At 43.7% G+C, this 134,513-nt stretch overlaps 22 protein-coding genes and 1 long non-coding RNA gene across 31 annotated transcripts in view; 13 read left to right on the top strand and 10 right to left on the bottom strand.

The window, feature by feature from the left end:
• Positions 1–8,801, top strand: part of LOC8081533 — a 10,667-nt gene extending 1,866 nt beyond the window's left edge. The window contains exons 5-25 of the mRNA XM_021450835.1: positions 1–72; positions 214–276; positions 552–652; positions 1,046–1,140; positions 1,397–1,417; positions 2,273–2,368; positions 2,486–2,606; positions 2,951–3,109; positions 3,209–3,381; positions 3,539–3,810; positions 4,261–4,362; positions 4,578–4,754; positions 4,845–5,033; positions 5,164–5,405; positions 5,490–5,636; positions 6,504–6,729; positions 6,961–7,092; positions 7,184–7,327; positions 7,488–7,667; positions 8,063–8,122; positions 8,212–8,801. The exon at positions 1–72 is cut by the window's left edge and continues 35 nt beyond it. Of these exons, the coding sequence (XP_021306510.1) occupies positions 1–72; positions 214–276; positions 552–652; positions 1,046–1,140; positions 1,397–1,417; positions 2,273–2,368; positions 2,486–2,606; positions 2,951–3,109; positions 3,209–3,381; positions 3,539–3,810; positions 4,261–4,362; positions 4,578–4,754; positions 4,845–5,033; positions 5,164–5,405; positions 5,490–5,636; positions 6,504–6,729; positions 6,961–7,092; positions 7,184–7,327; positions 7,488–7,667; positions 8,063–8,122; positions 8,212–8,283 (2,844 nt within the window). The 3' untranslated portion in view covers positions 8,284–8,801. The remainder of the gene's footprint in view (positions 73–213; positions 277–551; positions 653–1,045; positions 1,141–1,396; positions 1,418–2,272; positions 2,369–2,485; positions 2,607–2,950; positions 3,110–3,208; positions 3,382–3,538; positions 3,811–4,260; positions 4,363–4,577; positions 4,755–4,844; positions 5,034–5,163; positions 5,406–5,489; positions 5,637–6,503; positions 6,730–6,960; positions 7,093–7,183; positions 7,328–7,487; positions 7,668–8,062; positions 8,123–8,211) is intronic.
• Positions 8,939–9,939, top strand: LOC8054288. Its single transcript, XM_002468084.2, has one exon. The coding sequence runs from the start codon at positions 9,369–9,371 to the stop codon at positions 9,765–9,767; it is 399 nt and encodes a 132-aa protein (XP_002468129.2). The 5' UTR covers positions 8,939–9,368; the 3' UTR covers positions 9,768–9,939.
• On the bottom strand, positions 10,012–11,311 carry LOC8081532. The gene is made up of 4 exons (XM_002465458.2): positions 10,856–11,311; positions 10,679–10,771; positions 10,404–10,541; positions 10,012–10,268 (listed from the first exon to the last, which is right to left on the bottom strand). Exons 1-4 carry the CDS (start codon positions 11,075–11,077, stop codon positions 10,227–10,229), a joined length of 495 nt encoding a protein of 164 aa, XP_002465503.1. The 5' UTR covers positions 11,078–11,311; the 3' UTR covers positions 10,012–10,226.
• Positions 11,551–14,663, top strand: LOC8081531 (OTU domain-containing protein At3g57810). The gene is made up of 8 exons (XM_002468083.2): positions 11,551–11,693; positions 11,814–11,937; positions 12,039–12,129; positions 12,317–12,380; positions 13,154–13,259; positions 13,340–13,394; positions 13,635–13,688; positions 14,349–14,663. Exons 1-8 carry the CDS (start codon positions 11,666–11,668, stop codon positions 14,484–14,486), a joined length of 660 nt encoding a protein of 219 aa, XP_002468128.1. The 5' UTR covers positions 11,551–11,665; the 3' UTR covers positions 14,487–14,663.
• Positions 18,573–20,735, top strand: LOC8054287 (LIM domain-containing protein WLIM2a). The gene is made up of 5 exons (XM_002468082.2): positions 18,573–19,101; positions 19,447–19,552; positions 19,651–19,688; positions 19,778–19,867; positions 20,239–20,735. Exons 1-5 carry the CDS (start codon positions 18,970–18,972, stop codon positions 20,464–20,466), a joined length of 594 nt encoding a protein of 197 aa, XP_002468127.1. The 5' UTR covers positions 18,573–18,969; the 3' UTR covers positions 20,467–20,735.
• On the bottom strand, positions 21,483–25,762 carry LOC8081530 (cytosolic enolase 3). Its single transcript, XM_002465457.2, has 11 exons — positions 25,200–25,762; positions 24,785–24,856; positions 24,569–24,685; positions 24,300–24,380; positions 23,893–23,969; positions 23,675–23,778; positions 23,105–23,203; positions 22,928–23,013; positions 22,775–22,861; positions 21,989–22,186; positions 21,483–21,886 (listed from the first exon to the last, which is right to left on the bottom strand). Exons 1-11 carry the CDS (start codon positions 25,632–25,634, stop codon positions 21,809–21,811), a joined length of 1,434 nt encoding a protein of 477 aa, XP_002465502.1. The 5' UTR covers positions 25,635–25,762; the 3' UTR covers positions 21,483–21,808.
• Positions 25,936–26,891, top strand: LOC8081529 (17.9 kDa class I heat shock protein). The gene has a single exon (XM_002468081.2). The coding sequence runs from the start codon at positions 26,173–26,175 to the stop codon at positions 26,647–26,649; it is 477 nt and encodes a 158-aa protein (XP_002468126.1). The 5' UTR covers positions 25,936–26,172; the 3' UTR covers positions 26,650–26,891.
• LOC8081528 (protein ENHANCED DOWNY MILDEW 2) lies at positions 33,811–39,105 on the top strand. The gene is made up of 8 exons (XM_021455271.1): positions 33,811–33,923; positions 35,260–35,312; positions 36,898–36,944; positions 37,304–37,397; positions 37,485–37,592; positions 38,037–38,272; positions 38,369–38,488; positions 38,604–39,105. Exons 2-8 carry the CDS (start codon positions 35,271–35,273, stop codon positions 38,827–38,829), a joined length of 873 nt encoding a protein of 290 aa, XP_021310946.1. The 5' UTR covers positions 33,811–33,923; positions 35,260–35,270; the 3' UTR covers positions 38,830–39,105.
• On the top strand, positions 40,311–45,122 carry LOC8081527 (SH3 domain-containing protein 2). Its single transcript, XM_021451009.1, has 11 exons — positions 40,311–40,515; positions 40,654–40,767; positions 41,194–41,310; positions 41,406–41,475; positions 41,564–41,712; positions 41,851–41,952; positions 42,027–42,227; positions 43,497–43,559; positions 43,670–43,846; positions 44,266–44,340; positions 44,683–45,122. Exons 2-11 carry the CDS (start codon positions 40,708–40,710, stop codon positions 44,809–44,811), a joined length of 1,143 nt encoding a protein of 380 aa, XP_021306684.1. The 5' UTR covers positions 40,311–40,515; positions 40,654–40,707; the 3' UTR covers positions 44,812–45,122.
• Positions 50,271–56,563, top strand: LOC8054286 (LRR receptor-like serine/threonine-protein kinase FEI 1). Of its 2 annotated transcripts, none has more exons than XM_002468078.2 (14): positions 50,271–50,569; positions 51,182–51,410; positions 51,493–51,628; positions 51,958–52,029; positions 52,135–52,206; positions 52,380–52,451; positions 52,721–52,792; positions 52,884–52,955; positions 53,151–53,248; positions 54,257–54,424; positions 54,509–54,841; positions 55,484–55,729; positions 55,876–56,009; positions 56,141–56,563. In XM_002468078.2, exons 2-14 carry the CDS (start codon positions 51,317–51,319, stop codon positions 56,351–56,353), a joined length of 1,782 nt encoding a protein of 593 aa, XP_002468123.1. In that variant the 5' UTR covers positions 50,271–50,569; positions 51,182–51,316; the 3' UTR covers positions 56,354–56,563. The 2 variants fall into 2 exon arrangements, with proteins under 2 accessions (XP_002468123.1, XP_021303013.1); XM_021447338.1 differs by lacking the exon at positions 50,271–50,569 and adding an exon at positions 50,631–50,916.
• Positions 56,772–57,740, bottom strand: LOC8081526 (17.9 kDa class I heat shock protein). Its single transcript, XM_021447346.1, has one exon. The coding sequence runs from the start codon at positions 57,494–57,496 to the stop codon at positions 57,023–57,025; it is 474 nt and encodes a 157-aa protein (XP_021303021.1). The 5' UTR covers positions 57,497–57,740; the 3' UTR covers positions 56,772–57,022.
• LOC8081525 (17.9 kDa class I heat shock protein) lies at positions 57,990–58,840 on the top strand. The gene has a single exon (XM_002468077.2). It carries the CDS (start codon positions 58,122–58,124, stop codon positions 58,596–58,598), a length of 477 nt encoding a protein of 158 aa, XP_002468122.1. The 5' UTR covers positions 57,990–58,121; the 3' UTR covers positions 58,599–58,840.
• LOC110430937 (fructose-1,6-bisphosphatase, chloroplastic) lies at positions 59,146–61,301 on the bottom strand. Its single transcript, XM_021449184.1, has 4 exons — positions 60,645–61,301; positions 60,271–60,495; positions 59,657–60,163; positions 59,146–59,497 (listed from the first exon to the last, which is right to left on the bottom strand). Exons 1-4 carry the CDS (start codon positions 61,068–61,070, stop codon positions 59,426–59,428), a joined length of 1,230 nt encoding a protein of 409 aa, XP_021304859.1. The 5' UTR covers positions 61,071–61,301; the 3' UTR covers positions 59,146–59,425.
• Positions 68,178–71,446, top strand: LOC8085601. The gene is made up of 3 exons (XM_002468076.2): positions 68,178–68,663; positions 68,782–69,168; positions 70,502–71,446. The coding sequence occupies exons 1-3, from the start codon at positions 68,352–68,354 to the stop codon at positions 71,132–71,134; spliced, it is 1,332 nt and encodes a 443-aa protein (XP_002468121.1). The 5' UTR covers positions 68,178–68,351; the 3' UTR covers positions 71,135–71,446.
• Positions 71,640–76,587, bottom strand: LOC8081524. Of its 2 annotated transcripts, XM_021465328.1 has the most exons (5): positions 76,009–76,587; positions 75,837–75,920; positions 74,909–74,919; positions 72,385–74,829; positions 71,640–72,226 (listed from the first exon to the last, which is right to left on the bottom strand). In XM_021465328.1, exons 4-5 carry the CDS (start codon positions 74,782–74,784, stop codon positions 71,942–71,944), a joined length of 2,685 nt encoding a protein of 894 aa, XP_021321003.1. In that variant the 5' UTR covers positions 74,785–74,829; positions 74,909–74,919; positions 75,837–75,920; positions 76,009–76,587; the 3' UTR covers positions 71,640–71,941. The 2 variants fall into 2 exon arrangements, with proteins under 2 accessions (XP_021321003.1, XP_002465500.1); XM_002465455.2 differs by having other exon boundaries at positions 72,385–74,919.
• Positions 82,577–86,156, top strand: LOC8084953 (mitochondrial substrate carrier family protein B). Its single transcript, XM_021448202.1, has 7 exons — positions 82,577–83,098; positions 83,489–83,665; positions 83,758–83,904; positions 84,697–84,798; positions 84,888–84,958; positions 85,053–85,120; positions 85,481–86,156. Exons 1-7 carry the CDS (start codon positions 82,865–82,867, stop codon positions 85,720–85,722), a joined length of 1,041 nt encoding a protein of 346 aa, XP_021303877.1. The 5' UTR covers positions 82,577–82,864; the 3' UTR covers positions 85,723–86,156.
• Positions 86,882–92,443, bottom strand: LOC8081523 (protein DA1-related 2). 2 transcript variants are annotated; one of them, XM_021448197.1, is made up of 13 exons: positions 92,049–92,443; positions 91,068–91,247; positions 90,446–90,585; positions 90,161–90,242; positions 89,935–90,061; positions 89,729–89,849; positions 88,767–88,850; positions 88,532–88,651; positions 88,199–88,411; positions 88,051–88,113; positions 87,782–87,897; positions 87,644–87,702; positions 86,882–87,525 (listed from the first exon to the last, which is right to left on the bottom strand). In XM_021448197.1, the coding sequence occupies exons 2-13, from the start codon at positions 91,129–91,131 to the stop codon at positions 87,188–87,190; spliced, it is 1,527 nt and encodes a 508-aa protein (XP_021303872.1). In that variant the 5' UTR covers positions 91,132–91,247; positions 92,049–92,443; the 3' UTR covers positions 86,882–87,187. The 2 variants fall into 2 exon arrangements, with proteins under 2 accessions (XP_021303872.1, XP_002465499.1); XM_002465454.2 differs by lacking the exon at positions 91,068–91,247 and having other exon boundaries at positions 86,896–87,525; positions 92,049–92,442.
• Positions 98,011–98,533, top strand: LOC110432889. The gene is made up of 3 exons (XR_002450175.1): positions 98,011–98,119; positions 98,247–98,279; positions 98,402–98,533. It is a non-coding gene; the product is annotated as an uncharacterized LOC110432889 (long non-coding RNA).
• On the top strand, positions 99,286–104,341 carry LOC8084952 (serine/threonine-protein phosphatase PP1). The gene is given in 5 exon segments (XM_002468074.2): positions 99,286–99,689; positions 100,841–101,400; positions 101,506–101,661; positions 101,664–101,728; positions 103,647–104,341. Coding segments are annotated over 5 exon segments (1,050 nt in total). The 5' UTR covers positions 99,286–99,469; the 3' UTR covers positions 103,696–104,341.
• LOC8084951 (flagellar attachment zone protein 1) lies at positions 105,273–109,107 on the bottom strand. Its single transcript, XM_002465453.2, has 15 exons — positions 108,845–109,107; positions 108,622–108,703; positions 108,475–108,497; positions 108,270–108,344; positions 108,147–108,200; positions 107,979–108,056; positions 107,808–107,876; positions 107,592–107,744; positions 107,343–107,511; positions 106,766–106,806; positions 106,368–106,457; positions 106,187–106,291; positions 105,926–106,093; positions 105,704–105,813; positions 105,273–105,622 (listed from the first exon to the last, which is right to left on the bottom strand). The coding sequence occupies exons 1-15, from the start codon at positions 108,875–108,877 to the stop codon at positions 105,547–105,549; spliced, it is 1,326 nt and encodes a 441-aa protein (XP_002465498.1). The 5' UTR covers positions 108,878–109,107; the 3' UTR covers positions 105,273–105,546.
• On the bottom strand, positions 110,584–118,063 carry LOC8084950 (serine/threonine-protein kinase ATG1c). 3 transcript variants are annotated; one of them, XM_021447408.1, is made up of 13 exons: positions 117,623–118,061; positions 116,930–117,047; positions 116,783–116,841; positions 116,588–116,652; positions 114,023–114,116; positions 113,852–113,932; positions 113,660–113,765; positions 112,988–113,060; positions 112,554–112,912; positions 112,084–112,427; positions 111,396–111,639; positions 111,232–111,302; positions 110,584–111,136 (listed from the first exon to the last, which is right to left on the bottom strand). In XM_021447408.1, exons 1-13 carry the CDS (start codon positions 117,875–117,877, stop codon positions 110,933–110,935), a joined length of 2,073 nt encoding a protein of 690 aa, XP_021303083.1. In that variant the 5' UTR covers positions 117,878–118,061; the 3' UTR covers positions 110,584–110,932. The 3 variants fall into 3 exon arrangements, with proteins under 3 accessions (XP_021303083.1, XP_021303079.1, XP_002465497.1); XM_021447404.1 differs by having other exon boundaries at positions 112,084–112,460; positions 117,623–118,060; XM_002465452.2 differs by having other exon boundaries at positions 112,084–112,912; positions 117,623–118,063.
• LOC8084949 (digalactosyldiacylglycerol synthase 2, chloroplastic) lies at positions 118,959–122,794 on the bottom strand. Its single transcript, XM_002465451.2, has 5 exons — positions 122,619–122,794; positions 122,154–122,489; positions 121,366–121,632; positions 119,951–120,300; positions 118,959–119,792 (listed from the first exon to the last, which is right to left on the bottom strand). Exons 2-5 carry the CDS (start codon positions 122,436–122,438, stop codon positions 119,300–119,302), a joined length of 1,395 nt encoding a protein of 464 aa, XP_002465496.1. The 5' UTR covers positions 122,439–122,489; positions 122,619–122,794; the 3' UTR covers positions 118,959–119,299.
• Positions 127,416–131,818, bottom strand: LOC110431595 (probable mannose-1-phosphate guanylyltransferase 1). Of its 4 annotated transcripts, none has more exons than XM_021450708.1 (4): positions 131,472–131,818; positions 129,213–129,372; positions 128,714–128,776; positions 127,416–128,600 (listed from the first exon to the last, which is right to left on the bottom strand). In XM_021450708.1, the coding sequence occupies exons 2-4, from the start codon at positions 129,321–129,323 to the stop codon at positions 127,689–127,691; spliced, it is 1,086 nt and encodes a 361-aa protein (XP_021306383.1). In that variant the 5' UTR covers positions 129,324–129,372; positions 131,472–131,818; the 3' UTR covers positions 127,416–127,688. The 4 variants fall into 4 exon arrangements, with proteins under 4 accessions (XP_021306383.1, XP_021306382.1, XP_021306385.1 ...); XM_021450707.1 differs by having other exon boundaries at positions 129,213–129,360; positions 131,472–131,817; XM_021450710.1 differs by lacking the exon at positions 131,472–131,818 and adding an exon at positions 129,849–131,456 and having other exon boundaries at positions 129,213–129,360.

Raw genomic sequence — 134,513 nt, 5'->3', positions numbered from 1 at the left:
ACCTCCTGTTCCACTAGCAGTTCTGAGATGATGGAAAAGCTAAATGAAATTGTGTTTGGCATCTTGGAAAAGGTTGGTCATCCATAATTTCAGTTGTTCTTTGTATAGTTACATTAGTCTTTAAACTACTTTCCTTAGCTCTTTTTCTGTTTCCCTGGTCTGTGGCACTAAAGTTGACAGTGTTCTCTCAATGATATAACTGGATACTTTCAGGTAGCAGATACTAAACAAAAACGGAAGAAGGGTATTTTTACTAAGCAAGGTGGTGATAAGGAGGTGCTGTTTTGTTTCAAGAATGTGCATTTAGTTTTGGTGCTACTAAGTACTCCTGTTTGTATATAATATATGAACTATCTTACGGTGTCTGGATATTGCCACTGTTGACCTTGCTAATTATAAGCATTGAAAAAGCACCAGTTCCTACAGTGAACTCAAACTTGCAGCTCATTATTATCTGGCTAAGATGATGGGCCAACTTAGTTTATTTGGCCTAAAAATTGCGAGTCATGTTCTGAACTCAACCTTGTGACGCTTTTATTTTATTTTCACAGTCTATCATACGTGGTAATTTGCAATATGCTTCTCTAAGTGCACTGAGAAGGCTTCCACTTGATCCTGGTAATCAAGCATTCCTCCACCGAGCTGTGCAAGGGTGAGTCTGGACTCTGGACTTAATGTGTTTGTAAAACTAATTTTACCACCTTGTATTTTGGACCTTGTTTATTTACAAGTTCTGAACTATTCAATACAAGAGAGTGAAGCATTTATGGTTTCTTGTCTTTGGTTGTCTTTATAAATGTGAAAAACTAATATTGATGTGACTTCTGAACCAGTTACTGATTTTACTTCATTTCTTCTTATTATGTCATATTTCTGTACTCAACTATCTATCAGGATGAAAAGTATGATCAAACATCACCTGTTCTATGAAAAATCGATCCATGTGTTTGAGAAAAAAAATCAATCCATGTTGCAATAAACTACATATATATGAACATACTGTTTCATATTCATTTTCTTCTCATTTCACTTGATACAACTGCAGGATTGAATTTTCTGACCCAGTTGCAGTCAGACATGCATTGTCAATAATATCTGAAATTGCTGCAAAAGATCCATACTCTGTTGCAATGGCATTGGGTCAGTTTCCTCACATACTGCTAATAATTGCTTACACTGTCTATTTTATTTTGACATGCAGAAAGAACTATGCCATTATGGTTTAGAATACTGTTGATCTTTCGTGCACTGAAAACAGTAAATACTAGCAAGCCAAATGTAACAGTAGACTTCAGTTGTGATCCTGATATTTTGTATATTTAGTCAATTTGCGATGAGTCTTGTTTCATTCCATTTATGTGGTTTATAATCTCATGTATGGCTTCATTTTATGCAGGCAAAAGTGCACAACACGGTGGTATGCTTCCTTTTTCCTTCAACATCTTTTTGTTAGTCTTTAATCATTTGAACACAAACATGTTCTAAAGTGATTTCAGCTAATAATTTGTATCTTTCTGCTGTCCATGATAAATGTTTCAAACAATACACTTTTCAGGAGAAAGCAAGCAAAACAATGTTCTAACTTATAAATAGCTAGCTTTAGATTGAGCTATAAGTAGCTGTATTTTGATGCCTTGACATTATGTCACTAGTTTGCTACAAACTCTATTTAAATGCCGAGCGAAACAATTCTAGTTTTCATTTGATTTGAGTTACAAGAATCAAGATATTTGTGCAAAATAGGTATACCAATGACTTTGGTATTGCGGAGAAGTGAATATCCTAACTTCTCTTCATAAAGAAAAGCTGGACCAACGTAGGAGGAACTAGGTGGCTTTATATTATATAAGAAGAAAACAAGCACCCAAATGAGGACTCGGACTGACGTGGTTTAGGCATACATCTACACCCTCAATCAACAGAGCTAGGCTCAGTTCCTACTGCCCTTCATAACTATAGCTTAAAATATGTTTACTCATTGGCCTATCTGATTATAACATGTAGGGGACAATATATCTTCTTGGCAGTGTCTCAAGCATTACACGCTCTAAATAATATCAGGAAAAATATCGTATATAACTTTGTGTAATATCTGGTTACAGTGACCAATTCCAATGTGGATTTCTCCCAGTTCTTTCTAAAAGGCATTACCTATTAGATTGCATATAATTGATTCCTTTTTTGTTAAATCCAGTTATGTTGGAGTTTCTTCTTTTCACTTTGGTGTACTTATTTGTGTACAATATCATATACCATGTCCAAACTGAAACAGGAGCTCTTCAGGACATTCTTCATTTGCATGATGTCCTTGCCAGGGTTTACCTTGCAAAGCTGTGTCATTCAATATCCAGAGCACGCGTATTGGATCGTAAGTGAATTGTTTTGTGCCTGACCTGAATTTATATGTGTTCCCTCCTTGGTGTACTTATACAAATCACGGTGCATGCACCAAATTGGCGGTTCTGATCATATACAATTTATGCAGAGAGGCCTGACATAAAGTCACAGTACAGTTCCCTCCTTTATCAACTTCTTCTGGATCCCAGTGATAGGGTCTGTTTTGAGGCCATAAATTGTGTGTTAGGAAAAGTTGACAACACAGAAAGGTACAATGATGCACAGGCATAGCATATTGTTGTTCAACAGCTTATGTCCATATTTGAATGTTGTAGTTTTGAGAAGCTTTAGTTTTAGAACAAGAGATGTACAAAACCACGGTGTAGAAAAGAAGAGGTCTAGAGTGGAGTTTCTAAAACTCCTCCAAAAAGACTACAATTTTAGCAATATGGCAATACCATGGTTTTCAAAACTACAAAGATCGTTACATCCAAACACCTTATAGTTTTCAAAACCATGGTATTTTTCTAAAACAACAAAAATACTTTGCATCCAAACAGGGCCTAAGTCGCTAATGATGCAAAGTATATTATATTATCATTATATCTTGCAGCACGGAGGACAGAGCTGGTGGATGGATTCGGTTAACTAGAGAAATTCTCAAGTTGCCAGAGGCCCCCTCTGTAGCATCAAAGGGTGTTCTGTCAAAATCTAGTGAAAAATCTTCGAAAGCAAGGCGCCCTCAGCCTCTCATCAAACTTGTAATGAGAAGGTGTGTTGCGCCTTTTTAAGTCTGCACAAGTGATTGATCTCTATTGTTTCCTTTATGCAGCCCCTCATGGATGCTTTATTATTTGTTTCTTATTCTCAGATTGGAGAGCTCATTCCGTAGCTTCTCTCGTCCGGTTCTTCATGCTGCTGCAAGAGTAGTTCAGGAAATGGGCAAAAGCAGAGCAGCTGCTTTTGCTTTAGGTGCATATGATGAGGGGGCCAGTCTTGATGTTGAATCTCTTGATTCTGATCTTGAGAATCCAATGGCTGAAGGTATGCTGATGTTATCATAGATTTTAAATATATGTTTACACATTCAAGTACTCTTATTATTAACTAAAATCCGACATCTTTCATTTAATTTTGCATTGAGTTGGCTATGCAATGCTTTTTAATGCAACTATGCGATTTTTCCATGTTTATGCTGTAGCTACGAGAAAGCCTAATCCGCTATCCAATGGTCATGGTGGAATGGACACAATAGCAGGATTATTAGCTTCACTGATGGAAGTTGTGCGAACAACAGTAGCATGCGAGTGTGTATATGTTCGAGCAATGGTCATCAAAGCTTTGATATGGATGCAAAATCCACATGAATCTTTTGAAGAACTAAAATCTATCATTGCATGTGAGCTGTCTGACCCAGCCTGGCCTTCCTCTCTCCTGAATGATGTCCTACTAACCTTACATGCTAGGTTCAAGGTATTGGATCCCTTTCAGTGTTTATACTATATATATAGTGCTAAATTTGTTGACATTATTGATTATTCTCAGTACATTGTTCATTTTTACCATTTAAATTTGTTTATTATCTGCTTGTGCCTCAAATAGTCAAATCACATTTCAGATTGCAAGCATATTTTCTAGAACACGATTAGAAGCAGATTCAATTGTTCTGTAGTGGCATCGAGTATTTAATGATTAAAAGTAACATTATTTTTAAAAATGATGGTGTCTTTTTATGTTGCTTTTTTTAATCGGAACATAGGCTTTATTTCTTTTCAGAAATTTGTTTGTAATTTTTTCTAGCTCCTTTTCATGCTCCCATTGTTTTTTTATGGTTCTTGCACTTATCCTTCTGATTTTTATTAGTATATGCCCCTCTACCTGATTCCATGATTGACTTATTATTCTGTTTGTCTTACATGATAGGCAACCCCTGATATGGCTGTGACTCTGCTTGAGATTGCAAGAATTTTTGCCACTAAAGTTCCTGGAAAAATTGATGCTGATGTTCTACAGTTGTTATGGAAGGTAGAGCGATAGACCTTTTTCGTGAAGCAGTTTGAATGGCATTGAACCATCTACAATTCTATTATGCAAAGCTTTCATGTACTTGCATATGTGCATATAATAACCATTAGTTTCTTATTACACATTTGATGCTATGTTGGTTTGGCAGTGGTTTTACTTTTTTTTTTAGAATGACCATGCAAATAGTAATGAAAAAACAAAATTTGCCTTCCCAGACATGCCTTGTAGGAGCAGGACCAGATGGGAAACATACAGCCTTGGAAGCTGTGACTATAGTTCTTGATCTGCCACCACCTCAGCCTGGTTCAATGTCTGGACTCACTTCTGTTGATATGGTATCTGCCTCTGATCCAAAATCTGCAATGGCACTCCAAAGATTAGTTCAAGCTGCTGTAAGAACAAAATTTCCACTTGGTTAATTTGTAAATTGAGCTTTGACTTTCAAACAACAACAGAATGATGTTTGGCCCGTCAACTATCAGGTTTGGTTTCTAGGAGAAAATGCGAATTATGCTGCATCTGAGTATGCCTGGGAGTCTGCAACGCCACCCGGTACTGCACTAATGATGCTAGATGCTGATAAAATGGTTGCTGCTGCAAGCTCCCGTAATCCTACACTTGCTAGCGCTCTGACAAGGCTTCAAAGGTGTGCATTTAGTGGAAGCTGGGAGGTAGGGCCATTTGCAAAGGACAATTCTTTTTCTTTATTGTTTAGAAAAACTTGATGATACGGGGTGAGATAGTATGACATCTTATTTGATGCCTTTCTGTTTTTTCTCGATTGTACTATTAAACTTGTAGATCCGAATTGCTGCTGTCCAAGCCCTAACTACCATTGCAATAAGGTCTGGTGAACCTTATAGACTCCAGATATACGAATTTCTTCATGCTTTGGCTCTTGGGGGTGTGCAGTCAAACTTTTCAGAATTACAGCTAAGTAATGGGGAAAATCAAGGTGCCAGTGGTACTGGTCTTGGATCTTTAATAAGCCCAATGCTTAAGGTCCTAGATGAAATGTATAGAGCTCAAGATGATCTTGCCAGGTATATTTGACACTAAAATTCCTCATGGTTGCTCTATAAAAAGTCTTGAGGTGGCCTCATTTTTTTTTCTGCTTATTTTTGCAGAGATATTCGCCAGCATGATAATAGCAAACAGGAATGGAGTGATGAGGAACTTAAGAAACTTTATGAAACCCATGAGAGGCTTCTTGATTTTGTTTCTTTATTCTGTTTTGTTCCAAGGGCTAAATACTTGCCCCTTGGTCCTACCAGGTATGCACTATTGTAATTGTTAAAGGGCACTCATCTTCTAGATAAAAATACTGTTGACTTGAAAACTTACTTCGTTGCTGAAATTGCCTATGAAAAATTTGACCAACCTAGTAGGAACTAGTCGGCATTGTAAATAATAAGAAATAGGTACCCAGATTCGAGTGAAAAAGGACTTGAACCTGGTTGGTGGGGGTGTACATCCACACCGCCCACAAACTGAGCTAGGATCAGTTCATGCTAAAAATTGTCTAAGAACTAAACTTTCGGTTCACCAGTCACAAATGATGTCTAGAGCCTTGTGTCATACAATAAATGATAAGAAATAGGTATCCAGATTCGAGTTAAAAAGGACTTGAACCTGGTTGGTGGGGGTGTACATCTACACCGGCCACAAACTGAGCTAGGATCAGTTAATGCTAAAAATTGTCTAAGAACTAAACTTTCGGTTCACCAGTCGCAAATGATGTCTAGAGCCTTGTGTCATACAATAAATGAAAGGTATATTAACCTGATCAGTCTGGATCACTTTCAGTTAGGTGTACTTCTCTGTCCAGAGCCTCTGGTCCATGCTGTTGGAAGTATGCCCAAAAATAGGCTCTACTGATATAACTAGCTAAAATTCTTTTACAGTCAACTAGATACATTTGAATCAAACTAAGCAGGTATTAATCTACCTACCTAGTTTGATCTAAATGTATCTAGTTGACCATGCATGTTAAAGCAATCCATCACAAGAATTAACATTTTTCTAATAGTTCCTGTGCGCTTGTGCATAAATGGATGCCTCCTGTTATTTCTTTTGCTGGGATGCATTATTTTGTTAGTATCCTGTCTCTCGATATTAAATATGTTCAACTGTATGGACAGTGCCAAACTAATTGAGATCTACCGCAACCGTCATAACATAAGTGCATCTGGTGGTCTAAGTGATCCTGCTGTTGCCACTGGAATATCTGATCTTATGTATGAGTCCAAAGAAGTACATAAAGAGACCAATACTGTCCAGTCTGGGATCGATCCTGATCTGGCTATGGCCTGGGCAGCAGGTTTGGAAGACGATGTTTGGGCAAACAACGCTCCAGCTGTGGATAAAGTAAGATTCTTTGTTGTGTTTTGTAAATCACTACTGTTATGTATTGGCTTTCTACCTGTGCGAGGCCTATTGTTTTTGTAGGAAAATAACTTTTTTTTTTATGAAAAAAGGAAGATGACTTCATTTCTTAGTCATTTCCGGATAATAACCCTTTTCTTCATTATATGTGCTTAATTTTGGAGCGACAATTTTTTCAGCCATTGTCATTGGGACTGTTTGATTGAATTGTAGGTAAAGGACTTCCTTGCCGGTGCTGGAACTGATGCTCCTGATGTGGATGATGAGGAATACATGAACTCAAGGCCATCAGTTGGCTATGATGATATGTGGGCTAAGTCAATGCTTGAAACATACGATGCAGAGGTAAGTATCGCAACACATGCTCAGTGTAGTTTGCTCCACATGCTTCCTAAATGTGTACAGATAGTTAAACTTAGCTAATCATTAATTGCAGGAAGATGATGGTCGGTACTCTGGTGGATCCTCTCCTGAATCAACTGGTTCTGTTGAAACCTCCATATCGTCCCATTTTGGAGGCATGAACTATCCATCACTGTTTAGTTCAAAACCGTCAAGTCATGGGGCCTCACAACAAACGGTATATTCTGCTGCATCTATGCTATGTTTATTTCTTTGGTGTTGTGGAGGGGAGGGGATTTTAGAAAACACGTCTACTTAACATTGTTGTTACCGTACAATTCAAAACCATTTTACAGAATGGATGGATATGGTTCCTGATAGGTTTGCCTTTGTTTCAGATACGTGAAGAACCACCCTCATATTCAACGTCAGTACTACAGAGGAAGGAGTCATTTGAAAACCCCCTTGCAGGGCGTGGAGGACGAAGTTTTGGATCCCATGAGGATGAAGATAAGAGGTCTGGTAACCCTCAGTCTGGGAAAGCTTTGTATGACTTCACAGCAGGCGGTGATGATGAGGTATGAGGGTAGCAATCCTTTTTGTTGTTTGATCCTTCCATGTTCAGAGCTTGATGGAGTCTTTCTTTGTCCCGGGGGTAAAAGATGTTTAATAAGTGATTCATTATCTTTACTATTGGGAAATAATTGTTAATGCATTGTTGTAACTATCTAGTTCAGTGGCAAATATCTCCAAAATATGCAAACAAGAGAACACTTGGTTAGGTTCGGTCCCAAGTTGGAAATTGTTTTTTTGGGGGACCCTCACTCATCAAGCTAGTGTTTAGGGTTAGGCTCAACGCCATGGTTAATTGTGGGTTCTGGTGTGGCACCAGCTTCTAGATGGTGATCTGGGTTGAATCCGCTTGCACTCTACTTTAACACACTTATTCATTATCATGTACATTGTTTTTCAGCTGAGTTTAATTACTGGAGAAGAAGTGGAGATTGAATATGAGGTCGATGGTTGGTATTATGTAAGTTCCCATCTCACCATATAGATTTTACTTGTCTTTGATTTCAAACGAACAGATTTTAAAGTAGGTGATTATTTTTGTGAGCCCAGGTGAAGAAAAGGAGGCCTGGAAGGGATGGAAAGATGGCAGGTCTGGTTCCTGTTCTTTATGTGAGTTCATGATAACAGCCATGTGTATCGTTTCCCACACTTGTGGAAGCTGTTTGGAGTTCATGAGCTTAAGAATGGCACACGGGAATGCTCCTGAGAGATCTTCGCATAAATTTGTGCCCCTAACGTCGTCATATAGGCACATGGCCTTGTATGATGCTGCAATGCTGTTCCTGGGCAAAATTTACGTGTTGTTTGTACCCACACCGCGAGTTCATTCAATTGATTGTTTTTTTTTCCTGACGTGGATACTTGCTTCAGAGGTTAACCGTCCATCTGTACCATTCTGCTGCTCTGTGTTAAAGAAGGCAACTTCGCCGTCTCGAGCTCATGTTGTGCAATATATATTGTTAGTCAAATTGTAGAGGCACCATTTTTCCACTCTTGATCATTATTAGATTAGTCTTGTGTATGGCGTGATTCTGGTAGTAAAGTAGTGTTGTTAATCTTGTGTAAATTTGTTTCCGGATGGATTATGGAGTATATACAATACAATAGTGAATTCACATGCAACATTGTTTGTTTACTCATGCTGGGTTATTTCTCTACTTTTTTCCAATCATTAATCTCTAAAGCCGTAGTTTTTTTTGGTTGTTGTTCAAGAGCTGCTTTTCCAGTTCGCTACCATGTTTTGCAGCAGTTAAAAACCTGCTGCAGCGAACATAACCATCGGTACATGATGGAGAGAACGTGATTGGACCAAAAGTTTGAAAATATGTTTTCTAGTGTCTGTACATTTTACATGATGCAGCATGAGTTGGAACTGCGGTCCTGGGTATTTTATATCCATTCGACTTTGGAAATGTCGCCCTGTCGGGGTCCGTGTCTCCTCGACGGCGTTCCTCGAGTTTGAACGGGCATTGCACAAGGCGGAGCACTCTTGGCTCGCCTGTTCCCAGCATTCTCTTGCTGCCGAACTCCCGGATCGCGACGTGCATCAGAATAGCCGGATCAGGATAAAGGAGAACCAGTGACTGCGCAGTGTGCAGCAAGTAGGTTGGTAGGTATACGTGCACGTCTCACCAAGGCAACGCACCGCTCGCTGCCTGCCTGTGAAGCAGAGCGGAAGGGACAGGGACAGCAACCGCGACGTAGGGATGGGGATGAGCGGCGGCGAGGCGTCGGGGAAGAGGCAGCAGTTCGGGAGCATGGAGGAGTTCTGGGGCTTCTACCTGAGCCAGCACTCCAAGCCGGGCACGCGGCGGTGGCACTTCCTCGGCACGCTGGCCTCGCTCGCCTGCGCGGTGCTCGCGGCCGCCACTGGCCGCGCCGCGATCCTCCTCGCGGCGCCCGTTCTCGGGTACGGCATGGCGTGGTACAGCCACTTCTTCGTGGAGGGCAACCGCCCCGCCACGTTCGGCCACCCCGTGTGGTCCTTCATCTGCGACTACCGCATGGTCGTGCTCATCCTCACCGGCCGTATCGACGCCGAGCTCGCCCGCTTCCGCATCCGGCCGACGTCTGACGTCGCGGCGACCTCTGCGCACCAGGACTGATACCGCCTATCTTTCTGGCCTACCCGTAGCGTGTTTGGAATGGAGGCCTCAATCAATCGAAATCGATTACCAGCAGCAGGCAGTTCGTACCTGCATGCTTTGTGGTAATATCTGTATCAATAACCACTTTAACTTGTATCTCTCCTATAATAAATACCATGTTCTTGCTTTCTGTGTTTGGTCTGATCTTATCAGTTATCACCTCTTTCTGTTCGGTGTGGTTGAAGACAATTTCAAAACGATATAACACAGAAATTGATTGACTGCTGAACCACGATTACAACTTTATTCCTTGCCATTTACAGCCAGAACAAGAAATCTAGTGCATAGCTCGTTTTTTTTTCCAAGTAAAGATTACAAGAATTTCGACACAGAATAGTAAAGATACGGGCATTCTTGATCCGTGGACAACCAGTGTGGTTCCTTATTCTGATGGTGGAAAGCACTCGCCTGAATTGCTCAGCTGTCGCTTCTGCTCGGCTTGTCTGACGCCGGGTACACCTGAAAGGACGCAACAGCTACTTGCTTAACGATGCACTCGTGAGTAGTAGACTCGTTGTCGATGATGAAAAGTGGAGGAACGCTCACTAAGGCTGACACTGCATAGGATAAACTGGAGCTGTGCCCCAATCTTACCGTGTCAGCTGACGGGATCCACTCATTGGTAGCAGGGTTTCCCTTGCAAGAAGCATGGCGCTCCTCTGCACTGGGGTCTTCAGACAATTTGAACGAGGCGCCCTTAGCTTTGTCAATCTTGATGAAGCCCGTTCCGGTCTGCTCGCACGCGCGATATTTGCACAGATTCGCAGGTTATATTAGTAAAAATACAAGTAAGCAGTTCATGGCCAAAACCATCCATGGAAGTATGGAACTGGAAGCAAGCAGAAGGTGGGAAAGGAGGCCGTGGCAACCGTGTGGTGCTGCTTGCCGACGCCGCCGAGGTCCTTGTAGTACTCCGTCTCCACGAACTCCTCTCCGACATTGCCGCCGTCGTACACCAACCTCTGAAAGAAACACCGATTACATTAGGTGCCTGTTGCAGAGTTGCAGTTCAGAGTTTTGGCGGGCCGGGGAGGAGGGATAGCGACCTCGGTGTGGGCTTCGAGCTCCTGGAACTTGTCGAGCTCCGGAGGGGTGTTGCCGCCGGCGTCCGGGACGAGCGCGTCGGCGTACACGGCGGAGTGCTCGCTGCGGGAGGGCTTGGTGTGGCGCTTGGGCGCCGCGTCGTCGTAGTACCCCCGCACCTCGGCCTCCAGCGTCGCCTCGTCCTCGGCGGAGAGGTGCGCGTCGCTCCTGTTGGGCCTCGACATGTCGATCCCTGCCTTTCTTCCTTCCTCCTCGCTGTCACGTACGTCTCTAGCTAGAACGTCCTCTGGGCAGTGAGTGGGAGACCGAAGGCGTGCCGTGCGCCGTGCTATAATGGCGCGCCGCGCGCGCGAGAGGGGACGCCGCGATTGCTGATGGCGCCGTGTGCCCCGTGGGCCAACGAGATATTTGTGAAGGCATTGCAAAATATCTCGAGGACGAGGGGGGTAGGCGCAGGTCGCTCGCGCTGGCTTTGCCGGAGGTTGACTGGTGAGAATTGAGATCAGGAATGCTCGCTGATCGGACCTCTGAGGCTCCGACGCTGGAGTGGTGTCTGGTAATCCACCGTCTCAACTCAAAAAAGAAAAAATGCACTTCCTGGGCTGGAGGATAGATGGCCGCCGTCGTCTAGGCCGAAAGCCCAGCATCCGAAAGACGGGCCATGGCCCGTTTCCTTTCTCACCCCAGCCGCCGCTGGGCGGCGGCCATCTATTATCCGGAAAGAAAAATAGGCCGCACCTTGTCCGCTTTGCCTCTTCTTCAACCTTCCGCTGCTGGTTCCAGAGGAAGGAGTGCGAGCAGACGGCAGCCGGATGGCGGCAGCGGCGCGGCCATCGAATGGTTGGTGCCTATACTCTCCGCCCTTCAAGGCTGTACTTCCGTCTCCTCATCTCGGCGGTATCCATCCATATGGTTTTCGGATTCCCGCGCGTAACTTTGACTCGGTTCTGGTCGTGGTAGCCACTCTCCTCGCGCGCCTCCGGGACGGCACGGCCATGTTCGAGCTCCTCGACGACTCTTCGCTTGCGCATGCGCCCCCGTCCTGGCCCCGACTTCACTGCTTCGCCAGGGTTGCCTCCTCGCTGTACGTTTGCGTCATCTCTTCCTCGACTCTCTCTGCATATCTATCGATTTGAGGAATGGAGGGGAAGCAGAGTGTTGTTTGTTCTGACCTTCTCGGTGCAGGAGGGGTGGGTGGTCGGCGGCGCTGACCAAGGTGGAGCATTACGGGGTTCAGAGGGTCACCGGCGATGGCCGTTGCATGTTTCGAGCGTTGGTAATTTGCAGCATAGTCTCTGTCTGTGCGCTGGGATGGATTGTGCATCTTCAGTATTCTCGAACAATGCACCTTTAGTCTTTGTTTCGTTATCTTTCGAGTTTTAGTTAGAATAACGCCTCTACAAGTGCGTTTTTGGCATATCTGCACATTCATATCACAGGGAGACCTGGTGTGTTGCTTGTAGGCTAAAGGAATGGCGAAAAATAAGGGGATTCCTTTGGCCCCAAGGGAGGAGGTACAGGATGCAGGTAGACTGAAACAATGCCTTGTACATATCTCAATTTCCACATTATTGGTTTTTGTTTCTGTTTACTTTTGGCCTGATGTCTTGTTAAACTTTTGCACTTGATTAAGTTGATATTGAATGACATGTAATAACACTTCGTGAAAAAAAGTAAATGGAGATTGTTGGCCCACTCGTTCACAAGCCAGAAACAGAACATGAGAAAATTAGTATCCTTGTCTATTAAAAAGAAACATGGATGAGAGTGTCATTTGTTCTTATGAGATTTGAGCATCATATACCCGTCTATGATGCTGAGAGCTTCAATTTCAGTTCTTATTTTTGACTGGAAGGACAGATTCTTATAGCAAGTTTTTTTCCTCGAACACGCAGGAGAACCGTTTGTCACTGTATTAAGAAGGAAAGAGTTATGTGTTTTCATTGTAACTTTGTTTGCTATATTTTGTAACTCTTCTCTATCAATACATAGATTGGCAGAACTTCTGCCATTCTTTTTTTTTAAAAAAAAAAGACGGAAAAAGTTTTTTACAAACTATGTGGTGTAGCAGTATATAGCATTTACAATTTCCAACCATTACTTTTCATTGGAAAAACTTCTGGAAAATCGATGTTGATTTAGACATATTTACCAGACCAACAGACTAACAGTAAGCCCCACCACATTCCAGATATCTGGCATATTCATCTGTCACATGTTTACTGCATCTTCGTTGTATGAAATTTTATTGTTGATAAGGTATTCTTCTAATTAATTAAAATTAATCTCCATTTTCCTAGATGATTTACGGATGGCAGTGAAAGAAATTATATGCGACAGCGAGACCGAGCGGCAGGAGTATGAAGAAGCAGTTATAGCAATTACTGTGGAGCAATCATTGAAACGGTTAGGCTCCTATAACTTCCAAGTTTGCTTTGACACGATGAACTAAGTTAAAGATGCTAACGAATTCATATTTTTTGTAGCTACTGCCAAAGGATAAGGCGGCCTGATTTCTGGGGTGGAGAGTCAGAATTCCTGGTATGGGTTTTTATTGTTCTAAGAACTAGAAATTCTTAGTTTGTGCAGTCATCATTTATTTACCAGATTAGATCCATGTTGAATCTGATTGACATGATAGACAAGTTCATGCGTCATTCTTATTCTACTTTTGTTGAACTTCTGGAGGTTCTAGCCAAAACAGCTGGAGCAGAATGCTAGTGCCTTATCCTTACTGTCTGTCTTTTAGATATTGTTTACATGACATTTTTCTCCTTTCAGGTTTTGTCTAGACTGTGTCGGCAGCCAATAATTATTTATATTCCAGAGCGTGAGGTAATTCTACCAGCTTCTGGGATAGCATTCATAGGATCTTTTTGGTCCACATCTGTAAATATTGTTGTGAAAATTGAAATTGAAATGACCATTTCTGGTTGGCCTGCCTTTATTGTGAAAGTGAAGAAGTAATAATCAAATGTACAAATAATGGTGAATTTGAGTACCATCATTACCATGGGAATGAATTGTGGGGTGATTTAAATAATTCTAATAAAATAAAATAACACCAAGAATTTTCAGTAGAGCCAAGAAAAGGTTTAAGCGGGCGTAGGACTAAATGATCTATATAAATTCATAGCAATGTGGCATCACATTTCAGATATCTGCTTCCATAATCTAATGCTCAATTCACAGTGTTCTTGGATCTTGATATTTGTCAAGATCTTTAAGCAAAATAGTAAAATATGGAAGTATTTTTGCTAACAGTTAAATTTATGAAAAATTACTTTAATGATCTTTGAACTTTTCCCTGTATAAAGTATAAACTCAATATACCATCGAATTTGAAATTCCTATTTGGATTAAAGCACTACCTTTTTGTTTCCTCGGAAACTACGTGTTAGTGACATATTTCCATAGGCTGTACTTGAAACTGAACTTGGCACTTTGTTCTGTAATTCAGCTTGGTTCACATCTATAATCTGTCCATGTTTGCAGTACCATGGTCGGGGTAATGGCTTCATTCCTATAGCTGAATATGGTTTGGAATTCACCAAAAATACAAAGCAGTGGAAGAAAAAGACACCAGTAAGATTATTATACAGCGGGAGGAACCATTATGATTTGCTAGTGTGACATAACTGCAGAACTATCTACTTTTTATTGTCCGTCATCATACCATGGTTGTATTATCATTCTTTTTATACCTGTGTTTGTGCCCTGCTTTTAGCTACCAGTGGAATTGGTTCAGTTATCAAAATATCAATTTGGAAATATATATTGCATGCTTTGATCGTGCATACTTTTCACTCATTTTCTTAGCAAAAATCGAGATTCTGTGACAGCAGTTTCACGGTTGCGTTTGAGTCATATAGACAATTTTATTGGTTAGTAGATTTTGAACTAAGATGACGCATGTCATGTACTTGCACTGTACCCCTGCCCTAGTGAGGCCGATGCTATTTGCCAGTGATTTGTTCGGTGACCGGTTGGTGGCCGACAGGATAATAGATCGTTTGTCGGAGTTGTGGTTGAGGGGTAATGCTTGATATCGAATTATTAGCACTCATCGTGTTATTTTTTTAGAGCTTAGCACTCATCGTGTTGAAAGCATGGCTGACCGGAGTCATATATAATTATATATTACTTGCATGGGGCTGGGAATGTGGAATGCATCTATTCCCTTCAACATTTTCTGTTCTTGCTGGTCATTTTCTTTTACTGCAGTAGCATTGCTGCATGCTGCTACAACCTGATATATATATTTGGGTTATGACCATAACTTACCACGCCATAGGTTCGTTATATCATAGTCTTTTAGGCTGTTATTTGGTTAGATTCATTTCTTATTAAACTTTGCCGCAAGTGTGGCTATAATTTTATTCGTCACACTTTCTATGACAGTCACAGTTTATTTAAGGTTAAGCCTAGTAAACTACGACATCGTCCTTAATCGCTACTCTCTACATTTTTAAATATTGTCTGCATCAAAATTTTGAAAAGAAAAGGTCAAACTTTGTAAACTCTGGCATCAAATCAAAATATGTGTATTTTTTATACATATGAGAGAGAAGACACATTGACAAATTCGCATAACATGACATGTTTTCTAGACTAGAACATGTCATATGTGCGATAATCTGAATCTGACCATACCAACTAGAGTGAACTAATTATATTTTCATTAGATTCTAATGGGTTTAGCCTAACCTTATTTTGGTTAAATCAAGGTGTCCATCAACTACCGTCCATAGCTCAGATTTGTCCTTGAACTTTCAGAATGTCGATTTTAATCTTTAAATTTTTCTTTGTTTCATCTTAGAATCATGAAAGTGATTATTTTAGTCCTTAAACTTTGTATCTTGGGCTCAGTTTCATCCATGAGCTACCAAAGTGTATTTTAGTCATTAGATTTTTTTTCTTGGCATCTCACTTCTTCGTTGTCGTACGCGAAATGTCATGATGTCACACCTGGTCAGCTCCAGGAACACCTGTGATTCGAAATGAAAGTTTAGGGATGAAACTAAGCCTTGGGAGATAGCAGAGGGACTAAAATGACTATTTCCATTTAAAGCAAATAAATGCCAATGCCTATAATATTGCTAGGTGCAATAAAGGATTAAGAAAATATCAACTCTCTTTAAGTGACTATTCTTTTCATTTGTTATGAGGTTAATAAAGGTGGAAGACATGCCATTGCCCAAATACATAGAGTTGTGACATGCACAAGCTTAGACAGTTAGGCCACAACATGAGTTCTGCTAGGGAAAGTTTTGTAGCTTCAAATTGTAATCGACGGACTTGGATAATCAGATCACATCAAGAGTCATGCCAACAGAAGTTTTGTAGCTCCAAATTGTAACTGGCACCGTATTGTAGGAGGATGCATGCAGTCTACCTTTGCTAGGTCTCGGAGGAGTGAGAGTAAGGCCTGGTTTAGTTCCAAAAATTTTTGTTTTGGGATACTGTAACATTTTTATTTTTATTTGACAAATATTATCCAATCATGGACTAACTAGGCTCAAAAGATTCATCTTGCGATTTACATACAAACTGTGCAATTAGTTTTTGTTTTCATCTATATTTAATGCTCCATGCATATACCACAAGATTCGATGTGCGGAGAATTTTGACTACTTTTTGGGAACTAAACAAGACCTAAGGGACAAACGGAAAAAGAGTATGAGTGAGAGATAGACAGGAGAAAGTGACATATCAAGTTATGTGAGGGAGATTTTTTATAACTTTCTTATTAAATATGATATTGATATAAGTCTATAGGAATTGATAACATATACACTAAAATATGTTTTTAAATACTAATGCAGCTTAAAAAATGGAGGGACTACCTTGCAAATTGGTGTTATATATATACATAATTTGTAATTGGCATTACTAAAATTAGAGAAACTTAATTTAATAAAGCTAAAATGACCTATAATTTGGGATGAGGAAGTTGTTACTAATAGCAAAGATTAGCAAAGGTGGATGATCTCGTCTACCAAATAAATTTACTAGATCAGTTATCCAACATCTGCAGGAGATCTCTTAATGTGAATCATCCCATCCATACTGGTCCCTAACTAAACACCTCAAAACAAAATTAGACCGCCATCTATCATTCTACGTATCATCTAACCTTGTTAACGAACCAAACGCACCAATCAAGTGCAAGATTATAGCGAATGTTTGATCGGTGATGGCAATTGGCAACGGAACAGGAAGCTGCAATTTGGCATTTATCTAGCTAGTTAGTTATACTGTATTATTACCAACCACAAGGTCGTGCATGATTTAGCAACTACGCTAACCATGATTGTAAAAGCAAAACGTTACGAAAAATGAGCTGTACAGTAGGTGCAACAGGTGGATTGTACTACGATCGTCTGCCGAGACAGAGCTGTCCACAGTCCACTGCTACGCCCCTGGTGCGTGCCGCCGCCGCCGTGACCGTGACGGACCCGGCCCAACAACAACGAGCACGACACGCTCCTCCCTGGGCCCCACTGTTAACTACCCGGAGACAGTACTGCGCGTATAAAAAATGCATATTTCTCCATCCACAAATAAATGCACATTTTATTTTCTAAAAAATCAAAAAATTTAAGTTTAACCAAATACATATAAAAATATACTAATATTTCTTATATGTAATTTGTACCAATTAGATTAAGCATGAAATATACTTTTATAATACACTTATTTATATACATAAATATTTATATTATTTAATATATTTTTAGTTAAATTGAAAAAAATTAAGAGAAGCGAGACGTGTAATGAGGGAGTATGGCCTTATTCTTCACCCCAAAATCCAAAAAAGTTTTAACATTCTGCATCATATCGAATCTTGCAGCATGAAGTATTAAATATAGATGAAAATAAAACTAACTATACAGTTTGCCTATAAATCGCGAGATGAATATTTTAAGTCTAATTACTTTATGACTGAACAATATTTATCAAATAAAAATAAAAGTGCTATAATATTAAAATCTACTCACTCCATCCCAAATTGTAAGTCATTCCAAGAATCTTGGAGAGTCAAACTTTTTTAAGTTTGACCAAATTTATATTATAAAATAATTATTATTATAGTACTAACTAAGTATCATTAGATTCTTTCTTAATTATATTTTCATAGTATATTCACTTTACGTTACAAATCTTAGTATTTTTCTCTGTAATTTTGGTCAAACGTAAAAATGCTTTGACTCTTTAAGATTTTTAGAATAACTTACAATTTAGGATGGAGGGAGTAATTTTTTTATCTCAGCAAAGCCTATGTACTACGCGGTACGCCTCGTCCTTTCGGTCTCAATAAAAATTTGGATAAAAAAACTGTGGGAGAGAGGGCGAGTCGCGAGAGACTTCATCAATGCCAGCCAGTGCCAGAACCAATCACGAAGAAACAAGAGGATAGTCCGACGAGGCAGCCGGAAAAAGGCTGGCCGACGTGGGCCGCACCGCGCCTGCCCGCGCAATAATATCTCGTCTCCCCGCCAGCCGCCACGCCACAGATCCTGACGCCTGGGTCCCGCTCGCACCCCCCCTCCACCCATGCGACCAGGGCTCGCTTCTCCCGTACTTCTACCCGGTCCCCCCACCGCAGCTGCGGAACTCCTTACTCGCCGACACGTGGGTCCCAACCGGCGGTGGCCCCGCCACCAGTGACCCGAGCCCTCAGAGCATCCTGTGCGCGGAGCTTCCTCCTCGAATGCGCACTAATGGTGGTAGTAATAATTGCTCACTAGTTTAATGAGCAGCAGCACGGCACTGTGCTGTGCCTCCATCATCATCATCCGATTCCCACATCCCTCGTCGTCGCTTGTTTGTTGCCGCTGCTGCTGCCTTTTCCTTTCCGCCGCGGCAAAAGTGAGGCGCGGGCGGGCGAGCTGGGGGAGAGGGAGACGAACCCATCATAATTCCATCGGTGCTCCTGCGTATATAAGCGCGGCAATCGGGACGCCGGGCGAGGAGGTGTTCATTCCTCATCCATCCCACGCCACGCGCGCGCAGGCCAAGGCCGGATCGGGCTCTCAGTCAGATCTCGCCCGGCGGCCACGACCCGAGAGAGAGAGAGAGAGAAAGAGGGGGGTTGGCCGGCGATCGGGAGAAGATGTTTAGCGGGACGCAGCAGAAGTGCAAGGTGTGCACCAAGACGGTGTACCCGATGGACCAGCTCTCCACCGACGGCGTCGCCTTCCACCGCTCCTGCTTCAAGTGCCAGCACTGCAAGTCCACCCTCTCCGTACGTTCCCTTGCGCATGTTCTCTTGTGATGGGTAGGTGGATGGATCTGTAGGGGCAATGCCATGTAGCATCGGGTAGTAGATCTGCGAATGGTCGCCGCGAACGGATCTGGTGCGAGTTTCCTAGTATCAGGAAAATTCTGTATGCGCAGAAGAGATCATGATTTTGTCCGTTTCCCATTTGCTAACTTGGTAAAACAGAGAGGATTAGGCAGGAAATCGATGCAAATGAAAACTCCATTTTGATCTTCTGTTTAGGACGACCTGTCGATGTATGTCTAGGCAAAGATAAGCAGTTGTGTAAGGTCTGACAGCCTCCGTCTTCATCCTTTTCGCCTTCGATAGCTGAGCAACTATTCCTCGTTCGAAGGAGTGCCGTACTGCAAGGCCCATTTCGAGCAGCTGTTCAAGGAGACCGGGAGTTACAACAAGAGCTTCCAATCACAATCACGTACGCTTTCATTCAGTACCGAGCATTGACATGAAAATACAAGTTTTTGTGTTCCTGTGATCTGATGCAGTGATGTGCTCGTGGTTTTCTTCTTTCAGCCGCAAAGATTACTCCGGAAAAGTTGGCCCCTGAGCTGGTGAGTGCTAGTCTGTACGCTTTAGTCTTTGTCTCATTGTATTCTTGAAATGGAGAAGTAAACAGTTTCGTTCAAAATCTGCTATCCAGACCAGATCACCAAGCAAAGCTGCAAGGATGTTTTCAGGAACACAAGACAAGTGTGCGACTTGCGGTAAAACCGCATATCCTCTTGAGAAGGTAATTTTGATCACATTATGCATTTTTACTTTTCATTATTTCCTTTCAATTTTTTGGGATGTAGCTTGTGAAACTCTGGTATCTAATTCAGTAGTTCCTCAAGGTCAATATGTGCTATGGAAGATGTGGGTATCAATGGCTTTCACAACTGAACAAATATTTGTCCCCTTCTAGTCATGTTAACCTGGTCGCGCTGTCAACCTAAAATTTGCTCCATTTAACAATAAAATTATATCTTTGTTCATCTTAATTTGTCATTATCCTTTCTTGATTGCCTTGAATCATCAAAACTCTTTCTGATTGTTTTCCTTGAGCCAACAAAACATGTGGACAGTGGTGGTTCTAATGCATGGCTGTTAAAAACATTGCAGGTAACAGTTGAAGAAAAGGCATACCATAAGTCATGCTTCAAATGCTCCCACGGGGGCTGTGCGATTACACCTTCCAACTATGCAGCCTTGGAGGGCATCCTCTACTGCAAACACCATTTCTCTCAACTTTTCAAGGAGAAGGGAAGCTACAACCACTTGATCAAGTGTGCTTCGGTCAAGCGCGCTGCTGAAGCACAGCCAGAACAACCAGCCTCCGATTCCTCCTGATCGTGCCATTTCAACAGTGGGGGTTTGAAGGCGAGAGTTGGGAAGCCTCCTGTTTTTACTTAAAAACGCATGCTGTATGTCATTCATCTATGCCCTGAGGATACCGGACTATCTATTTTGGTATCCTTTGCTGTGCTAGCTGGATCACATCGGTGAACCATGGAACTGATGTCATTTCCAATGAAATTGTTGTGCATCAAGTAGTGAAATCTTCACTGGAATTGTTGTGCAAGTAATGAAATCGGGTATCTTGCCCTTATTGATCGATAGTCCTATGTTGTTTTGTTGTCTTGGGTACTATGCAGTCTGGTTTGGTATATGGTCATAATAAAAGGTTCTTTTCGGTTGAGTAAACTTTCTTCTCTATACATAGGCATAAGGTCGAAAAGCTACCCTGTTTTGGTAGGTTCATGCTCATGCCTCCAAGAAAGGGAAAGTGAAGAAGCTCTCTCAGGCAGGGTTAACGGTTACACTTGCAGCTAGCCGGGTTTATTCTTGTCCGGTCTTGTGCGCAGAGAACTGCCGACTGCAAGACATCCCTGTTGCTGGATTACGCTGAGCACACCTTATACGACCTACTTACATCATCTTACTATACTAACTCTGAATATGCTATAATTCACGGCTTTAAAGTTGTTGACACCACCTATAAATATTCCACTCAGAAGTCAGGATAAATAGAAAGGGCTAGATTGATTATGTGTGTATGTTCATCCATATACCCCTGTTATCACCTGTATTTCCACCTTTTAATTAAAAAAAGGATTTAAAAATCCTTATGCAAAGATTTTGGAAAATCAATTGTGACTGCCTTAATAAACCATAAACATACGGTACTATCCACAGTTAATCTCATCTAGGCAAAGTTGAATGTAAAAACAAAAGTATGCACTCATGCAAATAGTTTAGGTCATACCTGTAGTTCAAGCCAGAGACGTGAGCACTACCAAATAGTTTCATAACCTTGAAGAGAATCAACTATATGACTATGATATAAGAAAAAGGACCAGTTATACTAGAATGTAATGTAAATCACTTCTATTCCTCAAACCATCTTCTCAGGTTCTGTACTCATGTTTATAACCCATGCTATACACAAATTAAACAAATCCAAGTTGAACAACACAAAAAATGTAAACCCCACCACTGCATCCACTATGTATATGTTCGACAACAATGCCATCATCTAATACAAAATGGTGCATTTCACCACCCTATTTCCATATCCTTGCTGAGGATGAGCACACGCAATTGGACAAGACAACAAAGAAAAGTTAAAGTGGCTACATACGAAGCAGGTCAAGATTTCCAATTCTCCCCGCAACTCAAATGATACCACAGATTAGCTCGTGCTTACAGTTCTCCAATTCTCCCCTGCATAGACGCCTTCACTTCCAAGTTCTTCCTCTATTCTAAGCAGCTGCAAAGTCAACGCAAGGTTACCACAAGTCAGCTGTATTCATGGTGGTGTGTATGCTGTGTACTCGCATAGAAATATAAAGGATTCAACAGAAAGAAAAACCTGATTGTACTTAGTTAGACACTCTCCACGGCAGGGGGCACCGGCTTTGATCTGTCCGGCTGCAGCACCAACAGCCAGGTCAGCAATGAAAGAATCCTCAGTATCTCCAGACCTATGTGACACCACCACACCCCAATGAGCATCCTTTGCCTGCTTCACAACCTCTATGGCCTCAGTGACAGTGCCCACTTGATTTGCCTGCATATATAAAAATGTTATTAACAAACCAAACATGACAAGAAACAGTATAATAAGGGCCCCTAAGGAATATAGAAACTTTGCAGGCAGAGGTATGTTTCCTGCCAAAACCTATGAAATAATCGTGTTTGAAATAGGGCGTCAACAGAACCATATATGATCTTTAAGGGAGCAAGGTTGTAATGAAAATACACGTCCAAGCAAGAGGTTGTAACCACAATGTGCCTAGAGGCTTCAGCCTACTAGTTTAATTGCAAGTTTCTCAGCTTTCAGCAAATTCAAATAATATATGGATGATAAATGGAGACAAGCGGGTACTCTAGTGCAGAAAGCTTACAACTCAACTCAGACTACACAAAGCTTCATTTATAATGAACATTGAGAAGGAAGAGTAGCATTTTAATAAAGAATAAGTATGAGCATCCAAATACTGTCAAGTAGTAATTGTCAAATAAAGCATGCCTAATTCCAGATTTACATGTCGTGTGGTACTGTTACTTGTCACTCTCGAACTATTCCAATAACATGGATATATAACACAAACTAGCCCCAATAAGAAAGAATTTATATGGATGACTTGATACTTGCCTTGAGAACAAGAGCATTGCAAGTGTACTCACTAACTGCCCACTTAATGCGTTCGGGGTCAGACATCAACAAGTCATCCCCTGCAACCTGTAGATATTTCATACCATGAGCTACTCACGAACTAATAACTGAAAGTTAGAAGAAAAAAATCACCTGGCACAGCTCTAGAGTGGTCAATTTTTTTGAGTGCTCCCAGTCATCTTTATCAAAGGGCTGCTCAATGGAGACAAGCGGGTACTCTAGTGCAGAAAGTGGAGGAAAGAAATCAGCGTACTCGTGTTTATATGCTTCATGAAACTAAAATATGTAGAATAAAAAGAAAGATGATACCTGAACAAAGCTGGCTATAGATCTCAATCATATCATCAGCAGTTTTGAAGTTCTGCCCTGATTTCTTTGTTGACTTGAACTCTAGATCATATTTCTTTCCTGCAAAGAGTTGGGTGAACATAGCCATAAGCTAACTCATTCACATAGCAAATACAAAAGAACCCAATGCATTGACTATAGAATCAACTAACGTTCAGCCTCACTATTTCTAAGGTTCAAGATTGTACAGTATCTTGTCATCCCAGAGTATGTAGCAACATCGTTACAAGATTCCTGCTAGGTGGTTCTGACAGCATGTTTTCAATGGCAATGGCTGGTTCTAGTGTTTAGTAGCAACAATACTAAACAAATAGCAGGTAGCACAGAAAAAATGAGGCATAAATAATATGGATAGGGGCCTAAAAGTGAAAACACTGTGTGGAACTCTTCCAGTAAGCAGACACAACCAGAGCAGAATGATTACATCCTATCACCAAATTTCATAGTCTGTTTGATATTTTTAGTTCCAAGAGATAATTTTTGAACATTTACATAGTCCATGCATAGGCAATGCACTGCTTTTCTACTTACCTACACAAAAATCAGTAGCAGCAACATCAATTGCCAGTTTTATTCTCCCATTATATCCAGCCCTCTCTATTGCCGCAATAACAAGATCCAGGCCTTCAGATATGCTGAACATCAATAAAGCAACATAGATATGGCATATTGAAATCCATATGTAGGTCCCCAATTGGGAAAACAAGAAATGTGTGATATCAGAAAATAGTAAATAGTTTCTCACTTGCCTGGAAATATTTGGAGCAAACCCACCATGATCTCCAATGTTGCAGCTGTCTGAGCCACATTTCTCCAAGATAATATCCTGTAAAATTAATTATTCAGTAAGTAAATATCTACAAAAGTGAGCAAACCTTTCTGGCAGTCTGAAGGCAGAACTTGTAAGAGCTAAGAGGTCTATAATGTCAGTACTTTACCTCAACGACAACCGACCCAAATGAATTAATAGTAGCTAAATTCAGAACGGGAAAAAAAGAGAGAAGGAATCAGAAAGGCTGAGTGCAAGGTTAGTTTTTTATTGAACAGAATCTTATGATGTCTGATGAACATCCTGAACCAAGTATGAGTGGAAAACAACACTTATGTTGCTAACATATAGATATCTGTACCACAGATTGTTAGAAGTGAAGGCTACCTTCAGATGGTGATAGGTCTCTGAACCCATCTGCATTGCTTCTTCAAAATTCTTAGCACCAACAGGAAGGACCATAATTTCCTACAAATAAGAAAGGTTTATAGTTACTCCAGAACTACAGTTAAACATGTTGATATGGTTGATATACATGAACAACTAACTATCTTAATATGTTTCTCTTTAGGCAAAAGATGACTCAATCACTCAAGTGGACAAAATAAGGGAATAATGCCTTCAACTTCTCAGATTCTAAAGGTTTGGAGGAATACTTGAATGGGAAGACCATTTCCAGCATGCTTTCCACCATTAATGACTGTAATTGCAGGGACAGGAAGAGTTGTAGCGGTTTTGCCAACAAGATCTGCTATATGCTTGTAGAGTGGAACCTGCACGGCAACAAGCATCCAATAATCCGACAATAAGAATTCTGTGCGGTGGCATGACATATTTCTCAAATTATGATGATTTTAGCAGAAAAGCAGCACCTCTTTTTCAGCAGCACCAGCTTTGCAAGCTGCAATTGACACTGCCAGCATAGCATTTGCTCCAAGCTCAGCCTGCATTTCGCACAATATAATAGCCATTTCCATTTGGATAAAATCTATTTGTCAGAAATAAGGGAACGGAATCAAGATACAAAAAAATTTGAGGCAGTAGTGGTAAGTGGAAACACAAGTACAGTGAAAAGAACAGCATTAGGAGTACTTCCGAACAGACAAATATAACCGAAATAATTAGTGTCCCATACTGCCCCTAAATTGACTATATACCCAATGTAAAGAATTGCTTGAGCATATGAAGCCATCAGTTGTTTGTGTATAGCATGGGTTTGGCAATGCAGAATTCAGGAACAAAAAACACAGAGGGAGTAAAAAGGGAAAGGATCTCCGAGTGTTCCACCTTGTGGCGCGCCTTGTCCAAGTCCATGATGGCCTGGTCGATCTGCGCCTGCTGCTGCGGATCCATCCCAACGAGCGCCTCCGACACCTTGTCGTTGATCACCCGCACCGCGTCGGCGACCGCCCTGGCGAGGATCTTCCGCCTCTCGGAGCCCCCGGCCGCGTCGGCGGCGGCGCCCTCGGGCGCGCCCGCGCCGGCCGCGGATGCTCGGTGCACGGCCTTGTTGGTGTGCAACTCGACCTCAACGGCCGGCGCGCCGTGCCCGTCAAGGATCTGGCGCGCCCGCACCCTCGTGATCACGGCGGGCGCCGCCCGCCGCATGTGGCCCGCGATGAAGAGCACCGGGTCGGGGACCTTGGCGCGGACCGCCGCGTTCACGGCCTCCTCGATCTTGCGCGAGAGCAGGTGCTTCTCCAGGTACTCCTGCACCGACATGGCTGCCACGGCGGTGGAATTTTTTTCTTCTCCTCACGACTTCACCACGCCGTCCTCACCTCCCCGACGACTCCGCCGTCTCGAGTGCGTGCGGGGAGTCGCCTGAATCCGAAGTCCTGAACTAGGAAGACGAGACACAGAGGTCTGACCAGTGTGCACGCGTGGGCCTTGTTTGATGTTGGGCTGAATTGTTTTGGGTCACAAGGCTGGGCCTTGGCCCATGAACAAAATTACTAGAAGCCCAGCTACTTTCGATCTAGAAGAGAGAGACCCACTGGATAGCTCTAGCTTTCTCCACGCTCGAATCTAGCGGCGTCGGGTCCATGCTCGAACACGTGAGAACTCTCCAGAAACGACTTTCTCCTCCACTTCTTCACTATCGCTTTTCCTCTATAAAAGCTCCCCACGCCCCAGCGACGAGGAATCGAGACAGCACAAGCAGCGATCAGAAGCTCAAACAAATCGTTCGAACCTCTCAGCCCAAATCTCCAATTCGTAGTCGTAAGCTAGACTAGATAGGAGGCAAAATCGTTCGACCATGTCGCTGATCCGCCGCAGCAACGTGTTCGATCCCTTCTCCCTCGACCTCTGGGACCCCTTTGAGGGCTTCCCCTTCGGCTCCGGCGGGAGCAACAGTCTCTTCCCGTCGTTCCCGCGCACCAGCTCGGAGACCGCGGCCTTCGCTGGCGCGCGGATCGACTGGAAGGAGACTCCAGAGGCGCACGTGTTCAAGGCGGACGTCCCGGGGCTGAAGAAGGAGGAGGTCAAGGTGGAGGTTGAGGACGGCAACATCCTTCAGATCAGCGGCGAGCGCAACAAGGAGCAGGAGGAGAAGACGGACACCTGGCACCGCGTGGAGCGGAGCAGCGGCAGGTTCCTGCGCAGGTTCCGACTGCCTGAGAACGCCAAGACGGAGCAGATCAGGGCCGCCATGGAGAACGGCGTGCTTACAGTCACTGTGCCCAAGGAGGACGTCAAGAAGCCTGAGGTGAAGTCCATTCAGATCTCCGGCTAGACGTCAGTCCGCACGTCGGATCGTCGTGCCTGCGTGATTGGAGGAAACGGCAGTTCACCTCGGTCGTTCTGTGGAATAAATTTGGGTTAAAAGAATTATGAGTATGCTGGTAATGTGGTATGATGGTGGAATGTGGTAAAAAAAAACTCTGCGTCTCTTTGGTCCGGTGATGTATGAGCCTTTTTTTTCAGCAAGTGGTGTTTTTCTTTTACAATAAATCAATTAATAGTAATTCTGTATCTTGTGAGTTTTCTCTTTATCTAGAACTAGGCCTTGTTTGGTTCCACCAACTAAATTTTAGTTAGCTAAACTTTAGTTATTTTAGTAGCTAAAGTAACAAACACATTAACTAAAAGTAGTTTAAAAGTAGCTAAAATAGTTTAGTTCTATTAGTCACCTAGCTAAAATAATTTTAGCTAGCTAAAATTTATTTGGTGGAACCAAACAGGGCGCTAGTAAAACGAAAAAAGTCCGTTAGTAAAACGAAAAAAGTCCGTGTCTCCAAACAGCTTGTTTGGTAGACCTCTGTGGTTTTATCTTAAAAAGACTTTGGATCTTATGTGGAGCAGCAAGCTTCTCTAGATAGTGGAGTTGAAAGTCGTTTTGTGGATTGTCTTAAAAAGACTTTGGCTTAAAGGTCTTGTTTAGGTCTTGTTTAGTTTATCCTAAAAAATAAAAAGTTTTCAAGATTTTCTGTCACATCAAATTTTACGGTACATGCATAAAGCATTAAATATAAATGAAAATAAAAACTAATTATATATCTGTAAATCACGAGATGAATTTTTTGATCCTAGTTAGTCTATAATTGAACAATATTTGCCATAAACAAACGAAAATGCTAAAAACAAGGCCTTTATCTAAAATCCAAGATTTCTTATCACATTGAATCTTATAGCTTTAAAAATTAAAAAATAAGTAATTATATAATTTATCTGTAATTTATAAGATGAATTTTTTATTTTAGTTGGTTAGATAATAATAATTACATACAAAGTAGTCTATGGTTATAGTTTATTTATGGTTGGATAATAATAATTAAATATAAACTAGTTATGGTTAGATAATAATAATTAAACTAGGAGAATACGCCGTAGGAATTTTAGATATTTTTTTAAAAAAATAGACTATTTATATTTATTATTATATGAATGAAATTATCTTAAATTAATTTTGTTGAATGATTTGATATATTAAACAGCTAAATACATGCTAGTAGACGAAGAAATAATTATCATAATTATATGTGCTAGTTGACTATAATTGTAAATTTTTATAGATTGTTGATGTGGATAGCTTGCATATTGAGATTTTAGAAATCTCTATAAGAATAGAAGATATGAACGAAAGTGTTATATTATCAAAATTTAAAAACTTTTTCTGACTCATGTGGAGCAGCAGCATTTCTAGCTCTGACTCATGTGGAGCAACAACATTTTTTAGCTCGTGGAACTGAATTTATTTTGTAAAATAGCTTCACTAGCAATTTTAAAACAATTTTGTTAGAGTTTGTGTGAAAGAGAAGGAGTTATATTTTTATAATTTTAGATCTTCTACACTTAATGAGGAGTTATATTTTTATGATTCTAGATCTTCTACACTTAACGAGGAGTTATATTTTTATGATTCTAGATCTTTTACACTTAACGAGGAGCCTAGATTGACATTTAGCTAGACACCTTGTAAAAAACTATAAGAAATTAAAGTAAGAGCTCTGCCAAATTAAACCATATATATAGATATGTCATATCTGAATGGGCATGAGATGCATATCATGAAATAAATGAAAGAAGAAAATGCCCTACAATGCCATGATGCCACACATGAACACAGTATTGTATAGAATCTTTGATAACACGAAAATAATTGCTACAGGTCGAACGCTTTATTGTTTTGACTTGAGATTGTTCGTCTCCTTTATGATCCTCTCTCTATAATCTATTTTTATCCTTTTGTCTCATATCTAACAACCATAGCTCACTAATCTAATCCATTCATTGTTGCCTAGAGAAGCACTAGATATACTCACGGAGGGTCTCCACATACTTCTATTGGCAGTTTATGAGATGCAGGGTTTCCTAGGGGCATGTGTAGGTATCCTGGAAGATTTCCACAAAGATCTTTAAGTTCACTCAGCTTTGAATTTGGTTGGGCGGGAGGTGCTCTAGCCATGTTTGCGCTGAATCAGCCAAGAACAAAGGGAGGTTGGCGGATAATGAAGTAGGCGTTATCCGTACCATTGGCTTGACAAACGAGCCAATAATCCTCGAGCCACAAGTCAGGGTTTGTTTTCTTAGAGTATCTTGGGATGTTTATAGGTGGTCGATACCATGGAGGGAAAGGCGTGTTGAGGATCTGCTGATCGAAAGCCCAGGGTCCCCACGGACCAAGGCTTAGGCTTTGGTCCGCCGCTGTCATAATGTCCATCGTGATGAGGGTGGTAGCCATGGCTGGCTTCCTTCCTCTTGTATTTTTGTCTGCGCCTACGAACATTTAGGGTATTACGTGCATCATGGTTGGGGCTAAGACGCTTATGTATCGGGGCCATGGTGAACCCCTCGCTGTCGCATGGCGGTTGGTGGACAAACACATCCCTGCCATGACATCCCAAATAAGGTAGCAATCCTTCCCTTCTCTCCCATTGGTTCCCATTCCTCACCTCTTGCATCTAAGAAACCAAGAGTACAAAAAGAAAGCTCTCTTCTTTTCAACTCTATCACTCTTAGTGTTTTGTGCTCCATTCAAGTGAAAGATCGAGTTCCAGTGTTTGATCTAAGAGCTTCAAGTGGATCTCCTCCCTCTCCTCTCCCTCTCCTAGTCCATGGCTTATTCTGAAAGAGGATTGAGGGGATCCCTAGGTGCATTTGTGATTGCAAACTTTTGTGGCACTAGGTGATTCTTGCAGTTTTGGATTTCTTGTTACTCTTGGTGATTATCGTCATCTAGATGGTTGGTGCTTTGTGGATTAGTAAGGGGATTTGGTGATTTTGTCTACCCACAATCAAGGATTTATTTATGAGGGGTTCTTGGGCTTATTCCCCGATGGAGCCCCAAAAGTCACTCTAATAAATTGCTCATGTCATTGAGCTACCTCGCTTGTGGGTAGGTTTTTACGGCGCCCATTTGTTGGGCTAGGTTTGTGAAATATCTATTAGCCGCTGAACCACCAAGTGTTGGTCGACACAATGGGGACTAGTGTGTCACTAACCACGTGAACCTTGGGATAAAAATCTTATCTCAATTGCAGTTGGTATTCTCCTGATGATTGATATATATATATATTGTGATTGGTTCATTCCTCTCCACGGCTGTATAAATTTCTACTCTCTTATTTTCTTTCCGCAAATTAGTTGTGACAAGCTCTTTAGTGTAATTAGTCTTGAGAGCTTGTCTTGCTTGAGTTAGTATCTCCATCTAGTGAGCTCTATGGTGTAGCTAGTTGTGAGAGCTCATAGTGACTTAGCCTTTGTTTGTCTAGAGATCATAGCAACTAGAATAATTTAATAGGTGGCTTACAACCCTTGTAGAGCTAAAGCAAAATTGTGTTTACGCCTTTTGTTATACTAATCCTTTACTCTAGTGCTTTATAGAACTTTAAATAGACTATTCACCCCTTCTAGACATATTAGGACCTTTCAAGTAGTGTTGAAGCCATGATCACCATTTAATCAAGGTTTAACAACCTTTAGTGTCAAAAGATGGCTTAAGTTGTGTTCAACCATGTGGGGGGCAAACCACCATTCTTTGATGGTACATGCTATGATTATTGGAAGAGAAAAATAAAAAAAATATTTAGGTTCAATCAATGATCAAGTGTGGGATGTGACCGAGAGTGATTTTGTGATTCTTGATCCCACCAATATCACCAACCAAGATAAAGCAAATAAGCAATGCAACACTATGGCTTTCAACACTATATACAATGTAATTGATTCAAGGTGTTTGAGCAAATCAAGGATTGTGAGAGAGCAAGTGAAGCATGGAAGAGATTAGAGGAAACATATGAGGGCACGCTAGCCGTCAAGAGTACCGAGCTATACATTCTCAAGGACAAGTTGTCAAGCTTCAAGATAAAGGATGATGAGAGCATCCCGAAGATGTTTCATAGATTACAAGTTATTGTGAATGACTTGAAAAGCTTGGGTGAGAAGATAAATGATGATGATGTCTCTCATCAGTTCTTGATGTGCTTACCTCTAGGATTTGAGACATTAAGATTGATCATCATAAGAGGAGGATTGAAAAAACTTACTCCTAACCAAGTACTAGGTGATGTCATGACACAAGAGATACCACATGGAAAGGGATGGGGTTGACAGAAGGATGAGGACAATAAGAAGAAAAGTATGGCATTCAAGGCTAGCTCATCCAAGAACATGGGCAAGTTCAAGAAAGAAGAAACAAGTGAAGATGAGCAAGCAAGTGACACTGATGATGAAGCACTAGCTCTCTTCGTGCACAAGTTTGGCAAATTCATGAAGAAAAAGAGCTATGGTGCAAGAAAGAGAAGAGATTAAAATAATAGCAAAGAATATGTGAGAAGATGTGACAAGTGCAAGAGCAAGGATCATGTTATAGTGGATTGTTCCTACAACAGCGACAGTGATGAGAATGAGAAGAAGTGAGAAAAGAAAAGAAAGAAAAGAAGGAGAAGAAGGAGAAGAAAATGACATTCCAAAAGAAGAAGGGTGGTAGCTATGTGGTGACTTAGGATAGTGATACTTCTTTGGATAATGATGATTCTAGTGATGCTAATAAAAAAATCCAAGAAGAAGGCTTTTGCAAGCATCGCCATCAACAACAAATATTCTCTCTTTGACACTCCTTCGACATGCCTCATGTCAAAGCCCACTAAGATAAAATATGATAAAAGTGATGATTGTAGGAGTGATGATGATGATGATGATGAGTCAAAGGAGGAACTCATGGACATGTTGAAGAATGCCCATAGATGTCTTGAGATGAGAAAAGGAGTGCAAAGAATTGCAAAAATAGCTTAAAGCTCTCAAGCAATCCTTTGATGAGCTCGAAGCCTCTCATGAGAATCTAAAGGAAGACCGTGAAGAGTTTGGTGATGTTAACTCTAAGCTTGAAAAGGATCACTCCTCTCTCCTTGAGAAAGCCAAGAAAGAGAAAGTCATTGTGACTTGTGACAAGGGCTCTATATGTGATTTAATTAATGAATCTTTCTTTGAGCCTGTTGTTATTGCTTCCACTAACCCCAGTGGTAAAATTATAAATCAATAACGTGGTATTACTCTAGGTAAAATGATACAATGGTATAATTATCTATCCGCTTGTAGAATCATTCTTATTCATTTATATCTATATATTTATCTTTATAATTCTGTCTAGTCACATAAAATGAAAGAATAATACCGACATTACTTCTAGCTCAGTTTCTAGGGATAACAACCTAGATTTATGCTAAGAGGTATAGGTTGATAAAAGGTGGCTACTGTATTAGTGATATGCATTTAATTTATACCAACAATTCTCTAATTTAGGTGACAATGTCGTCGCTTCTATCATTGGCCCTGCTCCACTAGATCCTAGTCAAGAACTCAAGATGGAGGAGGAGCCCCCAACAAGAGAAATGAAGTGGTCGTCCTCATAGACCATGTCTTGGTCCTCATCCTCCAATGTGTCGTCGCCCATTTCTTGTGCAGTTATAAGTGTGTTTGTCGTTCCTGGAACCGCCTCATCTCTGAATCTGAGTACCGTAAGGAGCTATCCCATATTGTTGCTAGATGCTTCTATCATAGCTAGAAAAGCCTAGATTTAGATTCAAACCAAATTTGATTTGGATCCCTAGATTCAACTCGTCCAATCCAATTCCCTTAACATAATAGAGCCTCAGCTTCAGACCAATTTTAAATAGGGATATATATATATATATATATATATATATATATTCAATTTACACATTAGGACACACTTTAGTGTAACTGATATATTGTGTGATGAGTACCAAGATATTGGGTACCCAATACACACAGTACTCAGGCAACTACCAAAGGAATGATCTAGCATACCACATTCCAAACAAGGCTCAAACTCCTTATCTTGGCATATGGAAACTCAGTTGCAACCGAACAACAAGAAGGTTATCATGCGCATCAAATGAAAGAGTCCATAAACTCCTTACACTACAATACTTTGTATGAAAAAATGTTCCAAAGTTGGTATCTATTCATGTGATGTGCATTTCAAGCATGTGAAAAGGATGATATCATCCTTAACACTATGGACCTAAATAACACCATGGACCTAAAATTCTTCATCTAGTCAACACACCTATGGTAGTCTCAATAGAGTGCCTGCACTTGCATATTTTCCTCTTTGGCATGTAAAAGGGTTCAACCTAATGTGGTATTCGAGTGTTTCTTATACCAATCCCATCCCACCTTAACTATTTATGTGTAGTTTATTGAAGTATGAATGAATTGACTACCTTTATCAATTTAAGTTTTGGGGCTAAATTAGTTGGTGCATGCAACTTATTAATATGGTACCAAGGCTAGGGGTCTTGATAACCTTCTTGTCGATTGGAAATATTTTATTTAATTACAGCCAACTCCTATTTCCATGTTTCAGGCTTGACGAAGCCTTTGCGTGAGAGGGGTGTTGAAGCATATGTGAATTGCTCACCAATTTAAACTTTTGGGTTGAACTAGTGAATACATGAAAGATGTAACTCAATAGAATTAATCCTATTACACTACCACACTTGACCATGAGTAATCAGTAATGGGCCTAGGTATTATAGTAGCACTCTCCATTGAATGTATGGACTCTTTGATGGGTGATTTTCTCTAAGAAACTTATACAAATATATTACATTATAGTATAAATCTATGAAATTGGTCGCTTTTGTTTATTCTAGCCTCTATATTTTTATTTTGTTGACTTGATCTATCAAACTATTTGATGCCATAAAGTATTTTCTTCTTATCAAGTGAGGAGCTTGGCCACCTATGAGCGTGTCCATGATACCATGATTACTTTGGACCGTCCGATTCCCTCCTTGATGTAGGATTTTCTATTGCGTGTCCTTGTTGGTCAGAGTAGCACCATATACCCATGCCTTCCTCTGATTGGACCGCTGCGGGCGCCCTGGCCTCCCTAGCCTTTTCTATCCCATCGGGCCGCCAGCTTGCAGCCTCCCCTCTTTTCGCCTCGCTTTCTGTCGTTGTGTTCTTCTCGTGCGTTGCGTCATCTCCGCCATCGCCATCGCCGCTACAAGGCCTGTGCTCCCCTCCCTCTCCCGTGCGGTATGTTGTCTCTCCTTTTCCCTTTCTTGTGTTTCAGATTTGATTTCCCTTTTTGCTCCATCCGCATCATGGCGTTCACATATATATAAGAGGAGTATAAAACCTTATGGTTTCCATACATTTCTCTCTATCCTTGCTCCTTACTGTTGTCGTTGCCTCCGCCTGGGCCCTCTCCTTCTATCTCTCCGATGCATCTGCCAGAGACAAGAAGGGAAGGGGATCCATTGTTTTTCTCATAGTTTTTAGTGTTTTAGGGTTAAATCCAAATAAATTATAGTGAAATCAGATGATTTTTGGTTGGGATTGTATGTCCTACAATGGCTTTGATGATTGCCACGATGAGATCGCCATTGAAGGCATCGACTTCATCATTAAGCAGCCAATTTGTGGCCTTTATTGCTTTTGGGAGCCCCATATGAGGACAAGGACTCTGGATCATCAATCTCACCATTGATGGTCGTGGAGAGGATTTAGAGGTCTCAAGATGATGAATCTTCATCCTATGTCACACCTGATGATGCAACTATCGATATTATTTCAGCGATTTAGATGCATTTTGGACTGGTTCCAAAGCATTGATCTTGCGACATGTCCAATGTTTTGGGATTAGTCATTAGATTCGGCATAAGGACTGTACTTTGGTTCTAATGTTCGAGGGAAGCCATTAGAGAAGAAGAAGATGAAAGAATCTAGATAGAATATTATATACTTTTTATTTTAGATATTTTTGTATGTAATTTGGGGATATATTGTATAAGGATTTAATATAAGTCCTTGTTTCCCTTGGAAAAAGTTGACTTCCTTTAGTTGCTTTACTCAACTTGCCAAACACAAACACCTTGGTTTTATTTAGGGGGTGTTTAGGACTGCTCCATAAACTCGCTCTATAAACTTCACCGTAGAGTAGCTTCACACAAAAACTTGAAGTTTATAGAGCACCGCTTTAGGTGCTCTCACAACTCTACCCTTTTTCCTCGAACAGAGTGTGTGGAGCTAAAGTCGTTTGGTTAACAAACATAGAGAGAAGCTGAAAATGTAGAGTAGACCAATCCCAAACACCCCCTTAAACCTTTTGGTCTTTTGCATTCTTTTACATAGTAGATATTATGTTCATAACAGGTAAGTCTTTTGAATCCTAGTGGCTCATATCATATTGGCTTCAAATGGGTTGGTTTTGTATACTAATATCAATTGATATTTTATTATATATTTTAATTGTTTCACTTCTAGAATTTGTGGTTTATATATGCAATTTGATAATATTTTTGCGATAAATGATTTCTACACACACTCCTACCGTTTATCCATTATTTTTTCATTGTTCAATTCTTAATAGTTGGAACACCCATGAGGAATGCAAGAGATGATACCATGAAGATGGGTATTGTGGTAAAGTTTTACATCCTTTCTTAGTAGTTCTTGCATTTTTTTCCATGTAATATGTAAATAGATATTAGTTGTATGCATACAACAAGAAATTTTGTTTTGATGCCATGATCTATACAATACAAGCATTAAAAGGAAACAATACAAATCATCACAATATCTTTCACCTGAAGTATATTCCAAGGTTATCTTATCCACAAGGAAACATGGGATAAATAGTTGCTAGCTAGACTAACCTATGCATCTAATGAAGTTTTGTTAAGAGATAGGGTGCACAACGTAAGGGTTTCAAAATAACAAAACAAGAGAAATATACAAGAAGTAAAGACATATCGCATGATAGAAATAATATAGAAGACATAACCAATGAATAATCCTTGCTCATAAATCTTCTATTTGTAGTTCTAGATATAGATCAATTTACATAAAGCAAAATGATATTTGAACCACTGTAAACATTCAAACCCTTGACTACTAGTTGCCTACACACTAGCCCCATGTTGATGGTTCAAAGGGTATGAGTATATCATCACTAAGTAATGGCATCTACCACACATAACAATGGTGCATCACATTAGATATTCCAAACTAACATTAGACTAATAATATCATACGAGGATAAATTGGATCCTAAAGAGACCGCATGCATGGCAAAGAAGCATGCTCATAATAGATTTGTACATTTGAGCATCTCAACCTTGTATATACCTTTGAAAATCAAGTATCTTACTCTAGAACCCTAATATGATTCAACCTCGCAAAAATGATTATGTCAGTTAGGATGTAACACAAACTAAACCCAAGGAAACCTATAGATTTTCAACAATTGCAAAGTAGGTTTGCCTATTTGGTGGCTCTCAACTCCTAATGTGTGACTTTGTTGATGATGATTGTAAGGAATCCCTTATTTATAGATTAGGATAGTAGGGTTCAAATCTCAGCACGAGATCACATAATATCAATCGAGGTGATTGACCTAGTTGGCCTTCCTTTATTATAGCACGATGCATGCCCAATCTTCTCCAATTTATTATAGGTCAGATAGGAGTCCTATAGAAGATTTCTACGAGTCTTACATGTGGTTCTTGATGTAACACATCTCTGGGACCGCCGAAGAGACAAGACCCACATTCTTGATTGATTTGCTCTAACTCTTCAAGATGTACCTTTTGATATATGATGCTTTTATAAAGACCCATGGTAATGACTTCCTTATAAGACATTGTTTGGGGGAAATGCCCCCTACTTGCAGTTGACTTATTCAGCTTGATGTAAATCTATTTGGAGTTTCGAATGCAAACTTAGTTTTTCTTGTTTGAGTCATTGAACCTTTTGTTAAGAATGTATGCATTTTATTGTACTGAACTATTCTCGTCTACCTAGACTCCAGTAATGAAAATTCTATGACACAATTTGAGTATCTGGATGCATCTTGTAAATAAACTGAAGTTACTATGTAAATAAATTAATAATCCACCTCCCTTCAAGGTCCATTTGTTTGATTGTTCAAGCTATAGTTTTTTAACAGTTAGACTCTTGTTGTTCATCAAGTTTTAAGTTACGTAACTTAGGTTGCTTGCTTGTACAGGACAATTATCTTTGTGCAATTTGTGATGACGGCGGTTTCTTGATACGGTAGGTATATTGTTCTATTTTTTTCTCCTAGGTATATAGTCATGTGGTTGCATTTCTTATGTTCCACCTTCAACATATTTGCTATATGGATGGCCAATCCCCAAATTGGTGGATCGTTTAATATTTATTAGTTGTATTTGATAAGGTGCTAAAAATTGTTATACAAATTTATCATAGTTTGAGCAGAAATACATTGACTTGCCATCTAGTCTTAAACTTATCGCTGTGTGTATATCAATTTAGTGTTACATCATTTCTCAACTAGATTGTATGGACACTAAGGTAGATAATGAAGTAAGCACTAATCACCTCAGCTATTCAATTATTAGTATATTCATGACTAATTTGATTTATTATAGTTGTGATGGTGAATGTGGAAGGCTGTTCCATCCAAACAGTTCCCATGGTCAACATTCTAGTTGCAGAGGTCTTGAACTGAAGGATGACCAATTGGTGCTATTCCTTTGCCTAATGATGATTTTCTTCTTGTTTTATTATGTCAACATAGCCTTTTAATGTCCATACGTATCGATGATGTAGAAATCGAAATCGTTCAACTTTATATGCAAGAACTGTGAGTATAAGAAGCACCAATGCTTTGTCTGTGGGGAGTTGGGATCCTCCGAGATGCCTCCAGGTTCGCCAGAGGTATGTCTATCAAGAAAAAAAAGACTAATATTTCATATAAGATGTTTCCTCTTCTATTCATGATGGGATATTTTTCTTGATTTTCACTATGAATTTTATGTAACTGAGGATAAGTGAAAAGGACCGATGATGCAACACTACCCACGTCCAAAATTTGCTTATAGTCCAGGTCCTCATATGAAACGAGTCCACATACAATGTGCTATGCGTATACGAGCTCATTCCATATAAGGAGCTGGGCCATAAGCAGATTTTGAACTTAGGATGTTACAGAGGATTTTTATCTACAAGAGCTGAAATTGTTGGGAGTAGATAGAATGAAAGAGTTAACAATACCTTATTTCATATGTGCTCTGAATCTTAACAACGTTTTGCATATGCATATGCTAATCATGATTGGTCATTTTCCTTCATTTTGCTAACTTTTTATTTACCTTTTATCAGGAGGTCCTTAAGTGTCAGAAGAAGTATTGTGGGCGCTTTTACCATCCTAAATGCCTTTCGAAGTACGATCCTACTAAAAATCGCCAGGACTTCGAATGCCCTTTGCATGAATGTCATTCATGCAAGAATAAGGGAGAAACAGTAATAACTAGCGAACAGACAGAAAAGAAGAAGGAAACATACCTGGTACAATGCAGGCGTTGTCCAGTGGCATACCACCGGAAGTGCCTGCCAAGGTACCATGTAGTTTGTGTACTTAGATACCGGTGATATGGACATGTTGTTGATTTAAATGAATTTGTTTGCATTGACCGTCGGTACTTGTTTCACAGGGATATCTCCAATGTTGCCGACGGTGAAGTCGCACGAACATTCAAGATTGGGATGCCAAAAGGCCCAAGACGAGCTCCTTCAAAAAAAAGAGGCCCAAGACGTTGGTTTTTCTATTGTAGGTAAGTTTTTTAGCTTTCCATCCTTACTGTCATTCAGGATCTGTTTGACTGTTTCCAATCCCCAACATGTGTTTCAGAATCAGTGATTTCTGCAAAAATGTATAATCATTTCCAGGAAGCATGAGATGGTGGGAGAACTCAACAGCGCAACACGGGATCATCTGAAAATTCCTGAAAGCCCTGTTGTGTTCATGTCTGATCTGAATGAGAAACTTCCTGAAGAAACTGAAGCACCTGAGCCTAACGCGAGTACCAGCACTGCTCCCATGGAGTCCTCTGCATCTCGGCCTTCACTCCCATGTCAGCAGCCAGAAGGCTACGGTGGCTGGCTGGATGACTGATCCTTCATTACCTCCCCGTGTTCGTGTTCTGGAGAACGGTGCGCGGTTCTGTGTCGATGAGAATTCTCAGAATAATGAAAACTGCTGAAGTGTTTGGCACCATAACTGGTAACGTTGTTTGCTGTCTGCTGCGTCATCTGCTGATGTTAGTCAGTGGTGGGTTGTGACTGGTCACCGTATCAACAATGAACAATCTGGATATCATGACATTGGTTTCTTTGCTTATATTTTGTTTATTTGGACCGAGACTTGAATTCGTTGTCAGCTTTCAGTAGACCTGCCGAGGAGCGATTTCTGTCCAATTATCAGCCGGTGCCTTCGTGCCCTGCTACTTTGTGATTCCTTTTTTTTTTTTTTTTGTAGTACATTGTTTGTGACTGCTGGCTTGTGGAGGCATCCATCTTATTGCTTACAGGTATGCAGTGCATCTTGACCAGCTCACTGAGGGCGACGGCCTGGTGGATGTGGATCTGCTGGTGTTTTGCTTGCAGGTGATTGATTAGCTGGATTGTGTTGTTTAAGTCTCGGCAACTCAGTTTCTGTACATGCTCGTCGCTTTGCTGAAGCTGTTATCACTATGATATGATGACCTGTTGTTCATGGAAAGGAACAAGCGAGCAACATCAGTGGACTACCCATTGCAGAATTGCAACTTGGCAAGTCCAGTAAGTGATGCTTGCATCACAGAGCATTCACTTGAGACGACATGAAACGTCCCACTATTTTAGAGATCAGATGAGATGAGTTGACGGAGTAGCCTTACCCTGCAGGTCCCAAGCGAAAGCGACCGGGGGTAAAAAGAAAAACAAAACACCACGCATTTATCTCCGGTGATGAAGATGCGGTTGGAGTTAACGCAGGACGGTGATAGTAGAAGGCTTGCGAGTTGCGACTCCCCGATCCGATGGCACACTGACAGTGGCAGGCCGGCAAGCGGGGGAGGGGGGTGGTAAGCGTGGGCGGTGCTTTTGGTGCAGCCTCCGTGCCGTTGTCTCCGGTCACAGATGACGACGGGACGCCTCCGCAACCGCCACTTTCGGTTAATTCGTCGTTCCTAGGCTCCCCGTCGGATCGCTCGCTCCTACGCTCACGGCGCTGCCTTTGCCATGGGCGTGCGAGTAACGCGATCTCTCCCCTGATTTGATCGCTGATCCCGTATTCTCCCTACCTTTTTTAACCGCGGTTACGTCCGCTACAGCTTTGCGAGCTTTCAACTTTTGGAGTTCTCCCGTTTCGCCACGACGGGCGCCGTCCAACACCGTGGCCACACGGCGTCGCCGCTTCCTCGTGTCGTGTCTCTCCCTATCCGCCGCGACCGCGTGCACTTTCCCTGAGCTTTTCACCCTGCCTTTTTACCCTTTGCCAGGCGCTGCGCGGCGCGCGCGACAACGGCAGCAACCGCTACAGCGAAGCAGGCGAGGCAGGCCGACCCCTCCCTCTCGGCCTCTCCTCACCCACCCCACCACACCCCCACTACACCACCACCGCTCTCGGCCTCTCGCACCGGAACAAAACGCGGAGTGGCCGCGCGGGATCGGACGAGCCACGGTCTACCAGCGCTACGCACCACACCGGCCGCTGCCTGCCATCCTGGCTTCCCTGCTACTATTCCCCCGTCTCCGCACTATCGGAGCACCGATTCCGTGTGCAAGGCTGACGCCCGACGCCTGTGGCGCCTACTACTTGGTACAGCCTCGGCCGCCGTCCCCGGCAGCAGCCGTTTTCTAGCCGCTTCCCGCTGGTTCGCGGCCGCCGTCCTGGGCGTCTGAGCTGAGCGAGTGGTAACCCTGCCCTTTTTTTTTTTGTTCCTGGGGTGTTCCTCAGCTCGCACCGCTGCCGCTTCCCCCAATCCAATCCTCCGTAACCGATTGGCGCGGGATGGAGGCGCTGAAGAAGCAGGCCAGCAAGCTCCGGGAGCACGTCGCCAAGCAGCAGCAGGTACGGGTTCCTCTTGGTTTCCCCTCTGAATTCGAGCAATTCTGCTTCGCGCCGATCAAACGGGCGTGGCCGGGTGCGCGGCGAAGGCGCGGGATTTGAGCACACCCTGGGAAGAACGTGTATATCGTGCTGTTGTTGGTGTGCTTGCTCACGTAGTTGATTTCTTCTGCTAAACTAGTTCTTTAGTTTTGGGATTTCGAGCTCCTAGATGTTGTGTATTGGGTTGGGAGAGCAGGAGCAATTGGAACTGGAAGCAACTGAATTGTGTATTGCCAGCCTGCTTCTGGTTGCCCAATTCATGCCGTTGGCCTGCGGCTGCTGATTTGTTCTGCAGCTGAGGCTTCATTAATTCGCATAGGCTGTAAGCCTTTCCCTTGCTTCCTTGCCTGTGTGGCCTCCTTGAGAGAGTTATGTGTCATGATGCAGGCGGTTCTCAAGCAGTTCAGTGCGCGATATAATCAAGATCCTTCTCTTGTTGATGAAGCGGAGCTTGAGTGCCACCAAAATCTCCAGAGGCTTTACAGTACTACAAGAGCAGCTAAGGTATGAGTTAACTTCCGCTTATCACATGCCTCACAACAAATACGAGCGTAGCTGATTGTTTAAAGGTTCTTTCGGCAAAAACTCTTGTTCTGTAGCATTTCCAGCGAAATATTGTACGAGGGGTGGAAGGTTTCATTGCGATTAGCACCAAACAGATGGAGATAGGTGAGTTTTGGTATTAGTTTTTCTGCTATATCTGTGTGCTTCCTTATATCTTGGGATATTTTGTAATCGTGGTACGATGTTTCTGTAGTGAAAAAACTAGCCGAGGATTGTTGTAAATATGGAAACGACAATCAACATTTTGGTTTTGCTCTTGCAAGGGCATCTGAGGAGTTCGGTAAATCTCATAAACAAATAGAGAAAGAGCGGGAGGATCTTCTTAAAAGTCTTGGAGAGCAGGTGATGACAAACTTTCACTTGTTGATAGAATTTTCAGGGTTGTGAATGCTCTTTAATCCATGAAGTAGCTTAGATCATCTAAGTTGATATATCTTTGATGCTAGCTTTAGCTTATTGGCTTTATTGACAACTTTACAGGTTTTTGAGCCTCTCCGAGAAATGATAATGAGTGCTCCTCTTGAAGATGCTCGATTGCTAACTTACCGCTATCAACGGATCAGACAGGACATGGAGTCTCAGGTAATGAATCATAAAAAATATTTTTTTCCCTACATAGACTAGTGGCAGCTACTAATTGTGAATTATTTTATTAGATAGCTGATGTGATGAGAAAGCAACTTAAATCCAAGGAAAGTAGTGGTAACACAGATAACTCTGTGAAACTGCAACATGCAGAATCAAAATTATCAGATCTTCGAACTACACTGGCAGCATTAGGAAGAGAAGCAACTGCAGCTATGGAGGCTGTAGAGGCTCAGCAACAGCAAGTTACATATGAACGTCTCCTTGCCATGGTATGATTTGGTTCAGCTATTCATATATTAAGTGAAAGCACCTGATCCATTTTCGCAGTGATTAGGATCTCCTGTATGTGACCACTCAATCCTCTCAAGCCTTTCCGTCTCAACAACCTGCACTTAATTGCTAGATTTCACATTTCTAAAGATTTGCCATCCTTGGTACTATTTTCAGCATATCTCTTGTATAGTTATCTATGATTCTTCTTGTGCTTCATGTTCAGACCAGGGTTGGGGGTTGACCCCATCCTTCGTATTCATTCTAGAAATTTGATCAACAGACCATCCCTTGTTTCCGAAGAGCAGAATTGGGATTTTTGGATTTAAACCTGTAATACAGGATCGTCTAGGGGCCTGTTTGGTACAACTTATATGGCCAAAATAAGCTGAGACTAAGAGCATCTCCAAGAGTTTACAAAACTCACTCCCAAGATTGAAAAAAAAAACACTCTCCAACAACTCCTTATCTCAACTACCAATCTTTCTGCACATGGGAAAAACAATCCAAGTGTATACGCGCACGTATTGGTCGGCCATTCTGGAGGTGGAAGGACGTGGGGAAGAATATGGAGTAATGACAAGGTTCGCAATGCAAATGCACAAGAGAAAAAAGAAAGTATAAAAATGGTTGTGGTGATTTGGAAATAATCCGAGATTCCTGATGCAAAATTGTCTTTTACCTCTAGGAGCGAGATTTTTGAAACGGTTGGAGGAACCCAACAAATGTGCTCCCAATTTTTTGTAGCCTCTTGAAAAACTTATTGATCTACCAATTGTTTTTTTAGAAACTCTTGGAGATGCTCTAAAACAAACGGCATGCTTTTTTTAGCCACGCTTCTCCCCGCAGCACCTAAAGCTGTGTCGGACCAGCTTATTTTGACCGCGCTTTTGCTTTATTTGTACAGCTTCTCAGATAAGCGCTTTTTTTACAACTCTACCAAACAGGGCCTATCCCCTTTGATTAACTGTCTTCAAATGTCATAGTAGTAGTATAATTTGCATATTAATTGTTCAAGAAAAAAGAATTTGCATGTTAACACTAAAAGTTTTGGAACTTCCTGAGCAAAGAATCAACATTTCTCTTGCTACGGTTTTCGTGAATTCAAATTCCTGGACAAATAGTTCAAGTATTCCATGCGCTGCTGTGTTTGCAAACCTGTGCAGGCTTCTGTTACTTTGACCGAAGAATGCCTATCACTCATCTGCATTAAGTTTCTTGGATAAAGAGTTAGATGGTTCTTGAGAACCCTTAGTCTATGCTTACAGGTTGATGCTGAGAGGACATATCATCAAAATGCAGCTGATATTCTGAATAAACTCCATGATGAGGTGCACAACTGGCCGAGAAAGATCATTTTTTCACCTGTATAGCTAGTTTGCATTGTCTTAAACCTTGATACGCTGAAGATCATTATGTTTCGTTTTTCGCTTATGCGCAGATGCTCTATGCAAAGCATCATAATGAGTCAGCAAACCATTATGATGAACAGTCATCGGAGCCTGAATCAGATACAGGCCCAGCACAAGTGCACTCACATAGCACATCTGAAGATCCAGTATTAACTAAACCTAGCGAGTCCACAGGGAATAGTCAGGAGGTGCAATTTCTGGGGGAGGTATGATTGTTTTTTGCCCTGCATGCTGTGAATATCATTGTATATATAATGCATTAGTTTTTAGGATGTGTTTGCTCTAAGCTCGGCATTTTTCAATATAGAATTTCCCTGGTCCACCTTCTGTCTGGCATGAGTTCCTCATTCTCCAGACCCATATTATTGCATGAGAAGTCCTGAAATTATGTGAACTCTGTATTGGGTACATGACTAGCCTGAAATTATTGGAGTTTTATTTCTGATCCCAGCACCCAATTTATACTTGAATAATGGATTTGATTGGTGAATGGATCTTCAACAATGCTTGACACTGTATCACAAGTGCTGAACATAATTATTGGGTACATTTAGTCTGCAGTGCTTGACAAAACAGCGTGTTATTCTATTAGCTCAGGGATTTTTTTTACTTGCTTTTTGGGCAGGTTATTCATCCATTCGATGCTCAGGCTGATGGTGAGCTCAGTCTCGCGGTGGGTGAATATGTTGTGGTCCGCCAGGTACATGGTTTGCTTTCTTTGTTGACAATTAAGTGTTACTGAGGTTGTGGGATACCGGTATTCATGGCCAAGTTGGGATCTAAACACTAAATGTTATCGAGGTACCTCATGGCCAAGTTGGGATAATAAATAATACAAATTCATAGCTCCCCACTAAATAATGTATAGTAATTCATAAGGCAGCATCCTATTGTGTGGTGCTGTAACTGTGACCAGCAATCCTTTACAAAACGAACAGATGTGAGACAGCTTATAATTGTCCTGTTCGTCGTCTTGTTAATTCTCTGGGAGATATAGAGGGGGTGCCGGAATGCTGACTAAGCACATTGTCTTTCTTCACAGGTGGCGGCAAACGGTTGGTCTGAAGGTGAATGCAAGGGAAAGGCTGGCTGGTTCCCATCTGCCTATGTAGAGCAGAGGGACAAAGCCCCGGCAAGCAAGGTGATAGAGCCTGGACTTCTGACTACCTGATCCATCCTTCTCGTACTTATGGTTGCTGACTTGCTGTCATGGTCCTTTTTCTACATTATTGTACATGACATGTCCCATGAGTGATTAGCGTTTCGTAGAACCTTTACCTTTCTGTGCAGATTATTGTTCTTCTAGGCTTTTCGTTGGTTGGTAACTGTATGTAAAAATATAGTTTTGTCTGTTAGGATTTCCTTTTGGTATTATAACATTGTACAGAGCTATTGGTGTTGGTGATGAGATGCTGTCAACGTGCCCTTTGTATTCGGACATCATGCTTCCTGCCGAATTTATGCTAACTAATGATTTCATAACATTGAGACTGGCACTGCTGCCGGTGGTTATGGTACGAAACACTGTAGATGTAGAAGCAGAATATGATTTTGTGTAGGTAGGTGTTTACCGGTCTGAAACTAGCCTTGTTCTTCTGTATGGAGCTCGGAGGCTATTAACCTCCTGTTACTTTTTGTACAGGTAGATCTAACTAGATACATACTCCATTGAATGGCGTCGTTGTCCGGAACAGAAATAGAATAGGCAAAGGACGCAATTGAAGCGACCTGTACATCTGACTGGGCAAAAGAAGCTTGGTGGTTGGAACCTTCGACCCAACTGGCCAGCTTTTATCCGAAGTCTGAACCTCAACTCGCACAGAAACCCCTGTTTCCCCCGCTCACCGGTCACCGCCCACAAGCTGCTGCTTTGCCCGGCTCTGCAGGAGCTGAATTTATGGAGCCAAGACTCGCATCTCTTCTGCTGCCGGTCCGGCGTAGCCGAGCACGAGGAGGGCGCCGCGGTTGTTTTCTGCCGCGGCACCCGGCACGCACATGGAGCCCGGAAAGCTCACAGCTCCAGCCCTCGCGGACGGATGGGAACGCTGCATCGTCGAGGTGAGGGCGAGAGACGGCATCGGGGTCGGCACGCAGGCATCGTCATTGCGCAAGTGGGGGCGCTGTGGTGTGGTGTCCACGGATTGATGGCTTTGCGATTCTCGGCGTTGCCCCGCTCACCGGTGTGCTGAGGCCGTTGGGGCCTCGCGCAGTTATGATGGCTGTCTGACTCAGCGGCGGGCGTCGCTCGTTTCGATCGAAGAAACAGCGAAAAAAGGTCGTGGATGCTGGAGACTTGCCAGTGATCCCATTCAGGCTTGTCTGATCTAGCCGGTGTTGGATGGTACTGACATGTTCCTCTCCTCTTGCATCTCGCTAGGCATTGGCTCAGCATTCATCAATGCTGCTGTGCCAGAAAAAGAGAATTAGAAGGATCTGACTACCAGTTTGTGATTAAGCTTTCTCACGTACTCCATGAATCTACCATTATTAGAATCCAAACACTGCTAGCAGTGGTCCATTTCTGTTCATGAGAAACCCAACATTTTAACAACAAAAGAAAGAAGAGAGGCCCAGTGTTGTTACTAGCAGTGGCTTTGCTTAAATAGAAACAACGGCTTCGGCTTGTAATCAAGCTGAAGCAGCAGTTCGGCAGGGTAAAGATCAGGCTGCTGGCTTGGCGATGGACAGGGGTCACGTCGAGTATGAGACAGCTCAGCTGGGTCGCCTACTCGCGTCGTCGCTCAGGGGATCGGCCCCACGGGCAGCTCCTACTGTATATGTTCTGCAGTAGGGGCTTGTTTAGAGCATCTCCAACCATTATGCATTTGAAGTTATGCATTTTAGGCAAATTGCAAACCTCCAAATGAAAATGGCAAGGCTAAAATCGGGTGATCTCCAACCGTTATGCAAAATGCCAAGTCCATCATTTTTTTTTTCTCGGAAATTTTGTTTCGCGGCACTCCTTCCCGTGCGGCCAATCGATCCCGCGCCAAACAGCCCGCCATCGTCTCCCGTTCACCAATTCCCGCGCCAAACAGCCGCGCAGTACCGATCGTGAGCTGCGTAGTTCGTCGTTCCCGTTCGCAGTACCGATCTCCCGTTCCATTAGTTCCCGTTCACCGTACCAGTTCGTCGTATGTTGGCCATCAGTTCGTCGTCGTACAGGTTCGCCCCTTGGCTCCAGTACCGATCTCCATCAGGTCCTGTTCCCTATCAGTTTCCGGTCGCCGCCATCAGTTCGTCGTCAAGGCAAGCCGCCGCCATCGTAGAGTCGTCCTATCACGCGCTGCGTCGTCCTATTGTGCGCTGCTTCGTCCAAACGCGCGCGCGAAGCTGGCGAAGGAGGACGCGCGATGCTTCTCCTATCGCGCGAAGTGGTGGCGGCGCGAAGGGAAACCGCGCGAAGGGAAGAAAAAAACCCGCGAGGTGGAACCGAGAATCCCATGATCTCTATTTGCATAGCCGGACTCCTTTGGCATATATGCCAAGTTTCCCCCTCCAAATGCATAGCTATGTAAAATGCAAAGTCCAAATGCATAACGATTGGAGGGGTTTCTTTTGGAGTTTTATGCATTTTGGTAAATGCCAAGTCCATTTGCATAATGGTTGGAGATGCTCTTAGTTCACCCTGAAAACCAAAAAAATTTTAAGATTTTCCGTCACATCGAATTTTATGGCACATGCATGAAACATTAAATATAGACGAATACAAAAACTAATTACACAGTTTAGCTGTAAATCACGAAACGAATCTTTTGATCCTAGTTAGTCCATGATTGGATAATATTTGTCACAAACAAATGAAAGTGCTACAGTACCGAAAACTTTTCATTTTTTGAACTAAACAAGGCCTAGAAGCGCCTTCGGCCTTCCAACATTTTATATTCTTTTCCCTCCTTGTACTTATCTAAACTCAAAACGGAAAATAGGCCCATGGCATGAAAATTGCAGCAAACTTAGGCCTTGTTTAGTTCCTTCTAAAACCCAAATTTTTTAAGATTTTCTGTCACATCGAATCTTTCGAATCTTGTGGTACATGAATATTAAATATAGGTAAAAATAAAAACTAATTACACAATTTGCCTGTAAATCGCAGGATGAATCTTTTGAGCCTAATTAGTCCATGATTGGACAATATTTGACAAATAAAAATGAAATTGTTACAGTACCGCAGCCCAAAAAAAATTGGGAACTAAACAAGGCTTAGGAAAACATAAAACTTGTATGCAGGTGCAAATTATTAATCAAGGAAGCAATATTTTGAACGTGTTACGGTCTTCATGTGTGATTTAACATTATGTAAAATGAAATGAGATACGGATAAAACATCCATCCTTAATACATAGTTCAGTTCTGTAGTTTCAAAGGAATTTAATTCCTTACTAAATAGAGTTGATAAATCATGCCAAAATAGTTTCATCTAGATAAAACTCACTTCCTCTTTCTCTACTTAGGCCTTGTTTAGTTCACACCGACATCTTAAAATTTTTCAAGATTCCCCGTCACATCGAATCTTTGGACGTATGCATGAAGCATTAAATACATACGAAAATAAAAACTAAGGCTTTGTTTAGTTCAAACCAAAAACTGAAACCTTTTCAAGATTCTGTGTCACATTGAATCTTACGGCACATGCATGAAGCACTATATATAAACGAAAATAAAAACTAATTGCACAGTTTATCTGTAAATCATGAGATGAATCTATTGAGTCTAGTTAGTCCATGATTAGATAATAATTACCAAATAAAAATGAAAAGTGTTACAGTAGCAAAAACCAAAAAAAAATCGGAACTAAACAAGGCCTAACTGCACAGTTTACCTGTAATTTGCGAGACGAATCTTTTGAGCCTAGTTAGTCTATGATTGGACAATAATTGTCAAATACAAACGAAAGTGCTACTGTAGCCAAACCTAAAAAATTTCACCAACTAAACAAAACCTTAAAAAAGTTGTCATGTTACTAACACGCTTATGTGGCAGCCTTACACCCATGATCATCTTGTCCATTCTCACATTTCTCAAGGGATCACCCGCAACTTTAAAACTTCCAAATACATTTAGGGGTTTTAATAAACATCATCCTAAAAAATTACATAGTATAATGTAGACGTCTTTTAAGAAGTTGTAGATTTGCCCCTGCTTCATTCTAAAAAGCCAAAGTGGTTCTACTTTTGTTTCGGTTTGCACTAAAAAGCGATAAGTGTCAGAAAAAGTGCTATTGAGAAGCTGCACATATGAAAGAAAAGAAGCGTTGCGGTATAAATGGGTGATATAGGGAGAAACGTGGCCATAACAATGCTAAAAAATATGTTGTTTGCCTTCTAGTTTCTCTTTTGGTAATCTAGATAGATTATAAACTGTACCAAACAGAACTTAAAAAATAGCAAACAATAATGATGATAAAGAAGTCTACCTTAAAAGAAGAGAGGAGAGATAGCAAGGGTATCATATCTATATAGGTAAGCACAATCAAGAAGATATATTTTTTTTATAAAGGAATAGTTCCCACTTCCAATTAATAAGAAGATAGATATATGTATATATATTTGCATAAACAATGTATGTATAAGAGATAGAAACTAGTAATTGTCCTTTTTTTCAAGAAGCAGCTAATAAATCTGTACGCTATCTTTTTGAGACGTAATACTTCTTTCTAAGTAAAGACTAGGAATTTATTTTTATCACATTTCCTTGATTTCGGTCGATTGAAATCTGAGGAGCTTTTAGGCGACGACGCCCACGCTCGAGCTCCTGTGCGCCCACGCCTGCCCTTGCGCTGGAGTCGAAGACGAAGGAGACGACTGCGTGGAAGAGGAGCTTGTCGACATTGGAGACGAGAACTTTGCCACCGCTAGGGTTCCAACGAGGTAAGTTTTCCAATTCTGATAGCCTTAGAAGGGATTTTGTGGGGAGGAAGGCCGATCAGGCGGTGGGAATGACGGCTGGACATTTAGAAGCCCTAGCAGTGGTGGAGTGCGGGCGAGCTAGGTTGGGCAGGGACGAGAATGGCTATGTCGGTGGCAGGAGAGGGGAGAAAGAGGGAGGCCGCCATAGGCACGGTAGGACAATTGGGGGTGGGCGGTGGCTAACGCGGACACGAGGAGGAAGAAACCGCGCGGACGCAATGAGGAAGATGAACAATGCACGAGCGACCCAGCCATACATGATGATCCCACGACTCAGTTTTTAGGTGCCTGTATTATAGCAATTCTCTTATTTTACATAAACCTTTGAGCGAGGCGTATCCAATAATTCTGCACATAGTTTCCTAAAAAAAACCTGCACATATCCAAGAGATAGAAATGAGACAAACCTTTTCATCAAACGAGCTAGGTTATGCAACACCCCACACACGGGATGCCCCCTCCCTCTCTTTCACGGGAGGAATCTCTCGCTTTCTCGCTCCCAACTGAAATGTCATTTTCGGTCAGCATGCCATACACGTACATGCGCTCCTGATTAATCAATCAATCCAAGCTACTACTACGAGAGAAAGAAAGGTGCGGTGTGGGGATGAAAAGGCAGAGAAAGCGGTGCGAGGAGCAGAAAACGGGGGTGATTAGCTGTTCGTCCCGTGTCCCGTTCCTCGCCCACCACCGCACGCGGACAAAACCGCCCTCTTCTCACGGCCTCGCCACACCCCTCGCTCGCGCACACGGCACACCACCAGTCCAGTTCCCAGTACACTGCTCTACGCCTCACTCAGTACAGCAGCGGCCAGCGGCTGCCTAATCTCTCCAGCCCTTTCGCCCCCTCCCTCGCCACGCCGCCCACCGCTGCCGCGTCATCATCCGCCCGTTGCCCGGCCGTCGTCGCCTGGCCCGCGGCTTCCGTTCCGCCCCCATTCGCCGCCGCACTGCACCGCAGCGCGCCGAGCCCCGTCCCAGATCGCCGCGGCGCTTCCTGCTGGCGTCGGCGCGGCGCAGGTACCCTGCCCTCGCGCCGGATCTGCCTCTGTTTCTGCTGATTTGCGCTGGCTTTGGTGTGTGGCCGTGGTAAATGCGGACGCGTTAGGCTGCCGCCCCCCCAAATTGCTGCGCTTAGTTTGTGCGTCGGTGGCGTCGCCTGTAGATGGGCTGTGCTTGCACACTGCAGTGGCTTTGACTCTGGATGCATGCTCGTGTCTGGTAGTGCCTACTGTTAGCTAGGGTGTTTTTCCCTGCTTCTTTGGAAGTTACTAATACTAAAGGAGAGGAGGCATCGATTTGCTGGGAGCTGGAACTAAGTGGCCGTGGATTTAAGCGGGGTAGTGACAAGCGCATTAGCCCTCTACGTACGTGCTCCTCTTCGAGTTCGAACTAGAGGCTTGTTGTATATCTGAATCAATTATCCAAAGGCAAATTAGGGAAGTTTGCATCACATAGAAAAAATAAAACATTTCTAATTTCCCACTGTATGGCCGTTGATATGTGCTACATTTGATCTGCTGTGTGTTTTTTTTTGGTGATCATATCATGGTTTATTACTTTATTTGCTGAAGTGCTTCTGGTTATGCTTTTCTCTTGTTAACTTTATTTTTATGACTGTTCCTGTTCCAGGGTTGGAAATCTATTTGACCACTCAGTGAGTGGCCTCATGTTAAATCCATCTCTGGTTTGAAGATGCTTCACCAATGACATCTGGAAACTGTAATAGTATGTGCTGATCTTCTATGCTTCACCACCTGATTATCAATGGGCTCTTTCCTGAGGAAACAGCCCAGCTACCTCTTTGTTTTGATAGTTCTGCACCTTGTTGCTCATGAGGCAAGAACGCTGAGTTCAGATGGTATGTGAAGGTTATGGCTGTTATTTGTGGCACAATTCTTTTCCCCTTGCCCAAAATGCTAACACTCATTGGTATTCTATAGGCGAAGCACTTCTTGCCTTCAAGAAGGCAGTTACAAATTCAGATGGGATCTTTCTAAATTGGCGTGAGCAAGATGCAGACCCCTGCAATTGGAAGGGTGTTAGATGTGATAGTCATAGCAAGAGAGTGATTAATCTGTAAGAACAAAACCATTCTTTAAGCTAACTTGGTTTTCTGTGACCTGCTTAATATTTTATCTAGATATCTACAGTTTTTACAACAGTAGTTTGTTTTTTTATTGGATAGAATTTCTCTAATACTCCCTCCATTCTTGAAGCCGCTCTGGCTTTTCTAGATACATAGCTTTTGCTATGCATCTAGACAATATATCTAGGTGCGTAGCAAAATCTATGTATCTAGAAAAGTCAGAACGACTTAGAAATTAGAAAGGAGGGAGTATTAGAAATTGACATTTCAGTATCTTCTATCAATGTAGCATAAATATCTGACTTATTCCTTTATTCAGGATTCTTGCATACCACAGATTAGTTGGGCCCATACCACCAGAAATCGGAAGGTTAAATCAATTGCAAACTTTGTAAGTGTGTTATAAAAAATAGCATTTCTTAACCTTTTATTATTGGTATTCCCCTCATATCATTTGTTGGTACATCTAAATGTGTCTTCTGTTTTTTTGGCATAGATCTCTGCAGGGGAACAGTTTGTATGGTTCACTCCCTCCTGAATTGGGGAATTGTACCAAGTTGCAACAATTGTAAGTTTTCTAATGGCTAGAGTGCACTGTTCAGGGCATCAATGCTAGATAATGTAACAAATAATCCATGGATAACACTGAATCATATCAATTCAATTGCATGCTTCTTATGTATTACAGACTTTACTGTGTATAGTATATCTTGTGTTCTTCTGATGTATGATGACTTGCAGGTATCTACAAGGAAATTATTTAAGTGGGTACATCCCTTCAGAATTTGGTGATCTGGTGGAACTCGAGACATTGTAAGTTCAGATTTCAGAAGGAAATTTCTAAATCTCAATTGACTATTGATCAGTTTTTCAATATATTAATGTTGTTTTACTGTCCATTCCATATCAGATAGATCCCTCCAATTAGACTGATTCAAGCTTCCAGAGAGATTTACTATTTTACTATAGTAGTAGACCAAACCTAAAAGCTCAACTTACAAAAAAAGTTTACAGACAGTTTGTGCTAGCCGTGGTAAAAAAAATTATAGAATGTTATATCTCGATCTTTTTTTCTCTTCCAGGGACTTATCCAGTAATACATTGAGCGGATCTATTCCACATTCTCTTGATAAGTTGTCCAAACTTACATCATTGTAAGTTTTTTTTAATTTGGGTAAATCCATCTAATTGTTATGAAAAGTTAATGTCTGAGATAAAAAATCATTTACCTGCAACCTTGTGCAGCAATGTTTCCATGAACTTCCTGACAGGAGCAATACCATCTTCTGGTTCACTTATCAATTTCAATGAGACATCGTGAGTGATTTTACATGTTTTATTTATGGCCATATCTATCTTATTCACCATCATACCTATGTATTTATGTTTGATCTTCTGAATCAGAAATATTGATTCATAAGCTTCTCTAATTTATCTCTCCATTCTCCAATGAGTAGCAATACTACTTTACCATTCTGTAGATTCCAACTGAATTTTGTTTTGGTAATGTAGCTTTGTTGGGAACCTTGGTTTATGTGGGAAGCAGATAAACTCGGTGTGCAAAGATGCACTTCAATCACCATCAAATGGTCTGCAGTCACCTTCCCCAGGTACTAAATATATTATAGTAACATAGTTTTTAGCTGTAAGCGTGATCATGTTGTGATTTTATTGATATCACCAGTAGGAAACATGGCCTTGGCAGTTCTGAGTTGTGCAGGTTGATATGTTTGGCACATTTCTTTTAGGTCAAGAGATGGACCTACAGGCCGTCTTTTAATCTTTAGCATGCTAAGCTGCTAAGAACCATGTGCCTAACTGTGGTCCCATATTCCTTTTGGGGAATTAAAAGCTATTGAATACAGTACCATTAAGTGTTAAACTCTGATAAGGTCCATAGTCTACTTAGGGAATTAAAAGCTTTCTTAGACATTATTGTTAAGTGTTAAAGTTAATCTCTGATAACTGATACCCATTTGCCTCATAGTTGTGGATTGGATCAGATTTTGTGAAAAAACAGGTGCGTGCATGCTATCATCAAAGATGAATCTTGTGGGGAACCAAAATGGTAACAATGAAGTAGACATTACAATAGGGGGAAAAAGTTGGTGAAAGCACCACTTAGCTTTCAACATTGAAAGAGCACAAAGGATTATTTCTTACTTACAGCCTTTTGAACCTGTATCTTTACCTGATGCAGCAGTTTTGTGATAACAAACAACCTAGCCTTCTAATTTGCTGGTGACCTGCTGCGTATAAAGCTTTGCTTTGAGTGAGAACTGACATTGTGTATTGCTGCTTGCTTGGGTCGGTTGCTCTTAGCAACTCCTTTGCCTTATAAGAGTCCCCAGTCCCCACACTTGCCGTCCTAGGTGGGTATGGATCTGCGTGCTAATATGATCAGTATAAGAATCCTTCTAGCCTCACCTCTTTCAAGATGTAAAACAAGCCAAACAGGCACATTTTTTCCCAAGAACCTGTGTTCGATAAGTTTGCCTTCCATGAGTTGCGATTCAAGATTTGTACCTTTTGTGCTCAACAACTACTCACTTTATTTCTTCGCATTTCAACTCTTGTTTTCTGGCATTCTTATGTATTTTGGTGTTCTCTTACAACAGATGACATGATTAATAAAAGGAATGGGAATTCTACCAGACTTGTTATAAGTGCAGTGGCAACAGTGGGAGCTCTCCTATTGGTGGCTTTAATGTGTTTCTGGGGTTGCTTTCTTTACAAAAATTTTGGAAAGAAAGATATGCGTGGTTTCAGAGTGGAGCTTTGTGGAGGTAACCATGGCATGGAATATGTTGTGCAAGTATTTTATTATTTTTCAGAGGAAATTGTCTTATGACATTTGCTTGATGTTTCAGGCTCTTCTGTCGTAATGTTCCATGGGGACCTCCCTTACTCCTCAAAAGACATCCTCAAGAAGCTAGAGACTATGGATGAAGAAAATATCATTGGAGCAGGAGGCTTCGGAACTGTTTATAAACTTGCAATGGATGATGGCAATGTCTTTGCCTTGAAAAGAATAGTGAAAACAAATGAAGGGCTAGATCGGTTCTTTGATAGAGAACTTGAGATATTGGGAAGTGTTAAACATCGCTATTTGGTCAATCTTCGTGGTTATTGCAACTCTCCTTCATCAAAACTTTTGATATATGATTATCTTCCAGGTGGAAGCCTGGATGAAGTGCTTCATGGTAAAGTGTCATTTTTTGTTTATCAGCTTACATCTCTTTGTAACAAGCTTGCTATGAGTCCCTTTGCCACTATGACAAGTTAATCATGTTTTTTTCTTCAACACGAACAACAATTTTAGGCTTCTGGATATTATGGCACCACCATCCCACATTTGTTGCTGTTCAATTGCCATTACAAATCCCATCTGTCCAATGTCATCCAATCTCTTAGATTTACACAAGCCCAGTCAATGGAAACTATAATTTTTACTAGCCTGGCAGCCCATGTACAGTCGAGAAGATACAATAGCAGCATTGAAACAATAATTTTTCTTCCACAAACACTGTCACTTGAGAGTATTGTCTATTTAAATGCAAATTTTAATGCACTTCTCATTTCTCATCATAAATTTGTTGCTCCACAAAATAGTCATCACAATCATACATTTTTTTATTTTTAAACAATGTTCCAATGCCCCTGCATAACTTCTGTGATCCCCACAGCAATGTGCAGAGCATCCGTCTAGGGTTTAAAGAATTTGCAGCCAGTCTCAACAAATCTTTCAGGATTCACTCATTTTTTTCTTGATCTGACACAGTGCAAAATTGCATTAATATTTTATGTTTACTCCTTACATTGTTTTTGTCCGTAAATCTTTGCAGAAAAATCTGAACAGTTGGATTGGGATGCACGTATTAACATTATACTTGGAGCTGCAAAAGGCTTGTCTTATTTGCATCATGACTGTTCGCCTCGAATAATACATCGTGATATTAAGTCAAGCAACATCTTGCTTGATGGCAATTTTGAGGCCCGTGTGTCGGACTTTGGACTTGCAAAGCTTTTAGAGGATGAAGAATCACATATTACTACAATAGTTGCAGGAACATTTGGTTATCTTGCACCAGGTATGTGGAAGTCGTTCTGTTACATCCTGAGGGGAAAAAGAAGAAATGAACTTCTGTTTACTCTTTAATTGCCGCTTCAGACTTTCTCTGGTTGCTTAAATATCATTGTTTCTCTGAGCTAACATCAACAATCTCCAAATCCACAGAGTATATGCAATTTGGCAGAGCCACCGAGAAGACTGATGTCTACAGTTTTGGGGTTTTGGTACTTGAAATACTTAGTGGAAAGCGGCCTACTGATGCATCCTTCATTGAGAAGGGATTAAACATTGTTGGATGGGTATGTCCTGTTATGACCTTCCCTTTGATATGCACAGCTGCCATTTTTTTAATTCTATAAGACTTCATACTTTCCGTGTGACCTTCTATCGAGATTGAGTAACCTGACAGGATCATCTTGTCTTTTGGCAGTTAAATTTTCTGGCTGGTGAGAACCGGGAGAGGGAAATTGTCGATCTGAACTGTGAAGGAGTGCAGACTGAGACCTTAGATGCCCTGCTTTCTCTTGCCAAGCAATGTGTTAGCTCTTTGCCAGAGGAGCGGCCGACAATGCACAGGGTGGTACAGATGCTCGAGTCGGATGTAATTACACCGTGCCCTAGCGACTTCTACGATTCAGAGTAGTCTCCTGGACAAAGCCACACTGCTGCTAATTTCCCGTGGAGGCGCATTCCTTTATTCTTTGCAGATATTGTGTAAATGCATTGCCGCGGTGTTTGGTCTCCAAATCGGCTGGTTCAACGGGTGACATTTTTGCGTCTGTATACCTATGTATGTATCTGTCATGCTACAAGTTGGCTATATCCTGATTTAATAAGAGAGAACTTACCAGTAGACTACTGTGTGTTTAACCATCGATCTTAGATACTGGTAGATGTTACGGGATCTTCGCAAGAAATCGCAAAAACGACAGTATTTGCTTAGATACCACGTGTTTGGTGTTTGAGACATCCGAACTGTAAGGAACAGAAGACCTAACTTTCATGATAGTAATCAGACATGTTAATTGCTTACGAGTACCGTAGGAATTTATTCCAAAGAAGCCGTAGAACTAGCAACTCACTTGGAAATTCCTTGAATCTGGTTTTATTACAGACGAGACAGGAGACACTGGTAATACACAACGCATGAGACTTCAATCTCGTTCGAAACACAGCAGCCACAACACACGCTACTCAAGACAGCCATGATACCAGTACAGTACTACACGGACGCTAGCATTTTTTGGACCCGACATGTGAAGAACTACACGATCGATTCGACACAAGACGAAGACATCGTTAGCTCCAGGCTCTAGCCGGAAATCTGGATAGACTTGACGTCGGCCTTCTTGGCCTCCTCCTTGGGCACGGTGACGGTGAGCACGCCGTTCTCCATGGACGCACTGATCTGCTCCGTCTTGGCGTTCTCCGGCAGCCGGAACCTGCGCAGGAACTTGCCGCTGCTGCGCTCCACGCGGTGCCAGGTGTCCGTCTTCTCCTCCTGCTCCTTGTTGCGCTCACCGCTGATCTGGAGCACGTTGCCGTCCTCGACCTCCACCTTCACCTCCTCCTTCTTCAGCCCCGGCACGTCGGCCTTGAACACGTGCGCCTCCGGCGTCTCCTTCCAGTCGATGCGGGCACCGGCGAAGGCGGCCGTCTCCGAGTTGGTGCCTCCGAACGAGGGGAAGAGGCTGCTGCTTCCAGAGCCGAAGGGAAAGCCCTGGAAGGGGTCCCAGAGGTCGAGGGAGAAGGGGTCGAATGCGCTTCCACGGCGAATCAGCGACATTGTTGGTGGATCGGTTGTTGCCTCGAGTTTTGGGTGACGCGGGAGATTGGGGTTGTGGTTAATGGTTGCTTCGGCGACTAGTGTATCTGTGTTTTCTTGGCTGTTCTGACTTCGGATGAGGAGCGTCGACGCGGGGACGGCTCAATTTATACCAAGCGACGAGAGGGCCTGGCTGTGGGCTTCCAGAGTTCTCTCGTGTGCTCCAACATGGGCTAGAAGTTACTAGATCTCACGGTTGGGCCAAAATTACTCTCCAATGAACTCTCTGTATCCGTAATGGACTTGACCTGCTAGATAGATCTGGAATCTTCGACAATCTCTTGTTCGAGGAAGGAATTCCTTCCCTGTTCAACTATCACGGTTGGCCCAACCGTTTACATTTGTGGCCCAGTCCTCGAAAATCCACTTGCATCCAGTACGTTCTCGTAGGAGCCAGAAGTATCCAGAAGCCCACGGCCTCCTAAGCCCGCCGTCCGTCGCGTCGCTATAAATTCTTGCCGCCCCGCCGCATCAGAGCCGGCAAGCAGCACAACGACACACTGTCAGACACCCGTCCGAATTTTCGATACAAAAACAATCGACGATTTTCGAATTCGAAATCACAACAAACCCATCCAATCCAACCATGTCGCTGATCCGCCGCAGCAACGTGTTCGATCCCTTCTCCCTCGACCTCTGGGACCCCTTTGAGGGCTTCCCCTTCGGCTCCGGCGGCAGCAGCAGTCTCTTCCCCTCGTTCCCGCGCACCAGCTCGGAGACCGCGGCCTTTGCCGGCACGCGGATCGACTGGAAGGAGACCCCCGAAGCGCACGTGTTCAAGGCGGACGTCCCGGGGCTGAAGAAGGAGGAAGTCAAGGTGGAGGTTGAGGACGGCAACGTCCTCCAGATCAGCGGCGAGCGCAGCAAGGAGCAGGAGGAGAAGAACGACAGGTGGCACCGGGTGGAGCGCAGCAGCGGCAAGTTCCTTCGCAGGTTCAGGCTGCCGGAGAACGCCAAGACGGAGCAGATCAAGGCGTCCATGGAGAATGGCGTGCTCACCGTCACCGTGCCCAAGGAGGAGGCCAAGAAGGCCGACATCAAGAACGTCCAGATCACCGGCTAGGAAGGAAGGACGCGTTCAAGCTCAAGTCTCCAAGTATACCTGTCCTACTGTAAAAGGGACGTGCTTTCGTTGTGTAATTGTGTGTTCTAGTGTTTTCATTTTATACTCCCGTGTGTTTCTGTAAACATGCCACTGTTGCGTGGAGACGTCAAGTACTTGAGTCAATCATGGCTTTGTTGCATGGTATGCTAATTCAGAAAACTCTGTCCCCCCCCTCTCGTCATAGCGAACCGTTCGGTTTCCAAATATAATGTGCAAAAAGACTTGTCGAAGTTCCGTAGCATTTGAAATTTGAAATTGAAACCGTAGATAGATTGTACAAGTACTTTCTCCATCCCAAACCCAAAGCTTCTTCCGGCTGCGGCTGCAGCTTGTACTCCTAGTTCATAGTTTTGGAGCTGCAAACATACTCAAACAAATGGGACATGCTCCCACGAGCATTCCTATTTGGTTAGCTGTAAAAGTGGCCAATGCTGAAGCTGGTTTGTCGTGAGCCAAAATTTTATTGGTAGCCAGCAGTGTTTTTGTCTCACAACAAATCAGCATCAACATTAGCCAAGTGTATATATATATATTATATCTGACCAAAATTGAGATTGTCTGATTTCTCAAAATACGAGATGAAGACTTATTTTGGGACGGAGGAAACACACATCCCCTTATAACTTGATCTAGTTAGACATAGACTTAACAAATCACAACTCCAGAACGTAATTTCTTCAAAATGGATTTTTCCCCATCACAAAAGAAAAATCTACAATATATACTGCATTGTTTGTCTTCGGGAGTTCATCTGATCAGATAGCTCTGGCATCGAGCAGGGACATTCAAGCCAGGAATTTCTCCACCTTCTCCACTTCCTCCACGCTCCCGATGTACAGAGGCACTCTTTGGTGGACCTGCCGACGCAAACACAATGGTTAATCTATCAGCTGGACACAGTTCTACATTCAAGATTCAAGTAGGCAAATTGAGCACTCGCGTTCTACATTCAAGGACAGGAATTTCAAAGGGCACAATTTACAAGAATTCCACAGGAATTTCAAATAGTTTGATACCTCTGTAGGTGTGATGTCAAGAATCCTCTGGTGGCCATCAGAGCCCTTGCCACCGGCCTGCTCGACGATGAAGCTCATGGGCGCGCACTCGTAGAGAAGCCGCAGCTTGCCGTTCTTGCTCTTTTTGTCCCTGGGGTACCCGTAGATGCCTCCGTAGAGCAGAGTGCGGTGGAAATCGCCGACGAGGCTGCCGATGTAGCGCGCGGAGTAAGGCTTCCCTGAGTCGCCGGGCTCCTTGAGGCTGTCCATGTACTTCTTGAGCTTGTCGTCCCAGAGCGCATAGTTGCCCTCGTTGAAGGCGTAGATCTTGCCGGCCTTGGGGATCTGCAGCTTCTCCTGCGTCAGCACGAACTCGCCGTACATGGGGTCCAGCGTGAACACGTACACCCCCGTGCCGACGGTGAGCACGAAGATCACCGAGCTCGAGTACATGCAGTAGCCGGCGGCCAGCAGGTTGCTCCCCGGCTGGCACACGCTCACAATGCACCTCTGCTCCACCGAGTCAAGCTGCGCGTACGTAAATTTGTTACGTTTAACGTGGAACGGCCTGCGGCTCTGCGCATGAGCCAGCCAGCCAGCCCAGAAGGCAGGGAGACAAGATTATTAGCACTTACGGTCTCATTGTCCTCGACGTTGGCGAGGCACTCGTCGTTGGGGGCGTAGATGCCGAAGATGGAGCCGGTGGAGACGGCGGCGTCGATGTTAGAGGAGCCATCGAGAGGGTCGAACACCACGATGTAGTTGCCGGAGTAGCTCTGCTCCACCGCTACTGGCACGTCCTCCTCCTCCGAAGCGATCACGCCGGTGCGCCCGCTCGACCTGAGGCAGTTCGAGAACACCTGCGCGCGCGCGAGCGTCGTGTTGTTCTTGATGGTTGTCTTTGTCTACTTGTGTTGATCGCGCTGGAATGCTGTCTCTCTTTTTTTTGTCGGTGTGTGTGGTGTGTGTCTGTGTGTGTGCGCGCGCAAAACACGGGCGAGTCAGTTACCTCGTTGGAGACGACGTCGAGCTTCTTCTGGTCCTCGCCCTGGACGTTGACGGCGCCCTGGACGCCCGTGAGGTTGGAGATGGGCGCGCGCTGCACCAGCGCGGCGATCTGCTTGCACGCCGTGGAGATGCTGGCCAGCACGATGGTCATCTCGTTGTCGATCGCGCCGGTGCGCTCCTGCTGCAGCAGCCACGTCGTGAGCGTCACGATCTCGTAGCTGCTCGACTTCGGGCTCGTCGTCTCCGTCGCCGCGGCGGACGCAGTGTCCACGGCCGCCATGCACCGCACGTTATTAGCGGCCGGCGCCTGCGGGGACGTGACCCTGCCTGCGGGCCTTCTGGACTGGCCGAGGAAGGAGAGGCGGCATCGGTGCTGGCGGGAGAGAAGGAGCAGGTGGGAGGAGGTGGTGGCGGCGGCGGCGGCCATTGCTGCTAGCTGGTGGCACGTGCGCTCGCCTCTCTGCTCTAGCCACGGCTACCTTGCGGTGGTGGCTTCTTGTTTTGTTCCGTTGGTTTCGGGTTGGGTTTGTCCGTTTGTGTGGTTTGGGAGGGAGTGTGGATTGGGGGAAGAATTGTGAGGACGACGTTGTTTCAGCAGCTTACTGGATGCTTGCAGCGCATATTTGTTAGGCCAATCAAATTCCACTGAACTGGCATTGCAAATTGCTAAGTGCTGGTGCCCGCTCGGATTGCCTATACTCTAAGCATATTGCGGAGACGCCACGAGACGTTGACGGCTGCCGCATCTTCTAATTTTTCACCTGTGTATAAATATGAGAAAAAATGAAATGGTACATGACCCCCTTTTGGAATTAAGAGAGAATGATGTTTTTGTTGCCTCTTGTACAATACAATTGTACATACAACCTGTACAAGCAGCAACGCGAACACCAAGTGGGCCTCATAGGCTCATATACATCGGCTGAGACTTTTGAAGGCCCACTTCATCGGTCCAACCTGAGCGTGACCCAACCTGACCAGCCCATCATCAGATGATCAGACCAGGAAAACCCTCCTTCATCGGCCCAATTATCCCAACCTGACCCAAATACACGGTCGGGCCGTCGGCAAATCGGCATCAGTTTTTGTCCTCCGCACGTATAGTCCGTTCTTCAGAACAAGGTAGTGGAAATTTCAGTTCCAAAGAAAAACAAATGCAGTGGGGATTCTTTAGAACATTCGTAACTACACCTCGCAATTCCAGATAGAGTGATTTGATTTATACAGGATGTTACATTAAAAGATTATAAATAGACTGAAAGCTTATTCGAAAAGAAAAAAAGAGACTGAAGTCTAATGTTGCATTTCGTCATCCGATCTGAATATCTGATCTTCTGAATGACACAGACAGCTTCCCTCTAACACCTGTATACGTAGCGTAGAATGGTCTGCAGAGTAATTTGTCACCTAGCATAACAAGACAAGGCAATTTGTTCTCCTTACTCTGATTCTGATAGCAGATCATTTTAGCACATACGTTACGTACAGTCATTACCAACGCTGGCACCAACCGTTCCAACAATCAAAAAGGATAATTTGCTTGGCGAGTTCTGATCTCCTTGATTGGGTAGCTTAAGCTTAGAGTCTAGCTAGCTGCACTCACCGGCGGAATCTTTCGTGGCAGGATATACCAAGCGATCCATCAGAGACATAGCCTATGTTTTCAACTACTTAACATTCAAGGCAATCTACAACATATATACTGTCACTGGCGTGTTGTGCTTTACATCGACTCGTCGACAGGTACAACAAACTTGTCCTCTTCTGTTAATTTGTCACCATTCCAGCCAGCGATCCTAATGCTAGCTACCGATCGGGAAGCACGGGCACCTCTCACTTCAGAGTTCAGACACAACTCTTTGTAGCTGTGATGCGTCATGTCTTGTCAGAAGTACAGACAAAGAACACTTGTTGAGAAACTCTCCGCTTGTTTGTTCTTTCACGAGCTACGGAATCTTCGAAGTGCCATCGTAAGCTTTGTTCATATATTAGTGATTCTGATTCACTCGATGGTCGATGGTTTAGGAATCAACGTATTCATGCTGTCACTTTATGCGTCATCCCTAGGAAATGTCTTGCCGTATAGCTATAGGTCAATGCCAAAAGCACATCAGTGTGAATCCAGAGAGGCATTTCGGTCACTAGTGGAAGAAAATACCAATGCCAAGTAATGGAAGGTGATCCCTCCCAGCTCTTTTTCTTGAAATCAGTCCTTCAAAACTTTGCTGAGTCCACTGGGCTTAAAGTGAACTACAAGAAATCTATGATGCTACCAATTAACATCTCTGAAACAAGACTCCAACACTTGGCAAGAACTTTCGGGTGCAGCACAGGAACCTTTCCTTTCACTTATTTGGGGTTGCCTTTAGGTCTGACAAAGCCAAAGATTCAGGATTTTCTTCCATTGGTGAATAAATGTGAGAGAAGGCTCGGGGGCATATCTTCCCTTCTAAACCAAGCTGGAAGACTACAAATCACAAATGCAGTGATGTCAGCTCTTCCTACCTATTATATGTGCTCCTTGGAAATTCCTAAAACTGTGATTAAACAAATTGACAAGTTTAGAAAGCATTGCCTTTGGAGAGGGTCAGGTATAAATGGAAGAACCATGCCAAAAGCTGCCTGGGAAATGGTGTCTGTCCCAAAAAGAGAGGGAGGGCTGGGTATAATTAACATCAGCCTGCAGAACCAAGCTCTTTTAATGAAAAACCTTGACAAGTTCTACAACAAGAAAGACATCCCATGGGTGAGTCTGGTTTGGGAAAAGCACTATCCCAATGGAAAACTCCCAAATAACATAAAAAAAGGATCATTTTGGTGGAGAGATCTTTTGAAGCTGATCCGACAATTCAAAGACCTAACAACGATTCAGATAAAAGATGGTCAGTCCTGCTTTCTTTGGAGTGACAATTGGCGACACCAAACTCTGAAGTTGATGTTTCCAGAATGCTTCTCCTTTGCCAAGAATGTGAACATTACTATAGCTCAAGCAAAAAACACATCTGAAATCTCAACCATTTTCCATCTGCCAGTCTCTCAAGTAGCCTTCAACCAAATGCAACAAATTCAGAACATGTTAGAAGGGCTTCAAGTTCAGGAAACCCCAGATTGCTGGACGCTCCAAGGTACAACAACAACAGCAAAATTCACCTCATCAAAAGTTTACAAAAGTTTAATAGGATCCCATAACCCTGATCAAGCCTTCGGATGGATTTCGAAGAGCTACTGTCAGCCAAAGCACAAGGTATTCTGCTGGTTATTGTTTAAAGACAGACTAAGCATAAAAAATATTCTGAGAAGAAGAAGAATGCAACTAGAAAACTTTAGCTGTGAGTTCTGTGGTCAAGGTATTGAGGAAACCAGCAACCATCTCTTTCTCAGTTGCCCCTTTGCGCTTCAGTGCTGGGGTATGATTAATTTAATTACACCAGATACAGACTCAATCCTTCAAGGATGTGATGCTTTCAAAACCCAGCTGAACTCACAGTTTTTTATGATTGCCTTCATCCTGGTGGCTTGGACAATTTGGACAGCAAGGAACAGTATGATTTTCAATAATACTCAGATGACCCTCTTGGATTGCAAAGTTTTTTTGCTAAAAGAAATCAGGCTTGTTCGGTGGAGAGTCAAGCCCAGCCTATCTGTTCAGTTTGACCAATGGCTTCAGAACTTAGTTCCTCCTCTTCCTCTTTAGTTGTTGTTTTAGAGTTAATTTTCTTTCTCTCCTTCTATGTTTCCTAGATGTATCCTCTCCCCCTACCCTCCTTCTGTAATTTGTAATTTTAACTCTGTTTTTTTAATTAGTAATAATTCTCTGTAGGGGCCTAGGCCCCTCCAGTTTCTTAAAAAAAAATACCAATGCCAAATCAGTCAACTGGCAGGCCTAATACTTCGCGTACCTGTTGTTTTGTTCATAGAAGACCATGGTACCACTAGTCCACTACCACACTCAGACTTGCAACTGCTATTTCTCCACCAGCTGAGGTACACGGTAAACAACTTCATCACTAGTTTCGCCCACGCGGTTGCTCTCTCCGCCATCTGGATGACCAGACTCGGTAAAACCGTAAAACCATAACCGAGGAAGAGGAACGAACGGTCGCCTTTTTTTCCTTGGCAACCAAGGACTGATACCTTTTGCCGAAACTGGTACTCTCGCATGGCGGATTTCCCTAACGCAGCCGTGATTACAGTATTGAAAAAAAAGGCATCGCCGACCGTCCTGCCTTTTCTCTATCTCTATAAACGACCGACCGACCATTTCCAATAATTTCGGTGGAGTCAGAGGCATCGCCACTCGATGGCAGATGAGAGCACGAAGAAATTAATCGCCGTTTCCCCACGTTCCTTATTTCCTTGCTTTTCAGCACGCGTCGCTCTCTCAGCACAAATTTCCGCCGCAGATTGTGCATCTAATAACAGGAACGTATAACGATCTGATGAGCTTCCGAAGTCTGAACCCTGGTTCACAAATTCACCTGGTTAACGAAATATCCATCCAGTCCAGCTCGGTATGGGACGGGACACCCTCTTTTGACTTGGAGGAGCCTCGACAACACTCATGTCACGCCCGTCCACTCTGTCGCTGCGAGATGCCGAGTGACCGACTCACGCCGTGGTGTGGATGTCCGTGGCGAAAACGCGGCCATCGTCGGGCCATCCTCCTCCTTCCGGAGCTCGCACCGGCGCATTAGAGGGGTCGGGTCGACGCGGATGGCCTGGCTTTACAGCTCGAAAGCGCCGGGCGGGCGGGCACGCCTCGTGTTTTCTACCGCCGCACCGCAGTAGGCGGCGCGCTTCTTTTGCGCACCCACCGAGCCAAGCGACCAGACAGACACATGATTGGGTCGCCCAGCCGATCCGGTTGGTTGTGCTTGTGCGCGCCAGGACAGTGCAGTGCTCCGCTACGCTGACGTCTCTTCGGCAACCGATGTGGACGGACACCCCTGCAAACTGCAGCTCCAGTCCAACGCATCTTGTGCGTGCGCCGTTAGGTGCCCCGTGTGTGCGGCTGTGTCGAGCTACTTGCCGTTGCAGTCGCCGACGCTCATCTCACCGGGTGTGAGACCTTGTCTGCGCTAGCTGCGCCCTTGTCTGTCCTCTTAAGCAGATTCTGTCCAGGCAGACGTGCTAGTCGCTCGCTCCAGAATTCAACTTTGTCTGGGTTTTGTTTTTTTGTTTGACCTGTTACGGCGGCCTATTATCTCGAACGGCTGGATATATCCGTTCGGTCTGTCATCTGCCTAACTCCCTGTACCCCTTCCTCCAAACCAATCGCTTTTGACTTTATATTTCCCTTTAGGGGCATTAAAAAACCTGGAGTCTCGTCTCGACACAATATTTTCCAGTTTATTGGTCCTCGGCACCTTTGATTTTGAATCAATGAATGAATTGTCGGTAACGTGCAAAGCGGCCAATATTTCCACGCCGATGTGACCACCGGAACCACCACCACTCCTCTCCTCTAGTGGGCGCACGTTGAGCAGTAGTAAGAGTGTGGTCCGTTACCGCCCGCCGGTGGTGAAAGCGTCGGCGTCCGAGGAATCCGGCGATGTCGGGCCTTGACGTGGCGAACAGTGGCGTCGTTGTTGCCATTTTGGTTAGAGCACGAAAGGCGCAGGCTGCTCACCGGATTTAAGATCCCGGTACCTGGTTGGTGGGGATACCACGTCGAGCAACAAAAAAAACAAAACCCAGAAATATCACGTACTATGGCAAAGGCAGGCGGCAAGCGGTGGATCGATCGATGCCACCAGCGAACGGCAAACCCGGCTCACCAATCGTGACAGCGAGCGCCCGGTGCTCTCAGATCGCGCCCGTAAACAACCCCGGAAGAGACATGCCTCAGCACTCTCTCCGTGCTGTAAGATCTGGCCAATAAAATAAACAATCATCGAATCAGCCTTCTTGAATCGCTAGCTATTATACGTATCCGATATGCAATGGTGTGCGTCTAGATCGTGTTAATCATGAGCTGATTTCCCGAGAATATCCGCGATCCCACGACTTGATTAGAGTATTCTACTCAGGCCGTAGTGTAACATGATCGTATCGAATCGTAAATAAACGGCAAACGAGGAGGAATATCATCGGTCTGATTGTTCCCTGGATCTCCTCCCATGCCGAGCCGGAGCCGGGACACCTGTAGTGAATCCGTAGAGCGCGGCGCGCGGTCGATGTCGATCGCACCAATGATTAGGACAGAGACACAGAGTGGTGGAGGCCATGGCCGTTAGCAGCTAGCACTGGCAGCAACAGCAACCTGGTTGGCACGTCGGAGGAAGCCCGCGGACGACAGGATCGATCGATCCCCACCCCCACGAACGCGAATACAATAAACGCCGAGCGCGCGCTGGCCGCTGGGGGAGCAGAGCAGCACGCGCTGTGCGGGCGCGGCGCGATGCGGCCGACGCAAACGTACACCACCAGCGTAGCGACACCCCGTCGGTCGCGCGCCTTTCCTCGCTGTCCCGCGCCGGCGCCGCGCGAGGCAGGCAGGAAGGCCGTCCGTCCGGCTGGCCCAACCACCGGGAGGGGGAACCAAGCTAGGGCACCCGGACGGACCGGTGAAAACTGCGTCACGTCCACCTGTCATCAGGACCGGCGGCGGCCTATAGCTATAGCTAGCGATCGAGCGCCGATCATTGCGGCACCTAACACGGGTCCCCCTAGCTAGCGATTTGGGACTTCGGGTGCACGAGGCAACGTCAGCAGATCGAGTCTAGTGCTCGTCGTCCCTCCAAATCTTTCGAAGCTAGTAGTACCAGTCACGTAGGCCGCGTACCGGTTTTGGAAAGGGACTCGATCGGCCGTGACGATGGCATCGGGTTTGATCGCGTGATCGTACGCAGCCGCAGTAGTGGGGGGACGAACGAGCTGGGATGGGAGTGAAGCAAAACGGAGTTGGTGGCTGTGGTGGGTGCGTACGTCTCGGCTTCTTCCGTTCTTGGCGAGTCTACGAGTTCAAACCGAGTACGTACGTAGAGCACGGAATGGTCCGTGGAGGACAGGTCAATTTCTTGACCAAAAGGCAAAAGTTGCCAGTTATTACGCAGAGTACGTAGGCTTGCTCGCTAAGAACTTGGCAATAATCCAGAGTCTAAACTGTGAGCTGATGTACCAGTAATCTAGTAGTACAGTCCAAAATGAATCATCGCCATTACACTTAGTGACTAAGACCAAGCAAAGCATAGATGTTTCTTATTCAAACGGAGGCATATTGGTATTATGCCACAACTACCCCCATGATTACACTAGAGGGTCCACAGAAACTCCCATGCACGCTCTCGGAAGGGGAGTGGATATGTGGGAACAATAGCACTACACAACACAGCACCCAAAAAAAAGGTTTGGACTCGCAAAAGGGCAACGTGTAGTCGTATGTGCACACGCACAACCTCAACCAAAATAAAGAAGCAGCAATTTTTAACATGTATAGCAGTGAGCGTGCGGCCACGACCAAACCAGTCGCGGAATAAAGAAAGGCCCCACCTGCCAGCTGCCCGCCCGACTCATCAAAACCGGTACAAGTCCACCGAGGCCCAGGACGACTGGGAGGGGGAGGCACATAACGCGCGCTCCGGAGAGACTTTGAGGGCACACCGCACAACACCCCAGCGACAAAGAGCTCTCTCACCCGGCCGCAACCGCACCGCGCGCGGCACAAACAACGGGGAAGACGGAGGCAGTGAGCTGTTCCGCGCGTCTGATGAGGAAGCTCTGCCCGAACCTCGAGCGCGATGACGCGCTGGACACGGTGCTGGAGGTGCCTATCCCCGAGGAGATGTTCTCCGGCGGCGGCGGCGGCGGCGGCTCCCGCGGGTCCAGGTTCGGCTGCACGGCGTGGATGCGGTCGCACGCCGCCGAACGTTCCGGCGCGGGCGAGCCGTGCTCCATGAGCCGCGGGGAGCTGCAGCTCATGCTAGGCGTCATCGGCGCGCCGCTCATCCCGCTGCCCGTCTACCACGCCGAGCAGTCGCCCTGCTCCGTCCTCTGCGAGCAGCTCAAGGCCGATCCCATTGTACGTACGATTACGATCGCGATCGATCGACCGGCATTTCTCATCGTGGGTTTATTGATTGTTCCTGATGTGGCGCTGATCGGCTGATTAATCCATCGACGTATGTGCTTGTTTCCAGGAGTCATCGTCCGCCAAGTACATCGTGCAGCAGTACATAGCGGCGTCGGGCGGCGAGTGGGCTCTGAACAAGGTGAAGAGCATGTACGCGATGGGCAAGGTGCGGATGACGGCTGCGGAGCTCAACAGCAGCGACGCCGACGGCCACGGCGGCGGAATCACCGGAAACGGGCACCGCGGCGGGAAGAAGGGCAGCAAGGGCAGCGGCGGCGAGATCGGCGGGTTCGTGCTGTGGCAGAAGAAGCCGGAGCTGTGGTGTCTGGAGCTCGTCGTGTCCGGCTGCAAGATCAGCGCCGGCAGCGACGGCAAGGTGGCGTGGCGCCAGACGCCGTGGCACCAGTCGCACGCCTCCCGCGGTCCCCCGCGCCCGCTCCGCCGTTCGCTCCAGGTGCGTAGCGTACGCCCCGCGCGTGATTTCGTGTACGTTTTCCAGCTTGCGCTGCACTGTTCACGCGCGCGTGTTCTCGAGTGCTTTCCATACGCGTACGCACGCATGCCGTAAGGCACACATAGCCACATAGGACTTGCCGAGTGTACGGTTCGCGTAGCATTGCTAAAAACGTTACTCATTTCAACCCCCCACCAGTAAAGCTTGTCCAACTCACAGCGCAGCCGATCTGAATCTGATATTCTGATGTTGTTGCTATTGCACGTTGGCCCGGACGTAGTACTGAGCAGAGCAACCCATTGCTAGAGGCTACATAGAGCTACTGGACATTGCAACGGACATGATGCCACGGCACGTAGCATGTACACCTCCGCTCCAGTCCCAGTGACAGGACAAACTCATCATCGCGTAGATAGATGCCTGTGTCAGGGCATGTCGATGTCCGCTGCATATACTGTCGGCAGGACAGAGCAGGCAAATCGAACGCCCACGCGGACCAGAGATTATCATGAGCCCTTTTCAGCACTCGCCGGATCGCCGAAAATAATAATCACCGAGGCCGAGCTGCGATCCGCAGCCGAGAGGAGGTCCAGGCCAGTGTCGGGGGGGATAACGCCGAGTGGTTTCGCTCATCATGAGCTAGAGCAACTATGATCGTGAGATTTAGGCGCCGGTCGGTACACACATACTCGGAGACTCATCATCATTGGCCGTGGCGTGGCAACATTCTGTCGTCGCCCGGGAGCGGGAGCCGGGAGGGGTCTGTAATTAGCGCAACACCAGCCACGCGGAGGATACACTAGCACTACACACGCGTAGTAGGCGCTTAGCGCGGGGCAGCGTGATTAGGGTAGGGGTCGGCCTCGGCCGGCCGGGCGGCCCTGGTCCGTAGCACCCCAACGTGCGGCCATGTGCGCGGGCGCGGCCGGACACATCACGTGGACCTGGGCCTGCTGAGATGAGACCCTCGCGCGCCACATCAATCGGTTGGTGGCGCGCGGACTGTCAGCAGCAGCCGGTCCACCGGACTCTCCCCGCTAATCGCGCTGCACCAACCTGATGGTAGTAAACAGCAACGTACGGGGGCCCAGTGTGTGAGAGAGAGTGGCTGTAGTATAATCTCGTTCCTCCGCGTGCTCTGTCATTTGACCATCGAGTCAACTACAACTTGTTTGCGTACCCGACACCAATCGTGTTTACTAATGCTGCTCCGTGTGTACATCGCATCCACGTTTGCACACATGTCACGACTTTTTTTATTACTGCGCTGCATGCATCCGAATGGACCGACGCCGACACGCTAACTGATCGTTTACGTGGTATTGACATGCAGGGCCTGGATCCGCAGCTGACGGCGAGCCTGTTCGCGGACTCGGTGTGCATCGGTGAGCGGAGCATCGACGGCGAGGACTGCTTCGTGCTCAAGGTGGAGGCGGAGGCGTCCAGCCTGCGCGCGCGCAACAGCAGCAGCGTCGAGATCATCCGGCACACGGTGTGGGGCTACTTCAGCCAGCGCACGGGCCTGCTGGTGCAGCTCGAGGACTCGCACCTGCTGCAGATCAGGTCCAGCGGCGGCGTCGGCGGGAGCGTCTTCTGGGAGACCACCATGGAGTCCCGCCTCGGCGACTACCGCGCCGTCGACGGCGTGAACATCGCCCACGCCGGCCGCACCGCCGTCTCGCTCGTCAGGTTCGGCGACTGCCAGGACGGCAACACCAGGACGCGCATGGAGGAGACGTGGAACATCGAGGAGGTGGACTTCAACATCTGGGGCCTCTCCATGGACTGCTTCCTGCCGCCCAGCGACCTCAGGGAGGGCAAGGAGAGCCAGGACGTCGCCATCGGCGTCAAGGCCGACGCGCGACCACCGCCGATAAGGATACCGGCGGTGACCGTGCGCGTCGGGCCCTCGCAGGTGGCTGCTGTGAACATGGACGACTCGGACTCGCTCATCGCGAGGTCATGACTGCTCGTGACGTACGTACTTGCAGTGCTGAGTGAAGAGCACGTATATGTACGTGACACTTGTTACTATAAGATCATACTTGTCGTAAGATCTGTAAATATATTGCAGGATGAGATTTTTCTTCCCCGCTTCGAGAGGTGTGGATTTACCTCAGCTAGAATTGAGGCCAGAAGTAGTGAGTAATCCGAACTAGATATTACGCGTAGCTGTGTTGTAAATTCTAATGAACTAGTAGTCCCTGTAAATCTGAAAGAACATCCCAGTTCTGCTCAGTCACAATACTAGAGTACGTAATGTTTTTTTTCCTGTTCATATGCTTCAGTTATTCTTCTCTCTGAGTCTGATAGAACAACTTTGAAGCCGCATCACAATTGTTGCAGTCCTGAAAGGCTTAATCTACTGGATGCATTCAGAAATGAGAACCGTCAGACATCCAGAAAATATAAGTTCAGCAGATGCACAAATGCTGCTGTTGATGCAATGCAACAGACACTTTAAACAAGGGTTGCAACAGATTGCAGGTGCATTTCAGATTTTCAGCATATACAGAAGCAACTGATAGGAGAACATATAAAGGGTAACTAAGCAGTGAGATGGGCCTTGCAGCCACATCATAGTACAGTCATACAACATCCACATTACAACATGTACAGGTAGCTACCTCTAAAGACTCTTGCACAGAGATTGTCATTTTGGATATGCGTATTGCATATGGACCTGAGGACCATGGTATATCGATCCCACCGGCACTACACAACTGAAGAAAGAGGACAGACACAGAAAGAACATACATTTAATCGCAATAAGCTAGGCTCGGCCTACAGGAGAAAGAGGTGGCCGGTGTGGCACATAGCTGGTCGGAGCTCTTCCTTGACTGGCTGCCATGGCCTTGAGCTCATGACCAGCAAGGAGATCATGCTCCTGCGCTGCTTGCGAACCAACTTGCATCCTGCTAGGGTACCTCCCATGGAGCATCACTATACACATTGCAAAAGCTTGAAGTAACGCAATGGATGATCTGAATTCGACTGTATAAAGCCCCTCTTTGAAGGAAGTCATACTGAAGGCATGCCTATCTTCTCGCGATCGACCCTGCAAATACAAGTTAGCATCAGTTTGTTTGTTTGATAATAACAGAGGTAAAATTCTGGACATAGGTGAACTAGAAAGAGGGGGGGGGGGGGGGGGGGGGGAGAGAGAGAGAGAGAGAGAGAGAGAGAGAGAGAGAAGGGAAGAAAACTAGGGCAGACCTGAACTAGAAGCTCAAATCGCTGGCTGCCATCCTTTGCCAGGTTAGCCTGAATGGCATCATTTTCTTGGGCCGCATCAGTGAGTATACTCAGCGTGCAACCTTCATCCCATCCACCACAGTCACAAGCTCCTCCTGACTTCCACCTCTCAATCAAAGGCAATGGCTGCCCAGTTGTTGATGTACCATGGAAGCCATCAGGAAGTACTGCAATAACATTGGCTGAAGCAGAATTAGCATTTCTCGTACTAGGCTGGAAGTTTCCCAGTGGGGGGCAACCACAGCCAGTTGGTGCTGAATTTCTTTGTCTGGTATTCTGTGAAGATGATTGATTCGAAGTTTCTGCTTCTTGCTGAGGAAGTGCAGTTATAAAAGCTGCAAGCTCTCCACTAACATGTGAATCACCTGATTCTTCAGATGATGGTAGAAATTCGGAACCAACTAACACAAATTCCCTGTGTACATGAACATCTGCTGTATGGTGGCATCTTGATTTTCGACATGCAACCTTTATTTCCCCAACTATGCTAGATAAAAGGTTATGTTTCTTGTTCTTGCCCCCTGCCTTGATCCAAGCTCCACTTTTTTTCTTAGGTTCTTCAACAGTGAATACAGCATATGTGCTTTCCAGATCATCCTTTTCAGAGATGCCCTTCCTTCTAACAGTGGCTGCCAGGATATCCGAATCACCATAAGACAGCATGAATAAAGGCAAGCCATTCTTCCATGCTAGCTGCAGAAGTGCTTGCCTTGTTGTTGCTGAATCCTTGTCTTTCTGGGTGTATCTTGCACTGTTCAGTAGCACACGAGGAGGCTGATTTATATTTGCTTCAATCGGATAATTCGAATTGACAACCAAATCAACTGACCTTCGCTGCACATTCTGTGGCACTGATCCCCCCAAGTCCAGAGACTGCTTGGTAGTATTGACTGGAAGATGACACTTCGGAACAAATGAAGGGCGCACTGGACTAGAATGTCTTGGCTTTAATATTGGATCTAACATCCTCCTCAATGGGCTTCGCCTACCTTTGCTGTTGGGTGATGACCTGTCTCCTGTCTTATCAACAGGAGGAACTATATTGGGTTGTCGATGTGGTGACTCCTTGAGGCTAGAGCTGCGGCTCGCTCGATTCATCCCAGAACCTATGTGGCGATCAGGCATCCTATCACTAAACTTTGCAGAATATTGGGGAGGATTCTCAGTGACATTCATGGCAGATTGGTTTCGGTTAGAATTCTTATTTACTTTTGCAGCTGTACCAACAAAATTATCTCCAGCCTCAATGCTAGTGGTGCCAATCTCTTTAGCTGCTGAATCTATGATGGGAAGTGGACATGAATATGGGATTCGAGGAAATTCACGGGATAGCTCAATATCCTCCAAGAAACAATCAGGTGACCTACTGCCACTTCTAGCTGTGTCCATCAAATCATCAGATATTAGTGACTCAAAATTTTCACCATTCAAGCCACTGCTCTGTTCAGGATCATTACACATGGAATCATTGTTATTTGATGTGAAGAAATGTTTCCCAATGTTATCGCTGTCTGTAAAAAGCCTACGAGAACAATGATGGACAACATCTTCAATCTTCCATCTAGTCTCTTCATCTTCAACCATTTCATGTCTTCCGCAACTTCTAGAGGAAGAACCTAGAGAGTCTGAGGCTAAAGAAACATTGCTGAGACCCAAGTCAACATAATTACGACCGTTCTCTGGACAGGGATGTGTGCCATGACCTGGCAATAAGCTCAATACCGCAGAATTCGGGCTAGGCGAACATCTGGCCTTCCCATGGTGTTTATCTGCGAGCCTGCTCTGCTGGGCTCTGATGGATGAATGATGATGGTCACTCATTGGGGTAGATTGATTACTCTCAAGGGATCTGCTGCTAGGGCTAGCAGAAGAATGTGATGGAGATGAGAATAGTACAGACCGGCTAGTATTGGATGGAGATGCTCCATGGCTTCTAGCGAGCTCAAGCTTTTGTTGCTGAGACCAGTTAGCAAGAAGACCCCACTCAAGAACTCCAACATTCAGGGCCTTGTCTTGAAGATGGTCGGAAGTTTCTTTACGCTGTAAATATGAAGGAACATTTGACATATGTTTGACAAGTTCATCAACAGTAGTTGCCTTTCGACCAGGCCATGGTTTTGAGCCCTTCATGCATGCAGCCCTTTCCCCACCCCAAGACTCTCGCTGTCTTCGGAACTTATCATTCTTCACAACTCTAACTTTATCTTCAAATTTCCCATCCACATTTCCATTGACTGCTGTGACCATGTCCTTTGGCACGTGTACAATTTGGTCATGCTGTGAATTTCCCTTCTTTTGCCCATCACGACCTGATATGATCTTCACACTCCTTTCACTGCTAACCTGCCCTTTTGTTGGCATCTTTATGATGGGTGAACATATGAAGCAGAAGTTTCAGGTATATCTCTGTGTATGGCCAAAACACAATTATCACTTGATTCAGTTAGGCATGCTGTGGTTCAAATAGAGATTGAGAAAACCGTACTTCCTGAACACCTGAAAATGCAAAAGATAGGCCAAAAAAAATATCAGATATATAATTCCTACTAGGCTACTAGAAGTTCACTGCAATTAGTCAAAAGCCAGAAAGTAGCAGACTTCCCTTAAAAAGTAAAGTAGCAGGCAGTAGAACTATATTCATACTGTATCATGTTAAATTAATTAAGAACTAAGATGCATCATTCTGTCTCTCGAAAATCCTGTATGTATGGTTTATGCTGTTTCTACATGTCTGCAGTGACCAGGGGCTTGCCCACCGACAGCTTTTGACACAATAATGTTCTAATGAGGACAGGTCAATAAGCGTGCAAGATATAGAAAATTTAATAAAAGAAGGGATCCCACTAATGATAAAAAAGACAGCCAAAAACTTTAAAGGAGGGATTGATGCAAATATCCACACACTGCTGCAGACCGTGTGTTACTTCTGAAATAAAGAAAAGAATATGCAACTGCCAGGGGACCAGGCAGACACGAATAGTTCAGTACTTCAGTCCTAATGCAATGTGTACCATAGACAACGAAACATCTGTTCTTGTTTCCTTGATGAAAAAAACGGAAGTTTTCCATATCTTATTTTGACTGGCTTGAAAAAAAAAATAGACCAACGATCCTATGTATAACATGGATTTTTACTGCGAGTGACACTGTAAAACTGCAGTTTGGAAACAGGAGCAAAGGCCCAAAATGCTTCTTAAAACCTTTTTTCCCCCTTCCTTTTGCAGATTAGGCACAAATTGCATCAACAAGAAATAAGGTAAGAAAACACATTGCAAGACACGGCACTAAACCCCCAGCAGAAACCCCCTTCGGTCGTCACTCTCTCTACCCCCGAGTTCCCTACCGAATCGAATCAGCCCGCAGTACCAAGAAATCGGAACTAATGAACGCATAAAACCGATGTGAGCACATACCAGTTTGTTCGAAGAAAATAGGCCACTCAAGTCACCAAATCATCAAGATCCAAGCTGGGGATCACACCAACAGATCTGCCACTCCTGCAGCAACACCACCAAGAAAGATCAGTAATCGACCACAAGAAAACAATGTAAAATCGCCACTGCAACAAAATAAAGGATGCATCACCTGAGGGAAAGGGAGAGACGGAGCGAGAGCTCCCTGCAGTGACGGGTGAGATAGGGGGCAAGCGGACTAGATAGAGACCTGCGGCGGATTGGTATAGGACGGGGGTTGGAGGTGCGGTGGTAGTAGGAGCCGGAGTGCTACACTGCCTACTGGCTACTGCTACTCCCTATCCCCCTCCCCTCCTATAGGCAATAGGTTGGGCGACCAGGTAGGTGGCCGGTGCCGGCGCGCGGCGCGCTCGTGGTGCGCCCCGCGTGCTCGCTGCTGACCTGCTTCTTCCCTCGACCCCTCCCCCGGTTTCACTCGACGTTTCTACTTGTACTACTGCCACGGACCACGGTGCCACCCTTGTGATTCGGAGGTGTGGTGTGGGGGGGCTGCAGGGTACTGGAGAAAAGCACGAAACTGAGCTGTTTCGTTGTCGTCGTCGGCGTCGGGATCACGAGGAGGAGGGGGCGATTGGATGGGACGGACAGGACGATGGATCGGATCTTGAAGTGGTGGGAACGGGGAGAGGGAGGAGGTGCTTCACTGCCTCAGCGGTAAAAAGAAAAGCGCGGGGGCGGACGGGCAGAGCAGGCGGGTGGCTGGGCCGCTGAGAAGGGGCCCGGGGGTGGCTTTGTCGCAGCGGTGCGGCGGGCGTGAGGGTTGCGTGCGCCAGGGTGAGGTCAGCAGCGGCTGCCCTGCACGACGCCCGGCGCAGGACGGACGGCGACTTTCTTCTATCCACTCCCACGGCACGGCAGGCTGCATCCCATCCATCCATTCGGGCGTTCCGCGTTCGGCCGGTTTTACAGGCCTATTGGCGAAAAAAAATTATGTATTATAGGGTACTTATAATTATAATAATTAATATTTAATTATAAACTACTTCCTTTGTTCCGGAAAGCTTCAACTCTTAGAATCCGTGTCAGTCAAACTTGTTTAACTTTGACCAACTTTATAGAAAAGAGCATCAATATTTATGACATAAAATAAGTATATTATAAAAATATATTCAATAATAAATCTAATAGTATTAATTTGGTACTATAAATCTTAGTGTTTTTTCTATAAATTAGGTTAAAGTTTTAAAAGTTTGACTTAAGACAACTCTAGAAGTTGACAGAGGGAGTAATTAGATTTAAAAATTTTGTCTTATAGAATGTATGTAAATTGTATAATTAATTAATCTTTTAATCTATATTTAATGTTTATATATATGTCTAAATATTTAATGTGATAAAATGATTTTTTAAGTTTTTTAATCTATATTTATTGCTTAATCCCTATCCTGGTGAATGGTCCTATAAAAAACAACCGGTGAATGATGATGCTGGCTGCGTTCCATGCCTGGTGGTTCATGCGGTCTCGTACTCTCGCCACTGTTTGGTAGGTGGCGAAGCTAGAGTAAATTAGGAGAGATGTATTTAGTTTGTTAGTGTATAGATATTTTTTATAAAGATGTATATATATATGGTGAAATTTTAGATTTAGTTATTATTTTTATAATTTTTTGAGGTGCATTTGTATCCCTAATTCACAAGTAGCTTCGCCACTAACTCCCGTATTGACATCCTCCGTTCGCCTGGCTTGAACCGTATTTTTTCTATTATTAGCTAACTAGAGATGCTTTTTATAATAAATTAGTAAACAACACTTTCAGTTATGGTTTTTACGACAAACGAACAAATTTTTTGTAGCAGAGTTTTCTTCACCACATTTGGGTCTTGTTTAGTTCGCCTTAAAATCTATAAATCTTGAAGATTTCTCATCACATCAAATCTTACGGCACATGTATAAGGCATAACATATAGATAAAGAAATAACTAATTGCACAGTTTGTTTATAATTTGTGAGATGAATTTTTCGAATCTAGTTAATTTATAATTAGACAATAATTATCAAATATATACAGAAGTGCTATAATGTAAAAATCTAAAATCTTTTTTTTATCTAAACCAGGCCTCGGACATTTGGGGTTTTCTGGATATCCAAACAGCAAGCACCGTGATAATTGACGAATCGGCCGCGATGTGATTTTGATTGATCACGATGTGATGTGCTTGATGCTTCGGTACGGTGACAGCTGAGAACTGTAGAATACAGTACCAGCCGATGCCGGAGCTCCCTTGGATTCTTTCGTGACTAGCAAACGTATCCGCGCCGCTCACATATTCTCGCCTAAGTGACTCTTATCTCAAAAGGAATGCAACTATAAGTTACATATCTTCATTATTGACTAAGTATAACGACACTATTATTAAAATTGTATTCTTTTAAAAATAGAGGTACTATCTAACAATACTCCGACCGTTCCAGGTTGTAAGACGCCTTATACATAGATTTGCTATCCACCTAGACATGTATATCTATACCTAAATACTTCCTTCGTTCTAAAAACAGTGTAAATCTTGTTTCATGATGAGCCAAAGATTTACGTTTAGACCTTTAATTAGGTTTATTATGTAAATATATTTCATGGGTAATTTAATTATACTTATTATGTATCATAAACATAAAAAATATCTATATTTAGTTAAAATTAAGAATCCTTGACTCATTGATGCAAGTTTACATAAGTTATTGTCTAAAATTTTCTCTCACATGTCTGTCTCAGCAAGTTTACATGAGTTATTGTCTAAAAATTCACTCGCATGTCTGTCTCAGTGGAAGTTTTATGTGAGTTTTATTTGTATATTTAATAGATTTATCACATAGACATTTTTTATGTCGTGACAACGTCTTTAAGAAAAAAGATAAAAAATTAGTCTTGACACGACTACCAAATCTTTATGAGTCCTAGAATTAAATGTCTATCGAGTTATAGAATGAAAATTTTAATTAAGAATAGGTATATTTATCCTTATTTCATTTCATTTCATTTTATATGACATGACAGATTTGAAAAACAACGCTAAAAAACTTTTCATTGGGATTGACCTTAATAAAATAATAAAGAAAAGTAAATAAAGAAATTATAAACACAAGAATTTGTTATGGGTCTAATTTGCACGATTCTGGCTTCAACTTTGCCAGCAACCTCTGTTGACCCTATCAAACACTTTGGGAGATGAAATTGTTTTATGTGAACAATAGGTAAGACAGAGTCATTTTTCTAGTGAACAGTAAAGAAGACGAAGCGATTTTTGATGAGGCAAAGCCATAAAAGTGACCCCTCTTGCTTCAACTCCTTCGAAAAAGCACTTGAGGTAGAGCCCTGCCAACAGGACTAATTATAGCAAGATAAGATCATTTTTTAAATTCAAAATAAAAAATCATTGCTATCTCAATTCCCTTATATAAGGCGCACACACATACGAAAATTCAGATTTTAAAATCTTGGACATTTAACTAACAGTTTGTTTACTGTTATAGTACAAACTTTTTTATAACATGATAGAAACTTGATATAGTCATATTCATAAACAATTGCATATTGTCAAATAATCATAAGTTTATAAGCATGTGAAGTGGGCAGTTGAGAATTTTATGCATTCAAAACAACTGAAGTCAGTATCTTTTAATTGCATGTGTTAGCTTCATTTCAGTTGTAGGATAATACTACAGACATGTGATTATTTTGTTCGGGACTACTCCTGCAACAAAGAAACCAAAAACACAAGTTCGCGGGCATCGTGGCTTTGTCCCCCCCTGTTTGCGGCTGCTACTCCATGTGACTAGTGACGAGACACTAAAAGAATATGACAAGTGACTACACGTACTAATCGTGCTTCACGCACAAAGCACAAGCAGAAGCACACAGCACGCAGTAGATAGACAAAACAAAAAAAATGTGGGTTTAGTATCGAATTCTTTGCTCCCCTTTTGGTCTTTGATGAAGTGATTTTGCTTTTCCCTTTGTGCATCTACTTTTACATGTCGATTCGACGACGGGCCGGCCGGCCGTATAATCGTAACATCATTTCTCCATAGCCGCTTTTGTTGCTTTCTTTATCTCCCGTGCCGAAGATCTTTATCCCGGAAACGGAGTGAACGGTGTTGTGTAAGCATCCTTTAATTGCTGCCGCAGTGCCGCCTAGTACAAGCATCTCTGTTGGAGTATGCCTCTTCTATGGTTCACATGTGTAGAGCGCGTGTTCTGCCAAATACAAGCTTTCCCGAAACGGAGCACGCACCGCGGACGCCATAATACGATGCTTGCGCGAGACATTATCCAGCTTCCAAAGCTACAATGCAACGAATCACTCTTTCGGCGCGATCTCTCACAGGTTGCCAAAGCTTGCACAGAGGCAGAGCCGAGCATACAGTACCGCAGCACACCTTGGTGCGGAAGCTGCACCCCACAAATTAGGCAGATCTCTTTTGTTCGGACGCGATGCTGCTGGTGCGAGATCGGCACGACACTTGCGTGCGCATCGTCTGTCTGCTCGGCATCGGCTCCGCTGCCGCGTCATCCATGTGTATTATCATCTGGCGTCCAGCTTCCCCCGTAATTTCGCCGGCAGGTTTGACTGCGTATCTGAGCACCATCTTGCTTCCTTCGTTCCTTCACATGCCAAATGTCTGGAGAACAGGCAGATGAAAAATGAGATATATAGCTTGGTTAGCAACGTGCCGGTCGCTAAGCTACAAAAGAAGGCGTCACGGGAAGAGATAAGGGTCGCAAAACACGGCCACGAGGGGGGGAAGAAAGGGCGCATCGAAATGATTGGGGGAATCTTGTCCGGCTCCGACGCGGATTAAAGAACCAGCTTTCCGTCCTGTCGCGGAATCTCATGGAGATCGTCGGACGAATTCTTCTCTCGCCCGGCCCGCAGCCCGTTCTTTTCTTCGTGGCGAGACCATCCTGCTGGCTCTACAAAGAGGCCTACAGCCTACTGGACGCTGTATTTTACACGGCTCGGAAAAACCGGCGAAAAGGGAGAGCAACAAACGCTAGAAATCATACTATAGTACAGGCCCTAGTGATTAGCGAAGCCGCCGGCCTGTGCCGAGTCGCTTTGGGCAAAGACCCCGGCCAGTGTTCGCCACGATCCCATCAGCGGCTTTGGAAGAATCCAAAGGCGAGCGGCCGGGCCCCGGGGGCAGGAATCGGCGCCAAATGGGTACCGGCCAGCAGCAAGGAAACGCGGGGGCACTTGGGCTGATCTTTGCCGGCCGGTTCTCGCGAACACCTCGTTCGTGCGGCGCGGAGCGAGGGCACGGCGGCGTGGCGCCGTGTCGCGCTGTCGGGCAAGCAAAGTGGCCAATTGGCCAAGCAGGGGGTCGTTCTTAAAATCTTGATGTGAACGTGACATTGTGATCGATTGACTTCCCGATCTGCGCATTGCCGATCGAATACTGACTGGCACGGTTTCACTTGCACGCAGGCATAACATCTTGGACATCTATCAATTGCCACAGGCTCTCCTGCTCGTGGTATCGTACTGAAGCCGCCGGCGGGGTTCACAGTACTCAACCCTCTCACTCTCTCGGGCTCTCAGCACAGCCGAGTGGCAGCGTAACCTCTCACGGTCCCACTCCCACGGAGCACTGCCGAATTCTGACCGTGACCAGTACAGTAGCTTCTTGCCTTGGGTTGCATAGCGTCAACCGTCACTGTTCAGTGGCCGCTGCAGCTGTACGGCACGGTGCTAGTAGTACTCCGTACGTCGCAACAGGACAGACAGGTGGGCTCACCCTCGGCGTCCACAGACAGCACGGAGCAGCGACCTGCCAGTCTGCCAGATGGCCGTACGACGGTCGACGACGACGGCACGGGCTATGACTATTGCAGTAGGCCCCAATACAGCCTTTGCCTGGTCCACAGAGCACTCGTCCAGATCAGCCCAGGCTCTAAGCTTGCACCAACCCAGCAAGTTACTTGGGCCAGACCCAAGCCTGCGAATCTCCCCGGGGTATCGTCGGCCCGACTCGGTTGGTTTGCCGCGCTGGGCCTGCATTCAACAGCCCATGAAACCGCAGGACTTTGCAGTTACCCAGGATTTTTTTTTAAAAAAAAATATATTCTGTTTTCGTCTTTTGCAAAAACTGGAATATGCAGCGGGCGGGTTTGGCGTTTTGCTCCTGATGATGGCCGGTGCCTTCCAGGCCGGATAGCCGGAGCGCCCGCGGCCGTCGCGCCCGTGTTTGACGCCGGTGCCCCAGCCTGGGTGCCCCCGCTCTATCCATTTCCTCCTCTCGTTTTTTTTTTCTATTAAAGAAACAAGTTTATCCCGCATATTCAAAGAATATTCTCTTTGATGATGACATCGTCTCTAAAAAAGAAACAAGTTTACCCCTCATATTCAAAGTATATAATAACCAACCACAACCACGGGTTCGAAAGTGAGATATCTCGCGCCCAAAATAAATATACACCCATGATATTACTAGTTTCTGAATTGTGAAATCCTTTTATAAGGCTTTGTATTTGGTTATACTGAGGTTAAGAGTGTTCTTAGTTCTTTGTATCAATTTGATTTAATAATTTTTAAAAAGCTTCTCTTATGAAAAAAACAGAGCCAGACACTACAGTGATATTAAGATTTTCCCCCAAAAAAAAGAGAAAATAAATGGGGACGAGATGCTCTGGTTCGATGTGAAGGAAAGGGTCCTGGATGCGTCTCTTTCTTTCCAAGTCAGTTTCTCATTTTGGCCATGGCTTTTACCCGACCCACCCATGCCGTGTCTTTATTCGCGGCCGCCGACCTCCGGCGCATGAGAAAATAGAAAATTCCCCCAAACCCTAAAGCCCTCTCTGCCCATCTGTGTGCACTCCGAATCTGCTCCCAACTCTGCTAGGGTTTAATGCCCGCGTCCTCCTCACGCATTCGGCCAGCTCGCTGATCTGCGCCTGTTCGCTTCCGCTCGGCTCTAGGGCCCAGGCCCTAGAGGCGGTTGGAGTGGCGGCACGACGAGAGGGGGGAGGCGGATGCAGACGGAGGCGAGGGTGGGGATGGCCGCCGCCACGATGGACGGCAGCGGCGCCGCCGCGGCCGCGGCGCGGAGGTACACGACGCAGCAGCAGCAGCAGCAGGCGCAGGCCCAGCTGCAGCACCACCAGCCGCAGCTCGGGACTGTGCCCCACCTCCTCGCCGGCGGCGTCGCCGGCGCAGTCAGCAAGACCTGCACCGCCCCGCTCGCACGCCTCACCATCCTCTTCCAGGTGCGTCTTGATTCCCAAGGGAGGGCGTTCTTGCTTCTGCAGTTCTGCTCACCAGTCTGCTCAGATGCTCAGAGTGCGAACTCGTGTGTAAATAGCAGAGTCGGCTAATCTTTCCTCGGGTCTTTATAACTAAGCCACGGAGTGTCGCATCTTTTTTTTTTTGAATGATGAATTGGCTGCAATCCTACCAGGATTCGTGGAGAAAATAGTAACCATAATGCTTTATTGCATTTTGCTTTGGCAACAGACAATGTTTAGCTGTTCAATGGAATGATGATCACATAGCTGCTTTGCTGATTTTGCCAGAGAAATCCTTTCTAGTGTGGCTTAGTCTACTCTTTTGCAATATGATTGTGTGGCCTTAGTGAAATTTATGAATTGTGCGTGCAGGTACAAGGAATGCACTCAGATGTGGCTACAATGCGCAATACTAGCATATGGCGTGAAGCATCCCGCATTGTCTATGAAGAAGGTTTTCGGGCTTTCTGGAAAGGAAACCTTGTTACCATTGCCCACCGGTTGCCTTACTCTTCAATTAGTTTCTATGCCTACGAGAGATACAAGAATGTAAGTGCAGGGCTTTTTGGATAAAGTCTGAATGGTCATCTCTCCCACTGATGGTATGGGAGTAATTTAGTTTTATTATTTCGGATATGCAGTTGCTTCAGATGCTACCAGGTCTTGAGAAGAATGGTGGATTCGGTGCTGACGTTGGTGTTAGATTGCTAGGTGGTGGTTTATCAGGAATCACTGCAGCTTCGATGACGTATCCATTGGACTTGGTGCGAACACGTCTTGCTGCTCAGGTAAGATACTTTTACCAGTGCTGGATAAAGTTATGTAAAAACTATTCTAAAATGTTTAGGACTTTAGGTATAAAATAAATTGGATTGGTAAAGATTGTCATTCACTTAATGTCTGTACATGAGTTAATTTCCTCTTGTAGAAGACTATAGTCACCGTTTTAACTGGACTACTGGAGTGAAATTACAGCATGTGGTTTTCCCTGTTTAGCCCCCCCCCCCCCCCCCCACACACACACACACAAAACAAAAAAACAAAAAAAAAGGTATAGTTTGAGTGTTACGGTTTAGCCATGTTCTTACACTGTATAGTGTCGGCAAATAGGTGCTTGCAAATCAATTAGGGTGTGTTTGGTTTGGTGCCCATATCTGCCCAAGTGAACCAAAATCTGGTCACTTCAAATATTGGCCCCCATTTGTTGGTGCCAAAATTTGGATTGATAGTCTTCTACTTTGATACCTTAGTTCATTCTGGGTTGACTAAATCCTGGTCTTTGAATTTGGTGGCCACAATTTTGGTTGTTCAGGAGGTGGCAAATTTATTAGAAAAATGTCAATTGTCAAACGTAGACAGAAGTTGGTTACAACTAAACTGAACAACATATTTGTCCATACCCACCTGCATCCCCTTCAAACCACCTTTTGCATTGCTTCAGCACCTAGACATGGGGGATGTTTTTTTATTGAGCATGCTTTAAGCATTTGAACTATAGACTAACTTAACAAAGTTTCGCATGGTTAAGCTAGGTTTTGCAGCACTGATGACTGATCTTTTTCCCCACGGAATGATTGCAGACAAATACTGCTTATTACAGGGGCATATCTCATGCTCTTTATGCGATCTGTAGAGATGAGGGTGTCAGGGGATTGTACAAGGGTCTTGGTGCCACTTTACTGGTATGAGCATTTCAATTTTTTTTTTCTGCTGATTTGCATCGTTCATTCTGTCACGTACTTACATTCTCTGTTGATTCTATACATCTCAGGGAGTGGGCCCCAGCATTGCAGTAAGCTTCTCTGTGTATGAAACTTTACGGTCCCATTGGCAAGTAGAGAGGTAATTTTGAATTTCGTATTACATATGGTATCAAAGTCTTATCCTTGTGCTTTGTAATAGTTTTACTTGTATTGACATTTGATCTTCCAATCAGGCCATGTGATTCCCCTGTCCTGATCAGTTTGGCTTGTGGAAGTCTTTCAGGAATTGCATCGTCAACTTGTAAGTGATTAAGGACCTGGATTGTTGTTATTGTTCAATAGAAAAGTGTGAACAAAAGAGAACCCTCTTTGTTTGACTAGAAAATTTCTCATTACTTTGTAAGGAGTTGTTCAGTAAATGATTTGTGTACCTATTAAATCTTCCACTTTCACAGACTTTTCATTTTAATTGGGTGACTTGGTATCTTCCCCCCCCCCCCCCCCCCCTACATTGAATTTCATAAATGCTGCCTTTTAATCAGTCACTTTTTTTTTTGCATTGTAACACACATCTTTTTTGAAGGAAATAACTAATGGCCTGCTAATGGTGCTTCAATTTAGTTAAGCACACAATGATTATTTGGTGTTCATGTTTTTCCAGTTACATTCCCATTGGATCTTGTGAGACGCCGCATGCAATTGGAAGGAGCAGCTGGGAGGGCTCGTGTCTACCAGACAGGACTCTTTGGAACCTTTGGACATATTGTTCGCACAGAGGGTTTTAGAGGCCTGTATAGAGGAATCTTGCCCGAGTACTGCAAAGTGGTTCCTGGTGTTGGCATCGTATTTATGACATACGAGATGCTTAAGGCCATCCTCACAGGACTGGAATCTGATGATTAGATCTCTGCAGTTCTGTCATGCCCTGCAATTTTGATATATGGTGTCAGAATAACATTTGAGGCTGATTAGAGTGGGAGAAATATGAGCATGTAGCATATGTTAGGGTTTAGGACGTGCTAAGTTTTGCAGTTTGTGTTATATGGTTACAGATCTTTATGTAGTGCACCGTGAAAGATGCCATAGGTCTTCCAAAAAGAATTTCTTTTCACCTCACCATCATTTTGTGTATCTTTCACGACTTTCACATTGTAATGGTACATGAAGTTGTTGTCTTTGGCCTGATGATCTTCATACCTGTGAGATATGGTCTCCAATTTCACCAATGTTATAGCAAGGTTGATTAACGGTCGCAAGAGAACTGTGAATAGTCTTGTTTATGCTGATATTGACCATGGATCTGTTTCTTTTATATCAGTTTAGCAACTTTGATGTTAGCAAGATTTTTGTTGCAAATGCTCGTCCATCTCATTTTTTGTGAGTGGGGACCCAATGGCGTACTGGGCCACTTCATTTAGCTCAGTCCCACTGTTTATTAAGGGAATGATCTGTCTTTACCTCGTCTGTTTTTTTTTCTCAAACTACACAAGAAAGCTGTGGGTCATTTCATTAAGGTAGAAATAAAATACACGAGTCTAGTTAGACCCTACTCGAGTACAAAAACACCACGAACACACACCCACTCACTTAACTAAAACAGGTGCGCCACAAACTATATTGATGTCGACCAGACAAAACAGCCTGCCTTATACCCCCAACCCCAGGGCCGGCTCCCTGACCAAAACAGGTGTTCCTGGAGCTTTCTTGCTCCAGTACTGCACCAAAGATTGCTCTCAGCGCTGACAGGCCTAAGAACTTCCTGGATGCTTGGCGTGTCATTTTCAAACACACGTGAGTTACGGTGCTTCCACACCTCCCAGGCTACCAAAATTATCAGGGAGTTGAGACCAAACCGTTTAGCCTTGGACACTGATGATATTGCCTTCCAACACCATTTAGAGAAACGAGATTCTGTAGGTTTTGGCAATAGAGAACTGAGACCCAATCTGTTATTATTAGATAGAATGATATTGTAGTTCTATAGGTTACTATTCAGGTTGTAATTCTGCTCACGGTATTGTCTTGCTGCTTAGCCCTTGCTTACATTACATGCAATCAAGAATAAACAATTAAACCTGCACACGCATGAGTATACACTTCATTATATTAGTGTGAGTAACAGTGCATTACATTAGTACTTTAGCGAACTTATTACACTTGGGCACCGCCAATTCCTTCCAATTAATTCGAGCAAATACAGCTCCTTTTCTGATTTACTCTGACAGGACCTCTTTGAAAACTCAAGGTCACCGAAACTGAATCACTATGCTTCCATAGCCAACTTGATCCCAATATGTATATAACCTTTGATATCCATATGATCTTTGTGTTGCGTCCAGCATGGACATTTTCTCTTTTTTCTATCTTATTATACAGGGAAGCCTCCTGTTAGGCGTATATGGTTCAGTGTTTGGCGAAGGCCATACTTGTTGACGGCAGCATACGCAGTTCTGAAACCGTCACCATAGGCCGTTGACGTGTCATTGGCAATCTGGTGCATGAAGAACTCGCCCAGCTTCTTCTCAGTATGAGATATTCCACCCTTCTTGGACGATGTTGGTGGGTAAGACGAAGAGGAGGACGAGGCATAAGAGGATGAAGGCTGCGCGTGCCTTGAGGATGACGGAAGAATCTCTGATTCCAGCCACAGGTAAGACATGACCTGGCATATGCCTTCTTCAACCTCCGCGTTTAGGTTTCGGTAACCTGAAAAGTACGATTTAGTAGAGCTTTTGAAAATATTTTTTCAATCAAATTCATAATAAAGAAGAGAAAAATGGGGGCTATGAATGTTCAGTGGTAGTAAATTTGTCCATCCATCTACCTTTGAGGCGCAACCACCCGTGCATCAGCTCATGGGCGAGGATGGAGCCTGTTAGTAGCCTGCAATAGCGTTGTGACACAAATGATGCACTGGCCATAGAATGTGAAAGAACCGCAGTATTTGAATCAATTGCCTGACCTGGGGAGGCCATACAAGACAAGTATTGCAGTAACTTCACATCTCCTAGTCAGCTTTTGTGGCTGAGTTCTCATGTCTAGTAATCGGTTTCCACCAATTCTGGGCCTCCTAAGTATCTGCAGAAATAATGCACAGTCAGAAGGGCAGAATCTGTCGGTTTCATCAACTGCCATGGGAGATAACCAGATAAGACTATCTTATTAGGATTACTGTATAGCTACATTGTGGTTAACCATCCTAGCAACCGTCAAAGTTTGAGTTGAACTTACACTGCTCACAGTCTGCTCCTCCGACAGACATAGACCCCTTGTTTCAGGCATGTGGTGTGGGCCCTGGATAATGCAGATGCGATGAACGTACGTTAGTGTTTCTGAAGGCTGTACATTTTACAGGAAAAAAGCCCGAAGAAATACTCACTCTACTCTCTCCTTCCATGGCTTCGTTAAGCGCTTGTCGTTCAACCAAGAGCATGGGTATCTGCTGGTCCAGTTTCATGTTCATCCCCTCATAGTAGTCTCTGATAGAATGGTATAGGGGCTGGCATTCACCGGTGTCCATAACTGCAGATCCCAGGCATTCCATACACAAGCTGCGGCCGTCTCCCAGTGACATATACTTTGTGTTCCTTGGCTGCAGAATTACAACCGTAAAAATTATGATGAAAAATGCCTTTGAATATAATCAGGTAATGGATAGCCTAGTTTGAAAACAAGTAATCAGACTGCGACCACTTTTCTCTAGTATCTGTACCTCCATTTTCTCACAGCTGCAGCAACGTGGCGTCCTGTCATGCTCATGCAAAGGGCAATACTTCTGGCCCCAGAATGGATGGGCTCTATACTCTATCAAGCCACTCCTGTTCGTTGGGATCTGCAGAAACACAAAAAGAATGAGTTTCTTACACTGACAAACTGTAGAAATACCGATGCATATGCAGTTTATCAGTCTGCAGTGCAGATCATTCAGGTTTCAGAGGAAGCCTTACAAACTGAAGGCAGACGTCGCATTTTGGATGATGCAGCTCCTTGTAGCACAACTTGTGGTATGGATCTGTACCTAGCAAGGTGAACTGGAAAACAGGAAAAATAATAATGGATATCATCTCTGATAACTAGGAAGAAGTAACAATGGATATGATCATATCTGACGACACTGTAAAACACTTCCACGATGAAAGAAATGCAAGATACTCCCTCTATTCCAAATTATAAGACGTTTTGGCTTTTTCTAGATACATTTTCTAGGTATTAGCTCAACAACTTTGGGCATCTATTTCTGAACTTTTTGATAGAAGGCTTGGTATGGATTTTCTGTCTATTGGTTAGCTGTGCTTAGTAACAATAAATTCTTGTTTGCAACATGTTCTGTGCTGCAGCCCTATGGGGGCTTTGAAAACTGAGAAACGAGCTTTGTTTTCAGGGAATAGCTTGGAAACACATGACACATGAGGTCTATTCTCATGAATCTAGCAATTATGTTACAAGAATGGGGTTTACTTTGTCCACAAATGAAGAAGCTGGAGTTTTCTGTGAAGTTGGAGGAGCTAAAATGTTTGGCAACAAGACCAGCAAGACTGACTGGTAGATTGAGGATAAGTGGGATAAGCTGATGTTTCAGGAAGCTCTGAATTGGAAGACCAGAGAAATCCCAAAGGAATTGAAGAACAGACTGTCCAACAAAGTTGGTGACTAATGCCCATGCCAGCAGAAAGCCTTGGTTTAGTTTGGTGGTTGACGGTTCTTCAGCGGTTTGGAGCTTTTAGTTGGTAGTTTTGATGTTTTTTGTGTTCGGGTTGTTGAACTGTTTGGAAAGGTGTGTTCCACCTGAAGCTGTAAAGGATGATGTTTGTCTTGGTTAATGCTAAGACAGGGGCTATGCCCTAGAATTCTAAAACTTAGATTATATTATGTCGTGTCTTATAATTTGAAATAGAGGGAGCATTCTTACCTCGGTCTCGCGGATAGGGTGACCGCAGGAGCTGCAGCGGAAGCACTGAGGGTGCCAGTAAATTCCCATGCAACTCAAGTAATGGCCATGTCCTATCTCATGCTTGCAGCTTCCACATACCCTGCAGCATGGACATGGAAGGCATTGAACTTTAGGCACATTAGAGACGAGGTGTATGATGAAATGGTGACGTGAGAGCGGCTAACCTGTGCCCTCTAGGTTGGGCCTGAGAGGGAGCATAGGGGTTATAAGGCGTGTAAGGGTTCATGTTGAGACTGTCCTGTATGGCTCTTGCAAGATCTTCGTCGTTGTTGTCTCCCTTATGGTTTTTCTCTGCGCAGCAATTTACAGCAACGGGATGCAGGGATGAAACAATTTGGAGAAATTTATACCATGCTGACATGAAATGCATAGATGGATTCATCCATGTACCTTTGGGGGGTTTGACATCCTCTGTAAGAGACTCTGCAATTGCACGGTCCAGTTCTTCGTTGTCATTTCTAGGTGGATCATTCTGGAAACAGCAAAGAAAGATAGTCATTAGCAACTGCTTGTTCGAAGCTAAGAGCTTAAGATGGTACTGCAATGAATGCAAGTTGGATTGGATGTAAAAATGTGAAAAGGCACTGTTTGGATAGAACAAAGAGCCATTTGGACAGACATGGAGATGAATTGTAGAAGAAGGGAGGAACTAAGTTACTAGTACAGTAGTAGTACCTTTGGTCTAACTGGTCGTTGGTGCCAAAGCGCATCCTCCTCTTCTCCGGCCGTCACCTGGGGCCGGCGGCGGTTCGGTTCGCCGGGCTTCGGCCCCTTCAGGAAATTGCAGAGCCACTTCATGAAACCGGATCTCCTCTCTGTGTGCAGCGACATTAACATTAGATAGGCCAATCCAAATGTCGATGTACAGGATCCCACACATGGCTAAACCCGAAAAGCTGAGACTGAGAGCAACTTGCCACCTACCATTTCCTGTCAGTTGACAGTAAGCAGGAAGGATTGAATATCTTATTTATTATTATATAAGCAAATTGTTGTACTCCTATGCTACTCCAAGAGTAAATAAATTTGAACAATTCGATTTTTTTTTGTGGTGAAGGACATTAAACCATTGCAATTTTACTGCACTCCCTTCATCAGATAATATGTGTAGTAAAAATGGAAGTTCACTATACTACAATGTAACAGTCAGTAATCTATACAGCAGCTGTGCTTGTACACTATCAGGAATTCATAGCCAAATTAGTTTTTTTTTTCAGTTATAAGATGAGGCCCATATTTGGAGCATGACTGAATGTATCAATCAAATACTAAAACTAGAAGGGCCAGATATGTGTACCTGCACTGGACAAGAGCAACAAACACATGGACACAACACCATACGAAATTGCTTGGGTTAGCATGGCCCCCCGCTCTACGCTGTGCTAATCAAAGTGATGTCTTCCTTCTATATTCTACTCCAATTGACAGGGCACGCAGTCATGGTCAGTGAAGCTATCTTGTCAGAGCTCAGTTAATCCTGGATTGTAAGAGTCAGTTTCAGTCCACTTTTTCCTCACCTCTGAATAACATTGATGTATGCATGACAGTAACTGTTAGAAATGCTCATCAGGTGATGCGAGTGGGTGGAGCCAGCCTGATGTTAGGATCAATCAACGAGCTAGCTAAGGTTGATCCGACAGAACCCTCTTTTGCAGGACGAGCCCACCATAATAGACGCTTCTATGTTTGACTCGTTGCGTCATCGATTTAATGGTGACGAACTCAAGAGAGAACTTTCAGAAAAGGAGCAAGATGTATTGGGAGTCTAGTGGATAGCAGTCTCTAATGAAATTGGTTAGTCTGTGATTGGATGTTGACACACTAATCAAATCGTAAATCAATTTCTATCATGAAAAGGGTGAATGTTGACACACTAATCAAGCCGCAAATCAATTTCTATCATGAAAAGGATGAACCACGTACTCGGGCCCTTCATTTCAGAAGAAAAGAAAGAACTGAACATAAAGTAACCATGTTTCCTTGACATGGCGTCCTCTAGTAAGTACGCTTTAGAAACCGAGAAAGATAGATGAAAGGTCATTTTGCTTTTTCCTAAGCAGGATACCCATTTACAAAAGATAGATGAGTAGTGTTTAAGTCAACAAGGATTAAGCGGCAGGAAACAAGAAGGTAAGAAATATGTTCAGACAACGACAGAGTGCTAGGCAACTTAATTTTACACATGCAGTATACATAGTAGGATAATAGAGACAGGGTATTATTGATGGCGACAAGAACATTCGTAAATTAGGAAAGAAACAAGAGAGTTAGAGATTACCGTGGTTGCACCGACCACAGGACCGCGAGGAGTAGGCCATTTATGCAACCGGCGCCAACACAGCATATATATAGACACGTACAGGACGAGCTAGCACTGAGCAAACTGAACCAAGAAGAAAAAAGAACGGAAGCAAAGAGCTTGGCAAGATCAACGACGGCGATCGCGATGTCTACGATGAGCAGGAGGGAGGTGAGGAGAAGAAGCAGCAGCAAGAGCTGCAATGGACGGAGGAGGAGAGGGGAGGACGGGGTTCTTAGAGAATAAAGCGGCGTGGTGGGGAGGCGCTGGCCGCGACAGAAAGAAAAGAATTGAAGGTGAAGCGAGCCAAGGGCGGGCGGCACGGCATCTCGCCTCAGGCCAGTCCTCCTCCTGCTGCAACTGCAACGCGCAAAAGCAACGATGAGCGATGTTTCGTTATAATCAAATTCCCTCGCCGTGGCGTTGCCAGTTGATGGATGACGCATTTGCGGCGATCGCACGGGGAGAAGAATATATATTTGGAAAGAAAGGGAGATAGGAGAGCGCAGAGATTCCTTGTGTCAACGGGAATGTATGCTCGCATTAGCGCTGTCCGCTTTTCTCATCGTTTTTTATTTTTTTTATTATGCCCTGCGGCGGGAAATGGGGGGTCGACATGGAAATGTTCGCTCGCATGCGCTTGCGAGTTGCGACCGCAAGCAGTTAGCAGTATCCGCTTGCAAAAATTTAACTAGACTCTATGTTAGACGGTCTTGTTACTGGTGTTTGGTATGGCTACTAGCCGTTGTATTAGACGGTCTCTCGTCGCTTAGCTATAGGAGTGAAGTCACGGGCAATCCGCTGAGAGGAGAGGAGATATCCTGACTATTTTTGAACCTACAACGAACCTGAGCCTTGTTTACTTCATCTCAAAAACCATTTTTTAAATTTTTTTGTCACATCAGATCTTTACGGCACATGTATTAAGCATTAAATATAGAGAAAATCAAAAACTAATTACACAGTTTGTTTATAAATCACGAGACGAATTTTTAAGCCTAGTTACTCTAAAATTGGATAATATTTGTCAAATAAAAACGAACATGCTATAGTGTCAAAATCTAAAACTTTTTGGATCTAAACAAGACTTAAAATTTTGGACTCTTTTATATGAACATGATAATACTATAGCGCTAGTTATTGATAGTATATACACACGTATACAAAATGTTATTGATAAGCATTTGATTGAATGCAAAAGTAATGTTTATATGAAATAATTTGTATACATATAAATTTTTTTAAAATTTTCTTCTAACATTTTTGGATGCGAAGTCATCGATGATGGTTTTAATATCAATCACATCCAACAATCGCTTCTCAATGCATAATATACCAATCCATCCAACCTCTCTTCTGACATTGTAAATTTCAAATAGTTCTTCAATAATTTTAATTTTGAGAAGCTTCTTTCAGCTGATGTCATAGTCACTGGCATAGTAAACAAGATGCGATAAGTAATGGAAGTACTAGAATAACAATCACCTTCCATAACAAACTCAAAAATCTTCGTAGCTGTCATTTCTCTATTTGGGTCTTGTTTAATTTCAAAAATGTTTGCAAAATAGATATTGTAGCACTTTCGTTTGTATTTGATAAATATTGTCCGATCATAGACTAACTAGGTTTAAAAGATTTGTCTCGCAAATTACAGGTAAACTGTGCAATCAGTTACTTTTTTATCTTAATTTAATGCTCCATGCATGTGTCGCAAGATTCGATGTAACGGAGAATTTGAAAATTTTTGTAATTTTTTTGGAACTAAACAAGGCCCGCAAATCGGATTTAAGAAATAATCAGTAACTAAATTTAAGAAACCTTGCAGCAGCTTGGAGCCTGCTGGAGATCAGCCCGAAAACTAGCCGTTAGGGCTTTCTGTGAGGGCGTCGGACGCGCCGACGCTAGGCATCAGACGCGTGACCCCAGTGTCTGGCGATCCCGAGCTGCCACATGTCACTAGACGTTTGAACTTGACTGTTGCGCCAACGGCTAACTCGCACACGTGCCTAAGCCTGGGCGTTCGGTTCGGTTCTTCGATTCTACAAATAGGAACCGAACGGTTCTTTGCAAATCTTGGAACCGAGCAAAATTAGTTACGGCCAGTTCGGTTTGGTTCCGGTTCCGACCGAACTAACCGAAAATTTACACAAACATAAAAAAGGAATAGAAAAATAGAAAAAAAAATATTTTTGTAAAGCAAGGTGCCGTTATTTTAAAAAATATGAGGATGTGAGGTTATGTGGTGTTGTCATTCACCTTTTATATCTAGGATTAATGTGGTATTAGGCCTATGTTATAAGGTTTATTGGGTTTGTTTTGCGAATTTCGGTTCTTTCGGTTAACTGAGCCTAGGAACCGAATTTTGATCGGTTAGTTCGGTTCGTGAGAAAACGAACAGCTAACCGAAATTTTCGGTTTCGGTTTCGGTTCTCAGTTATTTTTACCCAGGCTGACACGTGCTTGATACAGTAGCATCGGACGCGCTGATGGCAGGCGTCGGATGCAGAGCGTCAACACCGGACACTACTTAGAGAGCACTGCAAACGCACAGGGGCATCAGACGCACCCTCAGTGTCCGACGTGCTCACTTTGCGAAAACCTTGCTTGTGTTCCTGTTGATGTCACTAAGTGCCGGACGCTCAACAGTGTTGGAGCCGCGTTCGACATACACCCGTCGGACGCTCTGACGCATAGTTAAATTTCGCTCACTGCGTTGCACTCGTCGAGCGCGGCCTCAACGTCTGACACTGTTTGACCCAGCGTCCGACGAGTATTTTTTACAGTAAAAAACACCCGCATGACTTTTCTAAAAAATCCTCCGGCGCAACATAGAATATGCATTCCATTTTCATGGAATCCAAACCCCTCTCTACCCTCAAACTCCACGTCCTTTGTGATTTGTGAATGTGCTAACACCACTACGTGACCACCACCATTGTGCATGTGTGTTAGCATTTCACAAATATTTTCATCAAAGGAGTTAGGTTAGCACTTTACTAGATCATAATGCAATATGCTCAAGATATTAACCTAGTAGCACTTGATTCGAGAGATGACCGAGATTTTCTCTCTTGATAGTCGGTTATCTATCCTAAATCCGATCAATCACTTCTCTACTCAACTTAGACCGACAAAAGCAAAACTCTATGTTTATACCTTTGCCTTGATCACTTTACTCCTTGTCTATTACCATGATCTCCACTCCATACTTCATCTCTTTGTGATCACTGAGTTCACCACTCCATGTCATATTACTCCTTCATCACATGTGTTGCTATGCCTAACTCAAATCACTTAAACACAATATATTAGTAACTTAGTGTCATTAAATACCAAAACCAAACTTCTCACCTACAACTAGGGTGGCTACAGTCAAAGCGGCTTTACACAGCGCGTCGAAGAAGCTACTGCTTTGACAACATGTCCTCACTCGTTCCCTTTACCCGCTCAGCTCTACGGGCGAGGCGGGATTTCCCAAAGACTTCACAAAGGGAGCTTTTTACCTGTATGCCATTATGAAAGATTGACCAAACCAGCAGGCCACTAAAAAGTTGTTTCGCACCGCTGTGACCAACTTCATCTTCGACTATACCCGTGTGCCATTCCGTCTCAGTTCCGTTTGTTTTGTGACGTTCAAAAGATCAGACACGTGGGTCCCATGTAGAAAAATGTCCTTCTTACCCCTGAGTCCATAATCCCCACGCGGAGGCCGTGCTCGTGCTGCTTTCCGCGGGCGCTGTTCCTCCGAGGCGAGGGAGTCGACGACATTCAGGTGAGTACGTTACTTTTCTTTTTTTTTCTTATCCTTTCTTTATTTAACTTTTCTTTTCTTTTCTTTTTTGTATCTATTTTTTTTCTTTTCGTGTTTCATGTCGCGGGATCGGCTTTCTTTTGTTTTCCATTTTTGTTATTGTTCTCATTTCTTTATTTTTCTCTTCGTTTATATTTTTATTTTTATTTACATTTCTTTTTTTGTTTTAAGTGATTATTATTATTATATTAATTTCCATTTTATGTTTCTTTTATTTATTTTTTTCTTTTCTTTTCTTTCCGTTTTAACATTTTATTTCTAATCTTGATTTTTTAATTTTATTCTTTTTTTGTTTCCTGTGATTTTTCATTATGCTAATGATTTTTATTTTTATTTTTTATTTTTTCTCTTTCTTTTTTTCGTGCATTATTCATTTTTTTATTTTATGGTCTTGTTTAGTTCACCCTGAAAACCAAAAAAAAAATCAAGATTCTCTGTCACATCGAATCTTGCGGCACATGCATGAAGCATTAAATATAGATGAAAATAAAAACTAATCATACAGTTTAACGGCTAAAACTTTTTTAGTTTAGGTAACATCAGATCTGTGACCTTTTGTTTTGCTGGTTTGGCGTAGCAATACGAAAAAAACAAACAAAAAAATTCATGATTAGACAGCAGGTGCCGGCGTGCCGCTGCTTTCCCATGCATCGGACGGGATGTCTTGCCAATTTCAGTGCCAGAGATCAGGGCTTTGTTTAGTTCCCAACAAATTTTGCAAAATTTTTCAGATTCTTCATCACATCAAATTTTTAGACATATACATAGAATATTAAATATAGACGAAAATAAAAAATAATTACACAGTTTGGTCGGAATTGACAAGACGAATCTTTTGAGCCTAGTTAGCCTATGATTGGACAATATTTGTCAAATACAAGCAAAAATACTACAGTGTCAATTTTCCAAAAAAATTTTGGAAACCGCAGAGGCTCACCTAACTTTTAGGGCACCCAGATTAAGGTCTTATTTAGTTCAAAAAAATTTACAAAATTTTTCAAATTTTCCATCAAATCGAATCTTTAGACGTATTTATGGAGCATTAAATATACACGAAAATTTGACACACGGTATTTTAACCATACACCATATCCTGCATTTACCATGGTAGTATCCAAAATAGGCCGTTAGTGGCACACAGTATTTTGATTGGCTCGTTCATAGCGGTATCCAAAATTGGCAGTCAGTGGCACTGGGGACAAAAAAATTTTGTTGTCGAGACCAAATAGCCCAGGGGCATTCAAGTCTATTGCCAGACCACTTAACTGCCGTTAGACTTCAAAATGGACGGAATGGCACACGGGTATAGCCGAAGATGAAGTTGGGTATAACGGTGCGAAACAACTTTTTAGTGGCTTCCTGGTTTGGTCGATCTTTCATAATGGCATACAGGTAAAAAGCTCTCACAAAGGCTTTGGAACCGGCATTACTACAAGCCAAGTTGAAGTGCCAGATGCCGTTGGTTTGATATCTGACGGCTAAGACACAAGCAAGCAGCGTGGTCCAATAGAAAACGATTGGTTTGATATCTGACGGCTAAGACAGAAGCAAGCAGCGTGGTCCAATAGAAAGCGAACAAATCTTTCTGTTGCTGCCATGACCGCCCAACGCCGCGCCCCCCTGCTCCTGCCTGTGCAGCGTCTCTCCTGGGCACCGACCGCCTTGCCACACCTTCGTTGGGCCCTTCATGGTGGAGCCGTCGTTAGGGTCGGCGAGGAGTCGGAGGGCTTATGGTCCCATCTGCAATGAGGGTGGCCACAACCAAAGTGGCTCTACACTGTCGTCGAAGAAGCTGCTGCTCCTCACTCGCCCCCTTTGCCCGCTCAACTCTACCCAATTTTTTACAATTTGACTCTTTTTTTGAAAAAAGTTCACAATTAGATCCCTGGAAAACTTAAATGCAGAAATGGACCCAGGGGGTCGGCGCCATGAATCATGGCGTCGAGGTATCACGTCTCGACGCCCTGGTTCACGGCGCCGAGGTCCCTGGCTGCCTTCTGACGTGGAGCTGACGTGGCAGGGAGCTCGGCGCCACAGATCACGGCGCCGAGCTCGGCGCCACAGATCACGGCGCCGAGCTCCCTACTACAAACCGGCCGACGCCCTTCGCTACCCGTGGACGCAGTTCATATTTTCATCTCCCCTCTCGGCTCTTTCTCTCCAAAAACCGAGCACGAATTTGGATTCAATATTTGGACCATCAAAAGTTTGATTTGTTCCATAGATCTTGAAGAGCCAGGTATACTCTTTCACATATTAGTTTTTGACACATTGATTTGACCTATATTACACGTATGTTGTAGACTTAGATAAACCATTTCTAGTTTTTTGAATGGATAATTAATATTTATCTTATGCAATCGTAGAATGCCACGTCGTGGAAAAAGTAGCAAACCAAGGTAACCTTTCGACATTGTTTCGATAATTTTCATTCGTTATTATTTATCATTTGGTAAATTGTAGTATTCGGTTGAATCGTTATTTGCTATGATTTCTTAGAATTGAATTATTTGAACTGTAGCTATGGCCGGACGACCGGGAGTCCGTACATCCACAAGCCGCTTCCTAGCGGTGTTCCAGTACCTATGTGCTTTTGTGGTGATCCTTGCAAGGTAGAAATTTCGGAAGACGAGGAAACCTATCGGCAGAGGTATTGGATGTGTTCGAATTTTGCCTGGGAGCCTAGGCCAAAACAACGCCGCAGTAACTTTATTGTAAGTTATTTTTTCTATTGTGCACTTATTATTTTGTGTCCTATGAAGCATGATTTATTTTTTTGAACAAATATATTTGTTGCAGACCCCTCCACCATTGTGTGATTTTGAGCAGTGGATCGACACTGAGATTAAGGAGCCAGGTTTTTTTTCTCAATGCCACGTCAGAATCCACGTTGGGGGCACCCAGGACCTCGGCGCCGTGAACCATGGCGTCGAGACGTGATACCTCGACGCCATGATTCATGGCGCCGATTCCCTGGATCTATTTCTGCATTTAAGTTTTCCAGAAGTCCAATTGTGAACTTTTTTCAAAAAAAGGGCCAAATTGTAAAAAAAATGGTTCAGCTCTACGGGCGAGACAGGATTTTCCAAGACCTCACAAAGGCTTTGGAATCGAGCATTAATACGAGCCACGCTGAAGTGTCAGATACCGTTGGTTTGACATCTAACAGTTGAGACAGAAGCAAGCGACGTGATCTAGTAGAAAGCCCTGCATTGGTGCACGAATGGTTTTTAGAGATTTGGAAGAAAAAGAAAATAGGAAGGAGCTGGTACGTCCCGGCGTGTCCGCCCCATCGCAGTTGCAGACCCACCAGGGCAGGTCACCACGAAAGGAACGCGTATACGGCGCACCACCTTGGGACCTCGCCACACGTCGATAGAAAAAACGGGGAAAAAAAAGAAGTTCACTGACCGAAAAACCGAAAACAACTTGGCGAGAGACGCGAGAGTTTATCTAGCTATATCTGGTCCGCTTTTCCCCAATCTCTCTCCTCCGTCCCTCCGCCCCCTTCGCCCTTCCCGACGCGCCGCCCGAAACCCTAGCTCCACCGATCTATCTCTCTCCATCCCAGCCCAGCCAGGGGGAGGAGATGGCGGCGGCGCCAGCGGCGGGAGGGCAGGGCGGCGTGGGCATGGACACCGCGCTCGTCGACGACATCATCCGCCGCCTGCTCGAGGTGCGGACCGCGCGCCCCGGGAAGCAGGTGCAGCTCTCCGAGTCGGAGATCCGCCAGCTCTGCAACGTCTCCCGCGAAATCTTCCTCAGCCAGCCCAACCTCCTCGAGCTCGAGGCGCCCATCAAGATCTGCGGTGCGTACCGTACCTCCCTCTTTCTCGTCTCCGGCCGGCCGTGGCAGTAGATCTGGTCTGGTCGCGCCGCCAGCTTACGTCTAGTGGGACCCTGGCGATCGCTTCTCTATGAAGCAGTGGGGTAATCGTGGGCGTGTACCACTAGTCTGGGCTATTCTGGATTTAGTGATTCTGTTTTTGCTGGTATATGGACGTGACTTATGAGAGAGTGTAGTATTGATTTATTCTCCTGGGTTTTAATTTGAATATGAACGGATGTATATGTCATTACCATGCTGGTGAGATATTTGCAACGAGGAAATTTGGGCAGCAAATATATGTGCTTGCATGAAAGCAAAAAATCAACTGTAGGCATGGGGGGCATGGTGACAAAGAGTGGTTTCCTTCTATTTAGTTAATTCTGTTTGCTGGTTATCCAGTTGCACTGGTATGCTTGCTTGTGCCTCTTTCCCTATGTTCTTTCTGCAAGTTCCTTAGGATGGCTGGGGTGACTCACAAGTCTTCTTGCATTATTGTTTTGTTTCTGTGGTATAAAGGTAAGGCTATGTAGAAATTCTCTTCCCCAGGCCCAAGAGTTTATGCAAGCTTTCCGTGCTGACTATGCACTTTTTTAATGGCACATACAAAGCTATAATTATCTGCTTACATATACTTTGCATACTGAGGATGATCCACATATAATTAGCTTTTATTATCTAGTATCTATCTACACTAGGGTGACGTTGAATGTTTGAGTAGCAAGAAATTGTTTTGTCTCCTGTTTGTGTGGTTGTAGTTACATAATCTGTGTGGGCCTTTGAAGCAGCAATGTAGCTCCTGCCCACTTGTTCCATTTGCCATTCCAACTGCTGAACTACCACTTTTTTCCTGATCTACTGAATTGTTTTTCCTCTATTATTCTCATGTTGTTGTTCCTTGCCTCATAAAATCATATGATTCTATTTTTACTGATGCAAGCTTTCGACTCTGACTGTTTGTCCTTTGTCTTAACTGATATTCTCATATTGTTGTTCCTTGCCTCATAAAATCTGTTATATGTTTCTATTTTTACTGATGCAAGCTTTGGACTATGATTGTGTGCCCTTTGTCTTCACTGAATAGCTGAATATTAGTATCTAAATGTAATATTCCCTCCGTCATTTGGTATTCAGGTGACATCCATGGTCAATACAGTGATCTTCTAAGGCTTTTTGAATATGGAGGCTTTCCTCCTGAAGCCAACTATCTATTCTTAGGCGATTATGTTGATCGAGGCAAACAAAGTTTGGAGACTATATGCCTTCTTCTTGCTTACAAAATCAAGTACCCTGAGAACTTTTTTCTTCTGAGGGGCAATCATGAATGTGCCTCGATAAACAGAATATATGGATTTTATGATGAATGCAAGCGTCGATTTAATGTGCGGCTATGGAAGGTCTTCACAGAATGTTTTAACACTCTACCTGTGGCTGCTCTTATCGATGATAAAATATTATGTATGCACGGCGGACTCTCCCCTGATCTAGCACACTTGGATGAGATAAAGAGCTTGCAACGTCCAACCGATGTACCAGATCAAGGACTACTGTGTGATTTGCTTTGGTCAGATCCAGGAAAAGATGTTCAAGGGTGGGGCATGAATGATAGAGGAGTCTCATATACCTTTGGCGCTGACAAGGTTTCAGAATTCTTGCAAAAGCATGATCTTGATCTTATTTGTCGTGCTCACCAGGTACCGCCTTAGTATTTAGCGCAGATTCTGTTTTTGATCTTTTTATTTCTCAGTTAACTAGAAATTGAAGGTGTTTATATTGCATGTGATGTGATGTGATGTCAGGTTGTTGAAGATGGGTATGAATTCTTTGCTGACAGACAGCTTGTCACCATATTCTCGGCCCCCAATTATTGTGGTGAATTTGATAATGCTGGTGCAATGATGAGTGTTGATGAAACTTTGATGTGTTCGTTCCAAATTCTGAAGCCTGCTGAGAGAAAAAACAAATTTATGGGGTCAAACAAAATGTGATAGTGAAAGCAATTTTGCTTCCAGCAGATCTGAGGTCAGTTAATCTTGTTTCAGTATTTTGTCCTGCTGATTTCCTTGCTGCAAACAATTGTTGAATCACATTGCTTATGCATTTGTGGACTGTGCTACATATATTTATGAGAGAATTCGATGTGTGCCATAAAAAAAAATGCTCTCCCATCTCTACCACAGAAATTGTGTTACCCTCTGGTACCACAATTGAAGTATTTTTTACATCTACTACCACTGCTGTCTGTTTTTGCTAACTCAGGCATTAACTGTGACAGGAAAAGACCAATTTGCCCCTGTGTGCTGTACCCTGCTAGATTTCGTTTCCCTTTGATGCCACTCATCGACAAAGCACTGATGTTGCTTTTCTCTGTATAGTATGGACCATTGAAAGCAACTACTACAAATCAAGACTACTAGAAATTTGCACTCCTACATTATCAGAAGCTCACAATTCTGCAAAGGCTTCTTGGAACAACATTAGCAGGGCAAGCTTGATTACCTTTGATCTTTCACCCTGACTCCTAAAGACCACCATAATTTACTGATTATACAATTCCTTTGTACCAAAAAAACAAACAAGATCTTATAAGAAACTGCAGTCTGCAGCTAATCTAACAACATCCAAAACCAACCTAACAATAGAGGCAGTAGTGCTTGTTGTAGCACTGATGATCAGAAATCAAGCAGATGCCAGCGTAACCGCGCTGCTGTCATGCCTGTAGACCACAGGTGAGCAGACAGACCTTCCCACCCCATCTGTAGGGACATGAGTGTGATCAGAAATCAAGCTTCCTGGCTGTGGCTGGCAGTGCGAGCAGTAGGCGGTGAGGAGGTGCTGACCAGGATCGGTGGGGAGTTGTGCTCTGTGGAGCCGGGGGCGATGGACAGCAGTGGGTAACCACATCCCGACATGGACAGAGAAGAGGTAGCCGACGGGCACTCGTGCTAGCCGGGGTGGCAGCTGTCGGGGGAAACGGAATCTAATATCTGTAGGGATGGGAGTGTGATCAGAAATCAAAGCTTCCTGGCTGTGGCTGGCAGTGCGAGCAGCAGGGGCGAGGAGGCGCTGACCAGGATCAGTGGGGAGTTGTGCTCTGTGGAGCCGGGGGCGATGGGCAGCAGCGGGTAACCACATCCTGGCATGGACGGAGAAGAGGTAGCCGACGGGCACTCGTGCTAGCCGGGGTGGCAGTGGTCGGGGGGAAACGGAATCTAATAGCAACCTACAGCACATAGGCAAATTGGTCATTGAATTAAGCTACCAGAGGAAAACACACTTCTTTTGTGGTCGAGAAGGGAGACCTACTTTTTTTGATGCCACATGGAATTCTCTCTAATTGTATTGTTTGTCAAATTTGCGGTTTTGTAATATCATAGATGTCTGAATTACTTTCTCTAGTGCAATGTTTGCAGCTACAAGTGAATTTAATCTGCAAGGAATGACAAGTACATATGCACAATTAGCTTTTTTAGGTTATTTAAAGAACTAGTTCTACACAACTGTGCTTATAATTTTACTGAAAGTGCCACATGAAGAAAGTCTAGCAGTATGCCAACTGGGAAGTTTTGTTTATTTCTCCACTGAAGATGTTAATCATCTGGAAAAATAAAGATCTATTTTTGCATTGCCTAATCACTCCGTTAATGATCATTAGTCTTGTATCTTGTTAAGCTGAGGTTCCTAGTCTCATGAATCTTCTGTTTCTGGATTACAGTTGATTATATCCAGGGACGGAGCTGTCTTAGGACTAAAAGAGTCATGGCCACCCCTGATTTTTGTATTTCTGTATAAACAATAGATTTGAAGTCAATTAGTTGATTAGTAACTTGTTTATTGCATTGCTGTGCCCCCTTATAATCTGAGCAAGCTCCGCCACTGATACTATCAATTCTGTATCAACTGTGACTTCATTTTAGCTCATGACAGTAATGTTGTGTAGGCTCTCCTGTGGATGCATAACGACAACAGCATGCTGGCGCCAAGCTTGAGGGCAGCATTGGGCTACTACCAGAGAAACCAAATAATATCATACCTAACTGTTCGTCTGGAAGTTACTCTTCATGGCAAGTGCCTGAATTTTTTTCCCCTTTCCTGTTACTGTGTGTCAGAACAATTATGTAGCTGTAGATATATTGATTATGGAAGGATGAAGTTGCCAAATTGACCTGAGGCGATTTCCTTCTCCAGCCAGGAAAAATTCTGAACATCAAGGAGTTTCTGTTTGCAAGTTTCACTATTTAAAAGCAGTCGTGTCACTAGTGAGGAGGTAAGGACTGGGCCGAGGCAGTATTATCAGTTTCTTGGATATGGATTGTTGTGCTAGTTTCGATAGAGGTGTCAAACATCAATTAGGATGAAGAGGTGAGCAACATTCAAGGAGGTGCTGATGCTTGCTGACAACCTTAGAAAAGGCGTTCCTGTAGCTGACTACTTGGTTTGTCGGTCAGACAATTCTAGACGTGAATTTTGATCTGTTGGCCAGATGCCAAATAGGTATTTCGTATCTCTTGATTTATGGGATTAACATTTACTCATTCTTGTTGCGATTCACTTGCCTTTGTTATGGTGCTACATGGGTGCCAAAATCGCTCTGCAAGGCACTCGTTTGATTCTGCAAGCCAAATGGTTCTGCAATTTTAACTTGTTATGGTGCTACATACATTTTGTGCACAATCCCCCTGTACATGGTTTTGTCTGGACGCTACTAACCAAGGCAAAAAATGGTAAGCCTTACCGTTTAGAGGTACGTTGTGCTGCATCCGGCTCCGGCTCCAGGCCATACTGCAAATAGCCTCAGTTCGCGTAACAATCAATTCGCACCTAAGTTAAATTTGTGAGCTACCTAGAACGGCCAAGCATGCGCATCTAGGACTGTTTTTCCCTAGCGCATAGCGTTTGAGCCTTTGGCTGTACTTGCCTGTACATGAACACGTCCAGACAGTGCATTAGCACTCATACTCGCGGACTCGCCTAACGATGTACATGCACACGCTCTTCTTAACATACATAGAATATCTATACGCAGACTCGTTTAAGGCCTTGTTTGAATGTCATCGATTTCACCTCAAACCGCATGTTAAGATGGATTGAAGCTTAAGTTAGTTTAAGTTTCACTCACATGTGGATTGAGGTCTGTTTAGTTTCTTATGGAGTTGAAAATACAAAATGCCAATTAATTAGAATAATAGAAATGTAAAATGCCAAAAAATTTATTGTTATACTTAGTTTCATCCAAAATACAAAATTTATTCTTTATTATAGCCTTTGAGGCTCTTCTGGTTTTTTTTAAACTTCTTGAGGCTAAAATCCAAAGTGAAGAATGGCAACCATTTTGCTAAAAAAAATTATTTGATGTTTAGTTTTATTATACAAAATGATGGACCAAAATTTAGAATTTTAAAGGATGAAAGCAGAACTAAACAACCCCCTGATGCGAATACGAATACATCTAAACAAAGCCTAACGCTCAAAATCAAACATGCGGGCTCGTCAGACGCTCAAACTTCAACATGCGGACTCACCAAATGACAGGAATAAGCAAGACCAAAAAAAGTTGTCGAGCCCAATTTGTGGATTGAGGGGAGGGAATAATAATTTGTCGAACCCATCTTTTTTTTCCCTATTTAATTGCTCCCAGTTTACAAGATGAACCAGTGTGGGAATCGGGTATACAAGAGTATGGTACAGACAAAACAATCTCGACTGAACTCTCTACTTATGAATGGTGGCCACCAAAAGAACTGCTTTGCACCAGCATCTTGAAAATGGCATGAGATCAATACATTCACACGCAAATCAGTAAGGTGGGGCTTGTGCCCATGCCAGCTTCACAACATGTATCACTGGATCGTCGCATAAGTTTCTTGTTTCATTTTCATCAGGTTGCTCTCAATGTCTCTTAATACAGGTCTGTATCTGCACGAGATGGTAATGGTTTACTTTCACCTAGCAGAAACCAAAGTGTGTTTAGGGCAGATAAGCAGTATATATACTTACAAGCGTGCAAGGTTATTCTGTGCTTGGACTGCTTTCCTAAGCTCAGCTGAAAGTTTCATTATCTCTGCAGACAACCCCTCAGATCTGCTCTGTTCTTTTATAAGCTGATCCTATATGAATCAAAGTATGCACATTACAAATGACAATAAACTAATGGCATGATTTTAGTTACAATCGACTATAACCAATAATCTAAACAAAAAAAAAGCTCCAGTGATTAACCTTTAGAGAAATATTCTCGGTGACCATTTCTGGTGGGTTTGAGCTGTTTTCAATTTGCCCATCTGATTGGGTAGCGATATTGCTTACTTTCAACAGGCTAGCTTGTTCAAGTCTTAGTTTCTCCAAGTGAGAACGGAGCTCTTCATTTTGCTTCAGACAATCTCTAACCTGAAATTTTCTGTTAAGTCAAGAGGCAGAATTCTTATGCAAAGGATTGCATAACATAGATGCACAAAGTGACCAAGAAAGCCAATAGCACACCTGGTTTTCCCATTGTACTGTAATAGCCATGGCTTCTTGATAAGAAGTGGATACGGCTGAGTTCTCCTCAAACAGTTTCTCTATTTCTGAAGATTGAGAATCAATCTGTCTAACACGGTAAAAAATAATCAACATTTGGGACTAGTATAATTCAAAAAGAAAGTAAAGCGGCATTAAGCACCTCCATTAGCAGTTTTTGACGACTCCCCTCTAGCCTCTCAATCATCAAAGCCATGTCATGCAACTGGTTTTCAAGTTTTTCCCTATCTTGCTGTCATAATGAAAATTGGGTCAGTAGCTAAGGTACAGTTTGCGTGAATAGCTTAGTGAAGCTAGAAAAATACCATGAACAGATGCAAGTAACCAATGCAAGTAACCATTTCAATCATCCCCTTAAATACTAAGGTTTGACAAATCCATCAGGACTGAAGGTGTTTCAACCATCCAGATTGCCATTTGAAATGCATAGTAAATTATATTGGCTGTCTATACTCTATACCAGAACATGGGGTTATGCAGCATACGTGCAAAAAAATTATCAACAGAATCAACAATCTTAAAGTTCATTAGATACATTACCAATGAAAATGCCTTGCGTGCAGCAAACTCAGAAGCGTCGTCTGCACGGAAAGAAAAGATTTAATTCAAGGTTCCAATCCATGCAAATATCCTTTTTCTGGAACATGCAAGAAAAATTGCATATATCATTTGATTAAGAAAGAAGATGGTATGAAAGGAATTAGAGAAACCCCGAAAAGACACACCCAAGATGACCATAAGCCAAGAGCACTAGCGTAAGAGAATGCCCTGGCAAGTAACTCCTGGAGGCCTTTTGCTCCAGTAGCACACCGAAGGATGCATTCAATTGTGAATTGTGCCAAAGTCGTTGCAGTTCTCATTGAAGACAAAGTCGTTGCAGTTCTCAGCAAATATTATATCTAGAGTGTTGTCAGCAAGCATGCTTAATTTTGGATGTCACAAGATAAGAGCTACCTAGCATGTGACAGTGAAGTAATCAAAGACACTGCAGAATGATAAATATGGAAGAGAACACATGCTAGTAAGTAGAGTGAAGCTACATGTTTACTAGCATGAACTGTTGTTCTTCCTGACATTACAAAAGACAGAATAGCATAAGTATATGTATCCTCCATACCTGTAGCTTTCTTTGTCAACATAGTAATTTGATCTTCCAACTGTTGCTTTTCAGCCTCCAGAGAAGCAATACGGATTTGCTCTTTGGCTAGTTTTTCTTGCTCTTGTTGCCTCAGCTGGGACTCTTCAGCTAATTTTTGTTGCTCCTGTTGCCTTAGCAGTGACTCTTGCTGTGTTGTTAGTTTAGATGTAATGATTAGAGAAAGCGTGAAACAAGATAAAACACGCAGATTTTTTGAATAATCCTTGCCTTTAGCTGTGCCTGTAAATCTTGTATCTCCTTTTCCATGGAAACAGATTCCTCATTCGATGTTCCCATTGTATATCCACTGTAAGAGTGTCCCATTACTTGCTGCTGCAGGGTATTTAGCTGTGCTCTCAAGGAGGCTGAGTCTTCTTCTGCCTGTACATTTCAGGATTAGCAAAGTGACCATTCCACTAATAAGGAACATGTTTCAATAAATACCCTATACTGTTCTTCTTCTGCTTCCTTGAGTCGTTTCTTCATGCTCCTGAGTTGAGCTAGAGCATCCTCCTACTCAGCATACCAGGCAAAAGACATAATGGGAAGGCATGCATAATTAGATCATCGGACACATGATAAGCACAAATGCAACAAAAAACAAGTGTTTAATACCTTAGCAACTACAGCAGCATCTTTCTCCAAAGAAATGTCATTCAAGGTTTTTTTCAAAGAGGGCACTACATTCCGCTCCTGCAGAAAACAAATCAAGCCAAAAAAATAAAATAAAAGATAACAAAAACCCGGAGCTCGGCACAAATAACAATATACCCTATCACTCACGAGATCATTCAAACGGTTTACAAGGGCATCCTTCTCAACTTCCTTCTCAGCAATCTAGCAGAGACAATCAACGTCAGAACCTCCAAGTAGCTACATAATGAAACCCAATTGCATCCAAAGTACCTTGGACAAGAGCATTTTATTTTCCCTCTCCAATTCCATGTTCCCATTTTCAAGTTCTTGAACTCGAGCAAGAAGCTAGCATTCATACAAAAATGCTTGGTTACTCTCTAGAAAACACCAGGGGCTTATATTTGCAATCAGAATGCAATTTATCAATGATCGGAGTGCTCATGAAGAAGTGAACTGTATAGTATGCTAAACTGACCTCAGCTCCAGCTCTTTGGTTCCCTAAAGATCATCAGGCATTGGTAGAGACATACAGGGAAGGGAAATACAGCACAGAGTTAGCATCAAAGTAAAGCAAATTACGAGATAGTCATCCAGCGCGGGGTGGAGAGAAGGATGTACCAACCGTGAGAGTCGACGTGAGACGCCGCGATCGGGAGGGCGTGCTGCATCCTCTCGGCCGCTCTCTTCTGCCGGATCTCCTCCAGCTGCCATAAACACACGCACAAGATGATATAATTGGGACCTCGGGTCTCAGATCTCAGAAGCTGTACTAGCGGGGACACGGATCTGCGCGCCATCTCATTTGAAAAAGGGTCGAAATAAGGAGAAACGAGAAGAGGGCGTACGGTGCGGCGGCCCCGCGAGGCGTGTGCTTCCATTGCCGTGTCGGCTCAACGACCGATGGATCGATTTATTTGGGAGCTCCGGTTCTAGGCGGCCGGAACCATTCGCAGACCGACCTGGCGAGGTACCTCCCCTCCGGTTGGAACCCCTACCCTGGTCCTGCCGCCCTGGAGCTCGCGTCCCGATCGGCGACCGCTCGTCCGCCTGAGGGATCGCGCGGAGGTTGAAGATGGCTACGGACAGGGGACTAGGGGAGAGGTGGGTTGAGTTGGGGGCGCATGGGCCTTTTAGCCGGCCAGGTGTCCAGCCCATCAGTTAGGCAGGCCTTCATTTCCAAAAAAAAAAGGCAGGCTTTAGCCAGGGCAAGCAGAGGACATCATCAGCGTACCACCGCAGCAGCAGTAAAATCTATGCTTTATCTATAATTAAATTATACCTGATCTAATGAGTAGTATTAAATTTTTACTACAGTTTAAGCATATAATAATTAGCTCACCATAATTAGACCATAGAAGTTGTAGTTATGAATTATTCCAATTAATTATAGAAAAACATAAATATAAATTTACAATAAAAAAACATATCATATTATATGTTTGTTGTGTAGATCTACTCATAAGGAGCCTAATAAAATTAGAATTTTTATTTTTACGATCTTTTTGTGATTCACTATGATTTTTCAAAATTCGATGTAAATAAATAAATAAATAAATAAGACAAAAACATTGTCACTGTAGCAAAACCACCGTTCAAAACCGTTTATGGGTTATTTGATCTGTTTTGAAAAGTTCAAGGGTAGAAAATCTGGTTTATAGTTTTAGGATGAAGTAGTCCAACCTAAATAGTTTGAGAGATCACATAGACTTTTTACACGCATATATGTAGATATGATTTGTACCACATTGCCTACTAATGCAAGGTGTTAGCCCTATGCATTAGAGCATCTCCAACAGTTTTGCATATTGCTTTTTGCATTCTTGTTTTTTTGCCAAAATTCACAAAATATCTCTCCAACAGTTTTGCATATTTGTTTTGCATTTTTGAAAACTTGGCAAATTCCAGGTAGGCTTGGCATTTATGCAGAGTCCGTTCATGACTTGGCAAACACCGATCTGCCGCGACTCCCGCGCGCGACCGCGACTCCCACGCGCGATAGAAACCTCCTCTCGCGCCATATCTTTCCGGTCCGGACTCTGTCGCCATATATTTTCGCGCCGCTAGCCTCCTCTCGCGACCGATCTCAAGCGCCGTCGTACTGGGTACGGACCTCCGGAAGGGCTCTAGGGGATACCGCCGCTGCCGCTTCAACGCGTGAAGAAAGCCCGCGAACGGACTGAGACCACACGCGCGCTGAAAACTTTTGGCAGTTGGGTCTACATTTTGGTAAATGGCAAGTCAGATTTGCAAAACTTTTGGAGATGTCTTGTTTTTCTTCTTCCCATTTGCTTTTCAGAGTTGGCAAACTCCAACAAATGGCAAAAAAAAAATATGACAAACTGTTGGAGATGCTTAGAATCAGTCCATGAGACTCAATGCAAAATATATCTGCAATTTGCGTGGCATACCTTCTCTAATGCTCTTGGAAGCTACTGTAACGAAGACCTTTCATAAACTGTCAATGTTTGGCTGCTTGTGATGTTCGGCAAAGATGGCTGCTTGTGATGTTCGGCAAAGAACAGTTCTGAGCTTATGCATGGATATCGTCCAGCATAATAAATCTGACAACATATATGGCATGATATTAGGGGCGTAATTTTTCAGATAGCACACTTGCTAATACATAATAAAGAATCTACAAAGTAGCAGCCGATCTGTTTACATTTCCACAAGTGATCATGATTGCTCATTTGGTTTTCAAGCTTCTGCCTGAATTGACACAGAATGAACGTAACACGTACACTCCGCCTAATTCCACATTACAATAGTAGTCTGATCGAGTTACAATAGATTTTCGCTGCTCTGCCTAGTTCAACATTTCTGACATCTTACATGCCCTAGTTTGGGCCAACAAATATATTTACAAATGAAAGAATATTGTACAAGTCCACCGTTCCTCAACCTGAACAAGATTTGGGGGCACATGGCAGAAGTCAATGCCTCTGGCTTTGCATCTGACAGAGCCTGGTGTTGAGAGCTTCAATATATGTGCGCAGTCGATGCCGATCGGATCTTGTCAGAATCAAAGGGGGGTTGAGGGCAAGTGATGGTGCCTCGATCAAGAGAAAACGCAGCATGGATACCGCCCTCATATACCCAGTCATGGCATCCGCTGCTTTCCCAAACATCTCATCAACCTGTGAATTGAGATGAGAAACAAAACAAAAACAGGTGATCAAGAGGTAAACATGTCAGACTAGTTCTGGAATGGAATACACTGTGGTTTACTTACACCGCCTCGCCTTCCTATAAGTAAAGCCGATTGAAATATTATTTCAATTGCATCTGGTATCTCTGTACCATCTGTGTGCATAAGAACACTATCAGCATCCAAAAGGGTCTACCAAGAGACAGACAGATGGTAATGATCCACAGTTGGTGGTGTGTTTAACATACCAGCTATCTGGCCCACAGTGCTGGCTAGTTCTTCGGCATATTCAACTTCAGAGAGAAACTGTTTCTCTATCTGCATGCAGGCATCATCAGCTAGCTTCGAGGTCGCAAGCAAAGGGATATCCTGTGAGGGACTCTCCCTTGCAGGTGAAGCTACAAAGGTATTGCATAAATGAATTGCTTGCTTCCAGGTTGCAAGAACAATTAGCTGAATAGAGAACGCCTCCAATTGTCTGCCACCTTTGATCTTCAATCAAGTGGTTGTTCAGCAAAACAAAAGCAAGTAAGTGGTTGTTGCTATTGACAAACACTTTTAATGGTTAAATGCTGCTTGAAACTTTTCTTATTATAGAAAAGTTGGGTCTTGAGTTACTGGGATTCAAGCTTAAAGACAGTTCAGCTTAACTCAAACACATTGTTTGCTACTTGTAAGTCGTTCTAGCTTCTCTAGGTACATAGCTTCTGCTATGCACCTAGACATACATTATTGTCTAGATAGAAAAGCTAGAACGACTTACACTTTGGAATGGAGTATAACACAAAGCTTGGGATATATGAAAAGTGCATATTAAGTCGTGGTATGGATGAAAGTATTTCAATAAATTATAACCATCTCCAAAGGTTGAGTCAAAGTAAACTAAAACATAAGGAAAGCAAAGATACTGGGCACCATCAAGCAGATAAAATTTACCTCATCTCTGACCAACCCTGCTATGGCTGATGCATATTGCTCCAATAATCTAATCCTCGTCAGATAATCAGAGGGGGGCTGATCCATGGCATCACTTATATCCGCAGATCCCTGTGAAGTGCCAGATGCAGGAGAACAGTGGCTGTCGAAGCTACCAGTCCCAGCAGATTGTTGTCTATTAATTGGCAAACCATTTATCGGCATTGGTGCACTCAAGAAAGTTAACTTGGGTGGTGAAACAGACGATTTATCATATTTTGCTGGTAAGTTAAGCTGCTGAGAGGCATTTGTTGAAGACGACGATCCCTCCGGGTGTGGCCCAGACACAAAGACGTATTCCTGATCTACAAACTCTAATGAATCAATGATAGGGGAATCTACATTTACAAAGTAAAGAAATAATAATTTCAGTAAGAATTGTTCATAATAAAAATGAGTAAGTGCAAGATAGTCACTAATGACTTCCATACCTTCTGGATAAACACCTTTCGTACCATGTACTTCAGGAATCTTGCTTTCCTTGGTCATTTTACCAGTATGGCCATGGTGTTGGCTACTAGGTGCATGGTTATTGCCCAAGACATACCTGGAGAACAGACTGGTATGCTTTGATGGACTCTGGCCTGAAGCTTTATCCAATCTTTTACCCGTGGGAAGCCCATAAGATTTCATCGGGCTCTTACTGTCAGGAACTGGACCCTCATCCTGTCCACTTGACTCATCATCTAAAGGAAAAGGCATACAATCTTCTTGTGAACTTTGGCTTGAAGGCCTTGTTGGACTGCTATTATTTATTGGAAATCCATCTCTTATGTCAGATGGTGTCCGGCTGTAAATGCAATACCGAATACTTAAAACATCCCAACATGCAGTAGGAGAGAATATAGTGCAGACAAATCAATACCTCAAGGTCCTCTCTGGAGCATGTTCAGAAAGAAATGGGTGGTGCACAAATTCTTCAACTGTAAGCCGCTCCACTGGATCAATTACACAGATTAGCACAGCATCGTTAATGTTAGCCGATAACTGTATATGATAACAGCAGTAGTATAACACTACATATCAGCCTCTCTTTTAAATACTGGATATGAGGCTATGCTATGGATGTACATTATTAGCTTAGGCACTAGTGCTATGCTCAAATGCAAAAATAAGAACCACCCACTTTCGATGTTCTTATTTCCTAAACATACTTTTTGAAGTGGTATTCTGAAAACACTTTTATCTAAAACTGGCTAAATCTCTGCTGCAAAATTTCTTAATGTTAAGGAACAGTCTGAATTGAACATCAAATCTTAAAAATAGGCACTAACAGAGTCATAGTAAAAATAAAAGGGAAAATGACAGGGCAATTAAAACTGCACTTGCATGGTACCATTCATTTTGCAAAGAACAAATGCAATACATTAATACAACAATACTTGTAAAATTTCCCCATTCCAAGTCCCAACATAAGAATGATAACGCGGGCAAACTTCATTGAACCATCAATGAGACAATGACAATATCATAAAGCTCTATATGCACAGTGAGGATATCATAGGAACTCGATGTAACTACAAATTAGTGATTTAACCTGAATTGAGCCGCAGCAACTTTCTGCACAAGTCGATGCAGCCATGGCTCAACTCACAATCAGATGGGAATCGTATTTCCCGTGTCCTGAGTATATTTTTAAGCAACTGGGGAACCAAAAAAAAATCCATTAGCACTTGTAGTCAAATCTAGATCAGACGTACTGAAGTTATCTGAAATACTGGAGAAAAACCTGGATCTGATTATCCCCATTAAAAGGTGGTATTCCAGTAACAAGTTGATATAGAATGACACCAACACTCCACAGATCTGCCTGTTCTGTCAGGAATGGCCATTAAACACTGGGTCAAGCACCATAGTAAATATGATAAATCTGATATGAAACAGAAAGAAAAGCTCAGACCTTTGCATCATACTTCTGAGCTTGCATGACTTCTGGAGCCATGTAAAGTGGTGAACCACAAAGTGTTTCGGCTAGGGCGAACGGTTGCAAAAATCTGCTCGTGGAAAAGGGGAAAGCAAACTATCATATGTCTGACATATCAGAACAGCCCATTCAGGCATCCACCCCTTAAAGTGAACTTGGTCCAACAAAAATCGTGTTGCATGGAGAGAAAGCTGTGCGAATGTTACTATGAACTACAGAAGCAAGGAGCCAAAGTCTACCCTGAGCCTTATCTATTGTTATTCACAGTAAGTTACCTTGAAATATAGTCTTGTATTCTTATACTTGGTTTCTCCACATATTCTTATATTTTAACTTGTTTATGTAAATTTGAATGCAGAAACAAGCACGGGTTGAATAGATGAACCATACAGCAGGCCTGAATATTGCAAGCTATTAGGAGTCGAGATAGTTCTTTTAACTAAATTCTGGTGCATGAAGTTTTTCATGAAGATAAACAATTTTGTAACATTATGAAATGGTGCCCTGTTTTGCCGAAAGAAAAAAAATCAAAGAATGTGAACCACTTATAGTGATGTTTTCTATAACAAAGAATAGGTAATAGGATAAATATGTTGCAGAAGTGTTCTACCTTTGTATACTTATGTTTAGAAATGCCAGAAACTTCAGAGAGATCGCTACTAGCAATAAGCCCTAAAAGATCCTAAAGGAAATATAGTGCTGCATTAATGTTCATTGCATAAAGTCCAGATTCATTGGTTTAGCCATTTAGGACCCTGAAAATGTTATATGTAGTTAGGAAATGTTTATCATTCTTTCAAAATGCAACAGGTGCCAGTTTCAAATGCAGGCATGTGGCAGATGTTATTTCGAAATGTTGCAGAATTTTTTTCTGCCTGAAATGTGAAACGCCTTATGCGATGTTGCAGTAGCTATTTGGAGCCTTGTTGACGGAATGTTGCATGCGCTAGTGTAACTTTTACGGTTCTACCACATTCTGACCAGATGATATACATGATACATACTCATAGGGAGCATCTAGTCCAATAGTTGACACTCTGCAGTCAAATAAAGACTTGAGACTATTCCATGCAGGATGTGGGGACATCTGTTAGGAAAGGAGCAGATCAGTTTGTCCCATGTACAGTGTTTTTTCATGTCCTTCGTTGTTTCAGACTTTCAGACATTAACTAATGGGGCTATTGCGTTCTTACCCTTGTTTCAAAGTCCAATTGTGATTTTACCCTCGTTTTTGTCATCGTTGCGATTTTACCCTTGCTTTGTAACTACTAAGGCTCAGTTTACCCCTACTTTTAACTCTGTTAGTTGTTTCTGAAATAAAAAAAATAAAAAACAACAAAACCCTTCACAATAAGACCAAAGGACAATAATACCCCTTATCCAATCATATCTTTCCCCAATTCCCCATTCTCTCTATCTCTCTGCCGTATCCTCTGTGTCTCTCCCATGTAACCCTAGCGGCTGGGCAAGCACGGAATCAGCGGGCGTCACGACGGCCGGTCGCGCGGAGGGCCAGGCCAGCAATTGCCGCACAGGAGCCGCGTTGGGCTTTGAGCGGGAGGCACGCTGCGTCGGGCTTCAGGCGGGAGCGCACCGCGTCTGGCTTCGTGCTGGAGGCGCGCCGCGTCACGCTGGAGGCAGCCGCGTCGGGCTTCAGGCGCCGCGTCGGGCTGGAGCGTGGTGTCGGGCAACCAGGCGCCGCACGGGTGGGCTGCAGAAGCCACATCGGGCGGCCAGGAGGCTCTGCGTCCGGCGGTCAGGGCCCTGTGCGGGTGGGCGCCAGACACTAGTGCTGGTGAGCGGCAGGAGATGGATTTACGCAATGTTGGTGAAGAGACTAGGTAAGATTTGGAGCTCCTATGGTGTGATTTTGTAGGGAAATTAGTTTCTCTTTGTAAAGCGATTCGGATAACTGTGTATTCGCTGGTGTAATTCCTAGGAGGATAACTGTGTATTCGCTGTGTATCTATCTATATTTGCATGTTGTGTGGAAATATATGTAACAAGTTGTCTAACGTTGCTGTCATTTTTTTTTTCTAAAAACAAAGGTAAAATCACAATGTACTCAGAAAAGTAGGATTATTTTTGCAAGGGCAAAGTTGTCCTTGCCAAGCCAATTTAACACTGTTACTGGCAGTTCACGGAGTAGGGGTAAAGTAAAGCTTCGTTTTGACAAAGCAGGGGTAAAATCGCAATGGTAACAAAAGCGAGGGTAAAATCACAATTGGACTTTGAAACAAGGGTAAGAACGCAATAGCCCCTTAACTAATCACTACCAGAAACAATTTCAAAGAACAATAGACAACACATGGATCTCAGTTGACTCCACCATCAAGAAAGGGAGGAGTGGAAAAGATGGAAGGCCATTTGATCAATCTGTCAGTAGCAGTACTGGTATATTAATTGCATCCAAACCAGTAGAAATAAAATCACAAAAACAGGCATATACGCAACTCAGTTGCAGATAAACTCAGAAATTTAGGACATTTGTAGAAATATGTGCTAATATTTCATCTAAGAAATGAAAGAAATGGAACTCACTTTGCAAATCCAAAGTCGGCAATCTTCAACAGAGAATTTTCATTATTTTCAACAAGAAGAATGTTCTGTTTGCAAAACCAGAAAATTCAGAAACCAATAAATTAGATAAATGTAACCACCGTATATTTCTTGAACTCTTGACCATGGAATATTCAGATATCATGGAACCAGAAACTAGAAAGCGAGTAAGCAAACCTGAGGTTTTAGGTCTCGGTGAACCACGTTATTATCGCGAAGCATTTGCAGACCAGATGCTGCCAGAATAATGAGACATTATGAGAAAAGCTAAGGAGAGAGGGGTGGGGGTGGGGGTGGGGGGCTGGCGATTGATGAATCACTTGCCTAACTGACGGATGAAATGCTTAGCAACCTTTTCAGAAACTCTTCTATGGCGTTGAAGGTATGCATGTAAGTCACCACCTCGACAATACTCCAATATGAGATATATCCTCCCATGATCCTAATCATACACAATAGTTATTTATGGTAATTACTAATTAGAAACAGAATGTTCTTTATTTGCTGAACAAGAAAATGAAAATAACATTAATACCAGAGAAAAAAATTGAGCCTATGAGTTTGCTATTAAACTGGTAAAGTCCACTCACAACATCGAGATTCAGCATTAAAAGTACTTCTTTTATTTCCTAAAAGTTCCACAAAATCATAGCCTCCAGAAAACACCTAACAAATTTAACCAAGCTAAAGCCCACATAGGATTTCATGAAATCGTTAGCCCGTCAGGACTGGACCTCCTATTTCAAGCAAGGCAGCAACTGGTGAGCGAACATTCAGAGCTATCCTTCGCAAACTAGTTCCATCCAAAGGGACAAAGTTAGACAGGGTATCCTTTGCTTAGAGTTCCTACCTACCTAAAATGCTCACGGTAAGCTAGAATTCACCGGAGGAACTCCTCAATTTCATGCATCCTAGGCCTACAATCAGACCCCAGCACTAAGTCATTGCAGATCCACATCGATATCGCGGGAGATCATGAGCGACATCAAATGGGGCGGCAAGCCGCGGGCGGGGTACCTTGATGGAGTCGTGGAGTGCGATGACGTTATCATGTCGGATGCGACGGAGGATGTCGACCTCGGAGAGCAGGCTCTCGCGGAGCTTGTTGCTGAGACGCTCCATGGCGATCTCCTTCACCGCCACCTCCGTGCCCCGCGCCCGGTGCCGCCCCAGCCACACCTGCGAGTAGGCGCCCGACCCGATCGGCCGCAGCAGCTCGTACTCCCCCACCCGCCGTCCGGCCCCGCCGCGGCCGCTGGCGCCGTCCCCCATCGTTCCCGTGTCCAGTAACTTGCCTAGCGCGCCGCCGCAGCTCTCGCGGGGACGGCGCCGCCACGCAGGAGATGCCGCCGTGGGGAGAAGCAACCGCGTCGTTGCTGCGCGGAACAGAAAAGAGAAGGAGAGAAGGAAACCGGGTCAGGTCGTGTTCACCCCGCGGCGGCGGGGCCGGCCCTATGGTTATCCCTATCCGCTCCTCTTATAAGATTCCGACGTCTTTCGTAAGATTCTCCTCCTTGAGAATATGATATATCCGTTTATTTTGGCCACAAAAGCAATATATAGTGTTGCATCATATTAATGTTGCTTTTTTATGATGTGAACAGGGAAAACATGCTCTTCAGATTATATATAATAATATCTACGTTATAGCCTTTGTTTTTTAATGAGCTAACACGAATTTCTTCATAACAAAATCAACAAGGACGACGACATGCTTAGATCCAACTCAACTAAAACTTAGCTAGCTAATTGATAGACCAAAAAGCCAGCTAAATATCAAAGGTGTTTGGATCCTCTAGCTAGTTGAAAACCTTAACCATGTTATACCTCATTAATTCCATTGTTTAGTTAGCTAAACTTAGCTAGGGGTAGTTTGATCATTGAGGCCTTTTAGCTGATTTCAGCTAGGTTGAAACAGTCAAAGGGATTATGTACATTTTTGTCTTTAGCTAAAGTTTAATTGAGTTTAGCTATGAGCTGTTTGAATGCATCGTAGCTAAAAGAACAGCATACCGCTAAAATAATCACCATAGCTGCAAAAAGCAAAACGATTACTATATAAATAAAATCTTTTAGAACAGCATACCGCGGAAATTCATCACCTCTCTTCCTCCTTTCAGTTGTAATCGTAATCTTTTTAGTTTCTCCTTAATAAATTTTCAGTAGAGGCCTTGCGCCTCTCCTGTTCCCTCAAAAAAAATTATGTTAGATTGTCAAATGGGGCTTGTAAGAAGGAATGCTGGGCAATCTTATATGAGCTACTCGCCCACAAAAAGCAAAGTAAAAGTTTCATCAATTGGCGCACAGATTCTAGGCGGGGTCATAAAAGTTTCATCAGCTGCATCCGCATGCATGGCTGCGAAAACAAGGTGCATCTTATTATACAATACAATCTTCAACACATGTGTCAATCCTGGGAAACGACATGATGAAAAACAGTCTACACATATGAGATCGTAATACTAGTGTGCACTTCACAGCTTAAGATTTACAATCAGAAGATACGATGCATCCAGGGACTTCAGAACGCCTCTGACATGTGAAGGAAAAATGCAGTGCCGCCACACCAGAACACCACATAGAATGCCTGTTTGATCAATCTGAGAACCTTTCCGAGTGACAAATCTTTTTGCCATTGAGTTAGACTGGTTAATCCTATTGTCCATGACAACAACATCGCAAGAAAAGCTAATGTTATCCCTGCAATTTCCACCCAAGTTCCTTGCATTGCTGTTCATCCGGCTGCAACGTGTTTGGTATTGCACCGAACACACAACGGGCAGTTTCAATCCCAGAGATAGTGTTATGGAAAAATGCTGATGCCTCTTCCATGTTCTTCTGTAGGTTGTCTGGGGAGATGCGCATGAAATGCGGAGAAGCTGGTGGTTGTTGCCCCACAGGCATAGTTGGTGCAATATCGGCAACCCTAACGAATCTTTCTGTTGCTGCCTCCCAGGAAAGCTCATGCCTCAAATCATCTGACAGTGGGATAGGTTCTTCTCCCAAAGCTTTCATTGTTAGTGTCACAAACTCTTTCTCAGTACTGTACATGTGACAATTAGGAAATCTTTTGAAAAAATCATTTGAAGGATGGTTTGCACAGATCACAATCTTCCCCATCGCCAAAGCTTCTGCAGTTGTTGTGCATACCACATCAGTTGTGCTTGGGTTTATGAAAACCTTGTAGCTGAGACAAACAATGGAATGGATAATACAGTTCAGTCGAGACTCAAAGAGTATAAATCGATAGCATAAAGAACTATCATAAATTATACCTGAACATAAAACAATCTAGCAGCTACTAAGAATGTATGAAAAGGTATTGTTCATCTATTGAATACTCACTCGTGAAATATTGAATCTCCATGATCACGGCCTGGATAGACTCTAATATCTAAGCTCAGTCGCTCAGCTGATGCTTTTACTTCATCAGCATCTTCCCCACTGCCATACAACTCCATTTTAAGAACAGACAATTCCATTTGGTGCTTATGAAGAAGATGAAGAAGCTCTGTGTAACCTTTACTCCAAACCATCTTTCCAATATAATATGCACCCTTGAAGAATGCTTGTTCTCTTTGGCATAGCTCCTGATGTTTCAATTTGCCAATTTCAATAAATTTGGGGTTAACTCCATGAACATTACAAATCACAGACCTAGGAACATCCTGAGTTGCTGCAGACAATCTTATAACCTTCAAGAGAAGGGTTATAAGAAGGAGTCAGAAAAACTGCACATAAGAAATCAAAGGTAAATTATGCTTCAAATAAAGTGGAGCACATGATTATTGTTATATATAATTATCAATGATTTTGAATTACCAATACAGCACATGATGTCATATGGTTTGTGTTTTACTGTTACGTAGTAAGCAGGGCGTCTACTGACCTAATAAAAAAGGAAAAACATTATAAGCAGTGGCAGCTACTGCCCTAAAAAAGGGAAAGAAATATAAGCAGGGCAGCTACTAACTTAACAAACTAACTGTTTTTACCAAAAAATAAGAAGAATGATGGATGAGTTTTATCTGATCCCTATGTAAAATGGTGACTCTATCGATGCATAACATGTTTGTTGATTTAATCAAGTTATGTTCTTCAGTAGATCGGTAGCTGATAACAAAGTAGAAGAATTAGCAAGATACACAAATTTAACGAATCCTAGGTTGCAAAAGTACTATTCAGGTTAAGAACAAGTTGGCTCTGACCATGAAGAGTACAAAGTGAACAAGAAGGCTACTAGGTTGACAACTGCTATAGGTATAAGTGTGATTGTCTAAGATTAGGTCCGTGTTTATCTTTGGCCAGAAGTCGCTAGTTATGCCTTATGCACTCCATTATACTTAGACCCCCCATCTACTTGCCATATTTATAGTGACGTCTGGTATATTATCCTTACTTTAGATCAATCTTGCTACGTTTCTTGGGGAGTTGCAAAGCAACAGCAGACAGCCCTGGAAGTCATACAATAGTTGTCAACTGTTCAAAGTTCTCGTTTTTCAATCTTGAGACTGTTGCATATGCTTAAAGAAGGTGCAAGGGTGTAGGTGTGTCAATCTAGGATGACTGCACCAGTGAAATGTTGTGTTTGGTTTAAAATTGTGTATCCATGTTGCCTATATATTTTACCATTCAGCCACAGTTGACAACATTGCTATTGTCCATCCAATCTTAACAGAAGCACTGATATTAATCACCACGGAAGAGCCTGGAAACAGAACAAAAGAAACAAGACTGGATAGAAAAATGGAAGGGCTAACCTTATGACAGTAGATGTCTGTAACCCAAGAATTAATGTGTTTTAAGATAAACGCACTGATATATCCATTTTTCTCTCTTTTCACGTATTCCAAATAGTTTGTGTGAACAACACCTATAACTTTTGGGAACTTGCTTTTCCACCTCCGTCCATGATGGTACCAAGTAAGATGTTCTGGCTCTTCTAGCACTGCAATATCTGCTTTATCATCAGATATTGTCTGACTGATGTCTCCAACAGGTAAAATACTTCTTTTCTCAGTTGAAAACTGCATATGGACATCATCAGAAGGTTAGTCTATCATATTATCTCAAGGTCAAGAACATCATCTTCAGCATAAATGACTTATACATTAGTAATTTTAGTTCCCTCCTTTCTCCATATGCTAAAGCCAGTGCCACTAAATCAGAAGTCTAAAGACATGTTTCATAGCATTCTACTATGTGCTCCAGTACCACAAATTTTCTAGTCATTCGAGTATTGATGTACTTGCATATAACTTGCTAAAAATTGAACTGTCTCATACCATCTATTTCACTGGTATCGAGCACACTGTTCTACGTTTAAATTCCGTCGCTAACACAAATTCACGAGATGCTTGTTTATAGACATGAACGAGCTATCCCAGAATTCAGAATCAGGTAAGCCATCATCTTTGGTAGGGAAAGGGTGGGGGTCTGCGTATGGTTTACAGCGAAGGAGTAAACCATGGTAATCCATACCTGTACAACCATCATATTAACATGGCACTTCAAACTATATATTCAAGATTTTTTGCTTGACTTTTACCTTCCCAGGATAGAACTTTATGTCAAACTTCGGCAACGGCCCAGTCCGCTCCTCAAGCCACTGCCGCACATAGTTTTCCTGCTCTGCTGGCGAACTGAACTTCATCTTGTTTGGATAAACGAGCTCCTGATCTCCCTTGGACAGCCAAGGCACCACCAGCGTGACCTCCCAGTTTCCAGCCTTGGCAAGGTATGCAGCTCGAAACAGTGGGTTTACAGCAGTCCCAGTCATCCACGGCAAGCACGCTGTGGTAAATATCGCAATATGCTGCTGCTTCCGCGCCATGGACACAGAACCACCCACAGCACGTCAGCACCCCAGCTGCTGCTGCTGCGGCTGCAATGTCCAAGAGACAGCGATACTAGTACTTTCAATCCACCGGCGGAGCCGAGGCCCGACCACCCTGAGCAGCTGGCCGGGCTCCCACGGTACAGCGGAGGCGGGAGGGGAGAGGGAGGTGCGTACGCAGGGTCGCCGGCCGGTGCACGGAGGACGGAGGCGAGGGCGCGAGGCGACTGGCGAGAGGCGGGAGGGGGAGCCGCCGACGCCGCCGCCGCCGCCGAGCCTGGGACTGCCCCTCCTTAGATGGACGCCGCCGAGGGGGAGCCGCTCCGATCCCTGGGACCGAGTCTGAGCGCGAGTGGGGGAAGGAGCAGAAGATCTGCGCGGAAGGACCGAGCCTGAGCGGCGCTGCGAGGAAGATGGAGCGTCGGCGCTGCGCTGCAAGGAGCCGCCGGTGTGTGGGTTTGATGGGCCACTAAATAAAAGCCCAAAATAACTTTTTTTCTCCTTTTTTTAGCAACTTCTATTTTTTTAACATCTTTTGACAAATTAGCACCTATATAATTAATATCTATATTTTTAGAATAATATATGTTAAGAATAATACTAGTGTCTCCGGAGCCCATCACAAAACATTGTGACATAATGATTTCTTAAAAAAAATACAAACCTTATTAGGAGGAATTATGAAAATATTCTCTCACACCTTTCCTATAAAAAGGAAAGAGGGGAAATAGACAAGGACTTATGTATTTATTTGCTCTTTCTTAATTGTTCTTCACCATCTTCTTTATTCGGTTTAAGATCAAAATTATAATGTCTACTACATCACAAAACTCTTAAGGATTAGGAACGCTTAGCATGCTTAAAATTAGTCAGCGAGTCACTGCTCGCTTAGAACTTAACCTCTCTTATAATCTTGCGTTATGTTTATCTTGTTATTATTAGTATGATAATACGTCCAGGCTTTATAAAACTTTTGGCTCCGCCACTACTTCAACTAGATGATACCCCGCGCGTTGCTGCGGAAATCGATAGCTTTTCTTCGCTATAAATTGATTTGCTCACCGACTACTCCGGTCCATGAACGACTATGATACTCACTCCAGAACATGCTGTCGATCCAATGACTTCAGCCTGAACCGCAAGATGAAGTCCACGGCTGCTCTTCCTCCCATCGCCAGCACTCAGTTGCTGCTGCTGCTGCCATCTCTTGACTCTTGAGCGTGTGCATCGCTTCTCCTTATTATATCCTTCTCTTTCTAGGACTGCTGCTCGTTGCCGGTGCCAAGCCGGTGTGACCTGCTGGTTGTACCGCCTCTTGCCCGGATCTTGCCGAAGTCAGCACCGATGGAGATGGCTCGAACGATGCTCAGGATTGAGAAGGCCATCACGACAGCTCCTAGTCCATGTGTGCAATGAACGGACAAATGGAATTGTCCAGGAACTTTGCTTGCTTCTTTAGTTTATATTATATATAAATAGGTCATGGACTGCTGCATGGTCTCCTGATGCAACACATTAATGGTCATTTATTAATTGCTTATGAGTGGCAACGTTGGGAGTATGTAGTGGCTGTAATTGTTTGCGGAGCATGTAGTGGCCGTTTATGTTAATTTCTGAGAGTGGAGACATTTGTAGCTTGTAAGTGCATGGCAACATTAATTTGAAGCAGTTTTTAATTACTCAGTTGATGATGGGAAAGATGATAACTGACTAAGGATGATGACATGGAGGGTGACGTGGCTGCACGAGAATGCTGGAAAATATGGTAGTGGGGATCTCCTATTTAGACATAGAGGATTATAGGAGTATTGCCTAAGAATAGCATAATATCCGAAGAAAAGAAGAACATAATGATGGTATCTCAAAATTGTTTGCTCTTAGTTCTTCCCGCCCCCACAAAAAAAGGTCCAGCCCCATCAAATACAGAGAATGACCCATTGCCAAAAGCAGGATAGTGGGGAGCACCTAATTCGACGCCCCACAAATGCAAGTGTGACTCACGAATGCTAGGGGTTTCACGAGAGATCCACCGAGGAAAAGCCTGACTGGGACAACAATCTAAGCTCTTCGGCCTCTAATCGTCTGCTTGTATGCGCTAATTGGCTCATGAACTGTCTAGGGTCATCGCATATTATACAGCTACTAAATCAAGACTCTCAAACCATCCAATTCCACGACCCAAGCATCCTACTCAAACTATTTTGTTTGCCGACACAAATCACCCTGTACCATCCCACATTTGTAGCCCCCAACCAAACACACCCCAATTTCGAGACAGATTGCGCACAAAGAAGAATCAGGAGGAAAGAAGATGAACTTACTCGCCTGTGCGGTTGGTGCCTTGGCGGGCGCAGCTGTGGTTGGGGCGGGAAGTTGAGGAAACAACAGTTGGATAGAGCCTTAGAAGGAGAGGAGAGGAGAAGGGAAGGAGGGCGGATGACAAGGCAGCCAGGTGCGGACGGCGTTGGCAAGCAAATGCCAACGCGACACCATTGTATGTCTGTCCTCGTCGTCTAGCCACGAACGCACACGAGACCCGTGGGAATCTGCGCTCCGTGGCTCCAGATCCGTCGGCCCAACGAGGCCGTGTTGGGGGTTTGAGCCGATAGTAAGTTCGGGTTAATCCTTCTAGTGGGTCTTCGCTTGAACACTTTTGAAGTACGGGCTGATATTTTTTTACTAGGAAGTTGTGAGGTCATTTTCACACGTTGGAGCAGTGGCTAGGCGGTGTGGCCTGTCGATGGGACGACCAACACCTTTCGTTTTCCTCATCTCGCTCCTCGTTGTTGGGTGGAATCTCATTGTCGCTCAACTCCACTTCTGAAAACATGTCGAGGAGATGAGATGCATCCTTGCGTCGGATCAAACCTATTTGTAAGGTCACAACTCACATTTGTTTGCAATTTAACAACTCACATTTGTCTGCAATTTCAGAGTCGAATAGAGGTTATGTCAAGTGGAGAGCACTTGTTGATACGCAAATGGAGGTCATTCATTGTAGGAAGTTCTTGCTTGTTAGTCAAGACCATTGGGCCAAGAAAGGCTTCTTGTTTGCATCTGCTAACACATAAGGTTATTTTCTTGAAAACCCAGAAGTCCTTGTCCAAACCAAAGTACAGGCGAATCTAAACATTTTAGGTTGGAATTTTTAGGTTAAGGTCTGTGCTTCAAGGAAAAGTCTCCTACTTCTAGTCCATTGATGGAAGCAATTGTTGTTTAGTCTCAAGGTTTGTTGCTGGCATACAGATACAGCTAGCAATCGTTGTTTAGTCTGAAGGTTTGTTGCTGGCATACAGATACAGCTAGCAATCGACATAAGGGCACTCACAATGCAGACTCTATCATAGAGTCTAAAGTTATTTATTACCTCGAACAATGTGGACTTAGAGTCTAAATAAGACTTGGAGTCTTATTTTTTCTACCTCTTTCTTCAATAAATATGCGGCCACATCAGCAAAATACTATAAATAATATATAATTAATTGTCTTGGACTCTGTTATAGAGTCTTGCATTGTGAGTGCCCTAATAATATATCACCAGGCTGCAAAACCCACTTCTCTGTGGACCTCAAGATGCTAGGATTAGAAGCTGCGGCATCAGTGTCACCAAAACTAAAAGAAAAGAAAACGTAGCAGGTCCACGGACCTCATGATGTGACCGCTTAATCTTAACCACCTAGGCCTTGTTTACTTCCCCAAATATTTTGCAAAATATTTTAGATTTTCCGTCACATCGAATCTTGCGGCACATGCTTGAAGCATTAAATATAGATAAAAAAGTTAACTAATTACACAGTTTGCATGGAATTTGCGAGACGAACCTTTTGAGCCTAGTTAGTTTATGATTGGACAATATTTGTCAAATACAAACGAAAACGTTACTATTCACATTTTGCAAAAAATTTTAGAAGTAAACAAGGCCCTAGACAAACCAATTTATCTAGGCCTTGTTTAGTTCCCCAAAAATTTTGCAAAACTTTTCAGATTTCCCGTCACATCGAATCTTTAGACGTATGCATGGAGTATTAAATATAGATTAAAATAAAAACTAATTGTACAGTTTGGTCGGAATTGACGAAATGAATCTTTTGAGCCTAGTTAATACATAATTGGACAATATTTATCAAATACAAACGAAAGTGCTACTATTCCTATTTTACAAAATTTTTTAGAAGTAAACAAGGCCCTACAACCGATACCGAATATATGCTCATACTGCTAGAAGAACGTGAGGAGCTAGCTCTCAAAATGAAAAAGAACCAGAGGAGCTAGACATAGGGACAGAGGACTAGCAACCTAGAGTACATTAGCCATAGCCAATTACACAGTAAATAAGCATTTTCCTCCATATCTTCCCTGAAGAATAGCTTACTTTTTTTAGCAAATAAAGAATAGCTGGCCTTGTTTAGTTCCTTACTTGAAATTTTTTTAGGTACTGTAACACTTTCATATGTATTTAGTAATTATTATCCAATCGTGGAGTAACTAGGCTCAAAATATTCGTCTCTCAAATTACAAGCAAACGGTACAATTAGTTATGCTTTTTATTTATATTTAATGCTCCATGCATGTGTCGCAAAATTCGATGTGATGTGAAATCTTGAAATCTTTTGGTTTTTAGGTGGAACTAAACAAAGCCTATGTTCCTTGACAATTTTAATCATGGTTGAAAGTACTATTGGTTGAGTTATTGTGAGAGAAAAACACTCCACATTTGTTGAAACGCTACGACTTATAAGACAAGCAAACAGGGATTGAAGAGCATTTCCTTAGAATAGCTGATCGTTTATGCGGTTGATGCTGATTTATTCTGAGAGAAAAACACTGTTGCATAATTGAAAAGTAGTGGTTGATAAGTTCAAGCGAATAGGACAGCCCGTATTTATATGGAGTGATATAAACAGTGAAGTTTCTAATGAGAACTTGTAATTTCATTAGGAACACATCCACTTTATGATAATCTGCGAGGGATCGAGAACAAAGCAATTGCTCATCAACTTATAATAACACGACGAAAACTTTTGTTATTTCCATTCATCTGATCCCTATCTACACGCACGGGCGCGAAACCTGAAATTTGCCTTAACCATATAGCTGGCAAACACTAGACAAGTTGGTTACAGTTGCAGACAAGAGACAACCGAGCAAAAAATCAAACAACAAAAGTATGAAGCACATTGCGATGGGTTGCAAGGGGCCCTTGTAATTTGGATTTGGCGCCCCCACCCAGATTTCCTCCTGGATCCATCACATGACGATCTCGGGCTTGAGGATGCTGGACTTGATCTCCTTGTGCGGGAGCACGACGCCGCCGTTGCTGTAGATCTCGTCGCAGACGTGCACGTCCTCCCCAAGGATGGTCATGTTCTCCACGCGTGCCCACTTTCCAACGGTGGAGTGCCATCCGATGATGCTGCTGGAGACGCAGGCGTGCTGCTTCACGCGCGCGCCGCGCATGACGGTGCAGCGGGACAGCCGCACCCCGGCCTCCACTACGCACCCGGGGCCGACAGCAACGTCGGGCCCGATGAGGCATCCTTCCCCGATGACGGCCGTCTCGTGCACCAGCACGTTGCCCAGGACGTGCGCGCCCGACGCGAGCCTGGCGGGCACCTTCTTCCGCAGCGAGTCCAGGTACAGGCGCAGGCCCGTGATGTAGTCCCTCGGCTGCCCGATGTCCATCCAGAACCCTGGGAGCACCATGGCGAAGAGGCCCTGGTCCGCCGCGATGCGCGGAAACACCTCCTTCTCGATGGACGTCGGCTTCAGCTCGATGCGGTCCAGCACGGACGGGTTCAGCAGGTAGATGCCGGCGTTGATCTTGTTGCCCACGAACACCTTGGGCTTCTCCACGAACCGCTCCACCTTGCCGGTGCCCTCCTCCATGACCACCACGCCGTACTTGGACGGCTCGTCCACCTTGGTCACCATGATCGTGGCCTCGCCACCATGGGCCCTGTGGAACTCGATGAGCTCCGCGAACGGGTACTCGCTGATCACGTCGCTGTTGAGCACGAAGAAAGGGTCGCCGGAGCCGTCCATGAGCTTGTCGCGGGCCAGGGCCAGCGGCCCAGCGGTCCCGAGGGGCTCCGTCTCCTGAGAGCAGGTGATCTTGATGCCAAGCTTGCTCTCGAAGTCCTTGAGAAAATTGAGCATCACCTGCACGCGGTTGTTTTACCAAAAAAGCATCGCTAGTCAGATCTGAGCGTCCGACAAATGAACAAAGGTTCATCATGTGCGCTCATGCATGCTGATAGAGACAGGGCTGTTACCTCAGGCTGGTAATTGATGGCCAGGACAACCTCTGTAACACCAACTTCCTTCAGAGCCTCGATCTGGGTATCACAACATTCAGTAATTTCAGTCCAAGAGTTATAATGATAGAAGTCTAGAACAACCAAATACAGTATCAGTTCAGCAACATGAAGCATGAAAGTGATCCTGCTTGTTTTCTGATGACTTGAAAACTTCGAATCATATCAAAAAGCCATCCATGTGTTTCTTCTGCGATGCTTTGTCAGCAAGAAACACAGGAGTAGCAGTACAGGTAGACAAGGAACCTATTCACATGGATCCACATTATCAAAGCATGATTTGGAGGCAATAAATTACAATTACAGCTTGTAACAACTCAGACTGGCCAACTACAGACTGGCCAACTATAGCCAATTCCTAGAAATGGACTTCTCCCTGCACTGTATCTAATCTAAATATCTAATGACTTAAATAAAGAGATGAGATTTGTCCGAGTGACGGAGCAATCGTGCTAACCTGATGCAGGATCATGGGCTTGTTGCCGAAATCCACCAGCGGCTTGGGCACGCTGAGCGTCAGCGGCCGCAGGCGGGTGCCGAAGCCTCCGACGAGAATGAGGGCCTTCATGGCTGCAGCAGTCCTCCTCCCAACTCAGCTCCCCACCCTGTGAAAAATTCTTTTGAACTCCGGCCATCATTGTCCAAGGACTTAACTTGATACGTAGCAAGCTGAACTCTATAAGATAAATGTATAATATAATGACGTTTATTCTTTTAAACTCCGGTCATCATTGTCCAAGGACCTAACTTGATACGTAGCAAGCTGAACTCTATAAGATAAAGGTATAATATGTTCAGTGATACCCAAGTTCAGTTACCAGACTAACAAATAATATGCATGTACTGTAAAACCATTAAAAAAAACTTATAAACAGTTAATATGAGGAGATGAAAGCTGATTTCGGAAACCAATTCCTGTATATTGAAGCAAGGCCAGATGCCTGTATGGTCAGTCCACATCACCTATTTTGCATAATAGATATGAGATAATTCCCCTGTCTCAGTATAATCATTGCATAATCCCCAAGGCTCAGTAAAGAACATGAATGAGAGGGAGTTTAGGAAGGTGAGGAGAAGGGAAAATAGCACACACCGGAGTTGGTTTCCCCAATACCTAGGGTTTCACTGAGCAGAGAAGCGCACGTTACCCGGCCGAGGAGGCATCGAAGAGGCCGCGCGGAGGACGAGGAGAGGGAGGGGGCCGCCGCTGCCGCCCACGGGGGGAGGAGGCGCCGTTGCCTCGCCACGCCCACCGCTGCCTCGGTAGGGAAGGGGAGAGAAGGAGAGAGGAGGAGGAGGAGGAGGAGGAGGAGGAGGAGAAGGAGGAGGGTGGCGCCCGCCGCTGCCGCCCCGCTCGCCCCCGGCGCCGTCGCCCGTAGCGTCGGGAGGACGAGGGAGAGAGGATCGACGCGTGAGAAAGAGAAGAGGAAAGAATCTGGAAGGAGAAGCTGGAGCGGCGCTATATATTTGATTTGCCGGATTCTGAAGAGAAGTAGGGGAAGCGGACGAGAAGCGAGAGAGAAGCTAATGAGAAGCAGGAGAAGCTGTCATAGGCGAGAATCCGCTTCTAAAGATCTAGACCGTTGAACGCAGGATCCAACGCTGATGGGATTTTTGGTGGACGTGGACGCGGCTCCGAGATCCTCCGATCCAGAAGCTCCGGCCACGGAGCATACAGTTAGCAGTAGTCAGAGAGAATAGCCACTGAACCCCAGGGCAAGCCCTCTCCCGCTCCCCTGGCCCCTGCCTACGCGGACGCCATGTGTGATGTGCCCCCGAAAAGAACACACCCAGGTGGCAGTGGCCTGGAGCCGGCAGCCCTGATTTGAAGGCCAGCAAAGCAACTCACAGCACGCGGATAAGGACGACCTGATGTTACCCCCGGGGCCCCGGGCTGAGAGGGGATGGATTGCTTTTTTATCGGGTAGGTGACGAGGGAGACGGCAAATGGAGCTAGAGGAGAGCAGATCGGCTGATCGGGTCCGGGGTATCAGCAGAAGTGGAAGGAAAAATGGTAGGGGGCCGCGCTCGCACCAGGGCCTGAATGCGTGATCCATCTATAGCTCTGTCCGTATCCTGGCGCAATATGCCGCTGAAAACGCACTTGTCCCTACTCCTATGCTTTGCAATTCTAGCGGCGGCTGCCTCCCCTCCCACCGGAAAACCAACCAGACAATTATAGATATATCCAGCCACCGCAACAGCTGACTTTTTCTATTTTTGTCTCTGTGCATCTATTAATCAATCCCTAGTAGTATCTCTTTTTTAATGGGCAAAATGGTCACAGGCTGGATCCATGATGAGGAGACATGAGATGAGATGAGGTGATGACATGGCCACCAGCAATAGTATAGGGATATCAGAAAAGAAAAGGGAACAGGGCAAATGGGGGAAGATGATAGCAAAGGAACGGAAGAAATGGGGGTTGCTCTCGCTCATTGCAGATCTGTCCTGGCCTGGATGATCTTGTCTGCGGCATCGTGAAATCTCTAGGAGTCTCCCTACCGACACAATCACACAATGACCACCGCGAACCATCACTATGAGATTAAAGTTGTGACAAGACATGATGGTCTTGATCTGTCCCCAAATCGGCGAATACAGACGCACTGACGGAGAGAGGAAATGTAGAGAACATAACAGCAATCGTAACAGGCAGTTGCAGAGAATTCGCATGCCAGAGAACCTTCTCTGCAAAGCGCGGTGTAGTACGCACCTCGGATTGAATCCTTGACGCGACGGCGGCCGTTCCGAGACGACGAGAGATGGGGGAGGCGTTTCGGTCAACGGCGGCGAGGAGTCGTCGGCGGGAGCTGCAGCGAGGAAGAAGAAGAAGAAGACAGGGACCGGGACCGGGACCGGGAGAAGGGAGGAGGAAAAAGCGTCGGCTGCGCTGCGACCCAAGACGCGGCTGCTGGCAACGACCGACGCCGCGCCTTTATACCGGTTCTCCTCCCTCTCCCTTGAGCGTCACTAAAACTTCATGCGGTTGACGCAGTTTAATGTACTACTGCTGGCTTCAGCGCTAATTAATCATGGAACTTTCGTCTCTTCCCTTTTTGTATTTTGGCAGCAACGATTTGCTGGCTCGTCCCACCGCCACCACCTACCCGCCTGCCCGCCCGGAGATTAAAAACAACGGGCGCCCACCAGCTGCTCACGCAGAGGCGTCAAGCCGTCAACCGTCAAGCGGGAGGAGGAGGAGGAGGAGGATGACATGCGGGCCATATGCTGCCACCTCCGACGGCTCTGTGCTGGACTCGGTTTGAAGTTAGGCGCGTTCCTACCTGCGAGGACCAAGACGCCGAGACGACGGCGACCGCGACCTGGTGCTCGTGGTCTGGCATTACCGATTCCTCTCTCGCGCGCGCGGGCTCGATGGCCAATGGGCACGTCCTTCACGGCCCCATGTGGCACGCACGCCACCAAGTCATTCCTATCGCACGCCTCGTACGTGCGTCGCGCGCGTTCGTCTTTCCATTCCTTTTTTTCTTCTTCTTCTTGGAATACATTGGATGGTTGGAGAAAGACTTCATATACGAGTTTAATTTCATTTTAGACGGCCTTGTAATTGTGTCCGTAGTAAGCACGAATTGGTCACTGATGGCCAAGGGCCGGACCAGATCCTTGGTACTAACAATATTTCCTACGTCAATGGACGGCGTCCGATAGTAGAAACCATGATCTTCTTTTGCAGTTTGCTACTGCTCACGCTGACTCGGCTCGGCCCGTGCGTGATACCTTCTCTTCATCAACTGTGCATTTTTGAAGCAACCCCGCGCGTGAGCTAGATATCTGAGCCGATTTTTTAAAACCCATGGTGCAGTGCTGTGAATACTACTGTGTTGTGTGTCTTCATTACGTACCACGTATCCGGCGCTTTGAGTGGGAAAACGGAATGATTAGTAGCAACGTAGTCACAGTACAATTGTGAATCTTTGAGTGGGAGACAAATTTAAAGAACTCAAAAGAGGTACCATGTCCCAAATTTTACGTCTAGGCGAACACTGACCTATAGGGAAGTTTATGATCATTCATTATACTTCTTCGCGTGATATATATTAGACTAGCTTTTTGTGGCATGGTCTTCAAATTACAACTCTGAATAGAGATTTTTTTGATAAAATATTTATCAAACATAGCAGAATTATACTTTTGTGAAACTACATTCCAAGATAAATCTCTCCTATATCATTTTTCTTCCAAATATCTAAACTCAACCTATACACACTTATGAAGACTTATCCGTGGTAAAAGATTGGAACTGTTAACTTAAACCACGAAATGCCACTTATATTGGTAAAAAGTGTAATATTAAGTACAACATGACTAGCTGATTGGTCTAGTAAAGTACTAGTAATTGCTTGGTCCTTTTTTTTTCTTGTCGTGTTCTAGCTCCAACTGATTGGAGTGTGTGCGGGTTCTTGTGAGCAAAGCCACTTAGGGCTTAGGCCTTGTTTAGATGTGAAAATTTTTTGGATTTTACTACTGTAGCACTTTCGTTTGTTTGTGGCAGGGGCGGAGCCAGGATTTGAACATAGGGGGGCCGTGCAAACCAAGAACAATCATGTGTGTCAAAATATTACATGACAAAGGTGTACATAGCACCAAAATAAACGTTTGTGTTGCGATGCAAAAAAAGCAGAAAAACTAAAAAAATAAAAGAAAAATTTAACTAGTCTCAAGCCTCTAACATTCACCTGATCATTCTATTTCTTTGTCCAGGAAAAGAATCACAATAAAAACAAGTAGTTAAATAGGGGCAAAATTAATTAGTACTAGATCCTAACATCAAATGACAAACAATCAGTTACATATCATTTAGTCTTAGACAAAACGATCACTTAAACAGGTAAAACGGTTATTTAAATAGAAGGTTAAACAGAAACACCATACCACTGTTAGTGTTTAAAAGTTGAGTACAACGGGCTAAATGACCGTTTAGAGTTTAGACGAATATTGATAGAAGCACAGGAGATAAGAAAGATAATAGCAAGACTAATGCTAAATAATATAGATCCCATCGTTGGAGATCAATCAGAAGGATTAAACAAGGAAAACGGTGATTTTCAATTAACTAGCTAATTAGAGTGTGTGGTAGGAGACAAACTGATGTTTGATAGGTAAAAGATATGAAGAAAATATTAGAAAGATCTAGATTCTATTTGTATAAGAAACTATTAGAGATTAATATAAAATAAGAATAAAAATCTTAGTACAGATAATATCATTAACTAGCTAATTAGATAATTAAACATCTAATCTATATAGTGTATTAAGGGAGTTATGGGAAGGTTGGGGGGTGCCAGGCCCCCCTCAGCCCCCCCTTCCCTCCGCCACTGGTTTGTGGTAAATATTGTCCAATCATGGACTAACTAAGATCAAAAGATTCATACATATGCTGCAAGATTCGATGTGATAGAAAATTTTAAAAACTTTTTGGATTTCGGGGTGAACTAAACAAGGCCTTATTCGGTTTGGTGGGATTGGAGAGAGATGAAAAGGTTTAAATCCCTTACAGGTTAAAAATCTCCATTAATCTCTCCTTCAATCCCCTTTTAGATGAGAGATTAATCGAACAAGGTTTTGGGCCCATTTTTTAGTTCGTGGAAAAAAGTTCATTTATAATACTAATATAATATACCACTAGTACAAAAAAATCATGGTCTTTTCCTATATTTTTATTTGTTTGATTTTTCTAACTTAGACCATTAAGGTCTCCTAGTTTCACTTTTTACTTTGGATTTCTCTATCTAAT

The sequence above is a fragment of the Sorghum bicolor genome, chromosome 1 (assembly GCF_000003195.3).
Source record: "Sorghum bicolor cultivar BTx623 chromosome 1, Sorghum_bicolor_NCBIv3, whole genome shotgun sequence".
NCBI lineage: Eukaryota > Viridiplantae > Streptophyta > Magnoliopsida > Poales > Poaceae > Sorghum > Sorghum bicolor.
Note: the sequence above shows the minus strand (reverse complement) of the source record. Positions and strands in the feature narration are given on the sequence as shown.

What these genes read in the sequence shown, in the direction of transcription:
- LOC8054288 (XM_002468084.2), top strand. Translation starts at nt 9,369, where the DNA reads ATGGGGATGAGCGGCGGCGAGGCGTCGGGGAAGAGGCAGCAGTTCGGG.
- LOC8081532 (XM_002465458.2), bottom strand. Translation starts at nt 11,077, where the DNA reads ATGTCGAGGCCCAACAGGAGCGACGCGCACCTCTCCGCCGAGGACGAG. An exon ending in TCGGCAAGCAGCACCACACG is followed by an intron (nt 10,542 to 10,678) that starts GTTGCCACGGCC and finishes GCGTGCGAGCAG; the next exon opens with ACCGGAACGGGCTTCATCAA. An exon ending in GGATCCCGTCAGCTGACACG is followed by an intron (nt 10,269 to 10,403) that starts GTAAGATTGGGG and finishes GCGTCCTTTCAG; the next exon opens with GTGTACCCGGCGTCAGACAA.
- LOC8081531 (XM_002468083.2), top strand. Translation starts at nt 11,666, where the DNA reads ATGGCGGCAGCGGCGCGGCCATCGAATG. An exon ending in AGCGGCGCGGCCATCGAATG is followed by an intron (nt 11,694 to 11,813) that starts GTTGGTGCCTAT and finishes TGGTCGTGGTAG; the next exon opens with CCACTCTCCTCGCGCGCCTC. An exon ending in GTGGAGAGTCAGAATTCCTG is followed by an intron (nt 13,395 to 13,634) that starts GTATGGGTTTTT and finishes TTCTCCTTTCAG; the next exon opens with GTTTTGTCTAGACTGTGTCG.
- LOC8054287 (XM_002468082.2), top strand. Translation starts at nt 18,970, where the DNA reads ATGTTTAGCGGGACGCAGCAGAAGTGCAAGGTGTGCACCAAGACGGTG. An exon ending in ACTGCAAGTCCACCCTCTCC is followed by an intron (nt 19,102 to 19,446) that starts GTACGTTCCCTT and finishes CGCCTTCGATAG; the next exon opens with CTGAGCAACTATTCCTCGTT. An exon ending in GAGCTTCCAATCACAATCAC is followed by an intron (nt 19,553 to 19,650) that starts GTACGCTTTCAT and finishes TTCTTCTTTCAG; the next exon opens with CCGCAAAGATTACTCCGGAA.
- LOC8081530 (XM_002465457.2), bottom strand. Translation starts at nt 25,634, where the DNA reads ATGTCGGTGCAGGAGTACCTGGAGAAGCACCTGCTCTCGCGCAAGATC. An exon ending in TGGACAAGGCGCGCCACAAG is followed by an intron (nt 24,857 to 25,199) that starts GTGGAACACTCG and finishes TGCGAAATGCAG; the next exon opens with GCTGAGCTTGGAGCAAATGC. An exon ending in GAAATGGTCTTCCCATTCAA is followed by an intron (nt 24,381 to 24,568) that starts GTATTCCTCCAA and finishes TCTTATTTGTAG; the next exon opens with GAAATTATGGTCCTTCCTGT.
- LOC8081529 (XM_002468081.2), top strand. Translation starts at nt 26,173, where the DNA reads ATGTCGCTGATCCGCCGCAGCAACGTGTTCGATCCCTTCTCCCTCGAC.
- LOC8081528 (XM_021455271.1), top strand. Translation starts at nt 35,271, where the DNA reads ATGAGGAATGCAAGAGATGATACCATGAAGATGGGTATTGTG. An exon ending in CCATGAAGATGGGTATTGTG is followed by an intron (nt 35,313 to 36,897) that starts GTAAAGTTTTAC and finishes TTGCTTGTACAG; the next exon opens with GACAATTATCTTTGTGCAAT. An exon ending in AACTGAAGGATGACCAATTG is followed by an intron (nt 37,398 to 37,484) that starts GTGCTATTCCTT and finishes TCGATGATGTAG; the next exon opens with AAATCGAAATCGTTCAACTT.
- LOC8081527 (XM_021451009.1), top strand. Translation starts at nt 40,708, where the DNA reads ATGGAGGCGCTGAAGAAGCAGGCCAGCAAGCTCCGGGAGCACGTCGCC. An exon ending in ATGAACGTCTCCTTGCCATG is followed by an intron (nt 42,228 to 43,496) that starts GTATGATTTGGT and finishes CTATGCTTACAG; the next exon opens with GTTGATGCTGAGAGGACATA. An exon ending in TGAATAAACTCCATGATGAG is followed by an intron (nt 43,560 to 43,669) that starts GTGCACAACTGG and finishes GCTTATGCGCAG; the next exon opens with ATGCTCTATGCAAAGCATCA.
- LOC8054286 (XM_002468078.2), top strand. Translation starts at nt 51,317, where the DNA reads ATGGGCTCTTTCCTGAGGAAACAGCCCAGCTACCTCTTTGTTTTGATA. An exon ending in TTGTCCAAACTTACATCATT is followed by an intron (nt 52,793 to 52,883) that starts GTAAGTTTTTTT and finishes AACCTTGTGCAG; the next exon opens with CAATGTTTCCATGAACTTCC. An exon ending in CAGAGTGGAGCTTTGTGGAG is followed by an intron (nt 54,425 to 54,508) that starts GTAACCATGGCA and finishes TTGATGTTTCAG; the next exon opens with GCTCTTCTGTCGTAATGTTC.
- LOC8081526 (XM_021447346.1), bottom strand. Translation starts at nt 57,496, where the DNA reads ATGTCGCTGATTCGCCGTGGAAGCGCATTCGACCCCTTCTCCCTCGAC.
- LOC8081525 (XM_002468077.2), top strand. Translation starts at nt 58,122, where the DNA reads ATGTCGCTGATCCGCCGCAGCAACGTGTTCGATCCCTTCTCCCTCGAC.
- LOC110430937 (XM_021449184.1), bottom strand. Translation starts at nt 61,070, where the DNA reads ATGGCCGCCGCCGCCGCCACCACCTCCTCCCACCTGCTCCTTCTCTCC. An exon ending in TCGACGTCGTCTCCAACGAG is followed by an intron (nt 60,496 to 60,644) that starts GTAACTGACTCG and finishes GCGCGCGCGCAG; the next exon opens with GTGTTCTCGAACTGCCTCAG. An exon ending in TTGACATCACACCTACAGAG is followed by an intron (nt 59,498 to 59,656) that starts GTATCAAACTAT and finishes TTGCGTCGGCAG; the next exon opens with GTCCACCAAAGAGTGCCTCT.
- LOC8085601 (XM_002468076.2), top strand. Translation starts at nt 68,352, where the DNA reads ATGAGGAAGCTCTGCCCGAACCTCGAGCGCGATGACGCGCTGGACACG. An exon ending in AGCTCAAGGCCGATCCCATT is followed by an intron (nt 68,664 to 68,781) that starts GTACGTACGATT and finishes GCTTGTTTCCAG; the next exon opens with GAGTCATCGTCCGCCAAGTA. An exon ending in CGCTCCGCCGTTCGCTCCAG is followed by an intron (nt 69,169 to 70,501) that starts GTGCGTAGCGTA and finishes ATTGACATGCAG; the next exon opens with GGCCTGGATCCGCAGCTGAC.
- LOC8081524 (XM_002465455.2), bottom strand. Translation starts at nt 74,784, where the DNA reads ATGCCAACAAAAGGGCAGGTTAGCAGTGAAAGGAGTGTGAAGATCATA. An exon ending in GATTTGAGCTTCTAGTTCAG is followed by an intron (nt 72,227 to 72,384) that starts GTCTGCCCTAGT and finishes TTGTATTTGCAG; the next exon opens with GGTCGATCGCGAGAAGATAG.
- LOC8084953 (XM_021448202.1), top strand. Translation starts at nt 82,865, where the DNA reads ATGCAGACGGAGGCGAGGGTGGGGATGGCCGCCGCCACGATGGACGGC. An exon ending in GTCTTGGTGCCACTTTACTG is followed by an intron (nt 84,799 to 84,887) that starts GTATGAGCATTT and finishes TATACATCTCAG; the next exon opens with GGAGTGGGCCCCAGCATTGC. An exon ending in TCCCATTGGCAAGTAGAGAG is followed by an intron (nt 84,959 to 85,052) that starts GTAATTTTGAAT and finishes TCTTCCAATCAG; the next exon opens with GCCATGTGATTCCCCTGTCC.
- LOC8081523 (XM_021448197.1), bottom strand. Translation starts at nt 91,131, where the DNA reads ATGCTAACCCAAGCAATTTCGTATGGTGTTGTGTCCATGTGTTTGTTG. An exon ending in GTTGCTCTTGTCCAGTGCAG is followed by an intron (nt 90,586 to 91,067) that starts GTACACATATCT and finishes CGCTGCACACAG; the next exon opens with AGAGGAGATCCGGTTTCATG. An exon ending in AACGACCAGTTAGACCAAAG is followed by an intron (nt 90,243 to 90,445) that starts GTACTACTACTG and finishes TGCTGTTTCCAG; the next exon opens with AATGATCCACCTAGAAATGA.
- LOC8084951 (XM_002465453.2), bottom strand. Translation starts at nt 108,877, where the DNA reads ATGGAAGCACACGCCTCGCGGGGCCGCCGCACC. An exon ending in ATGCTGCTGTAGTTGCTAAG is followed by an intron (nt 107,877 to 107,978) that starts GTATTAAACACT and finishes TATGCTGAGTAG; the next exon opens with GAGGATGCTCTAGCTCAACT. An exon ending in CAGAATAACCTTGCACGCTT is followed by an intron (nt 105,623 to 105,703) that starts GTAAGTATATAT and finishes CATCTCGTGCAG; the next exon opens with ATACAGACCTGTATTAAGAG.
- LOC8084950 (XM_002465452.2), bottom strand. Translation starts at nt 117,877, where the DNA reads ATGGGGGACGGCGCCAGCGGCCGCGGCGGGGCCGGACGGCGGGTGGGG. An exon ending in GCATTTCATCCGTCAGTTAG is followed by an intron (nt 116,842 to 116,929) that starts GCAAGTGATTCA and finishes TTATTCTGGCAG; the next exon opens with CATCTGGTCTGCAAATGCTT. An exon ending in GCCGACTTTGGATTTGCAAA is followed by an intron (nt 114,117 to 116,587) that starts GTGAGTTCCATT and finishes TTCCACGAGCAG; the next exon opens with ATTTTTGCAACCGTTCGCCC.
- LOC8084949 (XM_002465451.2), bottom strand. Translation starts at nt 122,438, where the DNA reads ATGGCGCGGAAGCAGCAGCATATTGCGATATTTACCACAGCGTGCTTG. An exon ending in CAGACATCTACTGTCATAAG is followed by an intron (nt 120,301 to 121,365) that starts GTTAGCCCTTCC and finishes CTTCTCTTGAAG; the next exon opens with GTTATAAGATTGTCTGCAGC. An exon ending in GGAGATTCAATATTTCACGA is followed by an intron (nt 119,793 to 119,950) that starts GTGAGTATTCAA and finishes TGTTTGTCTCAG; the next exon opens with CTACAAGGTTTTCATAAACC.
- LOC110431595 (XM_021450708.1), bottom strand. Translation starts at nt 129,323, where the DNA reads ATGAAGGCCCTCATTCTCGTCGGAGGCTTCGGCACCCGCCTGCGGCCG. An exon ending in AGCCCATGATCCTGCATCAG is followed by an intron (nt 128,777 to 129,212) that starts GTTAGCACGATT and finishes TGTGATACCCAG; the next exon opens with ATCGAGGCTCTGAAGGAAGT. An exon ending in CCATCAATTACCAGCCTGAG is followed by an intron (nt 128,601 to 128,713) that starts GTAACAGCCCTG and finishes AACCGCGTGCAG; the next exon opens with GTGATGCTCAATTTTCTCAA.